Source organism: Adiantum capillus-veneris, chromosome 5 (assembly GCF_014529385.1).
Source record: "Adiantum capillus-veneris isolate H3 chromosome 5, ASM1452938v2, whole genome shotgun sequence".
Classification (NCBI taxonomy): Eukaryota; Viridiplantae; Streptophyta; class Polypodiopsida; order Polypodiales; family Pteridaceae; genus Adiantum; species Adiantum capillus-veneris.
Genome location: NC_140935.1, coordinates 32,268,548 through 32,412,726, shown reverse-complemented (window position 1 = coordinate 32,412,726; position 144,179 = coordinate 32,268,548). Strand labels below are relative to the sequence as shown.

At 43.4% G+C, this 144,179-nt stretch overlaps 2 protein-coding genes and 1 pseudogene across 8 annotated transcripts; 2 read left to right on the top strand and 1 right to left on the bottom strand.

Moving 5' to 3' along the window:
• Window positions 1–60,133: 60,133 nt before the first annotated feature.
• Window positions 60,134–61,175, bottom strand: LOC147457103 (elongation factor 1-alpha 1-like; annotated as a pseudogene).
• Window positions 61,176–61,496: 321 nt separating this feature from the next.
• Window positions 61,497–110,927, top strand: LOC147457102 (uncharacterized). 5 transcript variants are annotated; one of them, XM_086512111.1, is made up of 6 exons: window positions 61,497–61,637; window positions 62,409–62,546; window positions 62,647–64,324; window positions 65,672–65,800; window positions 108,359–108,381; window positions 108,465–109,318. In XM_086512111.1, the coding sequence occupies exons 3-6, from the start codon at window positions 62,823–62,825 to the stop codon at window positions 109,022–109,024; spliced, it is 2,214 nt and encodes a 737-aa protein (XP_086368237.1). In that variant the 5' UTR covers window positions 61,497–61,637; window positions 62,409–62,546; window positions 62,647–62,822; the 3' UTR covers window positions 109,025–109,318. The 5 variants fall into 5 exon arrangements, with proteins under 5 accessions (XP_086368237.1, XP_086368238.1, XP_086368236.1 ...); XM_086512112.1 differs by having other exon boundaries at window positions 62,409–62,558; XM_086512110.1 differs by lacking the exon at window positions 61,497–61,637 and adding an exon at window positions 110,017–110,927 and having other exon boundaries at window positions 61,742–64,324; window positions 108,465–109,045.
• Window positions 110,928–130,297: 19,370 nt separating this feature from the next.
• On the top strand, window positions 130,298–134,524 carry LOC147457101 (bZIP transcription factor 1-D-like). 3 transcript variants are annotated; one of them, XM_086512106.1, is made up of 13 exons: window positions 130,298–130,514; window positions 130,641–130,764; window positions 131,120–131,173; window positions 131,541–131,642; window positions 131,730–131,813; window positions 131,904–131,963; window positions 132,049–132,191; window positions 132,285–132,339; window positions 132,423–132,456; window positions 133,052–133,314; window positions 133,438–133,515; window positions 133,594–133,719; window positions 133,855–134,524. In XM_086512106.1, exons 2-13 carry the CDS (start codon window positions 130,690–130,692, stop codon window positions 134,062–134,064), a joined length of 1,284 nt encoding a protein of 427 aa, XP_086368232.1. In that variant the 5' UTR covers window positions 130,298–130,514; window positions 130,641–130,689; the 3' UTR covers window positions 134,065–134,524. The 3 variants fall into 3 exon arrangements, with proteins under 3 accessions (XP_086368232.1, XP_086368231.1, XP_086368233.1); XM_086512105.1 differs by having other exon boundaries at window positions 130,638–130,764; XM_086512107.1 differs by lacking the exon at window positions 130,298–130,514 and adding an exon at window positions 131,010–131,033 and having other exon boundaries at window positions 130,749–130,764.
• The last annotated feature ends 9,655 nt before the right edge of the window (window positions 134,525–144,179 follow it).

Below are 144,179 nucleotides of genomic sequence, written 5' to 3'. Positions count from 1 at the left end.
GGCTCCTCCCTTTGCTTGCTTTACTAGCCGAGGACGAAAAAAAGGAAGAGAGACCGGCTCCTTTCCTTGCTTCTCCGAACCGAGGAAAAGAGAGAGGAAGAGAGAGCTTTTCTTTGATTCTCCCCTTCTTCTTACCCTCATGCCTTCCTGATGCTTACCTTCTCCAACACGAGAGTGGGAGAAGGCCCTCCCTTTTGCTTTGCTTCGTTTCCTCCTTCATGCAATCCCCTCGCTTGCATTTTTCCCTTGCTATCCACTCTCAAATTTAGTCCCCCACCACACAATCATAGCGCCGTGACTGATGTGGCGCGGGAAAGCATGCTTGATGATATGGCATGTTGTCCCCGACTCGCACGAAAACTGGCGTAGATGCTACCAAATAGGGTCGCTTCGATGTGCTGGTAAAATTTTGGTTCATGCTCGTTGGCTTTCGTGCTCTCTACAAGCCGTTGCAAGTGCTCGTCCCTCCCTGCACAGCCTCTGCCCGTCGTCTCCGCCATGTCCCTCCCTTCTGTTTTTCTATTTACACACTAAAACCCCTTAATTTATCAAGTGGGCGGCCATTGAGTGACTTGGTGGGTGGCCACTAAACCCCTTACCTTTGGGCGGCCGGCTATTAACTTAATTGGGTGGCCTTTGGTGGGTATCAAGCAAGGCATGCTTTTGTAAAGGCACCTCATTTGGTACACGCATCAGCCAAAGCATTGCCTAGCAGTTCATCTTTCTCAAGCAGTCATTGACTAACAATATCATCATGAATTTCAATGCTGGTAAAAGGTCTTGAATAGTGCCACATGCCCTCCAGATGCAAGTATAATTGATTACATTCACCGGAAAGCACTCCCTTTGCACTCGGTGAAAATAGCCCGAAGCTTCCTACGGCAGCCGTGTTGGGTATTCCCCGCAATCATTGCATTCCAAGAGACGACATTCCGGACACGAAGCTCTTAAAAAGCCTTATGTGCTTCTATACACGGGCACCACATTTAGCATATCTAACTTCCAAAGCATATCGCTTTCCGGCATTCCCTGGCTGGAGCTCAAAATTCCTAGATGGCACACTGACCGAGCGGAGCCGACTGGTATGGAACCGGCCTCCGGTGAATCTTTAGCGGGCCAATATCTTGGCAACCAGAACTCCGATCACTGATTTGAATAGACTGACGCGCTCCACAAAGTGAGCACTTCAACCCATGCATTCATTTCATTTCTATCCCCTCAGTTGCAGTTGCCCAATCTGGTACGAATCTGCAATTGACTCAAACTTCAAACTGCCATAACTTCTTCATCGTAGCTCCAATTGATGAGCCGTAAAGACAAGCCGGTAGAGCAATTCAAGCAATGCTATTCTAGATCATAATCTACCATCTGTGCTCACTTCAAACATACGTATTTTTAGCATCATTAAGGAATTTGTCAGCCCTTTAAAGCCGCATCTGACATACATTAACCATTAAACTTGGCCTGTTAACAAGCCCTGATCACTGCTTAATAACTAGGTAGGCTCCAAAGAAGCTTACTTGCATTTCTCTGCTCTTTTTCCCATCATGGAAGCGGATTTTCTCGACATCCACCCCCTCTGAACCTGCACAGCCTCCGGTTTGTGCCAGCTGCACTTCAATTTTCATCTGTTATAGGTACCTTAAGGTCTTGCCATCACCAGACTCACATAACTGGTAGACATACGAAAAAGAATATAGGGTGTATACCCTATCATCATTGTTCTAGCTTAACCATTAAGTAGCTACCCATCAAAAATCTATGAACCATATGTGATGTATCTTCAAAGCATTCAATTATGGATAACTTGTTTAGTGAACCCCGCCAGACTCAAGTGCTCCAGTTAATGATGCACACGGCTTGACCATTAAGCTCGCTTTAGGAAACCCTGTCAAGCTCAAGTATGCCTTACTCTGTCTCACACGGAATGGACGTCAAGTTCTTTACTTCAAGTTCTGGTAGTAGAACCACCTTAAAATATGTGAAGATACTTCATAATTGTCCAAGGAAGTCAACTAAAATCCAGCCATGCAATCTTATTGAACGCACAACCAAAAACTCTTTTGACTTATCATAATCTAGAAAACAAACCCTTGTACCACGCAACCTGCTACAACAGACATTTGGTATCCTCTGAATCTGCAACTTGCACTTCAGTAGTCCCCATGATCAAATGAAATAATAAGGAATTTCCCACACACTAGAGTACCATAATATCCACATGAGCATACATTGACTGTATCAATCAACATCAAACAATTCTGGTGCAAATATGCTATCCCTGGTTCAAATAGCACGCAGTTACTATGCATACTTAACAGTATACATCCATATTGAATCTGCTTACTGTTGGGGTATAAAGCCCAATGTGGTCGCCCAGGTATGTACACATATTCTTTTGTAAAAACCTAATAAGAACTCACTATGCTCTACACATTACAGTAGAGCGAGTTCACCATATCGTCGTGCTCTTCTTCTCGCACTCTCTCTCGCGTCACACTTCCGCTCGTACTCCTTCAACTGGTATCAGAGCTCAGATCGAGGCTCGGGGCAGCACTGCAGGAGGCTAGAGTCACCAGCTCAGATTGGAGTGAAATTCGACAGGCGAAGACACGGCCCCAAATCCTGTGGGACGGCCCGAAAGCTAGGTGTTGTCAGAATTTCATTCTGAGGTCATCTCGGCCACCGTTCGGCTTCGACAAAGGTCTGCGTAGGCCATTTTCGACTACGTGGTCTCGGCGGGTGCAGATCCGACTCTGCAAATTTGGGGTTTTCGGCCTACGACTGCAGGTGTTGAGGATATCGACACTCCCAGAGTGTTGATTTGTGGCTGTCTACACATCGAAGGACGGCTCACAGTTCTTGGAGGCGTGTCACATACGACACGGGCCCATCTACACACAGACTGTAGGCGACATCCACTAGTTCATCAGGTAGCTTGTGTTTGCTGCTTGATATTCCAGATTTCATCCTGACATTGCAGGTACTTCCACATGGGATGTATTTTCAGAGATGATGTATGTCTGTTGAGCGTTTGTTGGCTGTGAGTCACGCAACAAACAACCGCCGAAGCGGTTACAGCATATAGTGCAAAATTTGTGGATGTATGACTTTGTGGGAAGTCTATGTATTGTCAGATGTACTGCAGCCTTTGTTGAGGGTCGAGTGAGGTTTTATTGAGCTGGGGGATTCTCGAATGTTGAGATCCTTTCGGTGATACAGGTCTTGGAGCGATCCCTCGAGCACCCTTAGATAGGCAGCTAGGATGTATTGACTGTGAGTTAGACAGTTGGGATTGCATCTTTGCTTTACTGCCGTTGAGTCATTGTCGCAGTCTATGCTTACAGGAAAGTGACAGGACAGAGTACAGGTGCAGGACAAGTTTACCCACAGCTTACAGTGTCAGAGAGACAGTGTTTTTTGAGCTGTTTTTTGGTCTGTTTTTTGAGTACACCAGAGCCATTTTACAAAGGAGACTCTGCCAAAATTTCTGAAGAATCTGAAGCTTTCTTGGTTCATTTGACAGGTTGATATTGGTTCAGAGGTCAGTTTACAGGGGAAACTCTGCCGAATTTTTCCTAGGAAAGTAAACTACTGTGAAGCGTAGCTATGGCTGGATCACAGGACACTGCTCTTTACAATATCAAGAAGCTGGATGGAACCAATTTCCCATTGTGGAAGAAGAAGATTTGGCACGTGTTGGTACAAAAGAAGCAGATAAAACCTATAAAGCTAAAGGGGATAAAACCAGAAGATATGGACGAAGATGAATGGAGCGAAATGGATGAGCTGGCACTTTCTACCATTATGCTGACTTTGGCAGAAAGCGTTTACTTCAATGTAGCAGACGAGATGTCGGCTTATCAAGCATGGTTAACGCTGAGTGATCTTTATGAGAAGCAGAGTGCAGCTTCACAGGTATACTGGCTTAAGAAGCTTGTTGACTTGAAGATGAAAGAAGGGACACCTATGTCCAATCATCTGAATGAATTCAACACAATCTATAGTCAGTTGTCAGCTCAAGGTGTCAAGTTTGATGAACCTGTTAGAGCTATGCTCCTGTTGATCACATTGCCGGAAAGTTGGGACACTTTTCGCACAGCTTTGAGTAATTCTACACCTCTAGATGGTTTGAACATAGTAGGTGTAGAAGGAAGTCTGCTTACTGAAGAAACCAATAGAAAGACAAAGGACAAAGGCAAAGGAACAGCCTTAGTTGTCAGGGGAAGGACCAAAGAAAAGTACAAAGGTGGAAAGAGGAATCAGTCTCGTAGCATGTCCCGCAGTGCTAAAGGCAAGAGTGACATAGAATGCTACCATTGTGGCAAGAAGGGTCACATGAAAAGAGACTGCAGAGAATGGCAAAGAGAAAGTTGAAGACCATGGTGAGAAGAACAAGTCCTCAGTGAAGATTCAAGAAATAAATGTGACAAACACTGTTGCAGAGGATGACAGTCTAGTGTCAGGAGACATCTACTTCTTGAAGAATACAATGGACTCAGCTCTTCTTACAGCATCTGATGGGAATGCACTGAGTGACTGGATTATAGACTCAGGGGCATCACTTCATGTGTCTCCAAACAAGGAGTGGTTTACCTCTTATGTGACCACTAAAGATCATGTTCGGCTAGGCAATGGGCAGACATGTGAGATCTTAGGTGTTGGAGATGTTCAATTGAAGTTTCAGAATGGCTCTTCTTTCACGCTGAAGAATGTGAGACATGTTCGCGCAATTACAAAGAGCTTGATCAGCACAGGTTTAGTTGATGATGCTGGCTATGTCACCACTTTTGGACAGAACATGTGGAAGATATCCAAGGGTTCTATGACAGTAGCACATGGAGTAAAGTCTGGAGGACTTTACATGATTTATGTATCAAATGTCTCTAAAAATGTAATCAATGTAACCGAGCAACCGAACGTTTCTTTGTGGCTAGCCTGTTAGGACATATGTCCAAGAAGGGAATGGAAATCTTGTCTCGTTCTGGTTATTTGCCTGGCTTTTCATTTAATGATTTTGAATTGTGTGAACATTGTCTGTATGGTAAGCAAACACAGCAGCCACATAAGCATAGAAGCAGTAGAAGAGATACACAGTTGGCACTTGTTTATAGTGATTTGTGTGGACCTATGCCTAACCTATCTCTAGGGGGAGCTTCTTACTTTATGACATTTATAGATGATTACTCGAGGAAAGTATGGGTTTACTTTCTCAAGCACAAGGATGAAGCGTTTAGTGTTTTCAAAACGTTTGTGACATTTGTGGCGAATCAGAGTGGCAAGAAGCTTAAATGCTTACGCACTGACAATGGTGGAGAGTATGTTTCAAAGGCCTTTCAGGACTTTTGTGAGTCAAAAGGTATAAAACGTGAACTTGCTGCTCCTTACAATCCTCCTCAAAATGGTGTTGCTGAGAGGATGAATAGGACCATACAAGAGAAGGTCAGAAGTATGTTGTCTAATGCACAACTGCCAAATGGGTTTTGGGCTGAAGCTGTATCAAGAGCTGTTCATCTTGTAAATAGATCTCCTAGCAAGGTTTTGCAAAAGGATTCAGTGCCAGAGATGGTATGGTCATGCAAAATGCCCTCATACAAGCATCTCAAAGTCTTTGGCTGTGAGGCATATACTCACGTTCCAAAGGAATTTAGGAACAAACTTGAGCCAAAGAGTAGAAAGTGCATCTTTCTAGGCTATGGTAATTCTGGTGAGATGGGGTACAGACTTTGGGATCCCGAATCTAGAAAGGTTGTCCGCAGCAATGATGTTCACTTTAATGAATCCAAATATCATTCTAAACCAGAGAGGGTTGAGGAGATTAGAAGAGTTGTCTTCCAAGAAGATGGACCTGCAGGTGCAAGACAAAATGTCAGGGCTCAAGAGGAGCAAGGACAGGATAGAGTGGAACCACAGGTTGTGGCTGAGCCTGAGCCACCTATTGTGTGTAGATCTGGACGTGTCACGCGACCTCCTGATAGGTTTGTTCCATCTATGAACTATGTCATGTTGACTGATTGCAATGAGCCTTCATGTTCCAAGGAAGCAGTGCAAATGAAGGACTCCGGGAATTGGCAATTGGCCATGCAGTCAGAGATGACAGCTCTGCATAAAAACAAGACATGGAAGCTAGTTAAATTACCACAGGGCAAAAAGGCTCTACCTTGTAAATGGGTTTACAGGTATAAGATCACCGCTCATGATAGTCAGCCAAAGTACAAAGCAAGGCTTGTTGCCAAGGGATTTAAGCAAGAAGAAGGCATTGACTTTGATGAAGTCTTCTCTCCGGTGGTCAAGATGACTACATTGAGATGCTTTCTTGCATTGGTTGTCATATTAGATTTGGTGTTGCACCAAATGGATGTCAAGACAGCGTTCTTGCATGGTGAATTAGATGTGGAAATTTACATGCAGCAGCCAGAAGGGTTTGTTGAGAAAGGCAAGGAAGATTGGGTATGCCAATTGTTAAAGAGTCTTTATGGCTTAAAACACTGTCACCGAGGGCATGGTACCATAAATTCCACAAGTTTATGCTTTCTCAAGGCTACAAACGTAGTGAGTTCGATCATTGTCTATATACAAAGAAGGCTAAGGATGGTAGTTGGCTGATCCTTATTTTGTATGTGGATGACATGTTGATTGCCGGCAAGCACTTGGAAGAAATTTCAGCTTTGAAGTCAAAGATGGCAAAATCGTTTGACATGAAAGACATGGGTGAGGCAAGTCATATACTTGGTATGCGCATTGAGAGAGACAGATCAAAGAAGTTGATTTGGTTATCTCAAACAGAGTATATTGACAAGGTTTTGCAACGTTTCAATATGGAGAAGGGAAAGGCATTGAGTGTTCCATTGCCACCATATGTGAAACTTAGCAAACAAGATTGTCCTGTGTCTGAGGAAGAACAGGCTGAAATGTATAAGATTCCATATGCGTCTGCAGTGGGTAGTTTGATGTATGCAATGATTGCTACTCGCCCAGACATTGCATTTGCAGTGGGAGTAGTAAGTCGATACATGTCAAACCCAGGCAAGAAACATTGGGAGGCAGTGAAAGGAATATTGAGATACGTGAAAGCTACAAAGAGTATGCGTATATGCTATGGGAGTCAGGAGAGCTAAGTGTAATGGGTTTTACAGACTCAGATTATGCAGGTGACTTAGACAACCGAAGGTCTACGTCAAAGTATGTCTTTACATTGGTTGGTGGAGCAGTATCATGGCGTTCTAGATTACAAGATTGTGTTACTCAGTCTACTACAGAGGCTGAATATGTTGCAGCATCAGAGGCATGCAAAGAATCAATTTGGCTTAATCGACTAGTAACAGATTTGGGAATCAAAGAAGAGATGCCTGTGTTATATTGTGATAGTCACAAGTGCTATACAGTTGGCTCGCAATCCAGTTTATCACTCAAAGACAAAGCATGTGGATGTGAAGTATCATTTCATCAGGGAAATGCTCGAGGATAAGCAACTTCAGCTTGTCAAAGTTCACACCACAGAAAATCCTCCTGATCTGCTTACAAAAGGACTTCCCTCAGCGAGCTTTGCGCATTTTTGCAAGCAGTTAGGTGTAGGGTAGTACATCACTTCTCTACATCTCTTGTATATTAGCTTGTATAGTAGCTTCTCTCACACTTAAAGTACCACATTGGACTTTAAGTGGGAGGTTGTTGGGGTATAAAGCCCAATGTGGTCGCCCAGGTAAGTGGGCGGGCCGCCAGGTATGTACACATATTCTTTTGTAAAAACCTAATAAGAACTCACTATGCTCTACACATTACAGTAGAGCGAGTTCACCATATCTTCGTGCTCTTCTTCTCGCACTCTCTCTCGCGTCGCACTTTCGCTCGTACTCCTTCACTTACAAATATCCTTAGAATCTCCTGGGATCAAATACCATTGAGATCACATAGCATTGATGGGCTCCGCAATATACTAGAGCTTACCTGAAGCATAGTGCAACACCCACGTCCCGTAAACTATTGGCAACTTAAGCTCATTACCAGAATGCATGAAAGAAATCTGACTCCCTTTTACTGGCAGCCAAGACATCACTGAAATAAGCATCATTAGGAATAGCATCCAAATCCAGCCACATTTGGCACATTGTCCAAGCAAATGAAAAACCTTGTGCACTTTATGCAGTATCAAGGATGATCTAGCATCATCACCCCCTCTAGCTTCATAGCCATCACAAAAAACCTTGAGACTCTCTGGACTTGTATCATTAGAGGAATCTTTACCTGTTGGGGTTTCATCTTGATCATAAAAAACAACTTCAACCTGTAAATCTTCATCCATAGAATCCTCGAGAAAATCACCCTTGGAAGTCTCAACATTCAGCAAAACTATAAGAGTTATTGTTAACCCTCATGCACATTCCTATCACCTACGACGAACATTGTATTATTTAGTTGGTAGAGTCAGGTACCGGGCTTGTTGGTCCAATAGGAAAAGGGTAAGTGTGATCGCCGATGAGAGGTGCACTCTAACTAGAACATTCAAGGGATTAATTGGCTAAGCATGGGAGCCCAAGTGTGAATGGGGCGAGCTCATATAAAAGTCAACTAAACCTAAAAACCACTCATTCTCTCATTTGTGCAATTGAAGAGTGCTCTTGCTCCATCTCCATCTTCCTCTTCTTCATCTCCTTGTGTGTGTGTGTGTGTGTGTGTGTGTGTGTGTGTGTGTGTGTGTGTGTGTGTGTGTGTGTGTGTGTGTGAGAGAGAGAGAGAGAGAGAGTGCGATCGAGCATTGCGGCGGCACAACGGTGGCAAGGCGGTTGAGCGCGGTGTAGCGACGTCTCCCTCTTCTTCGCAGCAAGGAATCCTCCACGACAGCAAGCGTAGAGCGGTGAGTGACACACCATCGCCATCTTTGAGCTTACTAGTTTAGGCTTGTTGTGTGCTTGGAGCCATCTGTGGCTGGCACACAGTGTATCAGCAAGTTCCTTGCATTGACACGTGCGACATATGCGCACATTTTTGGCACCATTGCCTGGGAATGCCATACACTAAGCTTGAATGGCACTCTGTGCTTCTTTTGTGGTGCAATTTCAATTGTAGGAAAGGTAAGGAAGGAGGGTGTGTGTGTTGAGAAGAAGGATTTTGTGTTGCTACTGTGTATTTCTTTGTTAATGGAGTTTTCAAAGGTACTGTGTTTTTTCTTTGTGTAAGGTGTTAGTATTAAGAACATCTGGAAGCCAAACGTTCCGCAACACATGAAGGTATTTTTATGGAAGGTAATTAGGGGGACTCTTCTGACGGGGGTGAAGATTCAAGAGAGAGGGATTGGATCAGATCGATGCTTGGGGTGCAGGTTGGCTAATGAAGATCTAGCCCACCTATTCATGGGATGCCCAACTATCAAAGGCCTCGTAGGGAAAATCTGCAAGTGGGTCCAAAGAACATGGAAAATTGGTTTTTTCAAGACTGATCTATTCCTTGGAGGTAAGAATGCAGGTAGTCCTCCCCTCCTCATCGGCACTCAAATCATCAAGTTCTTCTTTTTACATAATGTATGGCAGACAAGGAACCGCCGTGTGTTTGAAGGTGGATCTGAGGTGGCAAGCTTCACAGAAATTATACACGAAAGCAAAGTGCTAATATGGATGCTCGGACGCAAACAAAACTCGGAGGATTGGTCTAGGACTACTGGTGCCTTGTTGTCAGCAGATGGAATGCCTAGGAAGTGGGAAAACCTTGGCCAATGGTAAATAGATGATCTCAGAAGGACATGATAATTGACCTTGTGTATCAAGGATAGGGGGACAGTTTGTAAGGGGTGGCTGCCCATATAGCCGATGTAACTGTGGTCCCTGGATGATGTTATGGCTCAACACGAGCATGGCAAGACCTTGTAATTTCTTGGGTAGATCTGCAAAGTACAGTAAGTAGGAAGTAGATCTGTGAGAGCTAATGAAGTGTGTTAGTGTGTAACACTAGGTGTACTAGTTGTAAGTAGGAAGGTAGAATGTGTGTGTGCTCGCGCGCAGGCGCGACGACCTTATCCAAAAAAAAAAAAAAGGTAGGGTCGCGATCAGGAATATCTTCCAGACCCAAGCCTAGAATCAATCCCAAGCTCACGCTCAGGCTTAGGAATCTATCGCCCTTTAAAATTACAAATTTTAGCTTCACCCGTAGCTAAAAATCATTTTTTTGAGGACCAACGGAACTTCAGATGACCGAAAATTGTGTTGTAAAGCACACCGCGACCCTCTGAGTGGTACGCTCATTTTGAGCTATCACACACTTTAATATAAAAAAATCGATCATTAAAAAACATTAAAAACGTAAAAAACACGAGTGAAAACGGACGCTTAAAAAAGTAAGTGGTTAACCTTCGAGGTTATTCGCCGACGCTTGTAGGGTGCCAAAGGCACATGCATCTACGCTCTGGTCATGTGCTAGAGACGGAGCAACTAGAGAGAATTTTGACTAATGCGAGTTCTCAATATCCACCTACCTTAGGTTTTGGGCCCTCGGCGGGGACCCAAGGTAGTATAAACCAAGACCTGAACATAGGGGCTAGTGACTCTTCCTCTGACTACGTCGTCATGGAGGGTTTCTCGATGCCTAATCCCAATAGCTCAAGCCAAGACATACATGCCATGGGCCCGCGGTCCGGGCCGAGCGTGCTTAGCCGCTTGAAGGAAACCTTTGGTAGAGCCACTCGCTCCGAACATGGAGCTACTGATGTAAATGAGGGGGGTGGTGAAGTAACTTCTCCATTCATGACCAACGTAGACCCTATGCCCTTAGAGAATGTGCACGTGAATACTTCATTCACTGCACCTCCTGACTCTTCAGAGTTATTTCCCTCCGAGGTCATATTACCCAATGGTAGAAGCCTTGCCGAAGTGCAAGAGGTTGAGCGATATATCCTTGCAGCAAGGGAAAAGGAAATCGAGATCTTACGCAAGGCGGAGCAACGAAGAGAGTTAAAAGCGAAAGCCCCTATGTAAATATCCTTGCTAGGAGAGCAATCAAGTGCTCCTGACTTAGCAACCGCTAAGGACCAACCCATAGAGAGCAACATAGAATCTAGCCCTAGCACCTCAATCCTAGATGGAGCGTTCTTAAATGAGAACTGGGAGTACAAACTACAAAAAAAAACCCTAACCGACCTATACATAGGTCACACCTATCACGTGGGTTGGTTAGATGTCCTACAATCCACAATGGGTGCTACTAGTGTGGAGGATCAACAACAAAGAGTTTGTGAAGTCATTGAGTTAGAGAGACAGAACAAAGGGATCAACATGCCTTCAACGGCTCTCATGAGATTCTTAGATACAGGAAAGTCTAAACAACCGACCTTATCGCAAATGAAAACTCCCTCAGTAAGTCCGATGGATCCTCCATATGTTGTTTCTCTAGGGATCTCAGTGCAATCTGAGCCCACAAGTGATAGCTTTACCTTTCCAAGTCTAGCTCATCTTTCCCTTGATGACACCACAGCTACCATGCCTACCCCAATTATGGGCATGCCGAGAAACACGCCATAGACCTCATTTGTTAGTAAAGCACCGCTACATGGTAGCTCAATGCCTGCAATAGTACCTACAAGTGTGTACCAATCGTATGCACCTATGGGTCATAGTACTCATGTAGTCCCTACTCCTCCCATTGTTTCAACTACCTATGCTCCACAACCACAACACCCAAGCTCTTATTTCCATGGGACTATACCGGCTGGCATTAGCATGTCACATCCGACATCTGCTATGCCTAGGGCCACGCATATGAACTATGGACCACCACATGGCACAACATTGTACCCAACGTGGAACCCAAGGGCTTTCTATGCGCCAAGCCCAATGCCAATACCTACTCCACATGTAGTCTCTGGAGCGCCTTCATCCATGGTGCCTGCTCACTTAGGTGACTTGGCAACATTTGCTCAAGCTATTGGTCGATCTATTGCTGAGAATATGTGTAACACGCCTGATAGAGAGCCTAGAAGTAAGGCAATACAAATAGCCAAGCTCACACAAAAATTTAGTGGAGACGGGGATGTGAGAAAGCATATCGAAGTTTTTGAACAAATATGTGATTCTCTAGGAGAACACAATGACCTGCATAAGAGTAATGCTTTAAGCCTAACCTTAAGTGGAAAGGCTGGGGATTGGTATAGAACCCTAAGGGTGGAAGAAAAAACGATTTACCCTACACTTAGGAGACTATTCTTGAAAGAATACATACGAGAGGGAGTGCTTTGGGGTGTAGCCTCTCAGCTCCAAAAAGCGCAACGAGAGGAAGGAGAGTCAGTGAGAGACTTTATTAGTCGTTTTAAGCATTTCAATTCTCATTGTCATCCAAATGAGCGCTTCAATAATAATCAATTGCTTGATAGATTCATTAGGGGATTACCACATGAGGATATCTACAATGGCCTAGTCATTAGAGGTATCACCACTTGGGAAGCAGTCACCCACAATGCGATTCAATTGGAGGATAATTTAAAGATTCAAGGAGAAAGAGTGTCTGTTAAGTCTAAATCTATTAGCTTGCAAGTATTAGGGCATCAGCCAATGACCCTAAAGCCTATTGCTAAGGAGCCAAAGATATTTGAGATGACTTTAGCAGATCTCACCAAGGCTATTCAGGAGAGTCTTATAGACAATTGTGCTCCACAAAACAATCATATGTATCCAAGAAGGGAGCAACAATGGTGCTCAATATGCTATGGACCGCATAGTACCAGTGAATGCCCTACTTTTAGAGTAAAATTCAATGGGAATTGCAATGCCTGTGGAAGGTATGGTCATCAAGCTAAGGATTGCATAGTATTTAAGTGCGCGATGGCCAAAAGACCAACCTTAGCATGGACAGACACACCTCGAGTGCCTGCATTGATGCCTAGCCCACCTCTTGAAAAAACATCACAACACATGGTCCCTAGGGCCCACAATGTTGTTCAAACAACACCCTTACCACCTCCGGTGCTAGGACCGCAACCACCACATCCGAGAATCACTTTTGTGAATCAAGTGGGTTGTGAATCATCTATTGCTTGTTTGGAAGGCTGTGAGGAAGATATGGACCCTAATATTGCCTATGGTATGGATGTGCTTCAAGAAAGTCCACAATACTACATGGAGGAATAGTGGGGACAAGTCAAACATGTATATCAAGTAGCTGCTCCTACGGCAAGAGGCCAAAATATCAATTACACTGCTAAGAGACCACCTCTTCAATGCTATGAGTGTGGAGGTCCACATCGTGTAACCGAGTGTTCTATTAGGCTACAAAATAACACCACACTAATGCAAACCAATCAAGCGAGCACGTCTACGATGCCGATACTCATGTGTAATTGATGTGGCATAGATCATTTGATTGCCCAATGTCCAAATAATCCAAATGCATCGAAGATCACGTCATTAAACTAGATTGAAGTTACCAAGGGGCCATCACAAAGTACACTTGTGGTACCAGTAAACGTACTCACACGATCGATGCTCCAAAAACAAAATTATATCCTTGAGGAAAGAGACACGCCATCAATTTCCCAATCTCAGAAAAAGAAGAACACGAAGGAAGAGATCGCAAAAAGCAGCGAAGTCAGACCCTAGTTTAAATACCAACATAGGGACTGGTGACGACGCCGTATATATGAACGACACTGAAGAGGATTCTGATTCAGGTGAAACCATGGAGACCAAATCCACCACTAAGATAGAAACGAACAAGGAAGATCTTCATGAGCCACAATGGCTAGGATCCAAGAAGAAGATAGGAACTTATCCAAACCCTACAGAGGAGATTGAGCGAGTCAAGCAATTAAGGAGTTTGGTAGAAGATACCCAAAGGGATCTAGAACCAGCACCTAAGCATATCTAAATTACAGACACCGTGTTCCCTATGCAACAACAACCTCACCAAGTCCATAGACCCTTAGCCATACCTAGTGTCATCCAAGAAGAAAGTGACTTAAAGTCATGAGAAAGTGGGCGTATTCACTTCTTGATCGAAAGAATGTTTACAGAGGGACTACTTGATCCTATCGAAGAAATGGAGATCCCATCTTCCCCACATCAAGGGACTCAAGGCCAAAAGGTGCCGTTAAACATTGCCAAATTGATGGATTTCATGTCTTCAGAAGTTAGAACCACCATCATGTCCAAACTATATAAAGACCCTGAGCTAGTCTCAGCTCTTCGAGCCTACCTCAATGGAGAACTAAAGTATGGGCTACCACAATTTGCACAGATCGATGGAGCTGGGGAGATACCAATAGAGGAGGAATGTTAGATCCACAACCCAACCTAGATGAGAACTTTGTTATAGAAATATCTGTTAACAAGTTGGGACAATACTTTGAGGGTGATGAATCCAATGCAACCATACCAATCACTACTAAGGGATTAAGTGTGAAGGGGATCCTTGATGGTGGCACTGGGGTTATCATTGTGACTAAAAATTGCTGGGAAACTATGGGAAGACCTCACCTTGCGACCACACCCGTAGTAGTGAAGATGGAAAATGGGTCTATTGTTAAACCTATTGGGATGCTAGAAGATCTCAAGATCAAGGTCTTTGGACATAAAATAAGAGTTACCTTCATTGTTATGGATTTCTCCAAACACACTATGGCATCGGAGATGATCTTAGGACGTCCTTTCATGAGGGAAGAAAAAATGGTGCATGACTGGTCTAAAAACCATGTCTACTTGCAGTTCCAAGTTTCTGTCATTCGAGTGGATCTTGTGACCGGTCGAGTACATCCTCTAGGAAACAGGTTTATAATTGATCATAGATCTGACACCACAGTTCACTCGGCCCCATTGCAGTATTGTTACACGTGTAAAGAGGACACTGATGTTGGGGAAGATTCTCCTTATATGGATGTACTACCTGGGATGGCTGAGTCAGACAATGTGGATTGGGTCCACCTAGCAGCAACCATAGACACGTGGGGAAACAGGGGGACAACCTGGGTAACACCTGAGGGGGATGAAATGCCCGTACCCTTAAATATGCTACTGATAGCCGTTTTTCGGCTCTTTGTAATTGTCACAGTGAATTACCTCACCCTACCAAAATCACCCAAACACTGTGGCTATCCCTACCATTTCACTGTACATAGGCGTGCGTGAGTCACGGGACTTTTCCCATATCTTCTTAAAAAACCCTCAATTAGCTAGTCATTGGGCTAGTTGAGCCAAAAAAATAAAAAATATAAAAAATATAAGTATATTATGGCCCATGCGTATATAAATATTTCTTTGTATATAGGGCCTAAATAAAAGATTTTTTCATAATTATTTTGGTATTTATTTAAATATTTCTACCTAGGTGTGTGTTATTTATGCTCTGTACGTTGCCTCACCATTACCACAATTTTTCTTACCATTTTTCATATTCTTTATTCCATATAGAAATATTTTCATGTAAGTTTCTCTTATATTTGGTGTAACTCCACCCCTACAAAAATCCAAAAAAACTAGTTTTATTTATGTGTATATTTTTTCACTATTGTGATTTTTCCCTTCCTATATCTATTTTGTTTTTTTTAGAGCACCAAAAATATTTATCTTTTTATGGTAGCCTCATAATGAGAGAGATTTCTTTTGACCCCTTTATATTTTTTCCACTTATATTATTTATATTTGACATGTACATATTTTTTAGACCCCTCAATATTTGATTTTCTTAGTTGTACTATTCACTTATATCATGATCTCAACAATATCTTCAATTATAGACCTACCAAATAAGGTCAAGGGTAGGTAGCATGCATACATGCACTATGGAGGGCTCACTCTTGGAGGTATTCAAAAGAATCATCCAAAGAAGGACCCCACAAGGACCTTGTGCAGTGGAAAAAAACGGTCGGTTTTGCTGAATTTTTAAAGTTCACTTGCTCTCCGAATTTGAAAAGGTGATACAAACAAAAGTTGTAGCTCGTGGGCTGAACTTTTGCCTCATATTTTTTTCATATTTTTTTGAGCTACGAGCTGTGAGCTATGATTTTATTAGTGGACCCCAGTTTTCCCATGCTATGCAGCCACACTCTCTCTTCCACTTTATCATTTTCCTCTTTCACACACACTTCTCCACTCATCATCCCCACCTCTCTCACCACTCCTCTCTGCACCCTACTCACCATCTCCTCAACCTTGAAGAATAAGAGAAACCATGGTGAACTCATACCTCCCACACACAATTCCATTCCAAAATTGACCACCTAGTCTCATTTTTCCTCCTCCAATTTACCCATATCTATCAAAAAAACAACAAAATTCAGCCTCTTCTCTTAAAAGACAGCATCATGGTGGTTGATTACTCAGCTTCAATTACCTTGTCTCTCAAGGAAGGTCAAGAGTGGAGAAAAAATGTACCGTCAAAGCTAGTGGACCGTCAACAAGCGTCAAAATTGGCCCTACTCAAGACACTTGGAGCATCAACCTTGTAAGAAATCCACCTTTTCTTACCTCTTAAGAGTTTTTCTTCCTTATTTGTATCCTACATGGATACTCCCATTGTAAATATCCAATTCCATTTGTAAATTAATACTAACTCTACTAACACTAACCCACTATGAAAAGTCCTATCACCTCCATTTCTCTCCTCTCTCTTTCCCCACCAACTTCTTGATAATTCCAAGCAAAAAAAATTAGATAAATGGCTGAAAATCTAACCCAACCATGGTTAGAGGAGTAACCCTAGCCTTCAAAATTGCTATAAAAGGAGGGTGTAGCTAGCACAAAAGGGGGATCCATAAGCAAGAGCACTATGCTATAGCTTGAGAAGCCAAGCTCAACCTCTCTAGAAGGAGCTCTTGAGTGGAAGCTCATTGTCTTATGCATGTGCATGTGTTGTAATAGGGGACTAGCAAGGGAACTCTATGCCATTGTAAGAGAGAGAGTGATCCTTCAATTGAGAGTAGGAAATCTATCATTTCTCCTACTAGTGTAAGCCCAACATTTTCTGCATCAAGGAGGGTGGATTTGGACTAAGCTTGGATACTTGTCTCCCTTCCAACGTGAAGTAATGGGCAACAATGATGCGTAAGTATCTTGGTGTTTTTTGTTAAGTTCTTGATAGCTTGTCTCTGGTGTTGTCATCAATCTAGCCATAAATCCCACATACTGTAAGAGGGCGACAGGGTGGAGAGGACTCCCCTGGCCTTAAGACAGTGATTGGGGTGGCTTTTCTTGTGATGTGTTGTGGTGAAATTTACGCAAGCTATGTTGAACAAATACTAATCTCACTTTGATTTGTCATGACAGATTCGTAAGAAGGCATTAGTGCAACAAGCACCCCCTTCCCCCCTCTCTCCCTTTCTTACATATATATATTTATGTTTGCTTGATCATTAACGATACACTTCAAAGCAGCCCGAGCACCATCTCTCTCTCTCTCTCTCTCTCTCTCTCTCTCTCTCTCTCTCTCTCTCTCTCTCTCTCTCTCTCGTGTTTTAGTGTGTGAGAGTGTTCCATTGGTGTTAGGGTTAGTGTAAATTCCTTGCTTGTTTGTGGGTTGCTCTAACTATTCTCCTCTTTTGCGTCCTAGTTCGCTCTTAAACTAGGTGGTGCCCCTTGTGTAGTTGGGATTTGGCTGGGGGTTTGTTGTTTTGGTTTGTGTTGTGTTGTGCCCCAGCCCCATTGAGCAGCACGGGAGCCCTGAAGGTTGTCTAGAGGTTGTTCTTCTTGTTGCCCGCTCCGGACCGCCTCACTACAAGCAATGCATATAGCTTCTGACAAGACTCATCCTAATATAATGAAGAAAACATACAAGTGGGTCCCTAAAGCTTCTTTAGCGACCATAGCCAATGCTAAAAAACAAAAGCCTTGTAAGAAAAGTCCCACTCGTCCCAAAAAAAGTAAGGAAATGTGGCGGTGGTCCCTAAAGCTTCTTTAGCGACCATAGCCAGTGCTAAAAAACAAAAGCCTTGTAAGAAAAGTCCCACTCGCCCCAAAAAATGTAAGGAAACGTGGCGGTGGATACCTAAACGACTATTGGAAGCCCAAGGCTACTATCAAGGAAATGATCAAATCTGGGTGCCAAAACGTAGATTGTGTTCGTACTTGTCACCGGGCCCATGTGAGCTCAATCCTGTGGCTCCAAAACGAATTTAAGATCGCGGAAAGGAAAAAACCACGGCTCCTGAATGGTTTGATCTTTTTAACGAACTTACCTATCTTCTAAGGTGAATCGCCTGATACCTGAAGCCAAAGGGACAACTTGCAACCAACGTATTGAGAAGATTAGTGGAACACATTACTCGAAAATTTTATGAGTTCCATTAAAAAATGAGAAAGGCATTTTGCAATAGTGGATTTCACGATTTGATGTATGGCCATACTTAGAGACCTTTGTTGAGGTACTATGTATGCAAGATACCATTGCATGGTCATTAAATATTCTTCTTATAGTGGCTCATCTATTCTAGCTCTATTATAGAAGCCAAATTCAGGCAGGACATGTGGATGGTGGATAACGTTAGCCGAAGGCCTGAAGAGTTCCGAGACCCAAGAGCTTGGAGAGTCGATGGGAGGTGAACAAACAACCAAAGGCTTGGTGGAAGATGAACATGTTGAGAGAGAGAGAGAGAGAGAGAGAGAGAGAGAGAGAGAGAGAGAGAGAGAGAGAGAGAGAGAGAAAGAGAGAGAGAGAGAGAAATATCTACATGACGACGATGACGATGACGTGCAGACATAAGTTGTGCCAACTCGCCTGAAATGGCAGCCGTATTGCAGTAGCTTTCATTGAGCTATAGCTTGGTCATGGGATACGTGCAACCTTATACGAGAGAGAGAGAGAGAGAGAGAGAGAGAGAGAGAGAGAGAGAGAGAGAGAGAGAGAGAGAGAGAGAGAGAGAGAGAGAGAGAGAGAGAGAGAGAGAGAGAGTGGAGGCTTTCGACGAAGAGCACCAATTCCTGCAACTGCATGGAATGTTACTTGATTGGTCTCTGCAAATGAATACACTAGATGGCTATGAGATCACTGTATCATTCCAACTGTCAGTAGATTCAACACTTCAAAATGATCTCAACACAATTTTGCTTGCAGATTATTGAGAGCATGTCCAATTTGAGTTTTGACAACTCCTGGTATCTTAAATAGTCTAGGTCTATGAACAGATCAAAAATGAGCTAGATCTGGGCCAGAGGTACACCGATCGCGATCGTAGTTCTAGGTCCAAATGAGATGAAACTTCACCAGCTTGTTCACTAGGCTATTTTAAGACTACCTGCCAGACATTTTTATATTTGGACTCAAAAAAGTCAAGTTTTTACCATTTCTTGGTTGGAAGTGCCTGTTTTTCCAAATTTATAAGTTTGACTTGATTTTGATGTTTGATTTGGTATTTGAGAGATACCTGGGATTGTCCTGTGTACACGCTATCCCTCTGTATGAGTCCTTCCCAGTTTTGATGTGTTTTGATCTACCAAAGTCAATTTCTAAGCCAGTTTAGCAATTTTTGACTTGGATCTGTATTCAGATGGTTTGACAGGTATTTTGAGGTTTCAAGCTGTAGGTCCTTTAGACTTTTATGTTTGTATACACCTGAGGATCCCACATATGAAATCTAGTCCAAATATGGCACTTAGGTACACCGATCGCAATTGTACTTCTGAGCCCAAATCAGACCAAATTTGGCATGCTTGTAGACACTGATATTTTAAGGCTATTCCCAAAGTCTTTTTGCATTTGGATCACCAAAAGCCAAGATTTTGCACTTTGTGGGTCTGTCAGGCTAGTTTTACCCAAGGGGCTTGATTTCCTTGATTTTTTATGTTTTTGGGTGTGGTTACTTTAGACAAAGTTGTTTAGAATCTTATCAGGAAGGCACATGTCAAATCTTGTACAATTCTGACACTGAGGTACACCGATCGCGATCGTAGTACCTAGGCCAAATCTGATGAAATTTTGTCTGCTCCCTCTGACAAGTGTTTCCTAGTGTTTTGTGCTACCACTTTGTGATTTGAATCAATATCAACCCTGTTTGGTCAGATTTTTAAAATTTCAGAGTCTTATGGCTTTTTTGGCCAAAGTTATGGTTTTTCTAGTTTTTTGGCTCTGACTTTTGCCCCAAATCTAACTGGAATGTGATTTACTTATCCTACTCCTAAGTACAGAAATGAAAAAACATAAGAAAATGAATCAAACAAAACAAACACGACAAATTTCGGGTGAGATTTCAGTACTCAATCGAATTAGAGAAATTGAAGAGTAAAAATGCTTTAACACACTCACTCACAGCTCCCTAAATCTCCTAATAAAGGATCTAGTCAGTCCACTGGCTCTAGACTCCACTAAGCTCTAAACCCTTGTCTAGCAGCCTAACTGAGGTGTAAAATGGATTTGTGGATTGATCTTTTTTAAGGAGTCTAACTGCGCACTCGGTCACTCATCACCGGCAACGGCGCCAATGTTTGCGGGTCACCGCGATGGACGTCCATAGCATAGCTCTGAAGCATCAACATATTTATCAATACAAGGGAAGCGACTCGGATGAGGCATGGAAACTCACTAGGGTGTCATTCCTAATGAAGTGAACTCGAAGAGATGCAACTACTAACTCTACAAGCAAATCAAACGCATTACCGCCAAGTAATCTGCCTATGTCCTCCTACACAGTTCTCCAGTCTCATCACGCCCGTTTACCATGCAAATCATATCGGAATCGCATGAAACTTGAAAGGAAGCTACAGGGGATTATCAGGAACATATCCTATAACTGTCACAGCATTCTGGAGAGGTACAAAGATCGCGATCGTTCGCCCCAAAGTCAGCAAAAACAGCGAACATGTGATCCTAATGGGTCTTTTTAGGGTCCCTAATGCCCCTCCTATGGTCAAAACAACATAAAACACGCATATAGATACTCAAAACAGAGATTTAAGGTCTCAAACTCATAGTTGAAAACCTACACCGAATCTTGAATGATTACACTTGAATGGAAGAGCAAGATAAGAGGAACACAATGCAATAAACAAATCTAAATTTGGATTACCGTAGCCGCAATGGCGAAGATTACAAGTTTGAACAAGAAGGAGCTCTCAAACGTACGCTGTCTTCTCGGTTCTCCATTAAAAAGATTATCCTCAAACTTACAAAAAATGACCTTTATAGATTAGGTCTTTACAAAGGGCTTGTCCGGCCATAAGCTCATAAACATCTAACTGGCTCTCTAATATACAATTTCTCCCATAAGAATAATCATAAATCCTTTGACAAATTCTCGGCTTAGAGATGCTTCCTTACAAAAGAATTTTACAATAGTTTCTCAGAAAAATGTGATCCTTCTCTGGAAAAGGCTGCTTGTTGCTTCGTCCGCCAAACACGCGCAATTTGATATGGTTGGACGACTTGATGACTTGGGTTACAAAGTCACTTTTCGTTAGCAGTCTTGGCGTGTTGCGAAGGGTCATCTTATTATACCCCATGGTTCTAAAGTTGGTTCACTTTATCCTCTTCATGTATTTGATAAAACAATGTTCTTTTTGTAACCGAGCTGCCAACCGTTGCTTTGTGGCATAGCCGGTTAGGACATATGTCAAAGAAGGAAATGGAGACACTCTCTCATTTGGGCTACTTACCGTCTTTGTCATTTTCTAATTTTCCCTTTTGTGAGCACTGTCAATATGGAATGCAAACATGGACACATCGTACATATTCTTTTGACAAAGAAAGAAAACCCTTAGAGCTTGTGCGCAGTGATTTATGTAAGCCTATGCCTTCTAAATCCCATGGTGGTGCATCCTATTATATTACATTCATTGACGATGCAACACGGCATGTTTGGGACTACTCCATGAAGTCTAAAGATGAGACCTTTTCTAGCTTCAAAAAGTTCTTATCTAGTGTTGAAACTTAGTCTGAACATAAGTTGAAAGATTTGCGCTCAGACAATGTTGGAGAATATGTCTCCAAAGAGTTTACAGACTTTTGTTCAAGTAGGGGAATTAAGCATGAGTTTATAGCTCCTTATACCCTGCACAAAATGGTGTTGTGGAACAAATGAATAGGACCATCCAAGAGCGGATTATGTCTATGCTGTCACATGCTAATTTACCACAAGCGTTTTGGGTTGAAGCATTATGCACAGTCGTGTACTTGATCAATAGATCACCACATGCTCCATTACAGTTTCGTGTACCTTTGGAGTTATGGTCAGGACATAAATTGTCTTATGAAAAACTCCACATATGGTCAAGACATAAATTGTCTTATGAAAAGCACAATCCTCGGTACTCTGGATGCTTTTTTGTTCATTTGGTGTTGTTTTCACCTCCTTTGGTATCGCTTTGGTACTTTCCAGTTACATAATTTTTTGGTCTTATCGGGTACTGGTACGTTTAAATTTTGTACTATGTTGTTAATATCTTTGGTACTTTTGGTGCTTCCTTGTTTCTTTTAGTGCTATTTGAAAATATTTTGATATGTCTTATCGGGTACTAGTACGTTTGAATTGCATACTATGTTGTTAATATCTTTGGTACTTTTGGTGCTTCCTTGTTTCTTTTGGTGCTATTTGAAAATATTTTGATACTGCAATGATACTATTTAGGCACTGCTAAACATGTCTTGGTTGCTATATTGGTTTTTTCTTTGGTTTTTTTGGTGTTTACTATGCTTCATTTGGTACTATTTTGAACTATTTTGGTGAATTGGTACTGTTTTGGTAGTATTTGGTATTGATTTGGTGGTATTGTTTTGGTGATACAAGTTATTTGGTACTATTTTGGTGGTATTTTGGTATTGTTTTGGTTCTAATTTCGTATTGTTTTTATATTATTTTGGTACTGCTTGTGTTGTTCCTTGCTAATTGTTTTTTCTGGTAGTAGATAAGTTAATAGAGTATTTCTTTTTGCAGATGGATTATGCCAAGCTCTACAATGAGTGCCTGGAAAACCAAGACCATTACAATTTTGTAAGCAAGCTATGTGCTGGTGTGAAGAGGGGAATGGCATGCACATTCTTTCCAAGGCTTCATGTTGTGGACACTGAAAAGACAATTCATGTGTTTGGTACTTGTGTTTCATGTGGGGAGGCTTTGGAGGCTTCTTACGTGGTTGGTGCCTTCGTGCTTCCCTATCAGCATCAGTACCATCCACAGTGTTTTGCATCTGTGTTGAGAACAAAAGATATTTGCATGAAGGCACATTACAACACCGCAATCCCTTCGGAGGCAAAGGCTTGGGTGTCAGGGATGTCATTATTAAAGAGTAAGTGGGGTGTTGTGTTGGACACTATGCTTATATTCATTTGAATTGACGATTTAATCTTGTCTTTCATATTTGTGTATATGTAGGTAGAGGACCTTTTGGTGTGGACACCCATGACAACACCCCAGTGGATCAGAAGTATCTACGTGGTCATATCAAGTTCAATGCGACTCACATGTTCTGGGAAGATCCTCACAAGTCACTCCAAGAATTACTACAAGACCTTCATGCCAAGGGAAAGGAGTTGAGCCTGATATAGACTCAAGCTTGGGAGAAGATCAAGTCAAAGATGAAGTGCAGGAAATACTAGAAGACCTTGATGCTAGCACAATGGAAGTGAAAGGGGTTGAGCCTACTGTAGAATCAAGCATGAAAGAAGATCATCTCAAAGCTAAAGTGCAGAATATACTACAAAACCTTGATGCCAGCACAGAAAAAGGGAAAGGGGATGAGGGTAATGTGGACTCCAGCTTGGGAGAAGAGCATCCGAAAGCCAAAGTGCAGGAGAGGGTTAAACAGGGTAAATAGGGAAGGGGACAACATGAGAAATAAAATGGGGAAATTGATCCTACTGAGGAAGTTGTTGAAATGGAGATTGACCAAGATCAACAAAGAAATGCCCGTTGAAGAGGTGGCAGTCGAAGTTCTCTTGGTGACAAAGTTTTTGGATGTGACATAAAAAGTTGCAGAGGAGAAGGTGGGTAGAAAGAGGAGGAAGAAGGCAAAGTGGATGGCGGAACCTGCTAAAAGTGCACAAGAGGTTGTAGGTGCCGAGGATCCCAAAGGCGCAGAGGAGGCTTTTGGCATGGAGGAGGCCAAAGGGGCTAAACCTGCATTTATGGTCAGGACATAAATTGTCAGTTACTCTTGTGACATTGTTGGAGTAGGTGATATTGCCATGGTTATGGCAATGGGATGTAGTTTATCATCCATAATATGCGCCATGTTCCAGCCTTGACACGCAATTTGATATGGTTGGACGACTTGATGACTTGGGTTTGATATGGTTGGACGACTTGATGACTTGGGTTACAAAGTCACTTTTCATTAGCAGTCTTGGCGTGTTGCGAAGGGTCATCTTATTATACCCCATGGTTCTAAAGTTGGTTCACTTTATCCTCTTCATGTATTTGATAAAACAGTGTTCTTTTTGTAACCGAGCTGCCAACCGTTGCTTTGTGGCATAGCCGGTTAGGACATATGTCAAAGAAAGGAAATGGAGACACTCTCTCATTCGGGCTACTTACCGTCTTTGTCATTTTCTGATTTTCCCTCTTGTGAGCACTGTCAATATGGAAAGCAAACATGGACACATTGTACACATTCTTTTGACAAAGAAAGAAAACCCTTAGAGCTTGTGCGCAGTGATTTATGTAAGCCTATGCCTTCTAAATCCCATGGTGGTGCGTCCTATTATATTACATTCATTGACGATGCAACACGGCATGTTTGGGACTACTCCATGAAGTCTAAAGATGAGACCTTTTCTTGCTTCAAAAAGTTCTTATCTAGTGTTGAAACTTAGTGTGAACATAAGTTGAAAGATTTGCGCTCAGACAATGTTGGAGAATATGTCTCCAAAGAGTTTACAGACTTCTGTTCAAGTAGGGGAATTAAGCATGAGTTTATAGCTCCTTATACCCTGCACAAAATGGTGTTGTGGAACGAATGAATAGGACCATCCAAGAGCGGATTATGTCTATGCTGTCACATGCTAATTTACCGCAAGCTTTTTGGGTTGAAGCATTATCCACAGTCGTGTACTTGATCAATAGATCACCACATGCTCCATTACAGTTTCGTGTACCTTTGGAGTTATGGTCAGGACATAAATTGTCTTATTAAAAGCTCCGCATATTTAGTTGCTAAGCTTATGCACATGTACCCAAGGAGTTGCGTGCTAAGCTAGATCCTAAATCCAAGAAATGCATCTTCATTGGCTATGGTGTAGATGGTCAATTTGGTTATCGTTTATGGGATCCGAAAAGTCGATCAGTGATTTGTAGCAGTGATGTTGTCTTTAATGAGACTAAGATGCATAGACAGCTAGTGAAAGAGGTTGAATTCCGAAAAGTGACATTTTTTTATGTATCACCTCCTCTCTAGACAACTCCCGAGCCACTTACTACACAGGCTAGTACGAGTTTTGATCAACCGCGGTGATCTCAAAGAGTCTCACATCCACCATAACGTTTTGTTCCAGGCGTGGATTTTGTTTTGCTGAGAGATAGTGGTGAGCCTTCTTGTTACAAAGAGGATATGCTAGCCAATGATAAGGTTCAGTGGGAACATGCTATGAAGAGGGAGATGCCTAGTATTGCAAAGAACAAAACATGGGAACTTGTTCCATTGCCAAAAGGTAGGAAAGCATTGCCTTGTAAATGGGTTTACAAGAAGAGATTGACAATCACAAAGCTCGTTTAGTGGCCAAATGTTTCAAGCAAGAATATGGTGTCAATTTCCAGCATATCTTTTCTCCAGTGGTCAAGATGACCACACTGAGAATGTTGCTTTTGCTTTGGTTTCCACTGAAGATATGGAGCTTGATCAAATGGATGTCATTACAACTTTCTTACATGGTGATCTCGAGGAAGGGATTTATATGCAACAACCTGAAGGGTTTGTGCTAAAGGGCAAGGAACATTTGGTATGTAAGCTTCTGAAAAGTCTCTATGGCTTGAAGCAATCATCCAAACAATGGTATCATAAGCGCAGTAATGAGGATCCATGTCTTTACGTGAAAAGACAACCTAATGGATGTTGGAATTAGGGTTGCAGAGAAACACACACAGCTTGGAGAAGACAAAAGAAGCTCAAGGAACATAACTGAGAGTGTGTTACTTAGTGTGCAATGGAAAGATAGATATCCCTAGAGTGATGGGCGTATATACAATGCACAGGGGGAAAACCTCCTAAAGAGGGAAAAAAAGCCCCGGTGGTCCTAGTGTGTTCACACACATCACTACCACATGTATATGGTAACATATCCCCCCTGGAGTGATGTGGTGAATGAGAGCTAGCACATGAGTAAAGGGAAGTTCCATGCCCTGAGGACATGGTCAGTCCACAAAGGGGAGTAAGACCAAATCTTTGCGGAAAGCTTCGAGCTTCTCACAAGACAATGCCTTTGTGAAAAGATCTGCAAGGTTGTCGTGTGTTGGCACATAAGTGAAGTTGATCTCTCCTTCTAAGAGCCTCTCCCTCACATAGTGGTAATGCACCTCAATGTGCTTTGTGTGTGCAACTGCCAATGCACTATGACTGTCAGTGTAGATAGTGTTGGCAATGTCCTGTCCAACACCCAAATCGGCCATAAGGCATCTGAGCCATACACACTCAATCGTAGCTATGAAGACTGCCTTGTACTCAGTCTCACAACTATAAGTGGCCACCGTAGGTTGCTTCTTGCTCAACCATGATATACATGAACTGCTAAGCATAAAATAAAAACCACTTGTGGACACTCGCATGTCCACAAGTGGTTCTTGCTCAACCATGATATACATGAATTGCTAAGCATAAAACAAAACCCACTTGTTTTGACACTCACGTGTCAAAACAACCAGTCCCAATCTGAGTCCAAAAAATCATGTAAGTCTGGCGGCAATGATCCCCCCTTGGGATAAAACAAGTCAAGATGTAAAGTGCCACTAAGGTAGCAAAAAATCCTCTTGACAGCCTGCCAATGCTTAGACACTGGGCTTTTATCCGACCTCATGTTGCATACATAAAAGGCATTCAACAACATTTTGGTAAAGAGTGACATCTGCAGGATCACCAGCATCATGAAGACTCAATTTTAAACCCGTTTCCATGGGAGTGGCAATAGGTTTGCAATCCTCAAGTCCAAACTTACATAGCAATGTCCCTGTGTAGCTTTACTCACACAAGGCAATATCACCATCACACTGCTTAAATTGTATGCCCAAGTAATGATGCAACAGCCCCAAATCTTTCATCTTGAAAGTAGCATTCAAATCATCCTTAAATTCAGCAATATGTCTCTCATTTGGTCCAGTGATCAGCAAGTCACCTACATAAAGAACCACAATGAGAAGTGCATCACCCTCACGCTTTACATACAATGTGATTTCTGTTGGACTGTTACGAAAGCCTTGTTTGACCAAACGAGTGTCAACTTTCTCATACCAAGCACGAGGGGATTGCTTCAACCCATACAAAGCCTTCTTACATCTGCGCTTTGTCCTCTTGTCCTTTCTTGACAAAACCATGAGGCTGTGTTACATAAACTTCCTCAAATATGTCACCATTCAAGAAAGCAGTAACAATGTTTGATTGATGTACATCCCAACCAAAATGAGCTGCCAATGCACATAGAAAACGCACAGTAGTCATACGACAAGTGGGAGAAAAAGTCTCTTCATAATCTATGCCTTTTTGTTGTGCATAACCCTTTGCAACAAGTCGAGCCTTATGGCGATCGATCTCACCATCTGGCTTGCGTTTCAACTTGTAAAACCACTTCATACCAATGGCCTTTTTGTCAAGAGTCAAATCACATAAAGTCCATGTGTCATTTTCTATAAGTGCATCATATTCTGATTGCATAGCAGCCATCCAATTTTCTGAATTCTATGCTTCATCAAAAGACAGAGGCTCCTCAACATCATGTAAACTAGACACAGCCAAAGCATAACAATCTGATGCATAAGATGCATGGCGAGAGCTTGAACGAGTACGACTAGACAAAGGTGCATCCAATTTACTGTCATGCAAAGTGTGCACCAGCCATTTTGGCATACGTCTAGCCTGCTCATTTTCAGCCCTTTCCTCATCAAGTACATCATGTACATCTGCATCAGTAATAGGATGATCTGTAACATTTTCAGAAACCCCCATAGGCTGTATATTTGCCTCATTGGAACTTACATTCGTATTTCCACCACTGAAAAGAGGCAACAAAGTGTCATAAATGTCCTGTGAGCTTACATTCTTGTCTCTAGTACATGACAGCAAGGGCTGAACAGAATCTTCCACAAACACTACATCCCGTGAAACCAGAATACGTTTTGTTTGCGGATGATACAACCTGTAACCTTTGCTTTCAGCACTATAACCAACAAAATACATTTGACAGCCTTATCATCCAATTTTCTGCGCTGTGTTTGTGGCACCAAAGCATATGCCAAACAGCAAAAACATGCATGTGCTCAATAGAAGGCTTTCTATCATGCCATGCTTCATTAGGAGTAATAGACTGCAAAGCTTTCGTAGGATACCTGTTAAGTACATAAGTGGCACACATGATGGCCTTAAGACAAAAAGAATGTGGTAAAGCTTGACTTTTTACCATACATCGTGCCATTTTTGTAAGTGACTTGTTTTTCCTCTCAGCTACCCCATTTTGCTGAGGTGTATAAGGCACTGTACATTGGTGTTTTATCCCATGACTAGCCAAGAATGCATTAAATTCATGAGACATATACTAGCCCCCTCGATCGGAACGGAGGGTGCCCATAGTACATTTCGAGACATTTTCAGCCATAGCCAGAAATTGTTCGAAGCACATAAAAACTTTGGACTTCGCTTTAAGCGGAAATACCCATGCATGCATGCATGGAGTAATCATCAATGAAAGTCACGAAGTACATGTAATTGCCCAAGGATGGAGTTTGCATGGGCCCACAAACATCACTATGCACAAGCTACAATTTGCATGTGGCCCTAACTGAACCATCCTTTGGAAACTTAGAATGCTGCATTTTACCCAAAATACAGCCTTCACAAATATGTTTGGCAGGTGCTTCAAGAGGCGGCAAAGAAGCAACCATATTAGTTTCTGCAAAGGCAGCAAACTGGTAAAATTTAGATGCCCAAAACGTGCATGCCACAGTTTTGCATCTGAAATAGCCCTTGAATTTGCAACTACATTTGCAAAATTTTGGCTACACTTGTCATACGAAGTGAGCTTATACAGCCCACGGCACAAAAGGCCATATGCAACAATTCCATCATCAAAACTGAGATCATGAATTGTACATCTGTCATCCACAAATTTGACTACAAGTCCAGTCTAGCAAGTGCAGATACAGACAAAAGATTCTTCTTGATCCCAAGTACATAAAGTGCCTCAACAAGTGTGAAAGAACTGCCATTTGCAGCAGTAAGCACAATCTTTCCAACCCCCTAAACCGGATAAGAGGCATTGTTGGCACAAGTGATTGAATTCCCATGAGGGATAGACTCAAGAGAGGTGAGCAATTCACGATGTGAGGTAATGTGCTTTGTAGCACCACTGTCAAATACCACACATATGAATCTGCAGCAACTGACATGCATGCATCATGGACAACAGGATTGTAAGTGCACTCTGCACTAAAAGCCCATTCTACATCAACATCAGCATCACAGTCTCCTTTCACAAAAGACTCAACAATGGCTGCATTTGTAGTGGAACCAGCATTTGTAGTGGAACCACCCTCTTTCTTCTTAGCCTCTTTGGCCTTCAACTTAGGACACTGGTTGATCAAGTGATCATTAGCTTTACAACAATGGCAATGCATCTTTTTTTTGCCCTTATCACCAGAATTTCCAGACAAATTGTTGCCAGCAGAAGCATTAGGAACATAAGTTTTGCCACTCGCAATAGAACCATAAGAAGTGGCTGCATTGTTGTTACACCCTTTCTTTGAGAAGCAATAAATGCCTGTTCAACTACACGCTACCTAGTCCTGTTTTTTCTAGAAAGTGACTCTTGCAGCAGCAATGTGCATAATGCATCAAACTTGACAACTTCAGGATTTCCTTGGGTCGTAAGTCTCCAAGTAATAGCAAAAGTCTGGAAAGAATCTAGTAAGTCATCAAGAACAGTCTGCACAAGGGAACTGTTTCAAATGACTTCACCTGCAAAAATAAGTTGCTCATTGATATCCTTGACACCAGGAAGGAATGTGTGCATATCATCTTCCTCATGCATAATCTTCGATTCTAGCTCTTTACGCAGCAAAGCAATTTTAGCCTCATTGTGGCTTGCATAAAGACCTGGTAGAATCCCAAGCCTATTTTGTAGATTTCACTGAACGAATGTGAGGAGTAATGGTGTACTTTACAGAGAACGCAATCAACACATGAACCTGTGAATCCTTTACATCCCAACGAGCTTGTTGTGCCGTAGGCAAAACAACTCTAATAGCAGAAATCCTTGCAGCAAGACCTGCAACATCCTCAACATCGCCTACATCCTCATAACCAAGACGTACATCAATGCCCTGCACAATATTCCAAATGCCCTTTGACACAAGAACATGTTGCATCATGTAAGCCCACATAGGGTAATTTTCCCCATCCAAGCTGTCCTCAGTAGCAAACATCTTGAACACATCTGTGTTGTTGTCAGCCATGGAAAATGCCTGCACTAATGTGAAAACTGCCCAAAATGAGGAAAAACTGAGTGAGACCACCACGTGATATATAGCACAACCCGCAAAAAACTGTATGGGACCTGTTATGCAATAATTGGTGCTGACAAAAATTCTGCATAAATGACGAAATTGCATGTGTAGACCTGGCTGTAGTGGAAACAGAGGCCAAAATGAGCCCGAATCAGGAATCTGACTAGACTGAGCTCTTTGAGCACACCCAAAAAAAAATTATACCTACGAACGCTCTCCAAGCTCACAAAAATTGGAGAAATTGAGCAGGTGTGTGTTGGAGCTGCTGGCGACTAGGCCCGGGAGGACGCAACCTGCTCTGATACCAATTGTTGAAATTAGGGTTGCAGAGAAACGCACACATCTTGGAGAAGACAAAGAAAGATGAAGGCACATAACTAAGAGTGTGTTACTTAGTGTGCAATGGAAAGATAGATAGCCCTAGAGTGATGGGCGTATATACACTGCACGGGGGGAAAAACCTCCTAAAGAGGAAAAAAATGCCCTGGCAGTCCTAGTGTGTTCACACACATCACTATCACATGTATATGGTAACAATGGACAGCTTATTATGCTTATTCTTTACGTAGATGACATGCTTATTGCTGGTCATTCCAAGAGGAACATTGCTAACTCGAAAACCAAGCTGAAAAGTCTATTTGACATGAAAGATTTGGGTGAAGCCAATCACATTTTGGGTATGCGCATTACTCGTGATCGTAAGAAGAGGTTGTTGTACCTTTCTCAAAAAGAGTGTGTGCACAAGGTTCTTCATTGTTTCAACATGTAGAAGGGGAAGGCTTTGAGTACTCCATTGCCTGCATATTTGAAACTTAGCAAGAACGACTGTCGCACATCTGTTGAGGAAAAAGCTGCAATGGCTAAGGTTCCTTATGCTTCAGCTTGTGGTAGTCTCATGTATTCCATGGTGGCTACAAGACCTGACATTGCACATGTAGTGGGAGTTGTTAATAGATTTATATTTAACCCTGGGAAAAAGCATTGGGATGTTGTCAAGTCGATTCTCTCAGATACTTGAGTGGCACTGCAGATAGACATTTATGCTATAGTCGTGGAAAGTCATCCATTCAGGGATTGTAGACAGTGATTGTGCAGGGTGTGTTGATAGTCGTAAATCAACAACATGTTGGGTTTACACATTTACTGGTTCTGCAATTTCTTGGAGATCCATTCTTCAAGACTATATGTCCATTTCTACCACAGAGGCAAAGTATGTTGCATTGAGTGAGGCATGCAAAGAAGCTATTTGGCTTGCTCGCCTAGTGAAAGATCTTGGATTGCAGTAGTGACACAAGTTCTTCATTGTGACAGTCAGAGTGCTATTGCCTTGGCTAACAATCCAGTGTTTCATTCTAGAACGAAACACATTGATGTGCATTATCACTTCAGTCGTGAATGCCTGGCAAACAAGAGCCTTGATTTAGTGAAGATTCTTACGTCGGAGAACACAGTGGATGCACTCACTAAAAGTATCTCCAGCCACACCATCAGTTTCAACATTGTTGTGAGTTGATGGGCATTGGGTGAAGAGTGGTTCTCTTCCATTCTTGTGGTCTCCCACATTGGCCATCAAGTGGGAGAATGTTAGGTTTAATGGCCATGTGGTCGACCGCCCATCACTAATTGCTACTAACCCTAAGTGTCCAGCTATACACTTGTGGGAGCCACTAACACTAAGTACAATGTGTATTGTGCCTTAGTGCATAAGATAGAGAATAAAGAAATGAAGCACACAATACATGTTGGCTCTCCCCCTCCAACCTGTGTGTGTGGCTATGGTGGTATGTGTGTGAGTGTGCATGCGTATTCCTCTTCCTCTTCCTCTTCCGCTGTGCTCTCAGCTCCTCTCCTTCAGATGGCACAACCTGCAACCTTTGCTTTCAACACTATAACCAACAAAAATGCACTTGACAACCTTATCATTCAATTCTGTGCACTACGTTTGTGGCACCAAAGCATAAGCCAAAGATCCAAAAGCGCATGTGATCAAAAGATGGCTTTCTATCATGCCATGCTTCAAATGGAGTCATAGACTACAAAGCTTTCGTAGGACACCTATTAAGTACATAAGTGGCACACATGATAGCCTCAAGGCAAAACAAATGGAGCAAAGCTTGACTTTTGACCATACATCATGTCATTTCTATAAGCGGACTGCTTTTCCTCTCAAAAACACAATTTTGCTAAGGTGTATATGGATGGCACTACATATTGGTGTTTTATCCCGGGACTAGCCAGAAATGCATTAAATTCATGAGACTTATACTCCCCCCCTTGATCGGAATGGAGGGTGCCCGTAGTATATTTAGAGACATTTTTAGTCATAGCCAAAAATTTCTTGAAGCACATAAACACTTCGGACTTAGCTTTAAGCGAAGATACCCATGCATCCTTGGAGTAATCATCAATGAAATTCATGAAGTAAAGATAATTGCCCAAGGACGGAGTTTGCATGGGCCCACAAACATCACTATGCACAACATGCAACATGCATGTAGCCCTAACCAAACCATCCTTTGGAAACTTCGAACGCTACATCTTACCCATAATACATCCTTCACAAACATGCTTTACAGGTGCTTCAAGAGAGGTGGCAAAGAAGCAACCATATCAGATTTTTGCAAACGCAATAAACTTGCAAAATTCAGATGCCCAAAATGTGCATGCCAAAGTTTTGCATCTAAAATAGCCTTAAAATCCACAACAGCATTTTGCAAAATTGTGCCACACTTGTCATACAAAGTGAGCTTATACAACTCACCACATAAAATGCTTGATGCAACAATCTCATCACCAAAACTGAGATCATGAACTGTACATCTGTCATCCATAAATTTCACAACAAGACCAAGTCTAGCAAGTGCATATACAAACAAAAGATTCTTCTTGATCCCAGGTACTTACAGTGCATCAACAAGTGTGAAATAGCTGCCATTCATAGTAGTCATCACAATCTTTCCAACTACCTTGACGGGATAAGAGGCATTGTTGGCACAAGTGACTGAATTCCCATGAGGGACATCCTCAAGAGAGGTAAATAAGTCACGATGAGAGGTAATGTGCTTTGTAGCACCACTGTCAAAGTACCACACATGAGCATTTGCAACAACTGACATACATGCATCATGGACAAAAGGATCATAAATGCACTTTGCACTAAAATCCCATTTTGCATCAACATCAACATCAACATCAACATCAACATCACAATCTCTTTTCAGAGAAGACTCAACAATAGCTACACTTGTAGTGGAACCATCCTCTTTCTTCTTAGCCTCTTTTGCCTTCAACTTAGGACACTGCTTGATTAGATGATCATTAAATTTACAATAATGGCAACGCATCTTCTTTTTCCCTTTTCACCAAAATTCCCATACGAGGTGTTGCCAACAAAGGCATTGGAACTAGGTGATTTACCACTCATAGAAGAACCATGAGAAATGGTTACATTGTTGTTACTACTTTCTTTGAGCAGCAAATAGGCATGTTCAATTGCACGTTGTTTAGCCCTATTTTTGTGGAAAGTGACTCTTGCAACAACAATGTGCCTAGTGCATCAAACCTGACAACTTCAGGGTTTCCTTGGTTCATAAGTCTCCAAGTACTAGCAAAAGTCTGGTAAGAACCTGGAAACACATCAAGAACTGGCTACACAATGGAAATGTCAAAAATTAGTTCACCTGCAGAAATACATTGCTCATTTATATCCTTGATACCAACAAGGAAAGTGTCCATTTCATCTTCCTCATGCATAATCTTCGACTCTAGCTCTTTGAAGAGCAGAGCAATTTTAGTCTCATTGCGACTCGCATAAAGACCAGCCAAAATATCCCAAGCCTGTTTTGCAGATTTTGCTGAACAAATGTGAGGAGTAATAGTGCGCTTCATAGACAACACAATCAATGCATGAGCTTTCATATCTCTTACATCCCAACGAGCTTGCTCAGTTGTAGGCAAAACAACTCTAGCAGTAGCAACCTTGCCAACGCCAAAACCTGCAACATCCTCAACATTGCCTACATCCTCAAAACTAGGATGTACATCCATGCCCTGCACAACATTCCAAACACCCTTCGACACAAGGACATGTTGCATCATGTAAGCCCACATAGGGTAATTATCCCCATCTAATTTATCTTCAGCAACAAACATCTTGAACACATCTGTGTTGTTGTCATCCATGGCGAATGCCTACACATGATGTGAAAACTACCCAAAAAGAGGAGAAATGAAGTGGGACCAGCACATCTATATAGCACAACCCATAGAAGATTGTAAGGGGCCTGTTATGCAAAAAACAGCACTAATAGAAATTCTACACAAATGACAAAATTGCATGTGCAGTATCGCCTATAGTGAAAACGAAGGTCGAAATGAGCTCGAGTCGGAAATTTGGGCAGACTAAGCTCTATGACCTTCCCCGAAGTATTTGTCGACCTGTTGACACTCACCAAAGCTCACTGAAATAAAAAATATGAGCAGACTAAGCTTGGGCATTAGGGACACCAAAAAGGAAATCGCGCCACCAAATCATAGGTGTTGGATTCAAATCGGGCGGCAGTTGTCGCTGCATTTTGTTTAACATTCATCCTTCCGCTGCATTAGGGACACCAAAAGGCAATCGCGCTCCAAATCATAGGTGTTGGATTCAAATCGGGCGGTAGCTGCCGCTACATTTTGTTTAACATTCATCCTTCCTAAGATCTGCACACGAAGTTGGCCATCGTCGATTGCATGGGCCATGATAAAATCTTCATTAAAGATCCCCCCCCCCCCCCCCCCCCAACATTGAAGACCACGGGGTCTCTAATGAAGACCAAGCCGTGGCATCAACAACACGCATGTAGGCTCAAAATTCGAAAATATCATGCATCATCAGATCTAGTCCGAATTTACTTTTCTTGGCTAAGTTTACCTTTTTGCATTTGTGTTTACCATATAACGGTTTGTTTTGCCTTGGATGCCATCAAAATCTACACGCCCGCATGGTTAGAGCATCCGCCTCTCAATGGGTAGGTTGTGGGTTTGATTTAGATGGCGGGCATTGACCGTGGCTTTTTTTTCAAACGTCCACCCCCTCAAGATTATGTGCTTGGCTCCCAACCATCGGTCCCATCTCTCCCACTTCATTAAAAACCCCATCCCACTTAGTGACCAGCCCCCCCCCCCCCCCCCAAAAAAAAAAAAAAAAAAAGTGAAAGGGTCACGATGGCTTTCTATAAATAAAAAAAAAAGTGAGTTTAACTGGAATCGGTGTTTGGAAAAGGATTGTCTCGGCTTAGCCTTGAGCCGGTTGAAAATCGAGACTAGCCGGCTGGAAACCATGGTAAAGGGAATTAAAACGATGAAATATGTAAGAAAATAGTTTTAAAATCTTGCAAAATTATGCTAGTATTTTTAGTTCGCCTCTTTGTGATGAGGAGGAAATTCAGCCAATGGCCTCTTAATAAAGAGACTTTCTCGAATATTGATTAGAATTAGTTTATAGAATGCAAAAAAAGTCAAGCCATGTGAGGCTGTGAAATAAAAAGGACTCATCAATGTGTGTGTGTGTGTGTGTGTGTGTGTGTGTGTGTGTGTGTGTGTGTGTGTGTGTGTGTGTGTGTGTGTGTGGAAATTACTAGAATTATGCAAGGTGACGCTTCACTTTAATATTTTAAAACAATAGAATGCAAGAAAAGTAAAGCATGTGAGGATGTGAAATGAAGGGTAAAATAAAAGGATCCATTTACTATTTTAAAACTAAAATAATAGTAAGTCTCAATCATTGGCACTGAAAACATTGAAAGTATGCCTAACCCGACTCAACACTAAGGCTTCTTTTAGAAGGCCAAAAAGAAAAAGAAACAAGGTGAAGGTTCATGATGGCTTGCAGTAGGACAAAGGAATGGGGAGTGGAAATGTTAAGGGTGCTCATTATTAGACCAATACATGACCACATGGCGATTGGCAGAGGTTGGGAGCCATGGTGGGAGCACATTTTGCAGGGAATGGTCACTGCACGACCATTCTTGATTGCCAATGGTCGTGGGGAGAGGACCAGGTTACACACTCCTCTACAGTTGACAATCGTCATGGGTAGGCTATTTGCACGCAAGTTCTGAGCATTGAGGTGGCAACAACGGGTTCAAATTCTAGGTGCTTGTTGATGGACAAACATAGAAGGAGCCTCCCCTATTTTTTGTATCATTTTTTTTGAAGCGAAATGAAAATTTTGTAATATTTGAGTGGCCAATATTCTTTGTGGGAACAAACCTCTAATAAGCAATTGCATATAAGCCAAATTTTGTAACCCTAATCTAACTTTTAAATTAATCAAAGCCTAACTTTAGTGTGCGCTCTGTTCTGAGAGAGATAGAGAGAGAGAGAGAGAGAGAGAGAGAGAGAGAGAGAGTTTGATTTCTTTTCTTCCTTATGCGCTCTATGGAACCTCCATTGCAAATACACCACCAACATGTTAGCAACAGCTAGGGCTTCAATCCAACGCCAAGTTTGCACGATTCCGATGTCGTCGCGAAGCAAGCTCCTACGAGCTTCCGGGTGAGTTTTCTCGCAAATTGTGTGTCCGTTTAGTGATTTCTTCATACATATGGGTTCACGGCGAGTAGAGTTACAGATTAGGATCTTACAAATCAAAAAGTGGTGACCTGTATTTTGCTGCCTGTCTTTATACGCAATTGTTGCACGAGGTGGTTTGAGGGGGGTTACCAAGTCATAGTCCATAGGTTATTGATCTCTTGATGAGGAGAGTGTGTCCTTTGAATTTCATGACATTTTGAATGTGTTTGGTCTAGTTTTGGATAGCATGAGTATCGTAGATTGAGTTGCTTTCACTAGTGCATAGAACAATTAGATTTGATTTCCTCGAGTAGAGATTGTCATAGAAGGTCGAGAAGGTGCTTGAGATCCATCTTTTTGTTTCCATGCGCCTATAGGTTAAGCTTCATCCTTGGCTAACATAGAGTTGTTGGTTTTGTTCTCGCTATGCTAGAGTCTGCTTGCGATGTACGAGCCAACATTGGCACCACTATCAGGGAACAAAGCCCTAGGTAGGTGACCTTAGACAAATCCTATTAGATGAGAGTCCCTCTGGTTTTCCAGAGTATTCTTTTTACCTTAGTTTAGCTAGGATGCATAGAGAGGTGCTAGGGAGCATGTGTCTTGCCTTGGTCACCCATGTAGATGGTTTTAGTAGATTTGTATATGTTTGGGTGTTTTAGTGGTTGATGAGGTGATAAGAACATTAGCTAGTCAGTGTGTGTCAGTTGATTATCTACTCACAATTGCAAAATCCCATTTTTTATGTGTAGGAGTAGTTTTAGGTAGATGATTTGATCTTAATCTAAAGTTGTCCCATCGATGAAAATTTGCTTCAATTTTTTATTTGCATTGAAATCTTGAAAGAAGTTGATTCTTAGTTGAAACAGTGCAAAAACAAAGTTCACAAAAAGGTTTTGCATGACTGAGGGTTGCTAAGAACTTAAGGACATTTGGGAGGGTTCTGCACATAAAAAGCACAAATGTGCAAGGTTAGACATTATACACGTATAATGTCTCAAGGGCTAAAAAGAGACCAAACTTGTGAAAATTGATTGTACCAGTGTGTTCAAAAGAGTCCTTATACCCTAGTGACACCTTCAATGGGGAATTTTGGCATAGATTCGGGGATCAAAAGCCAAAAGATGAAGTGGTTGTGACTGAAAAAAGCAAAAACTTGTGTTTGTGAACACTTTTGAGCTTTAAACTTTGTTGTAAACACATGTACAAGTTTCTGATAAAAAGCGGAACTTAGAATAGAAACAGATCTGAATTCTGAGATGATAGACATCATACGCGTATGATGTCTCCAGCTTAGATTTGAGTGCTAACCAGCATATTTGTCATCACCATAGCACTTGGAAGGTAATTCTAAGCTTGATTGCAAGATTTCACATCATTTGGGCAACCAACCTGACAATTAAAGAGAATTTTGCAAACTCTAGTCAATAACAAAGAAAATTGATAAATTGGTGTAAAGTTGACATCAAAACCTGATTTTGAGCATATATACTTGGTATACTCGTAGAGAGAACCTTGGGCAGAAATAGAAGTCTAGTCTAATGAAAAAGACATTATACGCGTATGATGTGTATTGGCCCATATTAGAGTCAAATTGTACAAGTAAGTGTTCCCTAATGTCCTAAAGCAGTGCATAGACTAAATTTCATTGCATTTGATTCAACTTTTGAGCTAGAAAAGGCTAAGAAACAGTCCAAACATTCTGCACACCCAATTTGGTTGTAACTTGCACACAAAATTGGTTTAAATTCAAGTAAGAAAGTAGATGTGAGTTCCTTAAGTGTTGAACAACCTCCGGAGCAAGATTCATCTCATTCTGAGCAAAAAGACATCATACGCGTATGATGTCTTCTTGATGATTTTGAACATTTTTTGAATTTTTGACTATACAGGGTGTATGAGCACACCACTCTAAGCACAAACTTGCAAGGACTTTTTCATTCTGGGGAAAAAGACATCATACGTGTATGATGTGTTTTTGACCCTATTGACTCCAAAATCTAAGTTTGCGCATACCCTAGTATTCTAAGGGACCTTGGAAGCCAATACTCAAGATTTCATGAAAATTGGAGCAAATGTGGGCCAGTAAGCGCCAAAGAACAAAAATTGGGCCAGAATGAGGCTTGAATTGATTATAACTTGCAAAAAATTGACTCAAATCCAACCTTCGAAGCTTCTGAGAGTTATTTGCACGGTAAAGAATATTTGGAGAAGAAATCTTCTCGTTTATGCCAGATAGACATTATATGCATATAATGTCTAAGGGCCAGAATTAGAGCTTATTTGATTGGATTAAGCCTGGCAAAGTGTTCCACTTAACGCTAACAACCCATTTTACCAGTCAAACCAGTGTGAAGAACATACATAGGAAACCAACCCTCCCCAAAACAAACTTTGGATGGAAAGTACTCACATGGTCTTACTAATCCACAATGAATATTACTAAAGTGAGAATTACTGTTTGACAAAGATTTGCAGAGTACAGATCGCCATCAACAAACTCCAGCAAGTCAAGACCAATCAAAAGTACAATCAGTCAGCCAATTGGAGAGCTGAAAGAATAGCCTAAATAAGGAATGATGTAACAAATTTTTGAGGTAAAAGGTTTGGGCTGATAGTTGTGTGTTAAGGAATTGATGTATCTAAGATTAGGAAGAAATCTCCAAAGAGACTGGAGATCACAAGGAGATCAGGTCAGCTTAGTGTCTACAAAGGAGAGCATAACCCAAGCAAGAATAGATCCACTAGCACCAATTATAGAAGATGGAAGTGGGACCGACACCTCTTCAGATCAATCTATTTACCTCATGGCTGATCAAAACACCACCGTTAATTGACCAAGCCAACTAGGAGGAGGTAGCACCTCTAAGAACCCCACTCGGACGATGAGGTTTACAATTCTTTACTTAGAAGGACCAAATGCCCATGGGGCTCTAGTATATGCTGATGAAAGGGGACGTAAAAGCATATGTATTGAAGAAAAACCATCTGAAGGAGTGGAAGCCCTTCTAGTGTATGATGATGGGGATATATTCTCAGATGATGAGGGAATACATTACCTCATTGTCAAGGACCCGGAGAACTATAACAAATACGGGGACAATGTTGTAAAAGGGAAGATAGTTTATGAAATCACCAAAATACCTCCAAGGATAGACCTACCTAACGCCACCTTGGTGTTTGACAAAAAGGTGACAAAAGTAATGACTAACCAAGAGACAATAGGAATCTACGAGTACTTGAATGGGAGAATCAAAACATATTTCTAGTGTCTAGCACCTTACACCTTTGAGTTAAGCACGCAAAAGATTTTATACGTGTTCTCGTATGAATCAGGTGAAGGGAGTCTCATAATATATGTAGACAAATGTGAAAGGGAGTATGTGCCGATAGAGAAAGCGGAGGTAGCTAGATTGATAGTTACTGGAGCAATTCCAACAGATCGAGTGACAACTCAAGGACTAAACCCTATCCCTAGCAAGTCTACAAATCCCTTTGAGGAAATAGAGAATACGACCAAATTTCCAACTAGACAAACTAGAGTGATTGAAACTCCAATTTTTCCTTTATATTTGAACCCAAATCCTAAGATGTTGCAACCTTGGTTGCGACCCACAGTAACGAAGGAGCAGGAGTTTGATAGAGGAGAAATCCCTATTACAAACAGATCATATGTGATCCCTATAGTCTCATCAATGCCTACTTATTCTTACTATTATCCCAAAGAAAGCAAGGGACGAACAAAGGTACCGACCACAACAGGATTCCCCTATATGGAGAGAATCAAGACGAAAAGAAGATTTTCAACGGAACCACCTATTGAAAGGTCATATAGAGGACACGGAGTGGGAGAACCATTTGATGGAGGATTGAGTATGAACGAGAACCTGTAAGGGGAGAGGGACAATGGGGATTCAATGGTTAGGCTGGTAGATCATAGGCGGGTTAGACCTTCTCAAGTCCAAAAATGGTTTAACAAGAAATATTCAGGGGAAAGAGACCCTAGAGACCACGTGGCAACGTTCTTGAGAGTGAACCGAGCGGCAAAGGTCAGGGACTTCGATACACAGTTTGATGGATTTGGACTCACCTTGGAGGAAGATGCCGCCACCTGGTTTGATTCTAATGAAAGACGGGATTTTGAGACTATCCAAGAAGTATTTAACGAATTTGTGGAGGGATTCTCTCAAAGAGGGATTACCCACAATACTGTTTCTCAAATCCATAAGTTCAAGCAGAAAGAGGGAGAATCTATCAGGAAGGCAACCCTATGATTCAAACAATACGTAAAATTTTGTCCAATGGAAGAATTACCTACTCAATCCAGACTCATGTTGATATTTATCCACGGATTGAGAAATGTAGATCTTCAAAAGGATTCGCATATGAAGAAAATCCCCACTCTAAATGAGTTAACCAAAGAGGCTTTATTCTTGTAGATAAATATGCGATCTACAAGGAAGGAGATCAAAGAAACGGAGATGATGATTCATCATCTCAACAAAGTGGAACTAAGTCCATGAAATCAGCATAATGAAATGAACCAACGGTAAATCAAGAGCGACTCATAGAGGAGGTGTTGAAGAGGATTAGCCCATTTGCTAATGAAGGAGTACGAGCGGAAGTGCGACGCGAGAGAGAGTGCGAGAAGAACAGCACGACGATATGGTGAACTCGCTCTACTGTAATGTGTAGAGCATAGTGAGTTCTTATTAGGTTTTAACAAAAGAATATGTGTACATACCTGGCGGCCCGCCCACTTACCTGGGCGACCACATTGGGCTTTATACCCCAACAACCTCCCACTTAAAGTCCAATGTGGTACTTTAAGTGTGAGACAAGCTACTATACAAGCTAATATACAAGAGATGTAGAGAAGTGATGTACTACCCTACACCTAACTGCTTGCGAAAATGTGCAAAGCTCTCTGAGGGAAGTCCTTTTGTAAGCAGATCAGCAGGATTTTCTGTGGTGTGAACTTTGACAAGCTGAAGTTTCTTATCCTCGAGCATTTCCCTGATGAAATGATGCTTCACATCCACATGCTTTGTCTTTGAGTGATAAACTGGATTGCGAGCCAATTGTATAGCACTTTGACTATCACAATATAACACAGGCATCTCTTCTTTGATTCCCAAATCTGTTACTAGTCGATTAAGCCAAATTGATTCTTTGCATGCCTCTGATGCTGCAACATATTCAGCCTCTGTAGTAGACTGAGTAACACAATCTTGTAATCTAGAACGCCATGATACTGCTCCACCAGCCAATGTAAAGACATACCCTGACGTAGACCTTCGGTTGTCTAAGTCATCTGCATAATCTGAGTCTGTAAAACCCTTTACACTTAGCTCCTGACTCCCATAGCATATACGCATACTCTTTGTAGCTTTCACGTATCTCAATATTCCTTTCACTGCCTCCCAATGTTTCTTGCCTGGGTTTGACATGTATCGACTTACTACTCCCACTGCAAATGCAATGTCTGGGCGAGTAGCAATCATTGCATACATCAAACTACCCACTGCAGACGCATATGGAATCTTATCCATTTCAGCCTATTCTTCCTCAGACACAGGACAATCTTGTTTGCTAAGTTTCACATATGGTGGCAATGGAACACTCAATGCCTTTCCCTTCTCCATATTGAAACGTTGCAAAACCTTGTCAATATACTCTGTTTGAGATAACCAAATCAACTTCTTTGATCTGTCTCTCTCAATGCGCATACCAAGTATATGACTTGCCTCACCCATGTCTTTCATGTCAAACGATTTTGCCATCTTTGACTTCAAAGCTGAAATTTCTTCCAAGTGCTTGCCAGCAATCAACATGTCATTCACATACAAAATAAGGATCAACCAACTACCATCCTTAGCCTTCTTTGTATATAGACAGTGATTGAACTCACTACGTTTGTAGCCTTGAGAAAGCATAAACTTGTGGAATTTATGGTACCATGCCCTCGGTGATTGTTTTAAGCCATAAAGACTCTTTAACAACTGGCATACCCAATCTTCCTTGCCTTTCTCAACAAACCCTTCTGGTTGCTGCATGTAAATTTCCACATCTAAATCACCATGCAAGAACGTTGTCTTGACATCCATTTGGTGCAACACCAAATCTAATATGGCAACCAATGCAAGAAAGCATCTCAATGTAGTCATGTTGACCACCGGAGAGAAGACTTCATCAAAGTCAATGCCTTGTTCTTGCTTAAAGCCCTTGGCAACGAGCCTTGCTTTGTACTTTGGCTGACTATCATGAGCGGTGATCTTATACCTGTAAACCCATTTACAGGGTAGAGCCTTTTTGCCTTGTGGTAATTTAACTAGCTTCCATGTCTCGTTTTTATGCAGAGCTGTCATCTCTGACTGCATGGCCAATTGCCAATTCCCGGAGTCCTTCATTTGCACTTCTTCCTTGTAACATGAAGGCTCATTGCAATCAGTCAACATGACATAGTTCATAGATGGAACAAACCTATCAGGAGGTCGCGTGACACGTCCAAATCTACGCACAATAGGTGGCTCAGGCTCAGCCACAACCTGTGGTTCCAATCTATCCTGTCCTTGCTCCTCTTGAGACCTAACATTTTGTCTTGCACGTGCAGGTCCATCTTCTTGGAAGACAACTCTTCTAATCTCCTCAACTTTCTCTGGTTTAGAATGATATTTGGCTTCATTAAAGTGAACATCATTGCTGCGGATAACCTTTCTGGATTCGGGATCCCAAAGTCTGTACCCCATCTCACCAGAATTACCATAGCCTAGAAAGATGCACTTTCTACTCTTTGGCTCAAGTTTGTTCCTAAATTCCTTTGCAACGTGAGTATATGCCTTACAGCCAAAGACTCTGAGACGCTTGTATGAGGGCACCTTGCCTGACCATACCATCTCTGGCACTGAATCCTTCTGCAAAACCTTGCTAGGAGATCTATTTACAAGATGAACGGCTGTTGATATAGCTTCAGCCCAAAACCCATTTGGCAGTTGTGCATTAGACAACATACTTCTGACCTTCTCTTGTATGGTCCTATTCATCCTCTCAGCAACACCATTTTGAGGAGGATTGTAAGGAGCAGTAAGTTCACGTTTTATACCTTTTGACTCACAAAAGTCCTGAAAGGCCTTTGAAACATACTCTTCACCATTGTCAGTGTGTAAGCATTTAAGCTTCTTGCCACTCTGATTCTCCACAAGTGTCACAAACGTTTTGAAAACACTAAATGCTTCATCCTTGTGCTTGAGAAAGTAAACCCATACTTTCCTCGAGTAATCATCTATAAATGTCATAAAGTAAGAAGCTCCCCCTAGAGATAGGTTAGGCATAGGTCCACACAAATCACTATGAACAAGTGCCAACTGTGTATCTCTTCTATTGCTTCTATGCTTATGTGGCTGCTGTGTTTGCTTACCATATAGACAATGTTCACAGAATTCAAAATCATTAAATGAAAAGCCAGGCAAATAACCAGAACGAGACAAGATTTCCATTCCCTTCTTGGCCATATGTCCTAACAGGCTATGCCACAAAGAAACGTTCGGTTGCTCGGTTACATTGATTACATTTTTAGAGACATTTGATACATAAATCATGTAAAGTCCTCCAGACTTTACTCCATGTGCTACTGTCATAGAACCCTTGGATATCTTCCACATGTTCTGTCCAAAAGTGGTGACGTAGCCAGCATCATCAAGTAAACCTGTGCTGATCAAGCTCTTTGTAATTGCGGGAACATGTCTCACATTCTTCAGCGTGAAAGAAGAGCCATTCTAAAACTTCAATTGAACATCTCCAACACCTAAGATCTCACATGTCTGCCCATTGCCTAGCCGAACATGATCTTTAGTGGTCACATAAGAGGTAAACCACTCCTTGTTTGGAGACACATGAAGTGATGCCCCTGAGTCTATAATCCAGTCACTCAGTGCATTTCCATCAGATGTTATAAGAAGAGCTGAGTCCATTGTATTCTTCAAGAAGTAGATGTCTCCTGACACTAGACTGTCATCCTCTGCAACAATGTTTGTCACATTTATTTCTTGAATCTTCACTGAGGACTTGTTCTTCTCACCATGCTCTTCAGCTTTCTCTTTGCCTTTTTCTGCTTTCCATTCTCTGCAGTCTCTTTTCATGTGACCCTTCTTGCCACAATGGTAACATTCTATGTCACTCTTGCCTTTAGCACTGCGGGACTTGCTACGAGACTGATTCCTCTTTCCACCTTTGTACTTTTCTTTGGTCCTTCCCCTGACAACTAAGGCTGTTCCTTTGCCTTTGTCCATTGTCTTTCTATTGGTTTTTTCAGTAAGCAGACTTCCTTCTACACCTGCTATGTTCAAACCATCTGGAGGTGCAGAATTACTCAAAGCTGTTCGAAAAGTGTCCCAACTTTCCGGCGATGTGATCAACAGGAACATAGCTCTAACAGGTTCATCAAACTTGACACCTTGAGCTGACAACTGACTATAGATTGTGTTGAATTCATTCAGATGATTGGACATAGGTGTCCCTTCTTTCATCTTCAAGTCAACAAGCTTCTTAAGCCAGTATACCTGTGAAGCTGCACTCTGCTTCTCATAAAGATCACTCAGCTTTAACCATGCTTGATAAGCCGACATCTCGTCTGCTACATTGAAGTAAACGCTTTCTGCCAAAGTCAGCATAATGGTAGAAAGTGCCAATTCATCCATTTCACTCCATTCATCTTCGTCCATATCTTTTGGTTTTATCCCCTTGAGCTTTATAGGTTTTATCTGCTTCTTTTGTACCAACATGTACCAAATCTGCTTCTTCCACAATGGGAAATTGGTTCCATCCAGCTTCTTGATATTGTAAAGAGCAGTGTCCTGTGATCTAGCCATAGCTACGCTTCACAGTGGTTTACTTTCCTGGGAAAAATTCGGCAGAGTTTCCCCTGTAAACTGACCTCTGAACCAATATCAACCTGTCAAATGAACCAAGAAAGCTTCAGATTCTGCATAAATTTCGGCAGAGTCTCCTTTGTAAAATGGCTCTGGTGTACTCAAAAAACAGACCAAAAAACAGCTCAAAAAACACTGTCTCTCTGACACTGTAAGTTGCGGGTAAACCTGTCCTGCACCTGTATTGTCTCTGACTGTCCTATCACTGTTCTGTAAGCATAGACTATGACAATGCCTCAACGGCAGTAAAGCAAAGATGCAATCCCAACTGTCTAACTCACAGTCAATACATCCTAGCTGCCTATCTAAGGGTGCTCGAGGGATCGCTCCAAGACCTGTATCACCGAAAGAATCTCAACATTCGAGAATCCCCCAGCTCAATAAAACCTCACTCGAACCTCAACAAAGGCTGCAGTAAATCTGACAGTACATAGACTTCCCACAAAGTCATACATCCACAAATTTCGCACTATATGCTGTAACCGCTGCGGCGGTTGTTTGCTGCGTGACTCACAGCCAGCAAACCCTCAACAAACATACATCATCTCTGACAATACATCCCATGTGGAAGTACCTGCAATGTCAGGATGAAATCTGGAATATCAAGCAACAAACACAAGCTACCTGATGAACTAGTGGATGTCGCCTACAGTCTGTGTGTAGATGCGCCCGTGTCGTATGTGACACGTCTCCAAGAACTGTGAGCCGTCCTTCGATGTGTAGACAGCCACAAATCAACACTCTGGGAGTGTCGATATCCTTAGCACCTGCAATCGTAGGCCGAAAACCCCAAATTTGCAGAGTCAGATATGCACCCGCCGAGACCACGTAGTCGAAAATGGCCTGCGCAAACCTTTGTCGAAGCCGAACGGTGGCCGAGATGACCTCAGAATGAAATTCTGAGAACACCTAGCCCTTCGAGTAGTCCCACAGGATTTGGGGCCGTGTCTTCGCCTGTCGAATTTCACTCCAATCTGAGCTGGTGACTCTAGCCTCCTGCAGTGTTGCCCCGAGCCTCGATCTGAGCTCTGATACCAGTTGAAGGAGTACGAGCAGAAGTGCGACGCGAGAGAGAGTGCGAGAAGAAGAGCACGACGATATGGTGAACTCGCTCTACTGTAATGTGTAGAGCATAGTGAGTTCTTATTAGGTTTTAACAAAAGAATATGTGTACATACCTGGCGGCCCGCCCACTTACCTGGGCGACCACATTGGGCTTTATACCCCAATAGCTAAGCCACAGGCTATGCAACTAAAGTGGTGCGCAATCGAACAAAAATGCACGAATCACGTGACTAAAGAGTGCTACTACAATAAGAGTTATGTGCAAGAATGACAGTATGTTCCCCAGGCACAAGTAGCACCACCTCAAATACCACCAATGCCTCGATATACGGCAGGGAATTTTCCAGGACAAGTGGGGGTTGAGAGACCACAGCCAAATTTGTGAGTGGCAAGAAAACGTGCTTATTCCTTCTTGGATGGATTCTCTGGCTACAACCAACTCGCAATTACTCATGACAACCAATATAAAATGGCATTTGCCACATGATGGGGCATATTTGCATATCGAGTCATGCCATTTGGGTTGGCGAATGCACCCGCAACATTTCAAAGACTGATGGCACATGCTTTCAAAGAAATCTATATGGATGATCTATGTGTGCACTCTCTCCTAAGAGAGAAACATAAAGAACGCCTCAAAAAGGTATTCGAGAAATGCAGGACATATAGAATTTGTCTTAATCCAGAAAAGTGTGTTTTTATGGTGAGACAACGATGAATCTTGGGACATATTGTCTCAAAAAATGGCATATCCACCAATTTGGATAAGATTAAAGTGATCATCAAAATGCCTAAACCAATCAATGCAAAGCAAGTACAGTGTTTTATGGGACATTGTGGTTATTACACGAGGTTCATACACATGTATGCGATGATTGCCCAACCTCTGTATAGACTTATAGTGACCTTTGAATGGACAGATGAGTATGAGGAATCATTCAAGAAATTAAAAGATGACCTCGTATCTGCTCTGGTGCTAAAGGCACCTGATTGGGAATCTTTCAAGTCCATATTGATGCGTTTGCATTTGCTATAGGATATATTTTGGCTCAACCAGGATAAGGAACCATGGATTTCCCAATCAGTTATTCTAGCCGACAAGTAAATAGTGTTGAAAAGAACTACACAACCACGGAAAGAGAGGGGCTTGGAATGATTTATGCTATTAAGAAATTTCAGCATTATCTCCTTGTAAATAAGTTTGTGTTTTTCACAGACCATCAAGCCCTTTTATACCTTGTCAACAAACCATGCAACATAGGACGAGTTGTAAGATGGTTCATCATATTGCTGGAGTTTGACTTTACGGTAGTGGTTAAAAAGGAAAAGACGCATCTCAGAGCAGACCACCTTTCTAGATTACCAAATGGAGAAGCTCCAAGGGGTGTGGATGATGATCTCCCGTATGCATATCTCTTCAATATAGAAATGGTACCTAAGTGGTTCCAAGAGATCGTAAGCCTACTATCATAGGCAAAAAATTTGACAAAACTGACCAAGACCGTAAACAAAAAACAATTCAGCAAGCTAATAACTTTCAGTTGATTGGCGAACGTTTATATAACCTAGGCTCAGACGGTATCTTATGAGTGTGCATAAACCCTGAGGAATACGAAGCCTATTTGGTGGAAGCGCATAATCAGGATTTGACATTTCATTGTTCATCCACAAAAACTTTCCAACGCTTGCGACAATTAGGAGTGTATTGACCAAATATGCGTGTTGATGTTCATGATTATGCAACTAGGGTGCCAAATGCAAATCAAGCCCACCAATAGAACATGCAACATTGTTTCAAATAACAATTACTCCAGAATGGAGTCAATACATTGTTGACTTTTTGGAGAAGCAAACATTTCCTGAAAATACCACCAGAGCACGGTAGAGAGTGATAGAATTAGAAGCTTGTGATTTCACTCTAATTGAAAATCAGCTTTATTAAAGAGGAAACGATAACCAGCTCAGGCTGTGTGCAACGGAGAGCATGTACATTCCAATCTTGGAGCAAGCGCATGAAGGAATAAGTGGAGGTCATTTCTCAAGGGAAAAGATAGCAAAACTTATCCTCACCTCTGGAATATGGTGGCCAACATTACATATGGACACGAACGAATATACAAGACGATGTGAGTCTTGTCAATGCACCACAGTGCCAATAAAACGAGATGAGATGCCCTTACAACCAATGATGGGAGCTAGAGCTTTTGCTAAGTGGGGAATAGACTTTCTGGGACTAAGAGTCACCCCCTGCTTACAAGACACATGCCCAGTATATCATTATGGCCATGGATTATCTCACTAAATGGGTCGAAGCTAAAGCTACACAAAAAGTTGATGCCATGACTATTGTGCAATTTCTATATGAAAATGTCTTTGTTAGATATGGTCTACCTATAGAAATTGTCAGTGATCGGGGCACACATTTTATAAATGAAACAATAAGAGTCTTCTTGGAGAATTCATGATAGTCCATAATAAGTCCGCTCCATACCACCTATAGGCTAATGGGTAGGCAGAAGCTACAAATGAGACTCAATGTACGATCTTAACTAAGATACTATACGAGTCTAGAACGGATTGGGATCATAAGTTATATTCAACATTGTGGGCTTATAGAGTTGCTTATAAAACGTCGATAGGAACAACACCGTACAACATGGTTTTCAGCCTTAATGCTATACTACCTATGGAATTCCTAATCCCAACACTAAAGAGTAGCCAAGCAGCTAGAGTAGACAGGCAATGAAATGTCTTCACAAATAGATGACTTTGAGAAGCTAGATGAGCTTCGCATGAAAGCAGTAGCTTCCATCTATGCACAAAAACGAAGGCAAAAAGAGTTCTTTGATAAGCATGTACTATCAAAGGAATTCAAAACAGGTGATTATATCTTGATTTACGCTTTAAAACAACATGTTAAGAAACTAAAAAAGCGAGGGACGGGACCCTTTGTGATCAAAGACTTATCACCAAGTGGGGCTATAAAGCTTGCTACATTGGATGGCGAAGAAATGTCCAACTGGATTAGTGGATCTCGACTACAAAAATTTTATCTACCACTACCCAAAGTATGCTTCAACAAATCCACAAAGAAAAGAAACGGACACAAGGAAAAAACAATTTGTTGCAGAAGCTCAAGTAGAGGCCAAGGAACGAATAGCAAAAAGAAAGCTCCTTTGACGATGATGACAACATGGACCACCTTTGAAGATTAATGCCATTCAAGTAATAGACTTTGACACAGAGAACATGCCGGATCTAGAAATTGCTGTCAAAGTAGGACACAATCAAGTGGAGGCAACAACAATGCTTGATTTGGGTGCACAAGGTAACTTGATCTACTACAACCTTTACAAGCAACTTCAACTTGACAATCAGTTACAGGAGACAAAACAAAACCTCCATAGTTATTCAAAACACTCGATCAAGGTAATGGGATGGGCGTGCTAATGGTACAGGTTAACCAATATGTCTATCCGCATAAATTTTATGTGGTAGAAGATAAACACACACTGTAAAAATATTACGAAAGCGCTGACAAAGAGGTAGCATTGAATAATTGAATCAAGCAGTGTTTATACAAAATGTACAACTTGACTGGAGCTCCAATACAGTTCTTATACAATACGCTTTAGGAAAATAGCAAGTTCCTTTTGTTGCAATAGCAACAGACAAACCATCAATAATGCACCCGGCGGATAAAGGTAAGTTGTCCTTACAGACGACCATTGTCCAACAATGGACTCCAAAGAGACCTTCAATGTAGAAAAGGGTCAGTATGGAAGATACTCTTACACACGACGTGAGTTTGACCAATTATAAGCCATCAGTGAGAATTCACGAAAGCATTCCACGACGAACCCCACATACTTTGCAAAGCAAAGCTATCAAGCAGATTTGGATCAGGAAAGATCAAGTTGCTAGGGTTGAGCAAAGAGAATTTGCAAATAACTCTCCAACAACATCCACTATACAAACAGAAAGTTGAAACCGCCATCTCGCCACAAGGAGACATGGGTACCAAAGCAATTACTTATGGCTCAAAGCAAGCTTGCAAAAATCTGGATTCAAAAGCAACAACCTGAGGAACTACCTCAAGTACACTTCTTCGACAAACAACCAAAGGCCTGTTCCAGTCCATCAATACCCAAAGTTCAGATTTGAATACCTAAACAACGAACAAAAAAAGATATAAAGGCAATGACCAACCACATGGCTTCACAAACTATGTTGACTATCAAAGAAAGAGCAAAGATATTGGAGAGTTTGTTATTTCACCACTCTCACCACGGTTATAATTTCACAAAAAACTTCAACATCGAATTCCAATAAGCATCATGCTTATACCTTCCTCTTGCACATCATTAAATTTTCCATGCATTGTTGAGTATGCATATAGGGCCGCATTACCTGGCCAGCATTAGCACCTTTTTGATTCCCATATATAGCAAATACCCTCGGATGATACATCGTTGTCCAGAAGGACTTTGACTAAGAAGGGGGGAGGCATTCTCAATGCGAAATCGACACGCTGCACGTGTAAAAAAGGACACTTTTTTCCATGATTTTATGGGTTTTTGTGTTTGATTGCGAGAATTTTGGTAAAGCTGAGTATATATGCCCTAAGTTAATGTGTTATAGCAGGAGACATATGACAAACACCAAGATGAGCCTCCAGGTGTGTGTATATATGTAATAATAGCAATTTTCATGCTAAAAAAGTGAGAAAACGGAGAATTCCAATAAAAAATACTACAAATAGATGTACATAGTGATTTATTATGCTATTATCTAACTATCTTGCATTTTGGATATTTTTTGGGTCAAGTTAGTTATTTACCTTCTATTTTTGTTAATTTAAAAAAAACAAAGAAAAATAGAAAAAGCAGGTGCAATGAGGACAAAAGAAAAGTATGGGAGTGATCAATAATTGAACGACAGCTTATGGTGAAGACGGGGTTCAAATATGAGAAAAGTTGCGAAAAGCCGATTTGGCTAGTTTTGGATGAAATGACAAATTTTCCGAAAACAAAGTAAATGGAGTCCAAATGAAGGAATTTTTGAGCTTAAAGTACATTTTGAAACATGATAGGAGCACATTCAAATTCGGTAAAAGGTGGTTTGGGAAACCCCGACATAAGTTTATTTGGGCCACTTTTTAGCTCAGTTTCACTATTCACAAGTGAGAGAGAGCTTGAGAGACCTAGAGCGCGCGGACCTTCTATGACTTTGTACGATGCACATGACACACCAACCGGTGCTAGACATGAGAGGTAGACTCGTTACCATGTGTTCTTCTTGTTCTATGCTCTCTTTGTCACAAAAAACCCCAAAAAATGGCAATATGGCATTGCAGGAAAGAAACTGAAACAGGGCCGTAACACATCAACGATTGACTCGGTAGCTACAAGACTTGATAGGTGGTTAACCCTAACCTAATAGAACACCTCTATGACCTCCAATGCGTGTTTAGGTCAAATGGGAAAACCCTAACTTCTTCGGGCATAACAAAAGCGGATCGAGAAAGGATTGCTGAAACGACTCAAAACTTCATGAGAAGTTATGTCTCAAGAATGTCTATAAGCCAAGGTAACCTACTCCCAAATCTGTTATCAAAAAGTGGACCAAAACATCAAGTTAGGTTTCAGACATGCAAAGTGTCATTTGGTCCTCACAGCCAAGCAAGGTGTCCGTTTGCCACCAAACTTCACAGGCATCATTGACATATCATCGACAACCAACATGTAAGTTCAAACATCAAGAAAAATAGTCTCCGACTATCTCCTATCAAAAGACGCTATTTGAGTGACAAATTGCCAAAAAGGGTATTCGAGAGTTCAAGTGATACATCAGAGCCATGGAAAGGTGCCCATATGCATCCACATGCTTCGAGGATAAAGCTCAAGAAGAATCTTTGCAGGAACACATCCTCAAATGAAGAAATCTTTTTCGTGGACTGAAATTCCAAATAGGGAGTTTCTAACTAAACATCTGATTTTTTAAGTTGAAAACCAGCTAGTAGGGCCTAGGGCACAAGCACAAAACACCCCAAGGCATCAAAGTCACTCTTTATCACATGAGACATCATATGCGTATGATGTCTCACAGTCAAATTTTGCACAAAAAGCACTCACTTGACCCCATTTTGCATACCCTAAACATGGAGCATATAAGATTTCATCAGATTTGGAGCTAATTAGGGTACTCAAGACCCAAAAAACGCAAAGTCTCAGCCTAATCCCATTATAAGGTTTTGGACTTATCAAAGGTGCTTTAAATCAAGTGAAATCTGACACACAACATGTACATTGCCTATACATCATATGCCTATGCTCAGAAATACATTTTTCAAAGATATACATTATACGCCTATAAAGTCTACACCTGTCACAGAGGAAGTCTGTCAGCACTCTGAACATACAGAATTGTAAAGCATATCATATATAGCCTATACACCGAGTTTGGGCAGCTTTGGACATGTTTTAACCACCACCCACTTCAATTTCCAAATCAAAGTGACATAAATTGTTTCTGTGACCTTGAGCTCATCCTTGGCCGACATAGAGTTGTTGGTTTTGTTCTCGCTATGCTAGCGTCCGCTCGCGGCGTACCTGCCAACAGTGCTGATGTGGCTTTCGTTGGTTCACTAGGAAAGTAAAATTTTAATGTTGCTAACATGGCCTTAATCTATCAGTTGTCAACATGGATTCTAGTGCAGAAGGGCAAGAAGATGGACGGATCAGAGAGCTTGCTCCCCTCCCCATGACCTTGACGGTGGAGAGGGAGTATAAATGATAAGCATTTCCTCTACATCTACACACTATTGACAGCAGATACTACATTTCAAATATGACAACATTGATTGAAAGTAGCATAATGGAGGAATTGGTATGTGTAAAAAAAGTTAATCTTTGAACATTGAGATGTTGGTGGGGGCATCTTTAGGGATACTTTTGTTAATGCGGCTCTCGTTCTCTCTCTCTCTCTCTCTCTCTCTCTCTCTCTCTCTCTCTCTCTCTCTCTCTCTCTCTCTCTCTCTCTCTCTCTCTCTCTCTCTCTCTCGGGGGTAGGACCCACCCCCACAAGTATAGACCATGGAGGCTGGATGCCCCAGAGAATAAATTTTGAAGAGAATGCAAGCAAGAACATTGCCACTCAAGAATCATGGGACATGTGCAAGGCAAGAAGATGGAATCTCCGCCATTGTTCTGACCATGGGGTTGAGTGGCCAGCAAGTGAACAAGGGGAATATTGAGACCATATCATGATCTCTCTATGGCAACTGGGGGATGGCACTGCTTGCGCATCGACATGGGTGAACAGGGCATAGTGGTGCACTAGAAGTAATATAAATTCAACATTGGCTTGTTCAACCACACCACTGATAACACCATTACACGGGCTTAATCAAACAAAGAACATCATCAAGCCAAGGCCCCCGGCACACATGTCCACCTAGACGCGTGTAGGTAAGATGGCAAAAAAAGATTGGTTGGTCTACCATGTCCATCACAGGATTAGCACATAGGGCTAAACCCCCTGACCTTCCCTCAACAAGCAACGGACGGAGACAAAAGCACTTCAAAAAATTTATAGAGGCAAAATATGTCAACACACATGTGACACCATAGGCGCTCAAATAGGCTCTTTTTAGGATTGACAATCGGCCATGTGCGATGCAGGCCTAAGTTGGTGAGATACATTGACATGAAGCATAAGCACAAGCGACTGCACAAAAGGTTTTTCTTTTCTCGTTGAAAAAAATCACACAATATGCATAATAGAATGCAGCAAAGGGTGTACAACAAGTTGTAGATTGTCTACAAGGATGAAAGAGCACGAAAGCAGTGCATCCTCTCCTTCATTGTATCGCTACCTACCTCCTCCTTACCTCCAACAAGGATACATGAAATTTATTCTGTATTGCTCAACTGGCAGAACTGCAACCTCAAAATACTTCATAATCATGGAGTTCATTTTAAACCATGGTTTAAAGACTATATTAGTAGTACAATCTAATAATAAGTTAATCAAATCATAAGAAAAACACTAGAATGAACAATACAAATGCGGAAAAGACAAAAATTTACAAACTTGTTGTTCAAGACAAGATAGATGATGCTCAACAACTAACAATAATAATGGCATAACAGCTTCTCACTAGCACTATTACTCCTTAAAGTAACTCCTTGATAGAGTATTGTAACCTGTAGAGGATCCCGGTTGGAAGAGTCAACCTAACTATGATAGAAAACATGAAACATTCATAACTATTGCTTTTGCTACTTCAGACCAGGACTAGCATTGGATCCTAGGGAGATTATTTGAAGAGGCTATTATTAGGTGTTACCACTTCATAAACAAGGAGGCTTCACTTGGTTGGCTAGCCACAAATGTAGGCACAAGAGTTCATACACCACATACATATCAAAACATCAAGGTATTAAAAAAAAAAAAATGCCTCGTTGATAATCCAAAATACAAACCCATACATATAGAAAATCCATAAAGACCAACCTACAAATCTTGCCACCAAGTTTGAAGAAACCTAGACAATAGCATACAAAAAATCTAGACGTGTATTGAACTAATCAAAAACCTAAACTACACCTCCATGAAGGTAGCAAAGCACAATGCAATTCATTTATTCACTACAAGAGGTACTTAATATTAGCGACGCTCGCAGTGCGACGCTCAAATGTGAAAAACCATAGCGTCGCTAAGTTACAAGTAACTTAGCGACGCCGTCAGGGGTAAAAGAAATAACCGAGAGCGTCCGAAAACTCAGATCTCAAATCTGAGTTTTCGACGCGCTCTCAAGCAAGCAAGGTAACGCGCGCTCTCCCTCTCTCTCTCTTTCTTCCACACACACACACACACACACACACACACACACACGAGGAGAGGAAGGAGAGCCAGGTATGCTCCTTCCCTCTCCTCGCTCTCATGTTCCCTTCCCCTCTTTCTCTCTCCCTCTCTCTCTCTCACACACACACACACACACACACATTGTGTTTTTGAGAGAGAGAGAGAGAGAGAGAGAGAGAGAGAGAGAGAGAGAGAGAGAGAGAGAGAGAACACATGCATAAACAAAAAATGCACACACACATGCATAAACAAAGAATGCACACACACATTGAGAGAGGAAAAGAGAGAGAAAGAGCATGCATAAACCAAAAACGCACACACACATTGAGAGAGGAAAAGAGAGAGAGAGAGAGAGAGAGAGAGAGAGAGAGAGAGAGAGAGAGAGAAGAAGAAGAAGAAGAAGAAGAAAGTCTTAACATCGTAGGAAACTATCCCAAGAGACCTTAAAGATCTAGTCGACAGGAGTTGAACTCAAGACCTGTTATTCATGAGGGAAATGGCATAACCAATCTATCACACTTGGGTGATAGAAAAGTTATACCATTTTCTCCTTTTATTGGCGTGCACACACACCCACACACACCCGAGAAGAAGAGAGTTTAATTTAACGTCGTAGCAAAATAATTCAAGAGACCTAAAGATCTAGTCGATGAGGAGTTGAACTCAAGACCTGCTATTCAAGAGGGAAATGGCATAACCAATCTACCACACTTTGGTGATAGAAAGGTTATACCATTTTTCTCTTTTTATTGGCACACACACACACGAGAAGAAGAGAGTATTAACGTCGTAGGAAACTATCCCAAAAGATGTTAAAGATTAGGTTAGATGTAGACTTACGTTAAATTAGATTTAGGTTTATTTAAGTTAAATTAGATTAGATTTATGTTTATTTTTAGTTAGATTTATGTTTGATTAGATTTAGGTTTATTTACGTTATTTACCTGTTATTGAAGAGGGAAATGGCATAACCAATCTACCACACTTGGGTGATAGAAAGGTTATACCATTTTCCTCTTTTTATCGTTTAAGATAATGTTAAATTTAGATTTACGTTAGATTAGATTTAGGTTAATTTAAGTTAGATTAGATTAGATTTAGGTTTATTTTGAGTACACCGAAGAATTATACTGCCTACATGTTTGAGAGTGGTCGGTGTCTCGGCCACTGCGTCGGAGATGCTTAGGAGTGACTCGAACACTGCGTCGGGGTCACCTAGAGGCCTGGATGATGAGCATTCATTGGACATGGTTGCTATAGTTCACGGGAGGGACATGCCAAAGTGATACGTCTATCTCATCAATCGTATGTCCAATGAGACCATTATGATCCCTGAGGGGAAGCAAGTGATGGGCCGCATACAACAGTTGTGTAAACATGTTTTTTGACACACTGTAGTCTGTCATGGTCTCTTGGAGGGATCAGGATAAAGCCTCTAAGGATTATCTTATTGCGACGCTGCATCGGGGATAATTTCGTCTTGATGCAAACTCTTGCTGCGTCACTTTGCTGCCACCACCTGTCTGAATTGGTCGTCCTCTCCTCCCTGATACCGGAGACAATGCTTGGATGAGGAGACGCATGCGCGACTACATGAGGAGAGGAGTGGAGGGGTATCAGGGAGGAGAGGACAACCAATCTAGATAGGGGGTGGCAGCAAAGTGACGCAGCAAGAGTTTGCATCAAGACGGGATTATCCCATCACCTGGGGAGTGGCGGCTGGGCCAACTTCGAGGAGGATTTTGTCCCATCACCTACGTCATGGATTGACGGGGTGGAGAGGTGAGAGTATTAAACTCTTGCATTGAAGTATTTGTATATGTGAGGCCCATTCACATCTACACAGCTAGTAGCCCCATTGGTATGTCTTTTACCCTTCAATGGAGCGAATCACCACATGTTCAATTAGGCTAGATTTAAGATAAGATTTTGGATTGAGTTTTTACATTAGAGTCTACCTTCGAGATTACAGTAAAAAAATTAGAGTTAGACGAACGGTGAAAAGATCTACTGTGAAAAGATGTTAAGATGCTGTGAAATGCTATAGCTAGAGAAGAGGCAAAGGGGTTTTGTCCACTACATGCAGTATCATGTAGACGTAGGTGTGTAGATTTCTTGTACCCACAAATATAGGCGTCCACTCCAGGTACGTATGTTCTAGGTATGTTCTCACAAGCAGGGACGACGAGCACCTCCTCTCTCTCTCTCTCTCTCTCTCTCTATCTATCTATCTATCTACTTGTCCATGTTTTCTACTCCATTCATTCAATATTAAGTTTAAATGTTCGTGTGTTTAATGCAGGTATGGATGATGAGGAGTTTCTTTCTTCTTTGTCACCCCAGCAGAGATAGTGGTACGTGGAGCGTCATCACTCCGGCGCACCATCGCACGTTCCTACTCCATCCGCATCTCCCTCTGTTTCGGAGCATTCAGCGCGCTCCAAAGCTTCGGTGTCGACGAGACGATCTTCACACTCATTTAGGCATTGGCGCTCTAGTGGTGGTGGTGGTGGTTGTTGTGGGGATGCCGCCGCCGATGCTTCGACATGCCTCGTGTTCGACGAGGCTCTTTACCCTCCCCATCTTTGCCCGCCCCGACACCAGCCACGGCTTCGCCATCGACACCAGGTTTTGCACGGCTGACTACCGTTCCTAGCGACTACACACCACTAGCTACTCCTCCAGGAGTCACTCCAGTGGACACTCCTCGCTTCGGGGCTCAGACTCTAGTGGTGGAGACACCTGACGTCCGTACCCCCTTCGACACGCCGCTAGAGACCCCTGCCGGGACACCCAGGTTCACGCGTCAGTGGTGAGAGGGCTTGCCTTACTCCGTCGACTTCAGCGGCGGCATCATCTTGGATGATGAAGTCAAGAAGGTGATTTCGCGCATGCGTGGTCTTTGCTCTGAAGTGTTTAGACACTATATACTAAACAACTGGAGTGAAGTATGGAATGATTTAAAAGACAGAGTCATCAGCATTCTTCATGACGAGTTTCCCATTCCAACATGGGATGAGCGCTTCAATGAAGATGTGATGAAGGTTCGAATGCGCAAATACTGCAAGCACAAGCATTCCGAAGTGCAAAAAGCAATCAAGCATGGGTGGAATAGACCAGATTGACTGGCCAAAGAAGATTGGAAGAATGCGAAGAAAGCAGCGTGCGAGAATCCCGACAAGTGGAAGCAACAAAAGGAGGCAGCCAGAGCGCGAGTAGAGGCAGGGAGCTCGCACCACTTGGGGAGCAGCGGGTGGGCATCATTTGAGGCCAATTCTGTAAATGTTTTCGCATTGCTCTCTATGTTTGATAGTTTAGAATTTATGGGTTTTTAAATTCTAACATAATGGATTCTTTGTATGTTTTGACAGTGGTCGATGACAAGACGTGATCCCACACCGTACGAGCGCGAGTACGCAGGCAGGAAGGGCTTAAACGCCATGATAGACATTCTGAGTTCTCGCGACAGCATGGTTAGTATTAGGGTTTACTCTTTTCTATTTGTTGTATTGTTTTATAAACGTCGCTATATGTTTATACTTACAAAAAGCTGTCTTATTGTTTTTTTTTGCAGAATCTGACAGATACGCCGCTTGGACACGATGAGACGTCTGATTAGACGACGTCAGTTTAGCCGTAGCTAGGTAGCATTAGTTTCTTTTTGTCATAGCTTATGTATCATGAGACGACTTTTATACGTCTTTTTGAAAACCATGTATATTTTTTCAATAATGACAATGGTTTGTAGCTATTACATTTGCAAAGTTTAACAATCAAGTGATTTTGCCTATGTGTACAATTGTCATTGATTTACTTTCATCAATTCACGCTTGTCAGTTTTGTATCTTTATTTTGCAAACAATACGTACTATGGATGATGGAGTTAATGGTTATATTGTCTTGTGGGTGACTATTTTGGTTCTATATCTACCTTTGCATTTTTTTTCAAAGGTGAATCAATTAATGAAACCCAATATGGTCACCAAATTTTTTTCCTCTCGGGCGTCGCTATGAACGTTGCTATATAAGGCTCTGCAGCGTCGCTATAAACGTCGCTATAGATGGTTTGCAAACGTCGCTATAATCGTCTCTATATAGCGACGTTCCCGTATCGACGCTCTTAGCGACGCCGGGGGTTATAAAAACCCAATGTTGCAACATTCTTGACATTGAAACCAACATTATCACCATGTATAGCCTCAAGAAGGGCTTCATGATTCATTTCCATAGAATTCACTTCAGTGGGGTGAGGCCAATTGGAGCAAAGGTAATGACCATTCCAGGCTCGATGACACCAGTCTCAACCCGACCAATGGGTACAATTCCAATACCACCAATCTTGTAAACATCTTAAAGGGGCAATCAAAGAGGCTTGTTAAAGGCCCTCTTAGGTTCAGAGATCATGTCAAGAGCCTCCAACAGAGTGTGACCCTTGTACCAATCCAAGCTGCTAGAGGGCTCAATCATATTGTCACCTTCAAACCCACATATGCGCACAAATGGGATTTTTGTCAGGGTTTTATCCCACCTTCTTCAGATATGAAGATACCTCCTTCATGATTTCATCATACCGGGCGTTGGAATACTTAAGTGTGGTGGCATCCATCTGCACAATCTTGTCAAAATTTTGGCAAAAAAATAAAAGCAGCACAATGCTAGTGGTAGATCTGCACTAGATAGGCTGCAAATCATTTACCTTATTACAACAGCAAATCATCTGCTTCACACCAAATGTAAAAGTTAGTAAAGCATGCTGATGTGTTTTCCTATATTTTGAAATACCAGCCTCAAAACCTCTCGTGGTGAAATCAATGATTAAAACAACATAGTTTGCCTACTCATTGATACAAATTTAGTTAAAAAGGTTAGAAACATATCTTTGCAAAGGGTAACCCAATTATCTATGAGGTTCCTGTGATCATATTCTTGTAAAATCACGATGACACTAGGAGCATCAATGACAGTGAAATAATACTTTGTTGTCAAAATGCCTCAGCTTTGAAATCTTATCTCTCTCTCTCTCTCTCTCTCTCTCACACACACACACACACACACACACACAGAGGCATGCATGCACACATAGTATGCATGCACACATTCAATCTGAGGGTCATGGAAGGAGGAAAATCATGCATCTTGCCTTGTCTCACAGGGGCAGTCATGTTGGTTACAATGCATATGGTCTGTTAACGGGTACGCCAGCACACACACAACTCCGAAGCTATCGTGAGTACGTGCCTGCTATAGATGCTACGAGCATACCTTCTCTGCCTACCTTCGTCGCCTACACACCACCCCATCAAAAAAGACCTTACAATATCAGAACCACACTTTCAACCTAAGAGCATATGTGTCCTCAATCGAGTGCCTCTACATCGACGGCCCAAAAATTGCACGCTTTCTCCACCCACCCTCCTATGGCCTTCTGCAGGCCAAAAAGAAAAAAGAAAAAAGAAAAAAGAAAAGAAAGAAATGGTCGGGCACAAATAAACTACCCACGGGCCATGAGTATTCTCACAGTTGCGACGTGAAGCAGCTTTCATGTCGAGCTCCTCCAGGGCCGCAATGTTGCGACTTTCACGGGTTCGAACTGCTGCAGATAATCACGGACCTCACTTCTAAAGGTTGTAACTTGTCTCCCTCACACCCAACACCACTCTGTGTGTGTGTGTGTGAGAGAGAGAGAGAGAGAGAGAGAGAGAGAGAGAGAGAGAGAGAGAGCTTTGCCCACGAGGTATTTTTTGTTGGTTCAATGAAATATGCCAGCTCATTAATGTGTGAAAACCCCTAAATGGGTTATTTTTTGTCGGTTCAATGGGTTGTTGCAAATGTCATTAATGTGTGAAAATCCCTAAATGTGCATCAACTGCTCATCCATGCACAATCTCCGAGTGTACAGCAATGTGACGTTTGTTGAGGCTATTCTCTTGTGTATGAGATTATGAAGTATGTCATGCCTCACAGAATATTTTGTAGTGTTCCATACTGCCATAGCTAATGTTAACCTTACACATGACATGATTCCTGAAACGGAGAGTTACCCTGATGAGTTCATGGTCGTTATCTTCTGGGTATGTATTCACTCTGCATTTGCTAATGCCATATCTGAGAAATGGTCCATTTGTCTCGCAATGAGCTTGGGACTATCGAGAATTCGCTGAAAGGGTTCATGTGCAGAGCGTTCATGTTCCTGATATCCACATGGATATGAAGCTCATCTCTATTTGGTTTTGGCTACACCTATGCTTTTCAGAAGATGACTGTTGGGTAGATTTAATATTTTTGATGTCATGGGAACCAGTATTGGGCACGTGTTTCTCCTTTTTTGGCTTGGCATCATGGCAGGTAGAAATGAATTACACTTGACTGATGCTGTCCTGAACATTGATGCACAGGAGATACAAACTTTGCAAGGTTTGAGGGAGATTTTGCAAGTGCAGGATGGGATATGGCAGAAAAACAAAGATCCATGTTATGATTGGCCTGGAGTTTCCTGCAAGAATGGTCATGTAGTCTCATTGTCTCTGTCCAGCGTAAGCTATAAGGTTTCTTTGCGGGACGAATCTCTATTATTGGAGTTAACAGTGCAAGCTCTTTCACACTTGTCCTTTTTAAGAAGCTTCAATGCAACAGGTTATGAATTTCGAGGGTGTTTGCCCGAATCCATTGGCAAACTCAATAAGCTTAACATTTTGGATTTGACAAGAACAGCTTTACAAGGTGCAGTTCCTGCATCACTGAAGCTTCTTACAAGTCTTGAGTTTCTGTCTCTAGCGGAAAACAACCTCACAGGTTCTGTTTCTCCTTCTATGGATGGGTTGGCCGACCTCAAGCATCTGGACCTTTCCTATAATAGTTTCACAGGGTCACTCCCCTTCACACTATTCTCCAAAGCTTTTCAACTTGTGTATGTAGATCTATCTCACAACAAGTTTGAAAATCAGATACCCCCATTCATAGGCCAGCTAGTAAACCTACGTCACCTTGCATTAGGGCACAATGACTTGCAAGGTAATCTACCGATAAAACATCTAAACTTGTCGCGCTTAGAGTATTTGGATGTTTCGGCCAACAATTTACAGGGCCCAATTGCAGACACCATATCCCATATGAGGAGCCTCGCTTACTTGAACCTTGAACGTAATTATTTCACAGGTTCCATACCTTCTGCAATCTCAAATTGCACCAGGCTCCAAACTCTGATTCTAGATAGAAACATGCTCAATAATAATCTTCCCCCTTCAGTGGCTACCTTGTCAAATCTTGTCACATTATCATTGTCATTCAATAATCTATCTGGTATTATACCTTCCAAAATTTTCACATTGCCGAAATTGACTACCTTAGTGGTATCCCATAATCTCTTCTTTGGACCAATCGCTTTCAAAGAATTGAGACCAAGGCTGATGCAAGCTCTTGATCTGTCTTACAACTTTCTTCAAGGTGACCCTGCAAGAGAACTTTATCCTGTTGAAAATGTGGTGAAAAATTGTTTTCAAGGTGCTCCGAATCAGCACACTCCAAAAGCCTGTAGGCAGTTCTACAGAAGGGTTGGAGTTGCTTGGCATGAGATGCCACCCAAAAGTGTGTTACCAGGCGGAAGTAGTGTCTCTCCATTGTTGGATCAAGGCCATACCCACAAGAATAAACTGCTGCTCATCATTTTGGGGTGTGCCGTTGGAGGAGCTTTTGTATTAGCAATTGCTGGAGCTTGTGCTGTTTGTAATGAAAAATTTAAGGATAACTTGGCATTTAAGGATAACTTGGAATTTAAGGATGACTTGGAACTAGAAATCATTGTGGAGGAAGGAGAAACCAATACAGAAAGGGGCTCAAGCCTGGATAAAGACACCTTTAGCAGCTTCTTGGGGGAATCATTCCCTTATGATAAACTGCATCGAGCCACTGGTGGTTTCAGCTCCTCGCAGATGCTTGCGAATGGTCAATCAGGAGAATTGTACAAAGGCATTTTGGAAGAAGGCACTGTTGTAGTTGTCAAGCGAGTTTACACTACCAAAAAGATAGAGCTTTGTCTGAAAGAATTACAAGTTTTCCAAAGAGCATCCCACAGAAGGCTTATCACAGTCCTTGGGCATTGCATGGATGCACCAGATGAAAAGTTTTTAGTATACAAGTACATGCCATATGGGGATCTTGCATCTGTTCTTCAGATGAAGAATGACATCCATGAAGGGACATTTCATTGCTGTCAAAGACCCCTAGACTGGATAACAAGGCTTAAGATTGCAATTGGCGTTGCAGAAGGGCTGACATATCTGCATCATGAATGCTCTCCTCCTATTGTTCATGGGTAAAAAAACTCTTTACTTAAAAGTAGCTATAGTTGGGCATTTGATTTATTTATGATGTCTTGCTTGTACAACTCTTCATTTATGTAGCATGTCAAAGCGTATTGATAGTGAGTCTACAATTATGATCTTCCTCTAAAGTAAGCCCTAAGCTTCAGCAGCGTTAACGGTTCTTGTTGATGCTTACCTTGTCCATATTTGATTGGCTATGAAGGCGGAAGAAAAAGCCATCCTCATAAGAACCTAGGTAGCCATGTTTTAAGCATAGATTTTCATGTTTTGATCCTTTACATTAAGGCTTTAGCATGATCATAGGGAATCCCTGGCGTTTGGGGGAGAATTAGGTATGGGTAGGTAATGTCTTGAAATTTGAACTTCTTCGGAAACTGAGTATTTGTGTCTCGCTTTGGGTAAGCTATTTCGTTTCTTGTGTACGCACTTTGCAAAAGTTTGCATGCTACAGTCTCCTGTGACGGAAGTAATATGCAGTGTTTCTAAACTTCTCAACACCCTTTTGCAGCTCCCAACTAACAATGTTTAGACTTGTTATGAAGTGTGTATAGTTCAAATCTGGTGAACGTGGTTTTGATATGGCTCCCTCTTCATGGTGGAATAGTGAAGACATCATCAAACTTCACTGTGAAGACTGGTTATGAAGTGTGTATACTTTATACCTGGTGCAAATGGTTTCAATATGGTTATGAAGTGTGTATGCTTCATACCTGGTGCAAATGGACAATAGTGAAGACATTATTAAACTTCGCTGTACAATGAATTTTGTCCAAGAAAGATGACCTTTGAAGATGGAATGCTGTTCAGCCTGGCCTTATTCCCCACATCAGCAGCCTGTGAACACCCTAGAGTCCTCCTTCCAAGAAAATGCCTGGTCAGACTTCTTATTTTGACTGCAATTCAAGCACCAAATACAGATTTGTGTACGTTTACGTCAAGCCATCCTTGCCTGGATGGCTTGTCTGTCCTCTCCTCTCTTTACTAACCCTCTCAAGCGACCACAATAATTCTCTCTGTTTCTCAAGAGTACAATATTTTTTAGTACAATACCTGTTCAACGGACTGTTGTTGCTATTATGTTAAGATTTGCTTTCCTTATGTGGTGTCTCTGCATAAAGTCCAACCTGGTTCTGTAGTACATAGAAAGTGAATATCAGGTATTGTGAGGGAGTTGTAGCCGCTAATCTACAATGTTCTGGTCAGAAGAGGAGAGATAGAAGAAGCTTTTAATTATGGTTAACTTATTGGGGTCAATAATGTTAGTATTTTAGGCTCTCTGTTTTATTCAAAGTCTACAAGTCAGAATACTCAACTTATACACTAGCCTTTGTGTACAGAAATGTCAAGGCAACTAGCATTCTTCTAGATGAGAAGTTTGAGGTGAGGCTTGGTAGTCTAAGTTTCGCCTGTTCAGAGGATACAGCTTCTCCTGCCAAATTGATTTCATGCCTTTTCAGCCTTTCCCGGTATGTACTTAACCTTTAGAAGCATGAGACTGCTCAGATCTAATTTTGCGAAGAGCTTTTATGTGACAGCATTGGTTTGTTTGAACTCTATAAAAATTCTTTCTAGATTTTGGTAGTAGATATCATTGATACAAGCTTCTTTCAGTTATTGTGCTGATCTCTCTTGTTTTTAATTTCATTTCTTCTTTATATATCTCTTTATTATGTGTTTTGTGCATTTATTTGTCTTTGACCTCTCTTATACTGTGTAAGTTCAGTTCCATCTTCTTCACTAGAGCTGGAGCTGGAACTAGGACTAGAGTTGTCCTCAAGTGAGCACGTTGATGAATTTTTCGTTCATACTTTGCAAGTCGTGTGAAAGTGGGTTGTTGGCACAAATAACCAAGAAAAGCCTTGGACGTCCGTCCTTTGTGAATGCTTCCTGCGCTTCATCAGCTTGTTGCCTTGGTGCTGTACTGCTTTCTCAAACTCCTCCTTGGAAAAACTAGACTTCTTTTCTACTATCGAATGTGCTATAATAACTTTCACTGCTGACTTGAGATTAAAGTTTGGATTCATTGTCAGAGTCTTGTCGAGTTGAGCCTCCAACTCATCTTTGTCAGACTGCCTTGTCTTCCTTGAGTTGCGGTTGACCTCGAGAACCGTATCCTTCTGGATTATCACCGAGTTACTTCCATGTTCTTACTCGGATTCACTGTTAGAATCCATGGCGTGTCCTACAAATAGTCGTACCGGGTTCTCCGTAGAACAATCAACTGAAGCTTTGAAACCAATGTAACTGGCAAGCTACTGGTGAGGCAGTAAATCCACAGCAAACACACAGAACAGAACTGAAAATTGATAAAACTTGGACTTGAAAACAATCCGTAATTGAGACACGAAGTGGTGTAGTTCCCCTTCCAGATGCATTGGCCCCAAAGTCTGGCGCCCCATTCGGTGCTTCTTTTTGGCCTGCCAAAGTAGAGCCTTAGTGATGACTCTTCTTTTTGCTTAGCTAAAATCCCAAATGACAACTTGTTTTAATTGCAAATTTTCTATTGGTTAAGAAATAGTTGTCACTTTCATGATTACGAGCACTTATCACTCCACTCATAGTCTAAAGGTTTACACCTCATTACATAGAGCCAGAGATAAGAGTTACCTCACATTTGTCGTTGTCCGGTATACTATGAGATACGGGGCCGATTTTAGTGTCTATTCAAAGAGGGCTTTGGACCGTTGGCTAGAGTCATGAGATATCAGGATCAGAGATGCCTTGGATTGTTTTTGCTAGAGCTGCGCAAACACAGGGAGAGTCTCTTGAGGAGACTAGGCAGTGGGAGACATTCACAGAGGGAGATCACTTGACTTCTTTAGAGCAGGGACTCAACAGCCAGGTGAGCATGCTTCACAGCTGACTTCAGAGCCCACTTATACCAAAGGTATATTAGTGGACAGAGCCAGTGAGCTTGGGAGAGCTAGACGCTCACGCCTATGATGGAAACCACGACATTTGAAGGAGGCTCCATCAGAGGATCAAGACTATTCTAGCATGATATGGGAGATGCCCAATACGACTATTTACAGAGGCGGACATTGACGAAGTTCTTCAACGACTGATGCAATACTTTCTCGGACAACGCCCGATGCCTCGTATCCTCGGGCATTGATGATGATGATGATGATTTTAGTTTGACGATTGTACCCTTTTAGTGCAGTCTTTCACTTCATTTTATTTTTGTACTCAGACAGTGGATTAGATCCACAAGGATTGTATCAGTTTGGTCTCATAGATCATTTTGGCCTTTTGAAGACGTTTAATATAACATTTTATTTCTCTCTCTCTCTCTCTCTCTCTAGTTTCCTACGAAGTTAAAATACTCTTTTTCTCGGGTGTGTGTGTGTGTGTGCTAATAAAAAGAGGAAAATGGTATGACCTTTCTATCACCCAAGTGTGGTAGATTGGTTATGCCATTTCCCTCTTGAATAACAAGTCTTGAGTTCAACTGTCCTCATCAGATAGATCTTTAAGGTCTCTTGGGATAGTTTCCTACGATGTTAAAATACTCTTCTTCTCGGGTGTGTGTATGCGCGCGCTAATAAAAAGAGGAAAATGGTATAACCTTTCTATCACCCAAGTGTGGTAGATTATTTATGCCATTTCCCTCTTGAATAACAAGTCTTGAGTTCAACTCTCCTCGTCTGATAGATCTTTAAGGTCTCTTGGGATAGTTTCCTACGACGTTAAGATACTCTTCTTCTTCTTCTTCTTCTTCTCTCTCTCTCTCATGGTATATATCTTTGTTTTGTACTGTTGTTAGGTTATTTTGTTACTCTGACTCTGTATCAGATCCACCACTTTGTAACTTTCGGGTCTCATAGGTTGCCTTTTGAAGACGTTAATATAACATTTCATTTCATTTCATTTCTCTCTCTCTCTCTCTCTCTCTCTCTCTCTCTCTCTCTCTCTCTCTCTCTCTCTCTCTGTGTGGGGGTATGCAGCATCAAAGGCATACCCCCACAGCTAGCCTACACGGAGACGATTTGGGAGCATGCCCGAGAATAGCTAGTATGATGAGGAGTGTAGAGAGACGAGGATCAAATTACAGAGGGAAGTGCTCATGGGAATTACCACACATAGACAGTCACGGATTATCTTTTGCCGCCTAAAGCGACGAAAGATAAGGGCTTATCTATCTCAGCTAGAGCGGGATTTGTAACAGCTATTTATAAGTCACGACTTTGGCGAAGCATGGAAGTTATTCCACGAGCATTCACCACCACCAGCGGTCACCTCCATTGAGACATGGGGGGAATATGCCACATCTCTCTACACAGCATTAGGGCAACCACATTTGCCGGACCCACTAGAGACATGCCCGGAGACATGTTCTTTCTTTATTGCCGAGAGGGTAAGGAAAGCCATTGACAGGATGAAGACAAGGAGAGCACATGATCATGATGGTCTGGTAGTAGAGCACTTCATCCATGCCAGAGATATGCTTGCAGAGCTCTTGGCTATGATGTTTAATCAAGCCATGTATGAAGGCTTCCCTGAGACTTGGAGTATGTCTACGATTGTGCCTCTCTTCAAGTCAGGAGATCCCATGATTCCCATGTCACGTGCACATTAACCCTATGTGTACGTGGACAAGCTACTTCATGACATGGGTTCAATTCAATTCAGTCAGCCTAGATTAGGAAGTGATCTGGCACTTTTGTGAGTCTGTTTGCAGACCTTGCATGTCCAGACGCTTAGATTAGATGCATATCCTCAGGTTGCACACAACATGATCATCAGATCATAGTCGAACCCTTCAGTAGCATTTTTACAGTGCATAGACCTATTTTCCCTATTTTTGCATTTTTGCATTTTTCACTTATTATTTTTAAGTGACTTTTGTTGGGAACTAGGTAGGGCACTTTTGATAGCCAAGTAGATAAAGAAACCTAGCGCTAGCACTTTCTGGCAGAAGATTCCCCCCCGCAACAACCCTAGCGTTTTCAACCATCTGTAAGCCCTAGCGTTTTCATCCCTAGATCAGCCTTGGCGTTTTTGCATTGTAGAGCAGCCGGCAACAGCAAGACAACAAAAACACTAGCTGTTTTGCAACAGAAGACAGATCAGCCCTAGCGTTTTTGGAGCAGCATAACAACCAGCATTTTGCAGTTTCGTCGCGACAAGACCTCAAGAAGGACCAGCATTTTCAGTTTTCAGAAGTCAGCTTCCGCAGTAGAAGTCCCGAACCTCGCTGATCTCACCATCCGGCAGGAGATCCTCGCCGCATGGTCAAATCCATCGAAGTCTGCAGATTCAGCCCGGAAAACGCAGATTTCAACATCTGCGTTTTCAGCGCGTCGTCGTCGCATCGTCGTCATCGACATTGTCACCGACAGAGTCAGAATTCAGCAGATACAAGATTTGCAGATTTCAGCCCTTAGCGTTTTCAGATTTCAGCCCGTCTCGTCGTCGTCCTCATCGTCATAGACATTGTCGGCAAGTCCAAAGCATTGTAGAGATTTGTGCAATCAATAGTAGACCGCTCTTGCCATAGAGAGTGGGGCCTTCGGAATAGGGTTTGACAACATTCTAGTGTCGTATTCTTCTCTCTCTATCTCTCAGTCTCAGTACCTTCATTTGCAGTGTTTACCACTTTGTTTGTGACCACTTGCACTCTCTCATTAAAGGAACGGAAGGCTCTCCCTTCCATAAGCAAAAGGAAACCTGAGCACAGTTCGGAGCATCTTGAGCAAAGTTCAACATTCACTTTCGCTACACCTTACATCTCGAGAATTATCACACCATCATGGTTGGTCACACATTAGCTAGGCTGTATGCATCCGTTCTTGAGCAGGAGCTGAGCAGATGGGTAGAGCGAGAGGGCATAAGAGCACCAGGGCAAGCAGGTTTCAGGAGAGGTTTCTCCACTCTTGACCAGATTCTGACACTAAGAGCTATTATTGAGGAGGATAGACACCATCGCATGGTCCACTCCACTATTGGAGTAAAGCAAGGATGCCCCCTATCCTCAACTCTTTTTGGGATGTATGTGGACGAGTTTTCGGACTATGTAGAGCGTCAGGGAGATAGGGGGGCTCAACTAGCCGGGCAATGGATTCCGTTGTTACTATATGCTAATGATATTGTGCCGATTTCAGACTCTCCAGAGGGGATGCAACGTCATTTGGATGCTCTGCATACATTTGCTCGTGACAGTGGATTGTCTGTCAACCACGGAAAAACCAAGGTTATGGTGTTCAACACCACACCAGAGTGGGTCAGGAGGTCGGCACCCACATTTATGTATGGCCAGGAGACTGTGGAGTACACAGATGCATATGCTTATCTTGGGGTAGTTTTCGGTGGACCGGTTTTCACTAAGGAGAGCATCAGAGACTAGACTGACGAGAGCATATGCAGCTTTGGGAGGACTGGAGAGGATGTATTCGCAGGTGCAGTTTCAGGAACCGCAAACAAAGCTCTGGCTTTTTGACACTCTAGTGACTCCAGCGATGCTCTATGGAGTTCAGGTATGGGGACCCTCAATAGACCACCATGGGAGATCTGGCAACACAGATGGATAGAGATGTATGTAGAGGCCTTTGGTCTCTATGATCGCTCGGATGATTCGAGCTAAGGCCTCAGTGCCGCATGAGATTATTCGAGCCGAGCTAGCCGTCCCCCCCCCCCAAAACCCACCCCCCGCATGATGGAGGCATTGACGAGATCAGTATCCTTTATGCACGGTCTATGGGATCTCCCCAGGGACAGATACGCTCGGCTTGCCCTGGAGTCATCTCGACAACTAGCTCTACAAGGCGATACAACATGTTGGTATGGACAGATGATGGCATGGTTTCAGTCGCATGGTTTCAACATGGATAGATTGCCTCCGTTTCAATACTCTCTGGATCCACCCTCCCTGTCTCTCACACGGATAGAGATCACCAGACTCATACGCCAAGACCTGTTTCAGCTAGATACTAGGAGCACATTGTAACAGACTTGGACACTCCAAGTCAAGAATCAACCGTGACAGCACCAAATAACCACTTCAAAGCAATTCACAGATCACAATAGATTTGCATTGGCCTGGCGGAGTTCCGTGCCTAGAGATATTGGCCCCAAAGACTGGCGCCCCTTTCGGTATTTCTTTTTATATTAATTAGATCAAAGTACAAGAGAGTGGCTAGGGTTTCACTCTCAGACTCTCCGTCCAGATGCTTTGAGAAGTGAAGCCCTCACCACTTATTTAAAGATACAAGGGATGCCCAAAAGCAGAGCCCCAAAAGCTTTTAAAATAAAAAGCATCAGTTCTCTCTCTCTCTCTCTTAGAGAGTCTTTTCTCTTTTTTTAATAAAAAAAGCAAAATTCGCGTCGCTCATCATTTAAATTTTTTTTTCCAGCCTTCGCGATTTCCGGAAATTAGGGTTTCTGGCAGAAATTAGGGTTTGCAAGAATTTTAGGGTTTTTGCTGTCCGCCACGTCATCACTTTGTGACATACCCCCTCTTGAAAGCATTGTAATCGACCGCGATTACGCCTGCAAAACCGACAAAAGCCATAAACCGTCTTAGCAGACACTGACTGTTAGTACCTACGTACTAGGAACACACATCTAGCACATGTACAAAATCGACAGTCACATCACACGACATCACAGGACATCACCAGACATCACAGGACATCACATGACATTCAACATTCATTCGGATCTTAGACCATGATTTATCGGCAATGTAGCTAGCAATCACATCTAGGTCCAATCGGGACCTCATCGATGTCCGATTGACTAACCCCTATTGCAACCATGTCTATTCGAGATCAATCAGACCAAAATGCTGCAGTCATTTCGTCTATCAGTTCCTGCACTCGCAAGAAGTCAATAACAAATGAGTATCATTATCAGGAATTCCATTTCATAAAGTCATCCATCAGAATACTGTCAGCTCTCAGTATCCCTGAAGCTCAAAGAGACATCAGTGACTTTAGTATCAAAATCGAGGCATCTGTTGACAAAGGAGCGGAGTGACTCCCCTCTTGTGCATTCCACTGCACCAGATCTCCGGCCAAGCTGAATTCTGGGTTCTGTTTGGAGTAGACTATGCTAAATCAAAACATCGAGGTAAAGTTTCACAATCCGAGGAGTATCTGCTAGGTCCTCCTCCTCCATCCACTTCGCATCAAATGCAGGAAATTTCTTGAACTTAACCAAGAACCCGCCTTCGGACTTTACCTTTCTTCGTATCGTTATGTGCCAAAATCTGTTTAGGAACAAGGATCTCCTCGTTTTCTTCCACTTCGGGTTGCTCATCAGGCTCCCCATCATCAGGCACATCATCCTTAACATGTTTCAAGAGACTCACATGCAATGCATTGTGAATCCTCCAAGTATCTGGCAGTTTCAATCGGAAGGAGACATCATTTATCTTTTCAGTTATCTGGAAAGGTCCGTAGTATCGCATACTAAGCTTTGGAAAAAGCCTCTCCTTTCCCTTTTTCTTTCGTAGGCGTGCCTTCTCAAACGTAAGAGCACCCAATCATCCTCCTTCAATTTCAAATCGTGACGATGGCGATCCGCTGCCTTTTTCTGTTGTTCTTGAGACTCCTAAAAAGTCTCGCGAACCTTGGCAAAAGCCGTATCGAAATCTCGCGAATATTCATCCGCTTCAAATATCTAATCTTTCATGCTCAGGAAGGATGGAACCTTCGCAGCACTTTCAAGAATCTCACATGGCGTCTTCCCCGTCGAAGAGTGTATCGTGTTATTGTAGGCAAATTCCACCAAAGGTAAGTTCTTTTCCCATTGAGTCTTCTGATCCCAGATACAAGACTTCAATAAATCTAAAACCAGTGAATTGACAATCTCAGATTGCCCGTCAGTCTGCAAGTGGAACGATGACGAGAACTGCAACTGCGTGCCAATGTTCTCCTAAATTGCCTTCCAAAACAAACTCATAAATCTGGGGTCTCTGTCGGAGACAATCGTCTCAGACGTGCCATGTAATCGGAAAATCATCATGATCATTCTGTGTTCTCGGGAGATCAAAAATGAAATCCATTTCAATACTTTCCCAGGGGCGGGTGGGTATGGGTAAAGGGTGTAACAATCCATGTGCCTTATGCCTGTCAAACTTGACCTTCTGGCATACTGCGCACAACTCTTCCACGTCCTTTTTGAGTCACGGCCAAAAGAAGTATCTCTCTACCCCTTTCATGGTGGTAGCAATGCCGCGGTGACCCGTAAAAGGTGGACAGTGGCATTCAGTCACAACCTTTTTCCTCAACGGCTGTGTAACGCACAACATAGTCTTTTTCATCATGTAGCCTTCTCGAAGGGAGTATCCAGCTACTGTCTCCCCATCCCGTATTCGTGTGAAAATATCTTCAAAATCTGTATCTGTGGCATACTGATCGACCATATCCTCGAAGCTCCTATGATGTATCGCGGAAATAGCCAGAACCAACGGTTTCCGAGACAAAGCATCTGCCACCACATTCTTCTGTCCCTGCACATGGACAATCTGGAAGTGGAACTGTGACAAGATGTTCGCCTACCGCATCTGCTTTTCCGAAAGTTGCTTCTGTGACAAGAAGTAGCGCAAACTCTGATGGTCTGTAAAGACAGTAAAATCCGCTCCAAGTAGGTAATGCCGCCACTGAGTAAGAGCTTGGATAACCGCCAATAGCTCTTTCTCATAAATCTGTGCTATCATCTCCGGCCTAGAGAACAAATGGCTCTCGTAAGCTATGACATGGCCTTCTTGTATCAAGACCGTACCCAGACTACGACCACAAGCATCACAATATACTTCAAATGACTTCTGCAAGTCCGGCAAAGTCAAAATAGGTCCTGTAGTCAATTTCTCTTTCAATGTCCGAAAGGCAATCACCTCTGTTGGTCCCCACGAAAAAGGTACTCCTTTCTGTGTCAAGGTATGCAAAGGGGAAGCAACCTCTGCAAACTTTCGTATGAACCGCCTGTAGTACGAACACAGTCCCAAGAAGCTTCTAACTTCATGGACATTCCTCAAATCGGGCCAATCACGGATAGTCTCTATCTTGGCCGGGTCCATTTGCACTCTTGCTGTGGTGACACAATGTGTCCCAAAAAGTGTATCTTTGGTAGGAAAAATTCACTTTTCTTTGCATTAATCACTAACGTGTGATATCGTAATGCCTGAAAGACTTGAAGCAGATGATCTCTGTGTTCTGCGTCATTCTTGGAGAAAACAATGATGTCGTCAAAGAAAGTGCCAAGAAGAAGCCTGTACTTTCGAAAAATCCTGTCTAGGTTAAATGTCGCAGGAGCATTGGTTAAGCCAAAAGGCATCACCAAAAACTCAAATAACCCAAAAGTCGTCCAAAAAGCTGTCTTGTAGACATCTCCTGGCGCTATCCTGATCTGATGATATCCACTCTTCAAGTCAATCCTGCTAAATCAAGAGGATCCCTGTAACCTATCGAGTATATCATCGATCCTAGGAATCGAAAATCTGTTCTTGATGGTGATTTTGTTGAGAGTGCTATAATTGATGCACATTCTCCAAGATCTGTCTTTCTTCAAAACCAACAACACTCGAGAGCAATACGGTGAAGTACTAGGCTGGACAAGACCCTTTTCCAAGAGGTCTTTCACTGGGTTCATAATCTTTTCATTCTGTACTCGGCTCACACGGTAAGGTGGCCGGTTCGGTGACGTGCTTCCAAGTATCAGATCAATGGTTTGATCTTCAGGCCCTCTGAAAAGCAATCGGCATGAGTGTGGAGAAAAATCTTGGCGTTCTTTTGATGAGGTCAAAACATATTCAACCTTTATCCATCGTTCAGTGCTCTCCCAAAAGAATGAGTAAGAAACTGAAGTTCATCAAGTACAATCTCTAAGCCCTTCATTTATCAAAGTCGCTTTCTCGGCCCGGTAGTCAACCACGGTGTAGCTCTTGTGGTACCAAGGGATCCTGAGTAGAACTTCACTCGCGTGCCTTGAACACCCCTGTTATTGCAAACGAAGTTTTCCAATGCTCGGTGTAATGGCAACATCCCATCCGGGTGCTAGTCAAACTACCTCCACCTGTGGCGTCAGTCTGTCGGGCGTAATTCCAAATCGAGCTGCCAATTCCAAGTGAAAAGAAGTTGGCCTTGGCTCCTTCAAAAGAGCTTCCTGATCCTTCACTTTGCCCCAAAAAGCGGCAAAGTTTGTACTTTCATTCATTTGATTCGGTGTAAGTCCCACGCCATGTGGTACCAGTTCTGCTTTTCTATCTGTCTTTTCTGCCACGCTCCTCAGCTGCTCTCGAACTCTCAGGCCTGTCGTTGTTCTTTATCATTCTGTTCTTTCTGTGCCTTATTAGGGCACTTCGCGGAGATATGTCCCTGTTCCCCGCATCCAAAGCACTTCCCCTCTCTGATGAAGCGAGCACTCTCCTCAGAAGTAAGCTTGGGTCGTGCATCCTTTTTCTCTGGGTTGCTCTTTTTCTTTCTACTTTCATTCCCAGAAGTCTGTTTGGCTCGTTGTGTCATGGCCTCATCTGTGGGGTAGGTCAGACTGCTAGAGTGAATGGCAAAGCCCCGCTTCGCATGACTCATCAACTCTTGAATAGAAGCCGACTTCTGTTCCAAGCAGTGATCTCGGATCTCTGTAGGTAGACCCAAGGTAAACCGCTCAATCTGTTCTCTGAACGAGATCTTCTTGAATGAAGAGGCGGGTAGAAAAGAGCTCCAGAATCTTTCACAATAAGCATTGATTGTATCTTTCTTGGTCATCCGAAGATGGTTCCAAGTAGCTCGTATATCTCGTTCATATTCTTGCGTCAACCAAGAAGAAATAAAAAGCTTTTTAAATTTCAGCCATTTAACTGGCACAGTCTTGTTTAAAACAAGCGTGGACCACCAAGTACGAGCATTCCTCTTAAAGTAAGAGGCAGCTCTCCGAATCTTGGAGTGCTCTGAATAGCGTCCTCCCGCGAAAGCGATGTCAAACTGCTGTATAAAAGACAAAGCCTTTGAAGCATCTGAGTATCCTGAAAAAGTATCAAACTTGATCGAGTGGCCACCTTCCGGACTTTCTTGCTTTTATCTTCGAGAAAGTCATACTGGTTAGCTTTGTAAAAATTCTTCTTGTTCGCATAAAAGTTTCCATCATCGGAATCTGAGCTGTCTGTAGACGAGTCCTCAGTAGAACTGTCAGTCTCTGGGTGAGATGTAGCCTTCTTTGCTTTTTTTCTTGCCCTTTCCGAAGCTTTGTTTCTTGCTTCGCTTTTTGCTTTCCTGTCTTCTTCGCTCAAGTCTGAAGAGCTAGAAGAACTGTCAGAAGAAGAAGAAGAAGAACTGGGTAGGTCTTCAAACTTGACGCGCTTCTTCAATTTCTTTGCCTTGTCAAATGTCGACCGACGACCCAAATATCCCGGGAAGTCAGTGCCTTTCTTCTGCTTTTTGCCGTGCTTTTTGCCTTTCTTTTGCACGTCGAAAAGCTGAGCAATCCGTGCATCAACCACGTTCTCCAGTTCCTTCTCCGTATATTTCTTGGAGGCAGAAGGTTTCTTGAGAGCGGGTTTCGGGAGTGGTGTTGTGGTTCTCTGCCACTCCGTTTGTACCTCTTCCAAAGAGGTCTGGTTCATATATTTTGCCATCTTCGGGTCCTTGGCAAAATTGAGCATCATCTTTGTTGCATCATCAATCAATTTTCGACGCTCCATCTCTTGCTGCTCCGCTGGAGTAGGCCTAGGCGGGCCATACTCCGTGCCGGAATCTTCATTGTGATCCTTGCCCGCATCTCCAGATGCAGAGGGAGTCGACTGATCATTGCCTGAAGCCATAGGTGCCGCGGAAAAAAAATATTCGGGGATCGGATTTCCCGTAGCAGAGAAATCAGCCATGCTCTAATACCATTGTAACAGACTTGGACACTCCAAGTCAAGAATCAACCGCGACAACACCAAATAACCACTTCAAAACAATTCACAGATCACAATAGATTTGCACTGGCCCGGCGGAGTTCCGTGCCTAGAGATATTGGCCCCAAAGACTGGCGCCCCTTTCGGTATTTCTTTTTATATTAATCAGATCAAAGTACAAGAGAGTAGCTAGGGTTTCACTCTCAGACTCTGCGTCCAGATGCTCTGAGAAGTGAAGCCCTCACCACTTATTTAAAGATAGAAGGGATGCCCAAAAGCAGAGCCCCAAAAGCTTTTAAAATAAAAAGCATCAGTTCTCTCTCTCTCTCTCTTAGAGAGTCTTTTCTCTTTTTTTAATAAAAAAAGGAAAATTCGCGTCGCTCATCATTTTTAAAATTTTATTTATTATTATTTTTTTCAACCTCCGCGATTTTTGGAAATTAGGGTTTCTGGCAGAAATTAGGGTTTCTGCTGTCCGCCACATCATCACTTTGTGACACACATGGATACAGCCGACACAGGAGTTGGGCACGAAGATGGCCTTCTACAGAGAGTATCTTCTCCAACTCACGGAGGACGGCTTTGTGACTAGGCCTGCATACATGGATATGCACTTATCTCATGGGGATAAGATGCGCTATTGGGTAGATATGCATATCCTCACATTAGCTCCAGATCGAGACGGGCCGATTTCAAGGGGTGCCAACAGGGGCCAGGATATGTCACCTATGTAACTTAGAGCCAGAGAGAGAGCTGCACTACACGTCATTGCCCGGCGTACGATGAGATACACGGCCGCTTCCATTGCCTGTTCAGAGAAGGTTTCGGACCTTTTTCTAGAGTCATGAGATACAAGGATTAGAGATGCCTTGGATTGTTCCTGCTAGAGCTGCGCAGACTTAGGGAGTGTGCTTGTTGAGGACATCAGAGGAAAGACAGTGTCAGAGACGAATCACAAATTTCTTGACACCAGCCCAGGGGAGAGTCAGAGGAGCAGTCATTACAGCAGATCTCAGAGCACACCCATACTAGAGGTACGCTGCTTGACCGAGCCACTGAGCTAGGCAGATCAAGACGCCCACGACCTCGGGGGGTCTCCCACCACTGACGAAGGCTGCAACAGAAGATACATATCACTCTAGCTAGACATGGAAGACGCCCAACCAGAGTAATGACCATGGAGGAGGTTGATGAGATCCGACAGTGACAGATGAGAGATTTCATCTGAACCCACCAATCTTGTCTCAATCCCGAATCAGCTTCAAATTTATTTCCTTTCTCCCTAGTGTTTTAGTGTTAGTTCTTTGTAACTTTGTAATTTCCGTACTCAGACATGATATCAGATTCACCAATTGTAACTTTTTGGTCTCAGAGGTCATTTTGGCCTTTCGAAGACGTTAATATAACATCTCTCTCTCTCTCTCTCTCTCTCTCTCTCTCTCTCTCTCTCTCTCTCTCTCTCTCTCTTTTCATATCTCTGTCAATGGCAGTCGCCTTAATCTAAAACAAGAACAAGGTCGAGGTGACTGGGTAGTAGCCTTTAGCCAAGCAGGGCGTTGTAGCTAAGGTCGAGGTGATGGAGGTTGGGGAGTGACCAGAGAGTGGCAACAAGCGTGCTAGAGAGGGGAGGGCAGTGGCCTTCAAAATTGAGGTAGGTAAGCACGGTAAGCTTGGCTATCTCAGGTAGCCTAAAGCTATGCAGGAGAAGGCAGGCACACCGGTAGCCATGGCCATGAACACTTCTGGTACGAGAGCCCCTTGTCGAAGGGCGCTATCTTTGTCAAGGCGCTGCAGCATGTGGGCTGCTCAGTGGGCCAACGCCGTTGCCTAGAAAGTAGCCTGTCACCAAGGCTGCAGAATTACAGCGGAGATCTCTTGGTTTGAGAGGAAAGCCAAGGAGGCTCACCAGCTGAGGTCGAGGGAGTGGAGGTTGAAGGCGGGTGAGACCAGGGGAAGATAAGTGGGTGAGGGCGGCATTGGAGTCAAGGTGGAGGAGGTTGGTGAGGGAGTAGAGGATGGGGCTAGATCGAAGAGGTTGTTGGTGGAAAGTGAGAGGTAGAGAGGAGGGAGGAGTTGGAGACGGTGTTGCCAAGCAGGGGGTTGTACCTGAGGTCGAGGTGACGGAGGTTGGGGAGTGACCAGACATTGACAGGAAGCAGGCCAGAGAGCGGACGTCGAGGTAGGCAAGCGTGGTGAGGTAGGCGATCTGAGGCGGGATGACACTCCCTTGGAATAGGTGGCAGCCCATCTCGATGCAAGACTAGAGGGCAGGCAGATCTCGCAGCCATGGGCGTGAGCACTTCCGGCTGCTATCTTCATGAAGTCGTTGCATCACACTCTGATCAATTGGGGGTCCGAGTTGCTCAGCAGCAGGCCTGTCATCGCCACAGCAGAATTGCAAGGCAGTCTCCACCAGCAGCAGCAGTCACCAGCGAGTCTCCTGGATCCGCTCTCTCTCTCTCTCTCTCTCTCTCTCTCACACACACACACACACACACACACACACACACACACTTTTTTTTTTGTATATCTGTTTGATTAATTTAGTAGTGGGAAACCTCAAACCCACCAAAAGGGTAATATACAAGGGGAAGAACACAGAACTACTCAGCTGTACAGAGTAGCTAGAACATTCATAGGGAAGCCGATGTATCTCTGCAGTGATATCACCAACTTCCAAGGCAAACTGTAATGAATGCCCAAGGGAAAGCTTGAAGAGTGGGAACGGGTTTGCATGAGCACGATGGAAGATGTAAGCATTACGCTGACTCCACAGGGTCCAATAAGCCTAGTATCTGACCCACATAAAGAAGACCGCGAAATGCTGTAGTGTCGGTGAGAAAATACCAAATACCCAGAACCTTTTGTGAAAAACAACCCCAGGAAAGCAGAGCCGCATACAGGCCGATACGTGGGAGAAGGAAGTCTCTAGTAATGCAGCAATGCCACAACAAATGATAAATATCCTCTTTTGCAGTGGTGGAGCAACGGACGCAAGAGGAGGAGCGAATATGACGCGCCCTAAGAAAAGTGCCAACAGGAAGCACTCCAAGCAAACGACGCCAAAGAAAGAGTTGCTCCTTCAACGGCAAGTGACTTTTCCACAAGGCAAAGAGAAGCTTCCTCCACCAAAGATCAGATTTGTGCATGTGCCAAAGGGCATTGCAATGATCAACAAGCCAAGATAGTGGTAGCAGGAGAGCATAAATTCGACCCGCAGAAATGTCCCGAAAAGGCGTATCCCGAAGAGCCCAATCAAACATGCGATCACCATGAGGTAAAGGTGAAACTGGCAAAAAGTCATGCAACATACTTTGAAGTTCTCTCCAAAACTGACGGTAATGCATGCCCAATCCAAAACGGCGAGCGGCGAAGGGGAACTCAAAAGTATATCTAGCCTCATCGACGACATCCTCAACCACACGAATGCCACGGCCTGAGAGAAAATAAGCCTGGGGAGGGGAGCGGTCGAGTCTCGACTAAAGTAAGAGAAAATGCTCGGCTCCAATGGAGACTCTCCAAACGAATCGAATCACCTTCCTGCCGAGGATTCCATGAAAGATGAATCGTAACCTCTTTCCAGGCAGACACTAAAGTGGAAGCAAGAGGACATGCAGGAATGTACCCTTCCATCTTGCCGAAAACCACCTCTCAGATAGATGGTTGCAAATGGCCAAAAGAGGAAGTAACAACATGCTGACCAAGGTGTGCAAACATAAGAGTCCAAGGCTGAATTTGCTGTGCAAGTGTAGGCAACAACATAGCTTTCTGAGCAAGGACATGCCTGCGCAAATCCAAAATGTTATGGCCACCCATGCGTTTAGGAGTGAAAGCTTTCCCATAGACATCAAGCGCAAGCCTTTTTTCTGTGCATGGGTCCGCCACAAATGGGACATAATGTCCGACATAAGAGAATCAATGCATTAGTGGCAAAAAGAACTGAAGATAAGCCAACAGGATACTCTGAACAATTCGCAGATGAACATGCAATGGCCAAGTGGATAACTTCCAGTAGTGCAATTTGACTTTCAATCGTTACATAACCCAATCCACTTTTTGAGAATGAGTGACATTCCATCCAATTGGATAACCCAAATGCCTAGTAATCACATTTGGAGAAATAATCTCACCTTGCCACAATTGACTGTGCCAATCACAAGAACGAAGAGGCAGAAGCTTCGATTTACAAAAGTTGACTTTAAGCCCAGCCGCAATGCCAAAAAGTTCCAACGCTTCCATAATCACTTCGACATCAGCCTTCTGATTATAAGGCATAAACAACAAATCATCTGCGTAAACCTGGCCAACAAAGGTACGACCGGAAGGTAACTGCAAACCATGAAGACGCTCAACCGAGGTCAAGTGATCAAGATAAATCAACAACGGGTTCATCCAAAAACTTTGGAAGAAGCCATTAGTCATGCCCAAAGATATGATGATGACCAAGAGAGGAAAGGAAATGTTCCCTACTCTAAGAATAATTTTGCTAAGAGCAATGTGGCTAGGAGCCAATGGCGAGGTAGATCACCCACACGTTCCAAGAGTAATAAGAGACAATATACCTCCCCACGCCCACAAGAGGCTAAGAAGCCTAAGCAATCACGAGATAATCCACGTGGGTCTCTCAGCACAGCTGATTTTGAGCGTGCAAAGAAACACAATTTGTGTTTTAGATGTCTTTCGGGCCAACATAACAAGAAAGATTGTCCTCTTTTTCAAGGCAAAGAAAAGGCCATGCACACGGTTCAATGCCTCACATTAGATTCATCTCCTAAATATTGTGTTGTAGAGCTTCTTCATATGGAAGAAAAGCACAAGTGTTGTGTGCCTGGTTTAATGTGGCAGCCCACCTTTGGCCCCCATGATTTGATTCTTACAACAAAGCACTAAGGGGGCAACCATGCCTGACCGAACAACCAAGAGGCCAAGATTTTGTTAATTCGCCTTCCAAGATTCCTGAAGACGTGCTACATGCATACAAGAAATAAACCACATTGGCAATTTTAGGACCAAACCCTAGGCACCTCATCGTGGCAGCAATGAAATCCCACTGTACAGTGTCAAAGGCCTTTTCAATATCAACTTGCATAACCAGCACATCCTGATGAGTATACTTAGCATACTCCATGCCGATCATAACATTAGCCAAATTGACCAAAATCTGACTGTAAATCACTTGCATCAAAGTAATCGGGCGCCAGCGAGAGAATTGTTCGCAAAGCGCTTGCTTAGGCAGCAATTTAAGTAAACCTTCTTTCCAAGATAGAGGCAAATCTTGCTTTTGCCATGCTGCATTAATCATGAAAAGCAATGGAAATTCAAGATCCTCCCGCCAACAGCCCAAGGCAAGTAACGCACTATGCAATTCCGAGGCAGTGAACGGGTCCTCAAGGCAACATGCATCGTGCGAGGATATGATCGGATGAACAAAGAAAAGCATCAATTAACGCGCATGGCAAGCAACCGAGGATGCATGAGGAGCAGCAAACACCTGTCGATAATGCAAAACCATGGCATCAGCAAGTTCTTGTTTTGAATTAGTCCAAACACTTGGGGAAAGCGTAACCCGCTTGATTGCTTGCGAGACCCTCGCATGATGCAAATGCTTGAAAAATTGCTTCGAAGCACAACCTTTATCCATGAAAGCCTATTGACGGGCACGCGTCTGCCATTTAGCAAGTTTACGCTTGTCATTATGTTGAATACTCGCAGAGGCTTCGCACAACTCCGACATTTCAGAGTCAGACAAAGGCCGCAAATCAGCCAACATTTGCAACTATTGACAAGCTTGCTTCGCATCCTTAACATCCCCCCGAGTGCACTGTAGCGTGCCATAGTCATAAATGACACTTTGCACCCTCATAACAAAGCGATAGTAGGCTGCGATACCACGCAGCATCAAGATCAAAATGCACGTGAGCAAGAAGCGGGGGAATAATATCAGAGATCATGTCACGAAAGGCCGCATGAGTGAGATAAGCATTGTTAATATGTAGCAAACGTTTCCTAGAAAGAGGTCGATCACAACGAGACTGCCTAAAACTCACATTCAGCAAAACAGGGTAATGATCAAATAACTGTAAAGTGTAATCGATACTGACCTCACATACAAAATCCTCATATTGTTGCAGATTAAGCAAATACCATCGATCCAACCGCGCTCGATAAGAAGAGTGAGCAACATGCTGAAAAGTAAATCCAGGGGCATTTGGGTGCAAATGCCGCCATAAATCAATCATCGGAGTAGCAACAAACAGACTATCCCATTCTAGCCTTTCCGTAGACAACATGTGTGAAATACCGGTGGTGCTATCATCCATCGCAGGGGTATTATTAAAATCACCACAAAGGAATGCATTTGAAGTCCATAAACGAGAAGAGATGTCTCGCCATAGAGCAACCCTTTGCCCAGATGCTGTATGCGCATAAACACCTCCAAATTTGTAAACCTGACCGTTCATCAGGCATTGAACTACCATCCAGCGGCCTTGCGGATCATTGTACAAGAGGGCTAGCTGAAGCTCATGCGGAACCAGCATCAATAAACCTGAATAGCCTTGCAAACCAGCATATGCAATCCAATAACCAACAAAATAAGAACACTGACAAGCAAAGTCGTGTTGATTGTGTTCTTGCAAAACTACTATATCTGCCCTACATGTATGTACATAGTGCCAAGTCAATTGCCATTTGTCAAGGTTACATAACCCACGCACATTGTATGTAATGCATTTAATGGAACTGTGCATTAGCAATCATATGTACATTGGCGCGAGACACAAGGATCAAGTCGAGATGCCCATATGGACATCTCCATCCACCACATCCATACCAGAACCCATTCGCTGAGTGAAAACAGGAGACTTGTCCATAGGATCTGCCTGAGAGGGAAGCCTCACCCAAAAGCACATCCTTATAAGAATGCATCGCTTTTTCCCAAGCACCAATCAACGTGTGATTGTCATTGCAAGTAAGTTGCTTAAACGATACATTCTTGTTGGCATTAACCAGAGGAACATAATTACGGGAGGGGGTTGGAGTACGAATTTTCACTGTCTTTTTAGGCACCGCCCATGAGCTAACATCACCTGACCCAACATTTTTGCCTTTCCGTGCATTTACATTCCCAACATCAGTTGACTGCGGATTTTTGTTTTTCACTTTGTCTACATTGGGAATCACCTTCATAGTAGAAACTCCATTCAATTTAGCTTCACCAACAGATTTGCCTACACGGGCAGGGGCAGAAGTAGGAACAGCCAAAAGAGGAGGTTGTAGAACTGGTTCAGGACATTCAAATTGCATGTGACCAAATCTACCACATCCGAAACTGGAGTTTGCAAATTTTCCCCATTTGAGTTTAAAAGGACGCTTGCCAACCCATGGATCCCTTGAATCAACCATAATTCCATCCGGGGTATGCTTGTCTGTATCCCAAAGAATGCAAAACCTATGGGTATTCGCATCCAATTTCGGAGGGCAAATTACCTTGCCAAGCTGAGCAGCCAGCAACGGAAGAAAATACCTCCACGTGCGAGGGAAATCAACTATTTCCACCCACACTGGACATTTGTGACGAATAAGACTTTGATAGTCCTTCGTAAGTGACCACGGTAGAACATGAGTCATCTGCGTGCCAAAAAAGAGCGGAGACATCTCCAACAAAAGGTTTCTAGCTTCAGTGTCTGCCAGTAAAACCTCATAGAAACCCCGAGCACCAAAATAAACGCCTCGGACAACGTGGCGTTTAAGAAGGAAATCAACCCATCGTCCAACATCCTGCGCAATTGGCATTACTTGATGACGTGGCAACCGCGAATGGACAGCCCCTAGGGCTGCTAGCTTTTGGGTCCTAGATGCTTTTAGGCTACTTGATTTTCATGTACTACTTTTGGCCAAGGGCCTTTATAAGAATTGCCTGGGTCCCTCTTCTGGTAGATTTGCTTGGGAGCAATGCGGAGAGAGAGGACCCTCGGACATTGTACTTGTTGAAGCCTAATAATAAAAAAATACCGAGAAGGGGTGTCAGTCTTTGGGGCCAGTACTTTTGGGCGTGGAACTCCGCCGTGCCATGTCGTCCCTCCCTCTCTCAGTTTTGTTCAATTCTTTCAGTTTCTCTCACATGTGTTGCACTAGATCTTTGACTTGGGGTGTCCAAGTCTCTCTCATAAGTATTCAGTACTCTAGAATGTTTGCTTTGAAAGGGGACTCTGTGAGGTGGATCTATTAATCACATTTAAAAATTTAACATGAAAACTTTAAGGATTAAATGGAACTAAAGGTTCTTTGCAGAAGGGAACCGATTTCTAGAAATCAATGTCATAGGCTTGGCAAAAGTATAGTTCGTGGTATATTGAAAGACTCCAATGGCCTTGCACGGTATTATTATTTTAACAACTTGCATGATGGTAAGAGACTCGGATGGGACAAATTAAGGAGCTACTTGGTGCCGGCATTCCAGTGCTTTTGCTATCATTCTTATGTTGATATACTCTTTTGTGGATTTCTCCTCTGACCTTTTGGTTGTCATGTACTACCTCACATTAGTACTGTGAGGTAATGGCATTGTATAGAAAAAATGTCTCTGCTCTAAAGCACCTTCGAAGGATGTTCTTGGGATATTGGGCTGCGCATGTACTGTAATGTGGACAAGTGATTGCATTTTTGTCACAGTTGTATTGTTTTGAGAATGATTACATAACTTCTTTCAATGATTTCCTTTATGCAATTCATTGGTCTCTTTGATTGCTTTGTAATTTTTTTTTTCCCGAGAAAAAGATCCTTCTATTAGTTAATGAAACTGCCCATAGGGCTACAACCACCTCTACTAGAGAGGGCTACAACAATCATAAGGAGAAGACTCTCCCAATGAAAAAACAACATATGTACAATGAGGCTAAATCAAGAGATGGGAGGAGGGAAAAGCCACACAGGTGGACGGGGGTGCCATCTGAGCATACCTTGGACCATGGTGAAGAAAGGCCCAAGGCACCAGAGTCGAAGGAAAGCCACTCTACGCTCCCGCATGTGGTCGGAGCTGCCCTGGAGTCTCTCGAACTGTCCTCTGAGAGTATGGATCAGCTCTAGCCAAAGATCTCGAACTGTCTCTGCTGGTGGTACAGGGTGAGCCTCAAAGATGCTGAAGCAGCGGGCCCGCCAGATAAACCAGAGTGTCAGGCCGTAGATGAACTCCCAACACTCCTCTCTCTCACTACACCACTCCTGCGGAGTAGCTCTGTAGCAGGCTGGAGTGTAGGTCGACCCCCTTGCATCACTATCATCCTGCTGGTGGAGGATAGCTCAAACTGAAGTGTTGGACCCGTGAGAGTGGACCAAGCAGTTGCCCCCCAAGTGTACTGCCGTGTTGAGGAAAGAGCTAGCATCAGCCGAAGGACATGAAGCCAAACCTGCTATGCCAAAGGATAGTCCCAAAGACAATGACACTGACTCTCCACAGGATGGTCACAAGCTGCGCATGTTGCCAAGAGACCACTGTGTACAAGCCAGCTCGCAACTGCTGTAGCTTGATGTGCAACCAGCCATTGGAACAAAGTGACTCGCAGCGGCTGTCTGGAGTCCCACAACCTTGCCCAAAAAGCTGACAAGAATTCTGTTGTGAGACCCTCCTCCTGCCAATGAGGTGCTGCAGCAGGACGAGCCTCTCTCCGTGCTGCCAGTATGTGACGTCCCAGTCGAACAGTGTACTGAAAGAAAGGGACACCTGGATGGTCGGCTGAGAAGAAAGGGTCCCTCCAAAACCACTCTAGGATCTCACTGCACTCGTGCTAGTGGACAACTCTCCCAATCCCACAGCCTCCAGTGGCGAGTCTCAAGAGCTACTGGGTCAGGATCTATGACACAAGTCCTTCCACAGATGCCCACAATTCAGATCCTCTGAAAACAGCACTCTGCCACTTGTGGGGCCTCTACTAAAACTTGGTGTAAACAACCCTCACCCTGTAGCTCCAAGCCTCTCCGCAGCTGCTCCCAGGAGCGGAGCAGACTCACAGCAAAACGGTCCTGCAGTCTCCTGCTCAGGCCAACTCTGCGCATCTCTGTGAAGATCCATCTGGTCGAAGGTCGCCAGGGGCCTCCAGCCTGAGGCACCCTAGCACTAAGCCACTGAAGCAAAAACTCCTTTCAGGGCTCCTCCCTTGGAAGCAAACCTCGGACAACAAACTTCCCAAGAAGGGCTCTGCTCTGCTGTGTTGGGCTATGATCACCAACTTTCCTTGAGAACAAGGAAGAGTGATGACCTGCCAAGCCACTTTGGCCTGGGCTATTTGAGTGTCGCGCCCTGACCAAAGGAAGTTCTTGATCAGCCTCTCTACCTGGCTGATGCAGGAACTCGAAAAGATCTAACAAGAAGTGATGTACCACATAGTAGCCAACAACACCTAGTTGGCCACTACAACTTTGCCTGCCAGAGAGAGTCGTGCGGAGCTCCAATGTAACAGCTTCCTTTTGATGGACAGGAGGAGGGGAGCAATCTGCTGCTCAGGAGACAAGTCCAAACCAACCTGACAGCCCAAGTATCAAACTGCAGTCCTCGGGGGAATCCATTTGAAACCGTCACTTGGCAGCCAATCAGGCGTAGGAGCACTACCAACCGAGAAAGCCACTGTCTTTCTCTAGTTGATCCGTGCGCCTGATGCACAACAAAAGACCTCAAGAGCCTGCTCACAGTTGTGAAGATTGGCCTCCTGGCCCTCCAAGTACAAAGCTGAGTCGTCTGCAAACTCAACATCCAGTAACTCGTCGCCCCGAATAGGGAGCGCTAAACCATGTAGACCAACTTGTTGTGAAACCAAAAATCTGCTCATGGCCCTGTAAAGTCCTAGTCAACTCTATCGTAGGCCTTCTCAAAATCGAGAATAAGTATCACTAGATCCTCACCACGAAGGCGAGCGAGGGCATATGCCTCCCAAAACGTAAAGATGTTGTCAAGGATACTACGCTCCTTGACAAAGCTTGTCTGTGTCTCATGTATAATGCTCTCTAGAAGTTGCTAAATCCTCAAACTTAGAGCCTTGGCAAGAATTTTGTAGGCTGAGTTGAGGATGGTGATGGGCCGCCATTGTCGAATCTTATCCAAGGAGCCACCCTCCTTAAGAATGAGGTAAATCAGACCCTCACTCATGTTGTCAGGCATCTCTCCTATGTTGAAGATGTACTGAAAAGCATTGCAGAGATCTGAGCCAAGCAAGTCCCAATACTGTAAGAAAAAGCTGGGAGTCAAACCATCCTCACCTGGACAGCTGCCACAGGGAAGTGCTCTGAGGGCCACGTGGAGCTCCTCTAGCTGAAGAGGCAGTTCAAGCCTCTGGCGCATCTCCTCAGTCACAAGACAAGGCATCAAACCTGCTCTCTGCATGCATCCTGTCACTGTGATTGGGGCTCTGCTGATAGCAAGTCACGGTAAAAGTCAGTAGCAACTGCTCGCATGTCCTCAGGCTCTGAAGCAACTGACCCGTCGGGCCTCCTCAACTGGTTGACCCTGGCATGCGTATGTCTGGGTCTCACTGTCTCAAAGAAAGCCCCTGTCACTCTATCACCCACCTGGGTCCACTGAGATGCCTGTCGATGGAAAGCAAACTCATGGGGTCTCTACTCTATGCTGGCAAGCTCTTGGCGAGCCTGCTGCAACCGCTCCTCCAACCAAGGACTGTCTGGATGCTGCTTGTGCATCCTCTGCAAGGAAGCAGCGCCTCGTCAGAGACGCTGCTCCTCCTCTCTCGCTGCAACCAGGCGGACCATGGACTCCTGAAGAAATAGTCGACTAAGATGAACAAGTCCAGAGGCCACTCTATGAGCAAGAGAGTCCTGCATGTCTAAGCCCTTTGTTCAAAGAGCCACCACTCGCTCTCTGAGCGCAGAGTCCAACAAAACCCTCTCTCTGAGATACGGAGCATCGTGCTCCCCCTCCTCTGTCTATCTGTCACTGTGAGGATCACTGGTCATAGTTACGAGGAACGGGAAACCGGAACGGGGAACGCGGAACGACAACTGCCACAAAATGCCATTCCCTGTTATGGGTACTCACGTTTGAAACACGGAACGGGGATTTGGAACGCGAACTTAGAATGGGAACGGGGAACGGAGAGGCCATTCCCTGTTACTATGTCACTGGTGCATGGTCCGTAAAAGAAGTCCCAGCCAGAATGCAAACTGTCCCACCCAAGTCACAGAAGTGGTCACTAGTAGAGAAGCGATCTATCCGAGATAGATTCACTCCTCCCACTTTGCGGTTCGAACGAGAGAAGGCCAGGTTGTCTGGGGGCCTCACAAAGCTAGAATGCTGCCACCTGAAACCCGCAGTTATACATAAGCTGCCAACTCAATTCCATGCACAGTAGTATGGCTACCTCCAATCCTGTCAGAGGGGTCCTCCAACATGTTTGAAGTCACCCCGAATGCACCATTGCTCTGCCTGCAGCAGAGACTCAACAATATGAGACCAAAACTCTACACGTGCACTCGCCACATTGGGCGCATAGATGTTTAGGAAGGCCACGAGGCAACCCTGAACCTGCATAGTGATCCACTGAGCCTTGCCTGGCACAATAATCCCTCTGCCCACAATGGCTTGCTGCAAAGAATCCGCAATAGTCATACATACCCCTCACTGGATGCCTCTAGGACCAAATGCAGCTGACCAAAACGTCTCATAGCGACGACGCAAAATCTGACCACATTGTCTACTGCGGCTCTCACAAAGATGATGCTTCTGTAGCATAAGAATGTCAATCTCACCACCCACAAGGCATCTCTGAAGCTCCTGACACAACTGACCCCTATAACGCTGAAACTAGGGCCCTCCTAATACCTGCACATTCCATGAGATGATCCTCATGGAGTCAGTGAGAGAAAACATATGCTGCCACGGCAGCCAACTTCACTATCTTTGAGGCCGGTTTGGATGGGGAGTAATCCGCATCCAAACGACCTCCAGACAAGCGCGAAAGGAGTGACTGTCCCGCCCAAGCCCAAGCCCAAGCCCAAGCTGAGCGTGCAACCCGAAGGGCTACATCCTCTGTCCAAGAATCCTCATGTACAAATACATAACAAGGAGGGCTCTGAGTGTCAGCAAACAAATGTACCACAATGTGCCTGCCACCCTTGAGTCCCCTCTGTGGTGTGAGAACTCAATAGCTTGAATCTGGAGTCAGTCAAGGACTGTGTGCTGGGTCCACTCTGTGGAATCCCTACCGCACAACGGAAAGGAGAAACTCACCGATGTGTCCAAAGCCTCAATGCCTCTAGCCGCAAGAAAGAGGACGTGGACTCGAAAGCAAGCCTCCTCCAGGTCAGGAGAAGAGTCACCTAGGAACCGTGTGAAGCTGTAGTCAAAGCTGTAGTCAAAGAAGTCCCAACGACTGTGAAAGTCAAAGCTAGTCAAACCTCTAGGGACTGCTGCAAAAGGAGAACTCTGCACCAAAAAAGGTGGCCTCAAGTGGGGTTGTCCCGCCCGAGCCACACGGCTCGTAGCGAAAGCACTACCAAGAGATCCCCTCACGGCAGACGCGTGTCCAGTCCCCTGCGTATGAGGAGGAGTGGAGGAGGGTCGGGAGATGAGGCGGAGGTGGAGGTGGGGGAGGGGGAGGAGGTGAGGGAGGCCAGCTGCAGCGTCTGAGGGAGGAGGAGGTGAAGATGGAGGAATTGAAGTGGACGGGGCCTCCTCAGGCGGGTCCTGTTGAAGGGGGTCAAAACGGTTCCCAATCGGAACCCAATGCTGCTGAGCTACAGAAGGTCGGCCACCAGGGGGAGCAGTGGGGCGAGCCCTCCCCTGTCGGCGGCGGCCAGGCACCTGCTGCCAACCGTCAGCTGTCTGATAGCTTGTCTCAGTTGAGGTACTTGCTTGTGCGTCATGTGTGTTCTGGCTGCTGTGCATCAGTCTTGGGAGGCTGTGCATGTGCTGTGGGTCGAGGTCTCCTGCGAGGACAGGCCTTTGCCAAATGGCCCATCTGTCTGCAAATGAAACACTGATTCGGGAGGCCTGAATACTCCACGCTCTGACGGAACCAACCTCCACTCACTCGAGGTAGTAGGATGATTTTCGGGAGAGTGTGGGTGTCCCGAACCAGAACACGTACTGTGGAGATGCCGGCCGCCTTGGCAACTACAGAGGCTGCCATGCGAGGTGTCTCCAGGACAGTCCCAATCTCTGAACCTATCCTTGACAAGAGTGGCAGGTACTCCCTTCTCAAACCGGGAAAGCAAACGGAGATGGAAAGGTCTGCCTCCTCTATCAGAACATCTGTAGCTGAATTGAAACCATGCCTCGACTGTCGAAAGTAGTCTCGAACTGCTCGGATGGCCAAGGGGCTCATCGCGATGACCTTGGACGTCGTCTTGGAGGTCTCAAACTCTATTTGATAGTAGCCGCGTCCGAGTGACTGAACATCCAGAATCTTGCCCACTTCTGCGAGGAGGCAGGCCTGGAGAAGATCACGCACCTCTCCTCTGCTGGGTATGGTGCCGAGAATCTTGTAGATGACGGAAGTCAACTTAAGGCGTTTCACCTCTGCTACGAGGCTCGCTTGCTCTGTCGGCGAAAGAGCAACTCTGATGGTGGGTTGTGCGGGGTTGGGCGAGGGGGCTTCTTGTGAGTCCCTTTGAGGTGGAGCACGAGCCTCCATCAGTGTCTGTTGCTGTAGAGAAGGGGTGAAGTGACGTCGATGAACGATGGCCCTCTGTTGGACCGAGCACGTCGAAGGTGCTGACAAAATCAGCCGAGTAGGAACCCGGGGGGGGGGGGGTGGTTGGGATGCGAAAAGAGCGGGAACACGAGGGTGGGACGAGCGGGCTGGGGCCGACGTGCTGAGGGCTGGCTGTGCGCTGGGTTGACAGCATGCAGCGGGTTGGGCAGCGTGAGGGAGGCTTGGGGGGGGGGGGGGGGGATGGCGAGAGTGTCACGTGCACATCTAACCCCATGTGCAGGTGGACAAGCTACTTCATGTCTAGGGTTCAATTCAGCTTAGGAAGTGGTCTAGCACCTTTGTGAGTCTATTCGCAGACCGTGCATGTCCACACACTTAAGAGTAGTTGCATTTCCTTTGGTTGCACACAACATGATCATCATATTACAATCACGAGCCATCATTAACATTTTACAATGCATAGAACCCATTTTCCCTATTTTAGCCATTTTCATTTATTATTAATAAGTGACTTTGTTGGGAAACTGGGTAGGGGAATTTTGCAAGGGACTATTTAAGAAACCTAGCGCTAGCACTTTCTGGCAGAAGAGGCAGCAGGACTCCACAACTCACAGGCACCTTCTCAGCAAGACCAGTAGGAGGCCTAGCGTTTCCAACCAACAGCAGAGCAAGACCAACGATTTGGCATCAGATTGAGCCTAGCGTTTTCAGCAGATGCAGACCAGCCCTGGCGTTTTGCACACAGCAGATCAGCCCTGGCGTTTTGCACATAGCAGATCAGCCATGGAGTTTTTGCAACAGCAGACCATACCTAGCGTTTTGCAGATTCCCGGCGATAGGTTAGCATAGATCATCAATGTTTTGTATTTTCAGCACTTAGACTCCGTACCGCAGCCCCCAAACCTCGCAGGTCTCACCTTCCCGCAGCAGATCCTCACCGCACGGTTAGATCAGCCAGCGTTTGCAGATTCAGCCCGCTATTCGCAGATTCCAGCATCTGCGTTTTCGTCTCGTCGTTGTCATCGCCGTCATCACCGACATAGAGTCAGAATTCAGTAGATACAAGATTTACAGATTTCAGCCCCTAGCGTTTTCAGTTTTCAGCGCGTCTCGTCGTCATCATCATCGTCGTCGACATCGTGAGCAAGTCCATTGCATTTAGACCATTGTACGAGGATTGTGCAATCAATAGCATAGACCTCTCTCGCCATAGAGAGTGAGGAGGGTTTGACACCAAAATGTTTGACACCATTTTGGTGTCGTATTCTTCTCTCTCTATCTCTCAGTCTCAGCACCTTCATTCACAGTGTTTACCCACTTTGTTGTGATCATTTGCACTCTCTCACTGAAGGAACGGAAGGCTCTCCGTTCCATAAGTAAAAGGAACCCCTTGAGCACAGCTCGGAGCACTCATCTTGAGCAAAGTTCAACATTCACTTCCGCTGCACCTTACACAGAGAGGGGATGCAGTGCGTGCGCAGGGGAGGTGGACGAGGGCAGCGAACGCGTCAACACGGGAGTCCAGTACGACTCGCAACCGTTGAACCTTGATTACTTTGTAATTATGGAATTCGATTTTTAAAGAGCACAAGTACCTTCTCACTTGGTTCTAGAAAGTCCTTCGATTAAGTTGAAAAGGGGGTGCTTTGTGAGTGAAATAGACATACTATCCAAATCTCCCCTTATCTTTTCCAAGATTGGGCAAGGAGTACCCAATCCAATGACTGTGACGTGATTGTCATTGCTTGTGTTTACACTTTCCTTTTATAAGAAAGCGAATCAAAAGCATTGTTTTGCATAGCTTCACTGCACGACAAGAAGTAGAAGATGAGGTTGTGAAGAGGAATGCTGATGTGAAGACCATTTGGTGCCAGGAACAAGAGAAGCCCTAACCAGGGTACTTTTCAAGTGACATGGCAAGAAACAAATGTGGTTTGTCATTTAAAGGAATGTTTTAGGCATAAGAAAGATTACATGTGAAGCCAAAATTGAGTATTTGTCAATAAGATATCAGTTTTTTGATTCACATTCGATGAAAAATGGGAGGGCATGAACTCTGGTAATAAAGATGCAAGGTTTGCCGAATGAATGTTTGCGCTTTGCTCAAGATGAGTGCTCCGAACTGTGCTCAAGGTTCCTTTTGTTCTTATGGAAGGGAGAGCCTTCCGTTCTTAATGAGAGAGTGCAATGATTACAAACAAAGTGAGTGGACACTGTGCGTGCAAGTGTATGAGACTGAGAGATAGAGAGAGAAGAGATATACGACACTAGAGACGTTGTAAAACCCTCCTCCGAAGGCCCCACTCTCGTCGGCGAGAGTGGTCTACTTATGATTGCACAATGTGGTACAAACTGAATGCATGTGACTGATGCAAGTCTAGGCTATGTCGACGATGACGACGGGGATGGCGAAGCCGATCTAAGGGCTGAAATCTGCAATCTTCTATCTGCTGTCCAAAAATGCTATAGGCTGAAATTTGTTGTTGCCGAAAACGCTAAGGAAAACGCTGATTTTGCGGGTCTTTAGGGCTGAAAATCTGCATCTGTTGTAGGGCTGAAAATTGATGATTCTTTGGCTGAATCTACTACTCTTTTAGGGCTGAACTTGACTGACTAAACTGGGCATGCACGGTCTACGAATAGACTCACAAAAGTGCCAGATCACTTCTAAATCTAGACTGACTTGACTGACTGAACCCTGATCATGCTGTAGCTTGTCCACAGACACATAGGGTTGGATGTGTCACGTGACATCCCCTCCTTTTCAAAGTGAGGTACTGGTACCGAACTGTATGGCGTGGAGGGAGATTGCCAATAGCATCCGGAATCCTGGAAAGGACTCTTCGCCAGCCCATTCTGATGTGTGGGTCGTGTGGTACTTAAACTTCATAAAGGTCTGCAACGCTTGCTTCTCTGGGCCGCGCTGAAAGCGACAGAAAGTGCTCCTTCGATGCTTCAACTTCGTCTAGAGGTCATGCTTCTTCCTTCTTCAAGAATCTCCACGGCCGAAAATTCCTGAAACCATTTCCAATACAAAACCATGAACATACCTATTCCATGTAACGTGAGTCGAAAAAATCTTGTCTTCGTCAAAGACTGTGTATGCAATGTAGATGAACAAATAGATGGAGTGCCAAACCGTTCACCACACACACGCAAACCATGAGATCGAATCTTTCTCTGCGGATCTAAAGCAATCAACTGTGGCAATTCACAATGGAAATGCCCATGCTTGGTGCTCATCCTTTTATGTGCTCTTTCTACAACTGTGTCATGCCAAGGAAGAGACATGGAATGTGACTTCCTTGAATGCATACTTTTCATCTTTTCATGAAAAATCCGCATACATTCGTGCTCATCTATGAGTGAAACGTGCTCAACATACAATATGTCATGCCTAGTAAACGGGATCAGGTAAAGATGCTGACAAAAATACAGGAAACGATCACGAATGAAACACTCGTACAATGTGTGCGTATCAATCATGCGAACATATAATACTTCCCGTGAGGGTTCTTTGGACCAAGGCTCGAGAGCCAAGATCGGTTCTTCCTGAAGGGGTGCTTTGGACCTAGGCTCGAGAGCCAAGATCGGTTCTTCCTGATTGATCGAATATGCACGAGGTTAGCTTCGCTAGAAAAAGCATCCACTAACTCATCATCCTTGTGAACAATCACATCATCTTCATGCAAATCATCATGCTTGTGAGAAATCACATCTTGATCATGCAAATCATCATGCTCATCATTATCATTCAAATAATTATCATGCAAATCATGTGTGTCATGCTTGGGAGATGTTAGATGCAGCGGAATGAATGTTTGCGCTTTGCTCAAGATGAGTGCTCCGAACTGTGCTCAAGGTTCCTTTTGTTCTTATGGAAGGTAGAGCCTTCTGTTCTTAAGTGAGAGAATGCTATGATCACAAACAAAGTGAATGGACACTATGCGTGCAAGTGTATGAGAGAGAGACAGAGAAGAGAGAGAAGAGAGATACGACACCAGAGACGTTGTAAAACCCTCCTTCGAAGGCCCCACTCTCGTCGGCGAGAGTGGTCTACTTATGATTGTACAAACTGGTACAAACTGAATGCATGTGATTGATGCAAGTCTAGGCTATGTCGTCGACGACGGGGATGACGAGGCCGACACTAGGGCTGAAATCTGCAATCTTTCTACTGCTGTCCAAAAACGCTATGAGCTGAAATCTGCTGCAGGTCCAAAAACGCTGATTTTGGGGGCTGTTTTTGTGGGTCTTTGTCGCTGAAAATCTGCAGGTTTAGGGCTGAAAACTGAGGTTCATTAAGGCTGAAAACTGAGGTTCTTACCGGGCTGAATCTGCTGCTCTTTAGGTCTGAATCTTGCTGGTCTTTTCTACTGCTGAAATCGCCTGCTGAATACTGCCAAAAACGCTAGGTGATGAAGCTCTCAAAAACGCTAGCTGCTATGTGTGGCGATGATCTTCTTAAAAAACGCTACTGGCTTGAAGCGGCGGGGAAGATGATCCAAAACGCTAGGGATGACTGTGGAAGGAAAACGCTAGGCTAGGGGGATGGCTCTTCTTTGCTTGGAGGAAATCCACCAAGTGGTCTTGTTGAGAAGTTGCCTGCTGAGCATGGCTCTTGTTGCCTCTTCTGCCAAATAGTGATAGCTCTAGTTTGCTTATATACAAACTTAGCAAAATTGCCCTACCTACTTTCCAACAAAAGTCACTTAAAAATAATAAGTGAAAAATGTCAAAAATAGGTAAAATAGGCTAAATGCACTGGAAAATTCCCCTGAAGGATTCTAATGGGAATTCTTATGAACATGCTATGTGCAACCAAAGGATATGCATCTACACTAAGTGACTGGGCATGCACGGTCTACGAATAGACTCACAAAAGTACTAGATCACTTCTAATCTAGACTGATTGGACTGACTGAACCCTGATCATGCTGTAGCTTGTCCACGGACACATAGGGTTGGATGTGTCACGTGACATCCCCTCCTTTTCAAAGTGAGGTACTGGTACCGAGCTGTATGGCGTCGAGGGAGATCGCCAATAGCATCCGGAATCCTAGAAGGGACTCTTGGCTGGCCACTCTGATGTGTGGGTCGTGCGGTACTTGAACTTCATAAAGGTCTGCAACGCTTGCTTCTTTGGGCTGCGCCGAAAGCGACATAGCCTTATGTGGCTCCTTCGATGCTTCAACTTCATCTAGAGTCATGCTTCTTTCTTCTTCAAGAATCTTCGTGGCTGAAGATTCCTGAAACCATTTCCAACACAAAACCATGAACATACCTATTCCATGTAAAGTGAGTGGAAAAAATCTTGTCTTCCTAAAAGACGGTGCATGCAATGTGGATGAACAAAGAGACGGGGTGCCAAACCGTTCACCACACACACACAAACAATGAGATCGAATCTTTCTCTTCTGATCTAAAGCAATCAAATGTGGCAATTCACAACAGAAATGTCCATGCTTGGTGCTCATACTTTCATGTGCTCGTTCGTCAACTGTGTCATGCCAAGGAAGAGACATGGAATGTGACTTCCTTACATGCATACTTTTCAACTTTTCATGAACAATCGCATACATTCGTGCTCATTCATGAGTGAAACGTGCTCAACGTACAATATGTCATGCCTAGGAAAAGGGATCACATAAAGATGCTGATTAAAATACAGGAAACGATCACGAATGAAACACTCGAACAATGGCGTGCGTATCAATCATGCGAACACATAATACTTTCTGTGATGGTTCTTTGGACCTAGGCTCGAGAGCCAAGATCGCTTCTTCTTGAGTGATCGAATTGTCCTGTGGGGGTTCTTTGGACCTCGACTCAAAAGCCAAGATCGGTTCTTCGTGATTGATCGAATCTACAACGAGGTTAGCTTCTCTAGAAAAAGCATCAATGTTGCCAAATTGGCTTTATCTGACAGAAAAATAATTCTAAATGAATTATTGGATTTATAAGTGAGAGGGTTTTCTCGCTTGGAACAAAAGGAAAAATAATTCTAAATGAATTATTGGAATTTTAAGTGAGAGGGTTTTTCTCACTGGAGACATCCGAGTACAGAGTATTCTTGGTGCGTTATTCAAAGTAATGACGAGAGCACTGTGAACGGGAATATCTGTAAGGCCACCAAGAACGGGTACTTCTGATGTGTCACATCGGATGGGTGACAGGGAGCATCGGAAAGAAGTATCCGACCATCCGGGAACGGACATCTCTGATGTGTCATAGGATGGGTGACATAGAGCATCGTGAGGAGATTGTACCGTAAGTTCGGTAGGAAAGGACTAGGTGATGGGTATTCCTGATGCGTCACAAGGTGGGTGACGGGTGCATCGGAAAGGGAATATCCATAGTCGGGAGGAAATTCCGAACTGTGTTAGAATTGTGCACAAGGAAAAGCAAGCACTTGAATGAAGATGGGTTCAGAGGAAACTTTGAGGAAAAACAGATGCTTTCTGAGAAAGCGGGATTGCTTTTCGGGAAAGCAGATGCTTTCCCGCGAGGAAGTCTTTGTCTGCATTGCAACTGTGCATGTGATTGCATCCAGGGACGCTTGGGAAGTGCTGTGAAAGCATTGTTTTTAACTTATAAGGTTTTATTGAGTTTTTGGGCAGGTTCAGACTATTTTTAAAATACGCCGGCCGCCCACTTAATAAGTGGGCAGCCATCTGATAAATAAGGCAACAAATCAGCCAACGTTTTCTCTCTCTTTTTTTGGCAAAACGGAAAAAAAAAAAAAAAAAAACGGCCGCGATCTCTACGCGAGCAGCTATTCATGCCTGTGGCTAGGAGCTATAAAAGCATCACATGCCCTCACTCAGAGAGGAGGACCAATCTTTGCAAGGAGGAGATGCTACTGCAGATTTCAGCCATAAAGAAGACGTTGCTAGTGATGCCCATGGCTGCCCCAAGTGTACCAGATGTCGCCAAGACCCAGTGCGCGAGTTCCCTCGCGAAGAAGTGCCTACGAAGCGTGTTTCCATCGCGACAAGTTGCTGTTTTTCTCTGTTTTCAGCCCATAAACGTCGTAGACGGGGCTGATTTACGAGAAGGAACCCGAGAACACACCTCTTTTGTGTGTAGGATTGGAAGAGAGGAATTTTCTATGTAAAGATCTCTTCCAGGGAATTGCTTTTCGAGAACGGAGTTGCGTTTCGAGCGTCGAGACTTTGAAGGTAACGTTTTTCATGTTATGATCTTTGAGTATTTGATTGCAGGTGTACTTCCTCTTCGTGAGGGAGTAGGAGCAGAGGAAGGCATGAGCCTCTGCAGGAGAAAAGCGCTCTGAGGAACTAGAGCCAGATCAGCCCAAGGGTTTCGTACCCGAGTTTGGGAAGAAGATCCACGGATCGGAGAGAGGTAGTCTCTCAAGTTGCGATCCGGAAGTTGGGATTCCCAAGTAAGTACTTTGTGTCTGGGAAAGCAGAGTTGTTCTGCGGGAAGAGGACTCTGGAAAGAGAGTTAGAAAGAGTTGCAGGGATGTCATGTCCTGAGTCTGGAAGGTGAGATCCAGAGGCGAGAACCTTGGTTCTCAAGGATTTGGAATAAGGAACGGAAGACTGAAGTTCCTTGGAATAGGGTTTTGCCCTAGGAATCGGAAGCTGAGGCTTCCGGGAACCATCAAGTCTTATTCTAGAACGAACGTGGTAATACGTTCGGTTCAAGTGCTTGTATAGACTTCTCCTCAGTAATAAAGATACTATTACGGGGGGGGACCAACCCATCTTCTGGTCCCTAGTACTGTGTCGATCTTCTCACTCTCTATCTCTCTCTCTATTTATTTCTCTCTATATCCTCTGGCTTCAGTAATAAGTGATAAATCCTATTTATCCGAATATATTTTATATTGTTATGCGCTCCCGTTTGTGACAATCAACTAACTCATCATCCTTGTGAACAATCACGTCATCTTCATGCAAATCATCATACTTGTGAGAAATCATATCTTGATCATGCAAATCATCATGCTTGTGAGAAATCACATCTTGATCATGCTCATCATTAACATCCAAATCATCATGGTTATCATTGGCAATCAAATCATCATGCAAATCAATGTCATTCAATTCATCACGCTTCTCATAATCATGCAAATCCTGTGTGTCATGCTTTGGAGAAGAAGAGACTGAGAGAGTCTCCTTTTCCCGAATCTCTTGCATCTGTGCCTGAGCTTGAGAAAAGAGTCGCAAGAACTCTTTCATGTGTTGGTCGCTCTTTCCTTTGACAGCGGCTGCCATTCTTTCTTAGTGTATGCGCTCCATTTTTGCTTTTCTTTCTCCTCTTTTTTCTGTGTGTCTGCGTTCCATTTATGCCATTCTTTCTGCATGTCTTGCTTCGCGTTCTAACTTCCTTTCCAGAAACATCTGGTCTAAAGCATCCATAGGAGTTAGTGCAATCCTTGACGTAGATGGGAAGGGTGAGGGTTGGAAAAACCTCTTGGTGGGGAAAATTCTTCTTCGCCTCTCTTACCTCCAAGCGAAGTATCCATTCCGCTTCGAGTGATGACCATTCTCTGAATTCGTGGGTTCTTGTGGTCTTGGGTTCGTAAGTTCACGAGGAACTTGGGTTCTTGGGGTCTTGAGGTTCTTGAGGTTTTCTTCTGCTTGCAATCTGTGTTTGAGAAAGATCTTCTCTTCACCCGAGTTCGGCTATTTTCCGCGGTCGCACCCCTTAGCGGCCTTGCGCTCACACCAAGGTTGCTTTTTCCCACCTCACGTCGATTGGCCGCTGCTAAGTGCACGGTCTGCTCTCAATGAGTGAAAAGAGACACAAGGGGAGGCTGGACAAGCCCTTCTTTCTTGGGATTCCTGTCACTCTTCAAAAACACGATCAGGAATTGACACACCCAAGCGAACTTGGGTTCGTGCGATCGCAACAAGCAAAAAAAATTCTTGTGATTCTTGTGGTTCTTTCCTTGAGAGATACAGAACACTGCCAAAGCTCTGATACCAATGTTAGATGCAGCGGAATGAATGTTTGCTTGCTCAAGATGAGTGCTCCGAACTGTGCTCAAGGTTCCTTTTGTTCTTATGGAAGGTAGAGCCTTCCGTTCTTAAGTGAGAGAATGCTATGATCACAAACGAAGTGAATGGACATTGTGCGTGCAAGTGTATGAGACAGAGAGAGAGAGAGAGAGAGAGAGAGAGAGAGAAGAGAGATACGACACCAGAGACGTTGTAAAACCCTCCTCCGAAGGCCCCACTCTCGTCGGCGAGAGTGGTCTACTTATGATTGCACAAACTGGTACAAACTGAATGCATGTGACTGATGCAACTCTAGGCTATGTCGACGACGACGGGGATGACGAGGCCGCCACTAGGGCTGAAATCTGCAATCTTTCTACTGCTGTCCAAAAACGCTATGGGCTGAAATCTGCTGCATGTCCAAAAACGCTGATTTTGGGGGCTGTTTCTGTGGGTCTGTCGCTGAAAATCTGCAGGTTTAGGGCTGAAAACTGATGTTCATTAAGGCTGAAAACTGAGGTTCTTACTGGGCTGAATCTACTGCTCTTTAGGGATGAATCTTGCTGGTCTTTTCTACTGCTGAAATCGCCTGCTGAATACTGCCAAAAACGCTAGGTGATGAAGCTCTCAAACACGCTAGCTGCTATGTGTGTCGATGATCTTCTTCAAAAACACTACTGGCTTGAAGCGGCGGCGATCTTGAGCAAAGTGCAAACATTCATTCCGCTGCACCTAACATTGGTATCAGAGCTTTGGCAGTGTTCTATATCACTCAAGGAAAGAACCACATTTTTTTTTTTGCTTCTTGCGCTCACACGAACCCAAGTTCGCTTGGGCATGTCGATTCCTAATCGTGTTTTATAAGAGTGACATGAATCCCAAGAAAGAAGGGCTTGTCCAGACTCCCCTCGTGTCTCTTTTCACTCATTGAGAGCGGACCGTGCACTTAGCGGCCGGCCAATCGACGTGAGGTGGGAAAAAGCAACCTTGGTGTGAGCGCAAGGCCGCCAAGGGGTGCGCGCGCGGAAAGAAGTAGAACTCGGGTGAAGAGAAGATCCTTCTCAAACACAGATTGCAAGCGAAAGAAAACCTCAAGAACCTCAAGACCCTCAAGAACCCAAGAACCCAAGACCCGCAAAAACCCAAGTTCCTTGTGAACTTAAGAACCCAAGACCACAAGAACCCACAAGAACCCAAGACTTCAGTGGATGATCATCACTTGAAGCGGAATGGATACTTCGCTTGGAGGTGATGAGTATGAGAGAGGCGAAGAAGAATTTTCCTCACCAGGAGGTTTTTCCGACCCTCCCCCTTCCCCATCTACGCCAAGGATTGCACAAACTCCTATGGCGGAGTTGAAGCAATTGTTTATGGAAAGACAGTTAGAACGCAAAGAAAGAAAAGCAGAAAGAAAGGCCTACGAAGAACGAAGGACAGCCATAGATCGTGAATACAAAGAAGGAATGGCAACCATAGCGCGTGAGAGCAAGCAAGCACGCTTGGAAGCCAAAGAAAGACAAGCCAAATTTGATCGCGAGAACAACAAAAGACGAGCAGAATATGACCGCGAGAACAAAGCAACACAAGAGAAGAGCGATCAACACATGAAAGAGTTGTGGCGACTTTTTTCTCAAGTGCAGACGCACTTTGCACAGAATCAGGAAAAGGAGACTCTCTCAGTCTCTTCTTCTCCTATCACGTGACACATCCAACCCTATGTGTCCGTGGACAAGCTACAGCATGATCAAGGTTCACTCAGTCGAGTCAGTCTAGATTAGAAGTGATCTGGCACTTTTGTGAGTCTATTCGTAGACGGTGCATGCCCAGTCACTTAGTGTAGATGCATATCCTCTGGTTGCACATAGCATGTTCATAAGAATTCCCATCAGAATCCTTCAGGGGAATTTTCCAGTGCATTTAGCCTATTTTACCTATTTTTGACATTTTTCACTTATTATTTTTAAGTGACTTTTGTTGGAAAGTAGATGGGGCAATTTTGCTAAGTTTGTATATAAGCAAACTAGAGCTAGCACTATTTGGCAGAAGAGGCAACAGGAGCCAATCTCAGCAGGCAACTTCTCAACAAGACCACTTGGTGAATTTCCTCTAAGCAAAGAGGAACCATCCCCCTAGCCCAGCGTTTTCCTTCCACAGTCATCCCTAGCGTTTTGGATCATGCTCCGAACTGTGCTCAAGGTTCCTTTTGTTCTTATGGAAGGGAGAGCCTTCCGTTCTTAATGAGAGAGTGCAATGATTACAAACAAAGTGAGTGGACACTGTGCGTGCAAGTGTATGAGACTGAGAGATAGAGAGAGAAGAGATATACAACACCAAAGACGTTGTAAAACCCTCCTCCGAAGGCCCCACTCTCGTCGGCGAGAGTGGTCTACTTATGATTGCACGGTACAAACTGAATGCATGTGACTGATGCAAGTCTAGGCTATGTCGACGATGATGACGGGGATGGCGAAGCCGATCTAAGGGCTGAAATCTGCAATCTTTTATCTGCTATCCAAAAACGCTATGGGCTGAAATTTGCTGTTGCCGAAAACGCTATCCAAAAACGCTATGGGCTGAAATCTGCTTTTGCGGGTCTTTAGGGCTGAAAATCTGCATCTACTGTAGGGCTGAAAACTGATGATTCTTTGGCTGAATCTGCTACTCTTTTAGGGTTGAATCTGCAGGTGCTTCTTGGCTGAAAAACGCTGCATGGCTGAGATTGTATCTATTGAAAACGCTAGGCCAGAATCTCCAAAAACGCTAGGGGTGCAATCTGCAAACGCTAGGTGCTGTGAGTGTGTGGGCAAAAATCCTCCTGATGGAAAACGCCAGGCTGATGTTGATCTAGGGCAATGATCCCTAATGATGCAAAACGGTAGGTGTTGAAGCCCGAGTCCTTGCTTGGAGGGGAGACTACTAAGTTCTTGCTTGAGAAGTTGCCTGCTGAGCTTGGCTCCTGTTGCCTTTTCTGCCATTTAGTGCTAGTCTGGGTTTGCTTATATACAAACTTACTCAATTTGCCCTACCTACTTTCCAACAAAAGTCACTTAAAAATAATAAGTGAAAAATGTCAAAAATAGGGAAAATAGGCTAAATGCACTGGAAAATTCCCTTGAAGGATTCTGATGGATTTTTATGGGAATGCTTATGATCATGTTGTGTGCAACGTGAGGATATGTATCTACACTAAGTGACTGGGCATGCACGGTCTACAAATAGACTCACAAAAGTGCCAGATCACTTCTAAATCTAGACTGACTTGACTGACTGAACCCTGATCATGCTGTAGCTTGTCCACGGACACATAGGGTTGGATGTGTCATGTGACAAAAGACAAAGCCACTCTCAGGAGGCCATTGGTTCTAATTTGAAAGACCCTAAATTGGCTGCCCTCAAAATTTGAAGGGTGACTCTACCTTTCATTTTGAAGGCCTTAAATAAATTCCCCTTTTCTTTCTACACAAATTGGAAGGGCATGTGACTATTTTTATGAATTTCCTACAATTCTTTGAAGGGTAGCATTTGCCTTGCCTTTCTTTGGAAGAGTAAAACACCCTTTACAGAACTACGTTGCACCTTTCTAACTTAGGCTGATAGGTAGGCCTCGTGATTTTATCACTTGTTACTATTAATACTCACAGAGTACTACTGCCGGGGAGTCACTCTACAACTGTGCAACCCTGTGCCGATCTGTATAAGTGACCCCCAACTCACAATGCACACTTATATAGGCACCGAGTCCCCAAAAGCAATTGTTACAAAACCTAGGGGCCTCAAAAGCTAATCTGCTAAAGGAAATCACCCCAACAAATCAACAGTCATCTGCCTTAATAAATGGTGCCCCAAAAATTGTGCCACGTCAGCTTCGTATGGTCTGCCACATCAGCAGCGTATGGTTGGTAGACTCTGCCTCCTTTTCCTTTGTGTTTTCTGGAATTTTTCATGTAAGCAATTGAACCTGTCTTTCTCTTTCTCCCTTCTGTCAAGCCGGTCAACTGTCACGTCATCACTTTCTGACAAAAACTGCATAAACTGGCTCTCAAGCCCAACCGTGAAACTCAAATTTTTTCGTCAAATGCCAAGTAGATCAAGATGTCCACAACCTTCTTGCACATGGTGGCATTCTCAAGCTTGTCACCCACATCAATTTGCACCTTCAAAGGGAGATCCAAGGGTAGAGCAATAGGCCTACAATTAGCCATACCATAGTTTGATAGCATATCCAATGCATATTGAAGCACTTATCTTCTTTAACAGTGGAGTCAAGGTTCTTTTATGTCAACTAAGATGGCGGCTTGATTGGGGATCAATGCTGAAGACATGGGGCCACAAATGGATGTAGTGTTGGTAGTACAAGGGCGTGAAGTCACCGTAATGCTTGTCATTGGTAAGCTATGGCTACATTGCTAGGGTTACATAGGGCACGAGGAGTTCAACATCGTGGCTTTGGAAGGGTGTGATGTTCTGTTAGGGATGCCGTGGCACGCCAAGAACAATGTCATAGTGGACTATGGGGCAAAGAAAATTTAGTCAAAGAATAGCAAGAGTTGGAAAATAGTGATTGATGTAAAATTGAAAGGCAAATCAATACCCGTTGTATTGGCTTCGGCCATTTCAAAAGTATGAAATCGAGTCTTTTTGTTTACTTGATCTTTCTCAATAATGCGGATGATAGCAAGGATTCTAGTTTGTCAAAGTTAAGAGTCAGAGGCAAAGCTTTCTGCAACCTCAAGCCGATTGTTTTTCAGAGGGTTTGCCTGGCGAGTTACCGCATGGAGGACCAGAGGATCACACCATAGAATTGATCCTTGGATGTACTCCTCCGAATAGACCTCCTTACAGAGTGAGCGAAGCTTAGTAAAAAGAGATCATGAGCCAAGTACAACACCTTTTGGAGAAAAGATTGATCCAACACATTTCATCACCTTTTTGTTCTCGAGTTTTGCTTGTCTAGAAGAAAGATGGGATGTTGGTCATCAATTACAAGGCTCTCAACAAGATCACCATCAAGAATAGGTTTTCAATACCCAAGGTCGATGATACGCTTGACAGATTGCAGGATTTTACTTGGTTTAGCATAATTGATCTTAAAAGTGGCTATCATCAGATCAAGATTTCTTCTGGAGATGTATACAAGATTGTGTTAAGGACTTCTCGAGTACTTAGCAATGCCTTTCGGGCTCACGAATGCCCTTGCAATGTTCAACAGGATGATGGATCGGATTTTTAGGGCATCGCCAGTTTGTGGGAATGTTCTTTGATGACATCATTGTTTTCTCCCGATTTGAGACAGAACATAGAGAGCATTTACTGGAAGTGTTTCGGGCATAAAGAGAGCATAGATTGGTTACAAATGGGAAGAAAAGTGTTTTTCTTATGGGGATGCACTTATTGGGACACTTCGTCTTTGTAGAAGGTGTTCGTATGGATCCAGCCAAGGTGGTTGCAGTTCGGCCGACTTTTCGAAATATGCATGGTGTAAGAAGCTTTCTAGGACTATGCTCTTATTACAAACGATTCATCTGACAGTTTGCGGAGATTGCTTCACCGTTGCACTCACCATTACTCTCGAAGGGGTTCCATTTGTCACAAAGTGATGATGTGGCATGACCTAAAGAATGGACTCCAGACAGAGAGGAGTCAAAACCCTAGTGAAAGAGGCAGAAGAAGTATCACCGAATTACAAAATCTTGCGGAGTGTCCTAAACTCACCTAAAAAGTTGTTCCAACTTATTGTACCTAGGGGCCTAAAATCTTAAAAATAAAGTGGACCCCCCAAATTGTGTGAGAAGTGATGACGTGGTAGGTTGTACGGACTACCACAAATCCCGCCACAATTCACGCTCACATGCGAACATGGCGCTGCGTACGGACAACCCAGCAGGGCGCTAGCTTTTGGGGCAAGATGCCGCTTTCTATAAAAGAATTGCAAGGGCCTCTCTTCCGTAGATTAGCTTGGGAGCATTGCGGAGAGAAGAGGACCCTCGGACATTGTACTTTGTGAAGTTTAATAATAAAGAAATGCCGAGAAGGGGCGCCAATCTTTGGGGCCAGCCTCTCTCCCTCTTTGGAAGAATTTAAGGCTCTCAATCATAAGCTTAACAAAGCCAAATCACATCTTGCACACCTAGATAACCTTCACACAAACCAAAAAGCTCCTCTTGGTCTTTGCATGAAGCCTCCTTGCTCTTACCCTAGAAGACACTCAAGCACAAGCACTCTTTAGTGCTAAGCTAGAAGCCCTCAATATCCAATTCCAATTAGATTACATCAAAGTCTATATCCAAGCTCAAAGTTTGCTTGTCAAGAATCTCCAAAAAAGATTTGATGATTACCACGACCTTGTGGAGAAGAGACCGTCGGACCTCACCAAAAAGCTTGCACCTATCTCTTTCAACCCTCGGCATGGACAAGTCAACTCCTTTTGTGGAAGCAAACCTCTTAATATGAGTTCGATGCACACTTACAAAATGAGATTCTCCAAACCCATTTGGCCTCTTCCTTGAGCATGGCGGCCCACAATGCTAGAAAGAGAACCCAAGTCTCGCTCTTGGAAGAAATAGAGTCTCTACCTAAGGAGAAGACGGTGGGCGAGTTGGTGCATCATGAAGTCACCACCCAAATGAAGAGGCTTCTTTCGCCCTCCCCAAAGAAGACTCCCAACTACAAGCATATTGTTTGGCGCACAACAAACCCCCTCCCTTGGCAAAAGACTCTCATGGAAATGGCACCCGGCAACCTTTCAACTAATTTTGCCCCTTTTCTCTTGAATGTTGTGCAATCTGTACATTATGTGCATTCCGCTTGTTTCTGATGGTGTCCTCGAGTGAGTCTTGACTCCAGGAAAGCTATGAGTAACCTTTCCCTCATTGCTTACTCTGACAAACGTCCGTTTGTGAGCAGATGTTTGCAAGAAAGAATATTCCTCAGCATCTTACTCTGTCAATAGGTTAACCTAAAATCTCCGTTAAGAATTGTTGCTGATGTGTTCTTTGGATTTAGACTTTAGCTCTTGCTCCTTTGTATCTACAGCTCACAATGTGTCCCCAATTTCTAATATCAAGTGAAAGAAATTTGTTTCTTGTCAACATCTCATTGCCATCCAGTTTTTAAAAAGTGAGGAAAAATAAAGATGCTACTTTCACCCCTCACTACGAAAATTGCTCGTAAATAAAAGAGAACTGTGCAGATCTCTAAGGCAAAATCGAAGTAATCTGTTTGGTATATACTAAACAGATTACTTCGATTTTTGCGCTTGTCACGGGACTCAATTCTTGAGTAGGAAAATGGGCTGTTTGCACATGATCAAGTAGAGCTGTACTGGAATAATCCTTCTCACATCACTCAGCGAGAGTTGACTCTTTGGCTGTGTACAACACGATGCATTCGGTCTGTCGCTTCTGCTTTGGTCTGTCAGTTATTGACTTCATGTTGTCTCTAGCATGTTCATGTTATATACATATTACTGTTGGTGATGTTTTCTCGTGGAGAGATTTTCTGCTTTTAAACTAAAAAAAAGCTGGCATACTGACTCGTCGTTATTTTGGTTTCTTTCAGTCCGCTGGACTATGGAGACGCAGGTAATGTGTGCAGCTGCACTTTGATTTTGTGATGTTCCAGATTATGACTAGTATTACTCATTTCAAATTTACAATGTGCTCAGATTTAACAACAACCGATCGGTCAAAAGGGTCAAAAGATGTGTATGATTTCGGGAAGCTTTTGCTAGAACTTTTGTCTGGAAATTGCGGTATAACTGAAAGGAGAGATTTTCAAACAGATTCTTGGGTGGAGTGGGCAGTTTCTCTTATCCATGTGCACGATAAAGAGGCACTCTATCAACTTCTAGATCCATCGCTTGTTGTTTGTGGAGACTTCCTAGATGAGGCAATGGTGATGGCAGTGGTTGCAAAGGCATGCTTGAGCTCAAAAGTATCCAAGCGGCCGAATATGCGGCATGCTCTAAAAGCTCTCAGAAACCCTACTTTATTATTCCAAGAGGAGAAAGCTCGAAGCAGATTGTCTCAGGTTTGGTCACAGCAGTCATGGAATACGGCTTTATTTGGGGCTTTAAGGTCAGTTGGCGCTTCATCAAGTGTATCAGCGTCTGAGAACAATAATGACATAATTTCTACTGCCGGAAATTCGACCTTTCTAGTGCAGAATGCATCTTTTGTCAGTGAAATTGAAGAGTTGTCTCTTGGCGAGATTCAAGAAGTGTGACACCCCAAATCGAGTTGCAAGGCAAGTATCACAAATTCTGAGATAATTATGTGGAGATCAGTCCACGTATAGGGTGCATCTTTGCTTCTCATGGTATATTTTACTCATGTTGCTAGGTGTTCGTTGTGTTAACGATCAGCCTCTGGAGGAGAATCTACCTCATTTTGTACAATTTTGTACATGTGCTTGGCATCTGCTTGTGCTTATGCATCTGCCTCCCTAGTCATTCATGAGAGAACTTTCGATGCCTGTCCAAGGACATGACTCTTTCAAAATCACTATTCATGTGCTGGAGCCTTATGATCATGTGTTGATTTTGCAATCATTTATGGATTCTTTCATCTTGTTCTACATGCTCCTCTTAAAAATTCTTTAATTTGCATTTTATTCTCTAGAGAATTTTTACTTGAATTTGACGCTTTCTTGATGCACATTTATCTAATGCCGAAGGCATTGAGACTGTTTTCCTACTTCATACACAACATTTTTTGTGGATTTTTTGCTGTGGTTATTTCTATATTGGCATATAATTGTCAAGATGTTCAGTCCATCAAATCCTGGGTGTAGGAAGCTTTCATTGTTCGCTTAACTGAAATCAAATCATATGCCTCATACATGGATGGATGTCTCAATTTTGCTATTGGGAAGCAAAGCAATAGAAATTCGAAATAAATGACGTGATCAAAAGCTGACAAAACAATCATAAAGTGCACATATGAGGGCCGTATTGAGAGCTCCTACTAAGCTTCAGCTTCTTGATGGCATACGGAGTCAGTATGTAGAGTCAAAGAAATTGATCCAAATGGTAAACATTATTGTCTGAGGTACAGCTTGTTTTGGCGACAAGTTAGCATGCTAGCAATGGCCAAGGCCATTAATGTTGTTTGGTGTATTACCTTACATTATGCAATGGTATTAATAGCAGCTTCTAGTATAAGTTTGTAAAAAGGACTCCTTGAGACTGTAAAGTAAGGTTTGTTCTCTCTTGACAGACCAAAAGATATGTGCTCGTGAGAGAGAGAGAGGGCACCTGCTGATGCCTCAGTCTGGGAAGCCAGGCATAATTGTGATTCCTACGTCTACTTGTGAAGCCCCAGTTCAGCAGAAACCACTGCGAGCCGGCAACCTACAAATTTGCAGGCCTTCTAGCTAAATGCGGCTGTTTCTGAATGTATAAGCACTTAGCAACACCAACTTGAAGGGGGCTGCAGGTGTGTTGGTTGTGTGGAAATGGGTTGGTGAAGCAGGGTGCAAAGGTCTGCAGGTGTCCGAGCGCTTTCACATTTAGCCATCTTGTAGGTAGCCGGCTCACAACAGTTTCTGCCTTGAAGTGGTTTGATTGTCAGTTGCTCATTTTGGTCTGGATTGGTGTAGCAGGGTGCAAAGGCAGCAGCTCTCTCTCTCTCTCTCTCTCTCTCTCTCTCTCTCTCTCTCTCTCTCTCTCTCTGTGCACACGACACTTTTGATTCCATATCCAGAGACATCTTTACAGAGGTGCTAGAGAGCCATTGGTGTCCAGTCAATGATTGTTAACCGGCATGGTATCTTCTCCTCGCCATCGGTTGTGTCTTTTTGGCATATGAGATGGTGTGGCTTTGCTGCAATAGTCAGATTTCTAAAGGTACTCTTCTTGCCATGTACAGTTCAATGACACCATTGGAGGTTTATTGTTTGGTTTGCAAGGTGGTTGGGATCCAGCAAGCTCTTCACCTTAGACCTTATAGACTACCCTTTCATTGTAGGCCCACATTAGGATTGCAACTCTCTCCACTGGGAGAGGTTGCTTTATAACTTGTTTTGAGACATCAGAATAGACAGATGAGGTATTGGCACAGAGATCTTTGGATTGGAATATAGCTTTCTGTTATTTTTAATATATGGAGACAGGGCATGTAGCTCTCTACTTTGGGTGGTCTTGCAATTAAACTCATATTATTGTTAGGTTATGTGGCTTTGGCCTATGATTTATGCTTCTTGGTGTGTGTACGGAGCCCAGTAGAGCCGTGTGACCATCCTGTGATTCGGAGCCTATTAACCCCCACACTTCTAAGGTTGACCCATGATTCTTAGGGTTGATTTGGATTTGGACTCACATGCACTTGTACTAAACCTAACTATTACTATTTCGGCTCCTCTAGCACACCAAAGCCCATTGGGCACCTTGGCTAGCCTCTATTGCGTAAAGTCGTGGGTGCGATAGGGTCTCAAAGCTTCTCTCAGATTTTGGGGGAGCTTAGTGCCATCTCCATATAAGAGGTAGTTCCTGCCTGTGCAGGGGATTGGTCCTACTCAAGGGTAAAGTCCTACTAGCAAAACTAGAGGTCACTCTACTAAAAGGCCTATTCAAAGCCCCTCTTTCCCATTGGTTTGGCTCTTCCAAACCAAAACATCAATGGTCTCTCTCACGAAGGGGTGACTCCCACTCTCACCTTTGGTGCTTTCTCCACATATAAGGCACTTCCTATGTGCAGAGGAGGCCAATCTTAGTCAAGGGTAAAGTCCTACCAAAAGAGCAGGAGGTTGATTCTATTTGACGGACTATTTCCACATAGACCGTGCGAAACCGCTCTTTTAAGCTAAAAGATAAACTTTTTTGTATCCATAGCACAACACAATCTATTTGAATGTATGCCCTATGTTTCGTCATATATGGGATGACCTCATAGTTCTGCTACATCTGTTGTCCTTGGAACACCTCTCCATTGACACCATGGGTGAAAAGAAAATTGAGCAATTCAACAATGATGACTGCCACACTTGGTAGAGGGAGGTCCAAGGGTTATCTAATGAAAAAGGTCTCTTGGGGAATAGAGAATCCTACCATTACTGATTCCTTTTCTGGTGAAGGTGCACTAGCAGAGTAGAAGAAAATGACGCTCAAAAAAACTTTCGTCTTTACATAGTGCCTCAATCATGCGGAGTTGAGGTTTGGAGGGAGCTTTTTGAAAGAGCGTCAGTGAGAGCTTTTTATGGAAATTTTCTTCGCTTGATAAAGAATGGAAGAAAGCTCTCTTAATGGTCCACCGTAAAAAGCTCTCTCAAGGTACACATATCAGCAAGCATTCTCCTAGTTTTTTTCTCATGTTTTTGCTATCTTTCTACCTCCACTCTTGTACATCTATCAAAAATTCTTTAAGAACAAACTTAAAACAAACCTTACTGCATTGCAAACCATAGGTATTAAAACAATTAGAAGCAATTTTTGAAAACTACTCTTCATTAATTACAAAAGAAGGTGATGTCACCCAAAGATATTTACAAAAATTCAAAGAGTCAAATATGGGCTGACTGGAGTATAAAATGTTTATTCTTCTTAGTGGGATGGCGGTTCTAGTTCTATAATACTTTGGTTTGGCACAATCTTTGTTTCATTAGTCGGCCTCTTTGAATTGATCACTTACGTCTTTTCCTGTTCTTGGGGACCTTTTAGGTGTATGGCATGTTTGTCCAAGATCTTTTGAAGGTTGTTGGCATATTCTTCATTGTCTTAAAAAATGGTAACTTGTTATTGTCGTGGTGTGGCACATGCACAACGTGAAATAAAAACATTCACTCCACTTTTGACACCTTTTGATGCATGGGAATAAAAGCAATTATGTACATATTGTGAAATATGCTAGAGCGGCTATAGCAGTCGCTATCATGTACACATCTATCTTGGGAGTCATGGCCCTAGATGTAGCGATGTTGAGTGTTTTTCTACTTGATAAGATGCCCAATTTGGTTTTGTGATGTACATATTCCAAGTGTTTCATGGTGGCACACTCATCTCGCCTATAAAGATTGATGCGGACAAGAACTAACGAACATAGCAGCTAACAGGCGTCGTCGTAAAATTGCATGGAAAGTGACCCAAAATGCAGTATTGATGATAAATGATGTATAAAAATGCTTTTTATGCTTATGTGAGCAATCCCAAAAATTTAGGGATTTTTTTGGCTCTGTTTGGGATTTTTTGCATAAAATTGGTCGTTTTTTGATTAAAAAAATGAGTTGAAAGTGACCTAGTTTTGGTCCAAAGTGAAAAATTGACCCAAAATTTGACACATCAGCTGAAAATTCCGTGGGGAAGAGAGAAAAGGGCTCTTTTAAGAAAAAAAAACATACAATGTCTCACTATTGTCCAATTGCTTTTATGGTTGCTCAATCTATGTGTAGTGCAGTCCCGCCTCTTCGCAATCTTGTATCTGAGCCCATGCGGGAGTGAATTAGGGTTTTCCTTTATCAAAATGGTGTGTGGGATTCAATTTAGAAGCTCTTAAATCTCTACAAAATCAGAAAAAGGTCGCTCGTAAGGTCATGTATTCTTTTCAACTGTTTGATGTTACGACTATGAAATTAGGGGTGAGGCTACATGATTCCATGAAAGAGGTTTGGGTTTTGATTGGGATTTGTGCTTGTATGAACATTGAGGTTTCATGGCTGAAACTTTAGTGTTTTTTAATTGGTCTTTTTAAGTGAAATTGATTGTGATTTGGTGATCCTCTCATCATAATCTCAACTACGAAAACAAGCAAATTCGAAGCACGATAGTTTGTGACTTTTCTGTCACGAACTCTCTTAGTATTTAAACCATCCTTAGGAAGAGGGTCGGTGATTCTCCATAAACACTTTTCGACAAAGTATTTGTGATTCTCATCATGAACTCTCACAGCCATACGTTCCGCGCCTTCCTGGCTAACCGCATACAACCCGATATTTTTGGTGAACCCGATGCGGGGGTGGGAGTTTGTGAATTGATCTACACACTTTGTTAGCCATGGATGATAACCCAGAGACATGGGATGCACTTTGATCCTGCAGTCATGCAGATGTTTCAAGCATTTTTCCTGTATATGTAGCAACAATAAGCAGTGGAAAGAAGCCAGATTTCAACCAACAAAGCACTGTAATCTATTGTGAAGATAATTGACCAATTTGATTGGCAAGGATATCACAAAGTATCTAAGAGATTATATGAAGGAATAGAGTTGAATCGAGTGTGTGAGGAAGACATGGTTCGAAGTTTGAAGTTAGTTTGTGTCCCAGAGATCAGAGACCATATAGGACAATCCAAAATTCTCATGAAAGAAATTGGGAGGAATTTAATCTCTCTCTAAAAGAAGACTACTAGATGGAGGACTCTTAGAGGGTGACCAAAAGAATTTTCTTAGATTGGGTCGCAAAGCTTAAAGAAGGGATTTTTGCTACAAAGCTTCTTAGAGAGTTTGAGCGACGCTACGCTTAACTATCATAAACTGAACAAGCTTCCTTGGATAGGGAGAAGGTAGAACTTTTCCTACAAACTACGAGCAAAGAAATCAAAGAAAAGTTAGAGCTTCTCTTGGAAGACAAAGATACAGAGCAAGGTTTGAAGACGAGGTGAATCATGTACAAGATGCAATCTCCCTATTGGCAAAAAGGCAGTGTAGAAGAGACAACATGGTGGTGAACAAGGGTACTCCAATTTCTGCTATTTCTGAAAATCAGCCAAAACCTGCTATCATAGATTTTAAGGATGATGGATCTATGCTTGAAGAGCTTGTGAAGGGCATACATGAGCTGAAATTAAAGCTAGCAAGGCTTGAAGAAAAAGGGAAAACATATGGAGAACCGTCAAGTCAAAGACCTCAAAACAAAGAGGAGTTTGGAAATAGGTGCATATGGTGTGACAACTCAGACCATCCAAGAAGGGACTGTGAAAGCTTCAAAGATGCCTTGGGCAAAGATCTTGTCTTATTCAAAGAGAGAAAGATACATCTTAGTGAAACAAGAGAGCCCTTGGCAACCAACTTCGGTAAAGGAGGGATGCAAAAGCTAGTTGAGGACATGGCAACCAGTCATACTATCTCAATGGTTAAAGCAACAATATTCGGCTTGAAGGCTGGTCAAGTCATGCTCAAAGGATCAAACTTTATTGAAGATGTGAGTGAGGATGGTGAAGATGTTTGGCCATCTGCAATGGAGTTAGCTATAAAGGGAAAGTTGACTAAAGAAATCTTGCATGAAGTTGGAGATTGTATCCATCTTGAGACTGGGTCGAATGAACCTATATATGCCGTGTCAATGCATGCCTATATTGCAAAGTGTCGAGCCAACAAGGCACTTTTTGAAAAAAAAAAACAATGGAGAAAATGGGGATGAAGGTCCCTCAAATAGGGCTACTAGAGGTGGAGGAAAAAAGGATCCATGTCCCTCTCAAGATCCATGTCAAGGGAACCTCCATCACAAGAAGTAACAATGAGGGATGCTGCACGAAAGGAAAAGCAAGATAAAGAAAAGAGCAAAGGAAAATGCCCATCATACAAGCTGCAATCATATATTGAAGCTGCCACAAATTCAAAGAAAGTTTTAGAGGAAAGGATCTTAAATAGCAAGGTGGAGTTTACATTGGGAGAAGTCCTTGGCATTGCAAAGAGAGAGTTCCATGAGGGAATCATTGATATCATAAGAAGAAAGCGACAAGCTTTAATGGTGTCTATCCAATCTGAAGAGAGTGCTTTGAAGACGCATGTGATATAAGTACAACAAAGGATGAAGATGAGAATGTTGTAAGCTGCTACCAATCTTCAGCGGCGAAAATAGGCATGTTAAGTTTGAAGATGAAGATGAGGAGGAAGCCATTCATAAGAGCCACCATTGAAACCATTGGGCAAGGGCTACAACAGAAACCTTGGTTAAAGTGGGAGACCATGAAGAGCCATATGTGGCCTTGATAGATCTCGAGGAGTCTTATGTGGCCTTGATAGACCATGGTTCAGAGATTAACCTCATGTCCAAGAGTCTCTATATGAAGGAAAAGTGGGCGATTGATACTGACCACGGGTGGATGATTAGGGCTGTAAACAACTCGTCTGCAGATCTCTATGGTGCTTTTCCAAATGTTAATGGAACCATAGGGGATGTGAAAGGTGAGCAAAATTTCTTTGTTCAAGAGATGTCAAGCTATCCTCTAATCCTTGGACAACCATACATCATCGCAGTGCAAATGGAGACAAAGTACTGGATGATGGATCTTCTTATGCTAGGGTCAAAAGCAAAGATAGAAAACGAGCTCTTCATTTCTTGACAGATGTTAATGGAACCATAGGGGATGTGAAAGGTGAGAAAAATTTCTTTGTTCAAGAGATGTCAAGCTATCCTCTAATCCTTGGACAACCATACATCATCGCAGTGCGAATGGAGACAAAAGTAATGGATGATGGATCTTCTTATGCCAAGGTCAAAAGCAAAGATAGAAAATGAGCTCTTCATTTCTTGATAGTTTGCGTTGACCATGAGAGAAATTGTGATAGCTTAAGGAACCATTCTCTACCAAAACCAAGCAAGGAGTTTCAAGATCAAAGGGAGATGAGGAGTTTTGGCCGAGTACCATTGCAAAGCGGGAGTGCAACGGTACATGAAGAAAAAGGTTCTCGCCTTATTCGGAGGGAGACGAAGCTTTTTCTACAAGTGCCCTAGTAGCAAAGGTTATCTTTTACAATACTTCGAGATAAAAAGAAAGGACAAAAACAACATGTAAATAGTGTACAAAGAAAATACAAAAACCATGATTTACTAGATGAGGATGAGTACATTTCATGTGTTTTTGAAGAGGTTTCTTTTGTAGATACGATTAGCAGGTTCTAGTTTTCAACATGGAAATGACCTGCTAAAAGTAGCTTCTATGGACATGTATAGAGTCATTGAAGCTTCAAAGATGGGGAGTTCTACAATGCAAAAAAAGATCTAGAAGAGACTCTTGGGATCCGTAGGGTTTCTCGAAGCGATAGCTCGAAGAAAGTATGTCTTTTTCCGTGCATGTAAGCCTATGCAAGCTAATCCATATAAGCGCTCTTCGTGGATCCACTTTGGCCGTGAGTTCAACTCGATCGTGCATCGAGTCCTACACAATTTTTTTCGTTTATGCTTATGCCTACATCTATCGTATCCCACACAAATCCCAAAATGTAGAAAATGGGTCTCACCTCCATTAGTCTTCTCCCAATGTTGGATCGGCTATGGCCAATGTGTGCTTCGTCCTCTTTTTTGAAGGACTATCAGTTTTAAAGAATGCCTTTTTGTATTGGGTTTGGAATTCTGATGTGGTAGCATTGATTCATTCTTCGCCATTATCCTTTTCAAGGCTAGCGTGTACTTGTCCTGCATCAACATTCGATCGTCATTTAAAACTCTGCATTATGTCACGTGTTCTCTCATCTGCCATGATGCTTCTAATTTAGACACTTACCAGGTGCAATAATTGCGACATAAAAGCAACAGGTCCATTGTACCATGTTTTTTTTCCAACTCTTCTGTCAATATCTGCCTGCATCCAGCTGTAGACAATGGAAGGGAGCATAACCATGATGGCTTCCTTGGAAGCCAAACCCATTGCATGCACCATCCATAGCATGTATGTATATGATGTCTCGACATAGCCCGTGTCATTCAATCTACGAATGGATGAACAACACCACACCAAATGAAACACACTATCTCAAACCTAAAATGGTAAGCAACTAATTGAACATCATCCACTTGTTTATGCGCATGACGATGGACAACATTTCTGCCTTGTTTGTGGAGTCAACTGACACCAACTCAACTCAAACTTGGGGGTAGATTTATGTCGCTTTTGTAAGCTTCACCTTAAAAAAAGAGTGTAAACTCCATCATTGGACTATTTCAATCCACGGAATATTCGCAAAGCAACACGACCATGAAACTTACTTTCTTCCATGACTCTTGTCCATGCAGCCAATATGTGATTCCCATCCCATGTATGTAGCATTTTTCCACACATATCTGACCAACAAGTGTCCTTAATATCTTCTTCGAGCTCATTATTCATTTTTTGCCACAAGGCATCCCATTTTTGTGTGATCTCCTCGTTGAATTCAATCAATGGATATCCGAGAGCATCAATAGAACAAATGAAGGATCCTTTTGGTTCATAGTACCCCTCCAACAAGAATGTGTTAGCCAAAGGTTTCAGACACTTGGGATCCCAAGTCACCTACCTTCCTTTTCTAGACATGTCAGACTATATAGCGGAAGCCAGGATTGGGAAGTTCTCTCTCCACCTACATAAAATGCATATCTTATAATGAATTGTAAAACCTTAATGGCTGACAACTCAAAAAACAAAACAAAGATCACCTGCATATTCTTTAGATGCTTGGATAACATGTCTTGAAGAAGTGTGACGTTCTCGTTAATTGGGAAGTCCTCACCAGCAGTAGATCCAACCGTCATGTACGCTTCCAGATCTCTATCATCCATCTCATCCTCAAAATCCTCCACATCAACAACAACCCTAGCGAGCGTGCCTTCATAAACCTTGGCCTTTCCTCTTGCAGCCTTGGTCAATGTTGGTTTAGGTGTAGAGGGTGTTGTGAGTGCACTACTGACATGTGTGGCTTGTCGAATAGAGGCACTAGATGTTGTAGAGACATTGAGTTTTTTATCGTTTTTTCTTGCCTTTTATGAGACTGGATGGAAAAAATTAGTAGATTCCATGATTGTTAGTTGGTCAGTGGCAATTGGGAATATTGCTTAAAACAAGAATCAAATTCTCACCAAATCGTTTTTGGGTTGTGCGATGATGGTACCCTCTGCCTTCTTTAAGGTAGTAATCTCAGTATCAATAGGAGAAATATGTGGAAGTGGAACTTCTGTGCCACCATAGACCTCAATGATAGACACAACACAAAAACCAAAAGGGAGTTTTCGCCCATGCAAGTGGGTTAAGTTGTACGGTTTGTCAATTCATCCTTGCCCAATTGTGTCAATGTCATAAATGAATTCGACAAATGTACCAACATCAACTCTCTTTCCAAAATCCATTGCAGATATCTCTGAAATTGAATCTACAAAACTTACCAATATCATCATTGTCTATTATCTTTATTAGTCACTCTCTTTATACAAAACGGTCACTCCAACTCCTCCCTCCAAGACTTTTTTAGCATATTTTTCTATCCTTCACATCTCACACTCACTTTCTACCTCCCACAAAGCCTTGCAAACAGAGCAAGGAGCTCATTTCAACCACTTTCCCTTTAACTCTCTATCAACCTCTTCATACATCCCTCTATCTACTCTCTCGGCCTCTCCATACCTGTATCTGTTACACCCCCTACCTCCCTCGCTCTCTCTCTCTATCTCTCTCCCTATCTATCTTTCCATACCTCCCTATCTCTTTCACTCTTTATCTACCTCTCCAAACATATAACTGTAGCCCCCTCTCCCACACATCACTCTCTCTCCGACCTTTTCATACCTCTCTCTCTCTCTCTCATACCCATGATAACTGGGTGCCAAGTTAACATGGGTATGAGAGAGAGAGAGAGAGGTAGTGAGAGCAAGGGAGGTATGAAAATGAGGGAAGAGAGAGAGAGAGAGAGAGAGAGAGAGAGAGTGATGTGTGGGGGAGGGGGCTACAGTGATGTTTTCAGATAGATCTCTCTCTCTCTCTCTCTCATACCCATGTTAACTTGGCGCCCACTTATCATGGGTATAGAGAGAGAGAGAGAGAGAGAGAGAGAGAGAGAGACAGAGAGGTAGTGAGAGCAAGGGAGGTATGAAAAGGAGGAGAGAGAGAGAGAGAGAGAGAGAGAGAGAGAGAGAGAGAGTGATGTGTGGGGGAGGGCGCTACAGTGATGTTTTCAGCTCAAATTCATAAAATTCATAAAATTTTAATGACTTTCTCGAGCTCTCACTCTTTTTCTATCTCTCAATCTCCCTCTCATCAATTACGAGTTATCTCCCTTGTCCCCCCTCCTCCCCTCTCTCTCTCTCTCTCTCTCTCTCTCTCTCTCTCTCTCCTCTCCTCTCTCTCTCTCTCTCTCCTCTCGTCTCTTCCTCCTCTCTCTCCTCTCTCTCTCTCTCCTCTCTCTCTCTCTCTCTCTCTCTCTCTCTCTCATAGCCCAAGGTGGGCGATGCAAGGAGGAGGGAGATGGCGATGGAGGGTCAGCTTAGGCTATGTGGGGGGGGCAGCCCGGGGGAGAGAGAGAGAGAGAGAGGGGGGAGGGGGGGGGGGGGGGGGGGGGGGGGAGGAGGTAAGCTTTTGATTTTGGCAAGCATTTAATATTTCCTTCGACTGTAAATAAAAGGGAAAATTTGATACAATTCTTGAACGAAAGCACTGCGTAGAGAGAGAGAGAGAGAGAGAGAGAGAGAGGGGGGGGGGGGGGGGGGGGGTAAGCTTTTGATTTTGGCAAGCTTTTAATATTTCCTTCGACTGTAAATAAAAGGAAAATTTTGATAAATTTGGCATCAATTCTTGAACGAAAGCGTTGGAAACAGGAGTAGGTATTGTCAGCTCTCTCTCTCTCTCTCTCTCTCTCTCTCTCTCTCTCTCTCTCTCCCCTTTCGCTAAGCAATTGAGCGCTAAGAAGAGAGAGAGAGAGAGAGAGAGAGAGAGAGAGAGAGGGAGGGAGAGAGAGGGTAAGCTTTTTCTTTTTAAAGGTCCCAATGCGACATCAAAACCAAGATAGTGGGATCCTACTCTTTTGATATCGTACCATCCACAAGTCTTTGAAGCGTGAAACTCTTGATTTCGCCATGTAAACCTGGTACACATACGTGAACCACACTGGCTAGTCGACGCTTAGTGCCGAGCCAGGCTAGCTCCAGGCCTGGACCTTATGTATTGACCTTGCATATGGAGAAGCAACTAAGCATGATAATCTCAACCACCAAAGGGAAGAGAAGTTATCACGAACATATCCAACAATTCAAATACTTATAAAAAACAATGTACAAATTAAAATTGGACAATTGCACGGAATGGTAGAAATTCGCCATTTGATTTTATAGAAAAATATTACAAATCTCATGAAGAGAGAGTACATGGGATAAACTACATCTTATAAAGGCATCGTTCATTTCTTAAATTTATTGCTAAGGCTAAATCCGTATTTTTTAATGTTACACGCTTTGCATGCGCCATACAGGAGACGCCATCCTGAAAAAGCTGCACCAAAATGTCTTCAGTGGCATCCTGTAGGGCCAGTAAAGTTGCGCGTTGTATTCTTGTAACGGAGTCGCTATATTCATCGATCATCTCTCTCACCACCCGAGAGAAGGCCGCTTTGGGTATGATTGGCTCAGTGCTCTTTTGATATTTTCTGATCTCACACAGAGCCATTGTTCCTGGCTTCCATCTCTGCTTTTTTTGTGTTGTTGTTGGTGGTGGAGGAGCCGTCTGCCTGGTCCATTGAGAAGGATCATCTTTATATTTTTTCCTCCTCTCCTCTTGGGTATGTTTCTCTTCAGGTGTCACCTTGTCGCTTTTTCTTTTTGCACATTGCTTGGCTCTTCGAGGGATTTTCGAAGGCCTTGAGCTCCCAGCCTTTGCTTGTTGGGTGGCTTATCTTGTGCCGCCTTTCTCTCTGCCTCTGCTCGTGCTTGTAAGTTGGCCAAATGAGCTCTCTAGACCTCAGCTCTTTGGCTTTCCTCTTGCTCTCTCTGTCTTCTCTGCTCTTCTTGTACCTAGGCGCTTCCTTCTCAGCTGCCTCTTTCTTTTCCTTCTCCCTTTGCCTTTTCCTCCTCTTCACCTCTTTTGCTTTAGAAACCGGGTCATTTGGTATAACCTTGATTACTCTTTCTTTGATTCACGGTGGAAACTTTCACGGCATAGTAGTTGGGGTGGCCTGAGCAGCAATGGTTGTGGTAGGAGACGATTGCGGTGGATTTTCAAGCGGACCTCGATATTCTTCTTCTATTTCTCTAGTTTCTTGCGTTGCTCTGTGAAGAGTTGAAATCGGTGGGGGATCTGGCAGAGGTGTGCAATTGGAATGGGTTATATCGCTGAGATCTCCAAATATGTGTCACATGTTGCTTAGATCATCTGGATTTGATGGTTGGGGAGGCTCTTGGGTGTTTGGAGCGGGTTGGGGTGCTGGGTTATCCACTTGTGGTTGCGGATGTGGATTTTTCTGTTGTCTTCTAATTCAGCTGTCAGTTTCTAAATTCTTTCATGGATTTTAACATGATTTTCTTCTCTCTCTTTATCAGAGTTATTATCAGAACTCGAGGAATCGGGACTATCTTCATAGTGCCAATCCTCTGTTCTGGTGTCTGCTTTGCCCACTTCATTGTTTCCCATTGCAGTTAGATGGTAATTTGACATTTCCTAGATCTTCCACCAATCCTTGGACTGCGACCAACATAGTCTCAAAAATTCCAGATCCTGATTGATCTGACTATCTTTTCTCAGTAGACTGGACGGGTATCTTTTGAATGACTTGAGTATCAAAACTTTCTAGCTGCTCTTGTATCTTCTTGGCTAGATCTTCTGTGATCTTAGCCGCCAGTTCTCTCTGCTCGTGCCATTTATCGACGACCTTCTCTTTGCACTTTGCCTTCCATACCTCTCTCTGTTGAGTCCATTTGCTAGTTTCAGGACTGACTGGTTTTACCGGCTCATCTGGGATTCCCTCAATGACTACTCCTTTACTGCATGTAACTGCTCGTACTGGAACTGGCTCTGGGGCTTTTGCCTCAGTAGCCGCAGTACTGGGTGCCTCTGGATATTGAGCCGTAAAAAAAGTGCCCATACTTACCACAAGTATAACAATTAAGGCTTTGATTTTGAAAATTACCACGACCCCTACCTCCTTGGTATCTGCCTTGCCCAGTACCAGTGCCATTGGTACCTAATTTCTCCTCTTGGGGTACACTGGTAGTCTCTACCTTAGCTAGTTCAACATTGGTAAATGCCAATAGAGGCGTATCCTTTCCCTTCTTGAAGCGATGAATGCGAATGGCACAATTGTTCCATAAATGCAGTAGGTACACTATGAACATTCATTGGAAACATGATCTTTAGATTTGCACCTTGAGCACCAGGTTTCCATTCTCCTAACTGGTTGTTTGGTTTGGCTGATTTTAGCAATCTGCCGGGCCATTTCATCAAGCTTCCTGGACCAAGACCCCTTCCTAGCCTTGTCCTTGCTTTTTTCATCAGAGCTGCTGGAGGTCTCACTAGAATTGAAATTCTCAGTGGAAGAACTGCTACTGCTGGACCTCCTCTTCTTGTGGCTTCTCTCCTTCTTAGCTTGCTGTTCAAGCTTTAGAGCTCTCTGCACCAACTCATTAAATTTCTTTGTTGGTGTAGGTACTTCTTGTTCTCTGAGCTTCTTACTGTGGAACCCATTTAAAAACCATGCGCGTAGCCTCTTTTCTAATGGTGGCTCCTGAAAAACTTCCTGGTTAACTCCTTGATTTTCTCAATATAACTTCTCATTGACAATTTCCCTTGCTAATCTTATCTAGCTCGTAGAGGATGTCCTCATCACCCCTGTTGTCTGAATCATCCAGTGTGAAAGCCTTGAGCAATTTGTTGTATAATCTGAGTTGGCAAGCCGGGTAATAGTAATACCATTTCCTTGCTACATCTTTCAGTGTCCGAGGAAAATATTGTCCCCAGTCATCTTCATCAATATTCTTCAACTTAGTATACTGCTCAAAAGCTTGAATATGAACATCTGGATCATCTTTCTTTCCTCCTTTGAACACTGGGAAAGAGATCTTCAATGAAGAAGTATAATCATGCCAGTCGGGTCTCTGCTTCTTCTGACCTTGGGAGCTTGACGTCATCTTGAAGACTTCCTATAGTGATATGTGTCAGCATCCCAATCAACTTCTTCTTCACTTTCAGTTTTTGTCTCTTCTCTGGCTTTCCTGCTGGAACTGTGACTATTACCATATATATATGGTAGTGATGTGTGTGAACACACTAGGACCGTCGGGGCATTTTTTCCCTCTTTAGGAGGTTTTTTCCCCCGAGCATTGGATATACGCCCATCACTCTAGGGCTATCTATCTTTCCATTGCACACTAAGTAACATAATCTCTATTGTGTGTCTTGAGCTTCCTTCATCTTCTCCAAGCTGTGTGCATTTCTCTGCAACCCTAATTCCAACAATTGGTATCAGAGCAGGTTACGTCCTCCCGGGCTTAGTCGCCAGCTGCTCTAGCACACGCCTGCTCACTTTCTCTGATTATAGTGAGGTTTGGTGAGCGTTCGCCTGCTCACTTGCTCAGATATTTCTGATTCGGGCTCATTTCGGCCTCCGTTTCCACTACAGGCAGTTCTCCACAGGCAATTTCGTCATTTTGTGCAGAGTTTTTGTCAGTGCTGATTTCTGCATAACAGATGCCTTATAGTCTTCTACGGTTTGTGCTATATAGCATGTGTTGTTCCCGCTTCGTTTCTCCTCTTTTCGGACAATATTCACATCATGTGCAACATTTACCATGGCTGATAACAACACAGATGTGTTCAAGATGTTTGCTATTGAGGACAGGTTGGATGGGGACAATTACCCTATGTGTGGGCTTATATGATGCAACACGTTCTTGTGTCAAAGGGCGTTTAGAATATTGAGCAGGGCATTGATGTACGTCCTGGTTCTGAGGATGTAGGCGATGTTGAGGATGTTGCAGGTCTTGCTGCAAGGATTGCTGCTATTAGAGTTGTTTTTGCCCACGGCAGAACAATCTCGTTGGGATGTAAAGGATGCGCATGCTCATGCATTGATTGTGTTGTATGTGCAGCGCACCATTGTTCCTCACATCCGTTCAGCAAAATTTGCAAAACAGGCTTGGGATATTTTGGCTGGTCTTTATGCAAGTCGCAATGAGGCTAAAATTACTTTGCTACGTAAAGAGCTGGAGTCGAAGATTATGCATGAGGAAGATGATATGGACACTTTCCTTGCTAGTGTCAAGGATATCAATGAGCAACTTATTTCTGCAGGTGAAGTCATTTTAGACAGTTCCCTTGTGCAGACTGTTCTTGATGCTTTACCAGATTCTTACCAAACTTTTGCTAGTACTTGGAGACTTATGACCCAAGGAAATCTAGAAGTTGTCAAGTTTGATGCATTATGCACATTCCTGTTGCAAGAGTCACTTTCCAGAAAAAACAGGACTAGACAGCATGCACAGGCTTTTATTGCTTCTCAAAGAAAGGGTGGTAACAGCAATACAGCCACTTCTTATGGTTCTGCAGCGAGTGGCAAAACTTCTGTTCCTAATGCTTTTGATGGCAGCACTTCGTCTGGCAATTTTGGTGATAAGGGCAAAAAGAAGATGCGTTGCCATTATTGTAAAGCTAATGATCACTTGATCAAGCAGTGTCCTAAGTTGAAGGCCAAAGAGGCTAAGAAGAAAGAGGGTGGTTCCACTGCAAATGCTGGTTCCACTACAAATGCAGCCATTGTTGAGTCTTCTGTGAAAGGAGACTGTGATGCTGATGTCGATGCAGAATGGGCTTTTAGTGCAAAGTGCACTTACAATCCTGATGTCCATGTTGCATGCTTGTCAGTTGCTACAGATTCACATGTGTGGTATTTCGACAGTGGTGCTACAAAGCACATTACCTCACATCGTGAAGTTTTCACCTCTCTCAAGTCTGTCTTTCATGGGAATTCAGTCACTTGTGCCAACAATGCCTCTTATCTGGTTCAGGGAGTTAGAAAGATTGTGCTTACTGCTGCAAATGGCAGTTCCTTCACACTTGTTGATGCACTTTATGTACCTGGGATCAAGAAGAATCTCTTGTCTGTATCCGCACTTGCTAGACTTGGACTTGTAGTCAATGGTGAAGAGGGATAGTATTTTCCGCTTTTGAGCATTTTGTGCATTACTGATAGCAAGTCATTACCTAGTGGGTGCCCTAACTAAACTTCCAGAACATGAAAGCTCTATTAAAGATATTCATTGGTGTGAGACATACTTTTCTATTCAACTCGTTGGCACCATACAAACTATACAACTCTACCCCTTTGTTGACATCATTTGCTTCAATATTATGCATGATTATCCGAAAGTGTGGTTGATCTTGGTCCTTTAGACAATACCCAACCATGCCTTCAAATGTATGCATGTTGCGTTGTTTTAACACCCAACAAAGCACCATTGCTCTCAATAGGGAGACTCTATCCCACCCTAGGTGCTGCTTTATTTTTTTGATGGAAGCTATCAATGAGGTTGTTCACAACCGGATCACCATTTAAAAGTGTAGGTGAAACACACCCCCTCCCCTCTCCATTGCGCATACTCCAAATAAACGATTGTGTGTACGGCAAAAGCCCTACATCTATGTCGGTCCCTCCCATTGAGACAATGATGCTAATTTCTATCTAGATAGTCTTTCCCTCTTCTTCGAGCAACTTCCCTCAACTACATCTCCTTTGAATTGGGTTTTTGCCTTCAGCCGTGCCATCTTGGTTCACTCTAGACATGCAAGAGTGACAACTCAGCATTGATGGAACAATGCATACAATTGCACACCAACCACAATGCATTATCTTCTGACAAACAGGACAGGACATCACAACCAGGTCATTGTCATAAGACATCACATGCTCTCACAAGAAAACAACAGCAGTGCAACAACTTGACAACGACCTTGCTGTGACAATGAAACAAGAGTATAGATTAGTCGCTTGCAAGGAGTTACCTCTCTTCTTTGCTCCTCGTTGCCAAACACCATGCATCGACATGACTCTCCACTTATCGCACCACATATAAAAAGATAGATGCACCTGCTCTGTCGCTACCACTTGGCTTCTCTCATAACCCGTCGACAAATGCCGACCCATCACGTATGTCCTGCTCTACTCTCGCATTACGTACCTGAACTTGTCTTTTAATTTTGTTTTGGCTTTACTTAGCGTTGTTAATCTCCCATGCATCTTTTTGGATTCGTATTAAAAACACCGTTGTGGCCACCTACTTCCATTCAATTTTGCTTTTGATCTTTTCTTGAAGGTCTTGCAGCTCTTCTATTAAATTTCAATTAAACTTCATTAGATTGAGGAGTTGTTTGGTTTTGTTAAACTACAATGCTGTGTAAGGGCCACTATGCCTTGACAACAAATTTGAAGGAGAAACGCTGAAAAAATGCATTAAATTTTGCTCTTAATTCCTGCTTGATCTTTTTTTAAAGTGCTTAGTAGAGCTTGAATTGCTGAAACATTGAATTTGTGCAAATCAACATATTATCCTAAGGTGTGGCCATTCCAACATTCTTTTTACAACTACTAATATTGCCTTGTACAGACATGTGGTGTCATTTTTGGTATTTGATGGCAATCCTGACTTTGTTGATGATTATTCCATGCATGCATGGGTGTATTTACACACGGCAAAGTCTTGAATGCTCATTTGATTCAAGCTTTTTGCTTATGATTGAAAATGTAATGGCTAAATTGTGGGCATCATTTGATGTTCGTCTTGATTGAGGGGGGTATATATGTATAAAGAATTTAATGCATTTCTGGTGAATGTGATAAAAACCAATGTATAGTGCCATATACTCCTCAATAAAATAGTGTTTGGGAGAGGAAAAGTAGGTCACTTAGGGAGATGGCATGATATGGTCAAAAAGTCAAGCTTTGCCACATGCATTTTGGATTGAGGTTGTCATTCGTGATGTGTATGTACTAAACAAGTATCCCATGAAAACATTGCAGTCTATCACTACATACGAGACTTGGCATGGGAAGAAGCCATGTATTGGTAACTTGCATGTGTTGGATTGCTTGGTTTATGCTTCGATACCTGAGAAACAACACTATAAATTGGATGGTAAGGTTGTGTAACATATTTTCGTTGGCTACAGTTTAGAAAGCAAGGGTTGCAAGTTATATCATCCACAAACAAAGTGTAGCTTGATTATTGTTTGAGATGTTATTTTTGTGGAAGATGAGGTGCAGCCGTTGTTAGCATATATCAAGGAGACATCTATGAACTCACAAAATGTATATGTTATGTTGTTGCTCTATTTAATGGTGTGTGCTTTTCATATCAGGTCTCTTGGAGTTCCTAGCTTTCATATTGTGCTTACAGATTCACAATTAAGCATTACTAAAGGGGGGAATGATACCCTTTGCAAAAAAAAAGCATGCTATGTCCATATGTTCCTACTCTTTTGATGTATATATCAGTGAGTGAGTGCAATCAAGATACGTGAATATTATAAGCCGAAGCAATTGCACCCAAGAGTAGTAGTACTACTATTGGGAAAATTGGTTTCATAGTAGTTGTTGTGAGAACTCCCTTTATTCCTACCACATGTACCCATGCTTACCCATGATGTGGTCTACCCTTTGTCACATGGGATCTTTTACCATTCTCACCCATGTTTTGCACTTGCTAGTGGATTTTAAGCCCACTATTAACTCCATGATTCCCTCTCTTGGTAGGTGAAAAATCCCCAAATTAGTGGCAGCTTTGGATACTGTGCATCTTTTATAAATTTTGGATACCCTATGTCTCTTATAAATTGACATCCTCTCTACAGTCTATTTGAGAGAGCATTGAATCAAGGCTGTGAATTGATCTAGTTATTTGTTCATGTTCATTTTGTGTGACTTGTCAGCGGTGTCTTAGGTCTTCAATTAAGTGGTTAATTATGCCCCTAACATTAGGAATGTTCGGGGCATAATTATGCCCCTAACATTATGAATGCAAATCTACTTTATATTGTGTAACCCCAACAGTAATACTAATGGTGGTGGGGTGTGTGTGTGTGTGTGTGTGTGTGTGTGTGTGTGTGTGCGCACGCGTGCGTGCACACACTTACGTTTGCGCTAAGTGCATCATTACACTAAGACACCAATAAAGATTGAATTCGTCTCTTTACAATGAAGCCATAACTTCATGTGATGATGATTTTCTCCAAAATTATAGCGAACGAATAGTCGACGATATTTCAACAACAGCGACACAAAATTAATGAGAAAAAGGAGATGCGAGTTTAAGGTGGCACGTTCATAAAATGGCTATTTGAATGCAAAACATCATGAAGTTAATGTTGTGAAGAAGGTGGAAAAGAGATGTGATAAGCTTTGGCACATATCTTTGAGAAATAGAAATGGTGCCATAACTATGAACCAATGCAATCGTGAAAGGATAGAAATCTTGCCAATGCAATCGTGAAAGGATGGAAATCTTGGCAAGGCAATCGTTAAAGGAGAAAGGTGGTGATATTCATTGCACATGTCTTTTGTTGGTGGGTGTGGCCTTTAGAGAGAGAGAGAGAACCACATGGCACTGTATGGTTGGATACATGGGGGGCCTATAACTTGTACTAGGCCACATGGAGGGATATGGTTGGATATATGTTGGGGTGGGGGGGGGGGGGGGGGGGTGTTGAATTGTACCAAGAGAGGTAGTGCTAAAAAAGGTCTAGGGAGGTTCTCACATCATGTGAGGGGCAAAGAGTGATGGGGTTGAGAGCAAAATGTGGCATAGTGGGTCTCCCACTCAATGCAACAAAGACATGATATGGTGGCTTTGGAATAGCCTCTAGGTTTAGAAGTAAGTAGGGGTACTGTGCAGGGTTGCTTTTTTACGGTGACTTTACGTGCTTTTGGGTATTTTGCACGTTTTTAAGGGTGAGTGTGGATTTCCCTTCAAAAAATATACAAAATTACCAATAAATCCATAATATCTTCGAAAATTGAAGGGCAAGGGTGCCCTTTCAACATGGACACTTACTACATTTGCATTGTCAAAATTTCCATGGTACCAAATTTAGAAATTTGACACATTCTAGGGCTAGAACTGGCAAAAACTTCAAATTTTGACATCATTTTATCCTTCTTCTCACTTGGTTGAAAAAAATATTTGTGAGAACTTTTAGGGTGGGGTATATTTATTTTTGGTGAGAACTAGTGTCTAGTTTGACAATTTATGCTTTTTTCTAAAGGTGAGAGTGGATGCCATGTGGGTGGAGTATTCAAAAGAATAAAGACTTAAAGCAGGATTATGGGGTGTGGGGGAGTTTTGGCTAATAATCCTATTTAATCTCCAGATCATGGCATTATCTCCAGTTGTCCCAAATTGTGTGGTCCTCATCAGCTGAAAGTGGCACGTCATGGGACACGTTTTGCGAGAAGAGCCAAGTATGCATCGAATTGCATCAATCGCTACACGCCACGTGTACAGGACCACGAGTAGTAGTTGGAAAAGTCTCTCAATTGTAAGTGACGCGTACAACTAGATCTGACGGTGAGTCGCATGAGAAGGCTAGCCACGTGGCGGAGATTAAGTGGTTGAAGTTGATGAAAAAGTACGGACCCCAAAGGACAGCTGGACTCAAGAGACACGTCATAGCCTTCAAAAAAAAAATTGTGATTTGCTTTATTCCAAATTTCCGTACGAGATTAATATTTTATTTGAGTAGTGTGGAATATCGGGAAATTTTGTTTTATAATAATAAAAAAGGTGATGGGGACGTCAGTTGTGGGAGTCAAGGACGCGTGTCACGATGCGATGTTGACGTGGAGACCTAGCTGGCACAGAATCGTCTCCTGCTCTGTCGCACAGGTTCAAGCCGGCCATGGCGGCCTTGATGATGATGAGAGAGGGTGTCTGAGGTGGCCATCGAGCTAGCAACTCTCGCCCCACCCCCACACACACGCAATCTACCTCTCTATCAGAACCCACATCTTGGTCACTGTAATTTTGAATTTCCTCTCTCCTTCTCTCTCTGGAGCACTTAGATCAGGTAAATTTTTCTCCTTCTTGCCGATTTCATAGTGCGTGTGCGCGCGCGCACGTGGAGAGAGAGAGAGAGAGAGAGAGAGAGAGAGAGAGAGAGAGAGAGAAAACTTGAAGTGGGCTCCTGCAGCAGGCTTTGGATGCAGGCCTCCTTGTAAGTAAGAAGGCTGGTTTAGAATTTAATGTCAGAAATGGGATCAGGAGAGATGGGAGCTCCAACAAAGACAACCAAGACTTCGTCCACACAGCAACCGCAGGTTCGTAACCTGCACACTGCACATGAGTCATTTTCTAATTTTTCCTGTGGACATGGAGTTATTCCTTGCATAAGATACTCAAGTCTGATCAACCAAATTACACGTCTTGTATATGCGCTTTGGATGTGTTTGTTGAAACGCATTTGCACGTGCAGCTGCTGTATGTGTTTTTATTAATGCTTCTGTCTGTGGAATCGGCCGGCCATGGAGTGTGTTTCAATTGGATCATGAGATTTTCATGACAGGGTGATTCCGCGTATGTCTTTTGAGTGAGTCCTATTTGATCCGATTGCACTTAGACAGCTTCGGACAAGAATGTAAGCATATCTCATTTTTCCATGCTTCTTGAATGCAGGAACCACCCCCGGTGTCGACTCCCCAACCATATGACTGGGCTGCAGCATTCCAGGTCGGTTTCAGATTTCTAGATTCAGCATGGTTATCACGGTCTTACAAACGCTGCCAATAATCATTACAAAGCAACAATGCTGTTTTAGCCTGGTCCAAAGATCATTTTTCACAAAAAAACACCAGGGTTGGGTGTTGAGAAGGGCCCTATTTGAACAAACATAAGTAGTCACAGCCACACATATGTGCATTCTTTTGAAAGCTTTTTCCTGCTTCTAATCATGCCAAAACAAGTTATGAAAAGGTTATGATTCAATGCGTTGAAGTCTGTGAGTTGTCTGTGCATGTGCAAGTATTTTAATTCGTTTCACCGATCTCTCGTAATCGAGGCAGAAATTAATAGTATTCTGCTGCATATTCATGTTCAGGCTTACTATGGATCAGGCACAGCTCCAATGCCTCCACATGGCTATTTTCCTTCTTCTGTTGGTTCAGGCCCACAGCCTCACCCATACATGTGGGGTCCTCAGGTGGCAAGTCAACCCTTTTCAGAAAGACATAATCGCAACATACTATGACATTTGTGCTTACATAGAAGTGCAATGTTTTGCTAACAGCACCTGATGGCCCCATATACACCGCCTCCTTATGCAGCTATATATGCCCATGGTGGAATGTACGGCCATCCCTCCATTCCTCCTGTGAGTGCCACTTGTATTGCTACTTGATTGTTTTACATAAAAGATTTACTTTGCTAACAATTTTACACTGTGACATTGTTGTTTGGGCAGGGCACGCATCCATATGGTCCGTATGCACTGCCTCCCGGAAGCACCATTGATGCTCAAGGAGTATGTATGAATGTTGAGAATTATGCGAAAAAGGTGCTTGGTCATTTATGGCTGCTTTTCTGAGCATCGTGTGCCTGTTTCACAGAATACAACACCTGCTAGCGCAGATGGAGATGGGAAGTCTAGTGAAGGAAAGACCAAGAACTCACTTAAAAGGACGAAAGGTAGCCTAGGAAGCTTAGGAATGCTCACAGGCAAGGGCAGCGAGTCCGGAAAGGGCTCCATGAGGTTAGATGATGATGATGATGATATTTTACATATTTGATTGGTGGAAATGTATTATTGCATTGCTTTGGTGACTGACAAAGGTGATTGATGTAGTGCTGATAGTGGAAGTGAAGGCTCCACAGAAGGAAGTGAGGGGACTTCTCAGAATGTATGCTCTTTTGCACTTGGTTTTCCAGATTTTATCCAACCAAGTCGCCTTGTTTGCTGAATTACATATTGCTATTGTTTCAGGGCTCAGATGGTGGCCACAAGGGAGCTGATCAAGGTACCCTTTAAGAGTCAAATGCATTGTTTATATGCTTACATTCCGCCATGGGTTTATGCGTATAGGTGCATGTGTGTCTGTGTTTAGGGAATACGTGTGTGTGCGCGCGCACGCTTGCACGCGCCTAGGTATCTTTATGCGTAGTTTTTCCATACATCAACCATTCACCGGACTCAGACAGGTATGGAAGTACAGAATAAGTACAGATCAGACTCCCCAAGGATTCCATACAGAACACCAAAAACAGTCTACATATGACACTTAAAACACTTCAGAAGAGCACAAAACCATAGAATGCAGTGAACCTCCATATAAATTTTAGAATCTGGGCAAGAACAAAGTGGGTAGGGCAAAAAATGGAGCCTTGTGGCAAAAAACGGGGCCTCGAGGCAGTCTGAAAAATCCAATCATACTCCAATCGGACTCAAATGCATCCGGGAGTCTGGTTTCCCAATTGGATTGTCCGGACAAAGTTGTCTTATGTGTGTGCCATACATGCTATGCCTGCCATATAGTTTCTTCATGTATGCATGTGCATGGATCTACTTACCTGGTGGTTTGATCTTTAAAAACATTGTTTGGTTGCATTGTGCAGTTGCAACTTCAGCACCGTACGGTAGTGGTCAGGATGGGAATCATGCTGCTGTTCAGGCTCTTCCTTTATCAATTGCAGGGAAGCAAGTGATGGGTGCGGGGCCCCTCACCAATTTAAATATAGGTATGGATTATTGGAATGGGGGAGCCCCTGCTGTCTTAGCTCATAGTGGAGTCAAGCGACCAACCCCCGGCACCACAACAGCTATGATTCCATCAGGTGTTGGCCTGGGTCGAGAGGTGGTTCCCAGTGATCTATGGCAGGTTGGTTCTTTTTATTTACATGCCTGTGTATGTTACCTGTTCCTTCCATTACACACTGTGGATATGCGAAACCCCTGCCTGGCCTGTGTTGCAATGTGTCAAAGAGGGTTTTTTCTGGTTCAGGATGAGAGAGAATTGAAGAGACAACGAAGAAAGCAGTCCAATAGGGAATCCGCACGACGATCTAGATTGAGAAAGCAGGTAATTCTTGTTTGTCTTCTTAGTCTTGTGGGGATAGTCAGGGCAACCTCAAGGACCCCCATTTTTTCTACTTTGCAGGCTGAATGTGAAGAACTTGCTGCAAAAGTACACTCTCTAGAAGGAGAGAATACGACTTTGCGAAGCGAACTAACTCGCATAACAGAACAGTGTAACAAGCTTTCTCAAGAGAATAGATCGCTGATGGTAAGTTTGGAGGAGCAGTTGTTACACACCTTCTTTGTGCTCTACATTTTCTGCTTGTGGCCCACACATTATAAATGTCGCAACCCATCGTTTTAACTCTTATCGAACCTGATTTGGCATAATGGGTCCATGTAGGAGCAAATGCATATGCGGGGAATCCAGCCAGAGTCCCCGGAGGCAGATCTAGACAGAAAGGACATGAATCACACGAGGGGGGAGAGGAGAGATACAGGAAGCTTGCAAGTAGACAATGAGCACTTCCATAGAGACAGCAGAGCAGTAAATGATACTTTCAGTGTGGCAAATGACAGTGGAAATCTTGCAGTCTCAGTTTCCTCAGGTTAGCAATGACGGTGGCCTTGAGAAGGGAACGTGGAAGAGACAATTCTAGCATTCCATGAAGGCCCCTTGGTTGGTGCCCCTTTTCTTGAGTATTAAGGCCAGCGGTCCAGACCTAAAAGGGGAGCTGCCTCCATTGAAAACAGAAGGCATGTTTCTCGGCTGTAAAGTCACCATGTTAGTCCAAGGTTTCCCAATGGAGGTCTCTGTACCAACATTACCATACACACTAACATAGAGAGTAATGATAAAGATAAGTCAGATCTCTGCCCACGCGTATCGAGTTTCTTGGCTTCAAAGGCAAACATGTCTTCAGTTTTTTCGCCTGGCATGCCAGGCAGAAGACCCTGTAAATTCGTCTTTGATAAATCAACAATGCTAATGAGCAGCACTTTTGTTCTTGTATAATCAACTGCTGGTCGTTGGCAGCATCTAGTGACGCTGAATAAGAATTGCCAATTGTGGATGTGCACCGAGCAAGATGCCAACTATAAGAGTGTCGCTTGGTTTTTGCCTTCCTCCAGAGAGTCTTCTGCTTCGATGTTGCCATCTAGCGGTGCACACCCTGTGTCCATGTGAACCCTCCTTTGCATATTCTACTATCTCCGGTCTCCCTGTCTTTACGTAATCCCATGTGTGTCTGTCGTGGTCTGTCCTTGTATGTGGCATAGAAGGCAACTCTAACACAAAGCTCGTAGTCCGTTGCAAGTCAGTGTGCAGCATCAACATCTGTCGAAAAACAAAGGATTAACAAATAGCAAACTTGACTTCAAATCTGTCACACCTTCAACAAGAGCTAGTAAACCCTTGCGCGGGAAGAGAGAGAGAGAGAGAGAGAGAGAGAGAGAAAGAGATTATGCACGTAATTGACCTGGATTGAAGGTTTCTTTTGCTTGCTCCCTCACCCTCTCCTTGAACGCGATTCAAACATTAGCTTTTAATGCGATTCACCCTTTTGTAAAGCAATTCATCCATCAAGTGTTCTGGTACTCGAAAAAGCTACGTACCGACACGAACCACCTTGAATTATTCCATGAAGGTATGATCTCTCTCTCTCTCTCTCTCTCTCTCTCTCTCTCTCTCTCACACAGGTTTGTGTGTGAGAGAATTATTGCATATCTCTCTCTTTTGTGTGTGTATTTGCGTACGAGAGTGTGACATGAGAGGGGACGTAGCCTTTTCAAATACACACACAAAAGAGAGAGATATGCAATAATTCTCTCTCACGCAAACCAAAGAGAGAGAGAGAGTGTGTGACATGAGAGAGACAGAGATCATACCTTCATGGAATAATTCAAGGTGGCTCGTGTGGGGACGTAGCCTTTTCGAGTACCAGAACACTTGATGGATGAATCGCTTTGAAGAAGGGTGAATCGCATTAAAAGCTGATGTTTGAATCGCGTTCAAGGAGAGGGTGAGGGAGTAAGCAAAAGAAACCTTCAATCTAGGTCAATTACTTGTATAATCTCTCTCTCTCTCTCTCTCTCTCTCTCCCCCCTTTCCCGCGCAAGGGTTTACTGACTCTCGTTGAAGGTGTGACAGATTTGAAGTCAGGTCTGCTATTTGTCAAGCCTTTGTTTTCTGGCAGATGTTGATGCTGCACACTGACTTGCAACGGACTGCGAGCTTTGTGTTAGAGTTGCCTTTTATGCCACATACAAGGACAGACCATGACAAACACACGCATGGGATTGCGTAAAGACCGGGAGACCGGAGATAGTAGCATATGCAAAGGAGGGTTCACATGGACACAGGGTGTGCACCGCTAGATGGCAACATCGAAGCAAAAGACTCTCTGGAGGCAGACAAAAGGTGAGAGCGGATCCCTGTTTAGCATGCGAGAGAATATTCTCATCGAACTATTTATATTTATATTTTTATGGGCAAGCTATTATAACTCTTGCTTTTATGATCCCAATAGATGTGTTCATTTTTCCCCCATGAAAAACAAGCTGTTGATTATCTTGACACTAAGATAGTTTTCATAGATGAAAAAACAGGAAGGGCTCAACAATAAGAAAAAGCTTATTAAGACTATCATAATATTCATTGGTATTCATCATGTGTTGAGTGTGAACATACATTGGTACCTAGATCTATACCCAGTATTGGGACACTGATGACGTTATTGGGGATGTGGTATTTGCTCAATACTATGCATGATGGAGCTTATGGTTACATTGTCTTGTGAGTGACTACCATGAGTCTATACTTGGCGCTTTTCTTTAACGGTGAATTTGGGCTTATCTTGGATTTATTTATGTATATATTTATATAAGAGGGGTTTTCTAGAGACTGATGTATGTGTCTGACCTTAAAAACTTCAATAATGAAGCTCTCTTGTGACAAAACTCTCTATTTTGGCCATGAAAAAAAATCAAAGAAGTTAAAAGGTGGAAGAGGTGTAAGCAATGGAGTGTCATAACATAGAGCTTTCTCAGTTGAGTTGTACCCCTTATGACAATTAGGGGGTAGATGAAAGGTTCCTAATGAAAGCTCATCAAAACCACACTAACTACTTCCATAACATCGCATGTCTTTCAATTGCAAGCACCAGTGGTCCCATTTGGAGAGGGGCACTCATCTGAATTTGATGAAGATAAGAAGGAGCTTCTTTACCTTGGCAAATTTTCTAAGTGTGGCCCAAGAGATGACATCCCAAACAAAAAGCTAGCCAATGACTTGTGCTTTGAAAAATGCACAGCACTTGGCATACATGCTAACGTAATCACACAATTGGCAACTTGTTCCGTAAAACCTCATGCCTTCAAGATGCGATTATAGATGATCACATTTATAGAGTGGTCCTCAGGTTGAATCTAGTAAAGATAACTTGGAGCTTCTATATCTTGACAAGGTTGGTAAGTGCAGCCCTAGAGCAAAAATCTTGGCTAACTATGTCTTCTCCGTTGAAAACTCACTTTTCCCGTGGGATTTCGTCAGCCCTTAAGCAACGGTTACACGATGCGTAGTTATCATGCACCTTTTTTGGATCTTGTAAGTGAAATGAATAGTCTCACAATGCACCCAATACATGTTTAAATGTGCCAATATGTAGCCTTATATTTTTTAAACAATTGTGCCTCATGCATGGTCACACGTGCACCAACTATTTGTCTTATTTGCAACTATGAGGCTTTTTGTAACTATGCTGAGTTTGGAATAGTTGCATTAGTAACATCTTGCTGATAAGGATGCACCGGGGACCACAACCTTACAAAGCGCAAGCATTGTCAAGCAATTCTTTGCTAGGATCAATAAAGCCATCTCTCTAACCAGAAGATTTTTGTGGGGCAGTAATCCTAATCATACCAAAGTACTTAAGGTATCCTGGACCACATGTACTAAACCTACAAGGAGTTGGAATTTCAGATAGAGAAAGGATGGCTTGCAAATTGTTAGCAAAGTGGACCCTAAGAGCTTTGGAATGTCAAGACTGTTGGGCACTATTGATTAAGAGAAAGTGTCGCCAATTTTCACTTGGTAAATATAGAACTTGAAAGAATCTTTCAATCAGAGATATTACCATCTCTCCAATGGACAAATTGGAAGCACTCTTATATGCAAATTTTAGGGTTTATGGAACAAAGTGAAGGAGTAGTTAGCTTCCCAATAAACTCTCCAAGATCCCTCCTCCTCATCAGAGGAGTCAATATGGTTTGGGAAATATGCTACCAATTTAAAGTTGCCTTTGTGGTGGAGAGCTCATATGTGCTTCAAAAAGGGCATAAAGCAATGAAAGCACGTTTACAAAGATCATTCTTGGATGTCTGCCTTAAATGTACACACTTTTGACACTCCCTTCTTGTACTAATTGGCTCATGACCAGGATTTAGGTAATCAAGATGGAGGTCATAATTGGAGCTAGGAGTATTCATGGCCAGCAAACCACTCCAAAAGTATCAATGCTCACTATATACAAAGAGGAGCTGTGGAAAGGTCAAACTTAACAGTAGACGGGACCTCACATGGAGCAAAAATCAATGGACTTATAGGTTCAAAATTATGTGGGCTTTCCTGCAAGCAAACATGCATAGCTATCTCATGTGGTTAATTGTGCATCAGGGTGTCTTGACTGCCCACAAAGCCAACAAAGTAGGAAGAGCCAATGTTGATTGTCTCACGTGTAAGAAAGAGATCAAAACTACCCAACATCTTTTCTTATACTTCTCTTCCAATAGGGTACTCCTTCAAAATCTGCAACAAGAGGTTCATCCCTAGACGTTCTTTGCTCAAGAAATCCTTCTCGGTGACTGTAAAGGAATGGACATCCTCGTATGGGATGTATGGAGAGGAATATATCTATGGCATTTATGGAATCACAGGAACTCTTATATCTTCAACAACCCTAGTCAAGATCCCTTACCTGTGTTCCTCTTTGATTTCAAAAGAGCTTCATCTGTATGTTCTGCAAGTATTGTTTCAGTTAGTCACCTAGATCCTAAGGTAGAGTATTAATAAGTGGAAAAAGCGGTATCCAATCCTTTCAACCTTGTATTAACTTCTAGGCTCTCCATACTTAGAGGTCCCAACTCCCAACTTGTAAATGCTCTTTTATGCAATTTCGAAGTTTACAATCTTCTCATAAAAATAAAAATAAAATTCTTTGCTGTAAGAATTTCCAAGTATTCCTTGGCCACTTTAGAGTCACATACTTTAAGAGGGCAGTATGGCACTATAAGCTCAGCTCAATATGGTTACAGTCTCTGTTCAGTCAAATCTTATTTGTTCTGAAGTGCTTTTTCAAACATTATTTTACTGTCAAATTTTACTTTACTGAGAGGGTGAAAAAAATCCATTAACCTCACCATCCTTTTCATGTATGCAGGGGCCCACGCGGACTAAAATGTGTTGAACACGTGGGCAATCACAATTGGCTTTTTGAGCATGTCGTGGCCGACCACGCGGTGCATGACAGTGCGCTAGAGTAGGAGACGATTCTATGCCAGCTAGGTCTCCACGTCAACATCGTAGCGCGACACGCGTCCTTGACTCCCCCAACTTACGTCCCCATCACCTTTTTTATTGTTATAAAACGAAATTTCCTAATATTCCACAGTCCTCAAATAAAATATTAATCTCGTACGAAAATTCAAAATAAAGCAAATCTTTAAAAAAAATTGAAGTCTGTGACGTGCCCCTTAAATCCAGTTGTCCTTCTGGGTCCGTACTTTTTCATCAACTTCAGCCACTTAATATTCGCCACATGGCTAGCCTTCTCATGCGGCTCACCCTCATATCTAGTTGTACACATCACTTACAGTTGAGACAAACTTTTCAAGCTGCTCCTCGTGGTCCTGCACACGCCGCGTGTAGCGATTGAATGGAATATGGCACCTGCCTAGCTCTTCTCGTATAACGTGTCCCATGACGTGCCACTCTTAGCTAACGAGGACCACACAATTTGGAACAACCGGAGATAATGCCATGATGTGGAGATTAAATATGATTATTAGCACCGTCGATAATCCTGCTTTAAGCCTTTATTCTTTTGAATACTCCACCCACATGGCATCCATTCTCACCTTTAGAGAAAAGCAAACCTACCTTTCCACCTCTTGCCATATGGATGTAATTCAAAATCATAAGGGAAATGAAGATTAATCATTTGCAACAAGTGAAGGAGGATGCAAGCGTGTTGCTTGTGGAAATTCAGTCGGTATGGGTTGGCGAGGATCGGCATGAAGTGTCGTCATCAGCATGAGGAGTGGTCAAAATGGGCAAGAGAGGGGGATGAACTATGAGAAGGTGGCCGATACGATGCAATAAAGAGGGAGAATATGTGCACATGAGAGAATGTGTGTTTGTGTGTGTGTGTGTGTGTGTGTGTGTGTGTGTGTGTGCGCGCGCGCATAGCCGCCAAAGGAGAAACTAAGAGAGAGAAGAGTTGATCATGAAGCTTGAAACTAGTGGCCACATTAGATTTATGAGATCTCTAGGAACTAATCTACGACGTTAAAATCTCTCTTTAAAGAGACTTTGTGTGATGGAGGTGCAAGCAGAGGAGAATGGCCGACGAAGAAGGAAAGGCCCGGAGTTATGCTCGAGGGTTGGAGGTCTGAACCCACACTTGGGGTTTTTTTTTGGGGTTTCTAAAATAAATTAATATTCGTAATTATCCTGAGCTGTTTTGTTGCCTTGCTGAGGCACACCTTTTTTCCATGCCGAGTGGGCGAGAAGCTGGCTGAGAACCGCGAGATGGCCGAGGAATACAAGGCTGTCAAGAGTAGGCTGAGAGCATGCGCATGCTACATAGGAGGCCGCGAGGGTGGCGAAACGAGAGGGAGCTGGGAGTGCAATTCTTGAGAGAGAGAGAGCGGGAACCTCTCTGAGCTGGCTGGAAAGAGAGAATACAGAGAGAAATAACCTCTCTGTGGTTCAGGAGAGAGAGAGAAAGAGAGACTGATTTTCTCTGCAATGGAGAAGGATATGAGGGCACCTTTTTTTTTTTTTTTTTTTGAAGAGAGAGAGAGTAGGAATTTGAAATTACAACGCACACACCCAATTGCGTGAGGTGGAGCGTCCCAGTCTGTTAAGGGTGGCCAACCCATCATATGACGATATAAGGGAAGTATGTGCCACTTCTTTCAATTTGTCAGCCCGTTTTCATGTGATTACTTGCGTCTTTTGTATTCGGCACTTTCTTATGATATTGATCATTCGTTCGCGTCCCTCACTCTCGTGTCCCTCTTGCGTTCAGTTTTTAAGTTGCGTTCGTGTATGTGCGTTTGCTTGCTTGCAGGTCTCGTTTGCATCACAGGTGAGCCGACGCGGCCCCTTTTTCGCGACGCCCCGAACGAGGGCGTCACACTTGGTATCAGAGCTTCGGCTCGAGTCCCCGCCGACCCGACGTCGGCCCGTGGCTTGTGGTTGTCATCACGTTTTCAGCCCGTCTGCTTCGTTTTTCCACGTTTCCTCCGCGTTCTCGGCCCGTGTTGCTCCGTTTCACCACGTCCCTCGCGTGATTGTCCCGTTTTGCCCCGTTCCTTGCGTTTTCTCCACGTTCCCCACAGTTTTTTACCGGTTTGCCTCGTTTGACCCGCGTTTCGCTCCGTTTTCATCGCGTTCTCCGCATTCTTGGCCCGTTTTGACGCGTTTCTCCACGTTCTCCATCGTTTTTCAACGTTTTACCTCGTTTTGCCCCGTCTTACACCGTTTGGGACCGGTTTTCATCGTTTTTGAACCGTTTTTCACGGTTTTCGTCGTTTTGGACCCCGTTTCGCGCTGTTTCATAGTTTTTCAACGTTTTCAAGCCGTTTTCTCGTAGTTTTTCAGTTTTCGACATTTTTGAGTTTTCTTTTCGGCTTCGGTCACAAAACATAGAAATGGTTGGAGATCAAGAATATGATGACGGATACAGAACCGAGCCTGATCTGAATAAGAAGGATAAGAAGAAGAAGGAAACGAAGACACGACAAGATGCCCAAGACACAATAGAAAGGAGACTGGAGGCCCGCATCATGGCCTCCGTGGAACAACAGATCAACTTGATGTCGGCTAACCTGGGCGACCTGATTCAAACACAACTGGGCCAGCGATACGAAGACCGACCAGGCACCAGCAATGTCAACACGCGGCGTAACACACAAAGACGACCGCGACCCAAAGACGAAGATTATCAGGATGATCAAAGTGAAAGACGCTACTACAGCCCCGACAGACATCTAAAAGACGAAAACAGACTGGGAAAATTCAAACCCACTCCCCCAGGGAAATACAAAGGCAACCGCACCTCACTGGAACTCAACAAGTGGTTCAGCGAGGTAGAAGACTACATGCAGTGGAACAACATAGGCAGACGCAGATATGTGCAAGTGGCCAAAACCTTTCTGACCGACGACGCCTATGTATGGTTCCTCACTGAACAGCAATCAAAGCGCTGGGAGGACTGGGAGGACCTACAAAGAGACATGCTCAACTACTTTGTCCCAGAGAATGAGGGCAACAAAATCAGAGATTCGTGGCGCGATCTACGCCAGGACGGCCACATATCAGAATACATTGTCAAATACCGTCGACTCATGCTCCAACTCCCATTGATGCACACAACAGACAGGCTACATGGTTTCCTGTACGGCCTTAACCATTGGGCCCGTCGAGAGGTCGAAAAATAGAATCCCAACACCTGGGAAGTGGCCGCCAATATGGCAGAAAAGCTATGCGACACAAACCCCACACCAGGTTTTCCTCCAAATAACCCTCGCACCAATAATTTTGCCCCCAACCACCGGCCTAACCCACCCGTCGGGCAAGGCCGCGAATTTGTACAGAATAACAGAAGCAATGTTCCCCGCCCAACACCACCCAATGCCAACCCTGAATTAGGCCGCGGAAATGCTACCTTAATCCCGTGCAGCTCTGTTGCGAGCAACTCTTACAACACCATGTCCACCAGTTTTGCCCCCCACACTTACCACGGCAATAATAACAATCCGCACCACGATCGCGTCTGGTGCAGTGACTGCCGAATTGCTCACGGCCCCAACTACGCTTGTGTGCGCAAGCGCAATTATGCCTCAACATCATCTAGCAGAGCCAACACCATCCAAATCGAAGAACCACCCTCCCCCCCCCCCAACGCAGAATAGAAGAAACGGATGACCCTAGTGCTGACCAACAACTTCGGATTGGAGCAGTATCCCTCCACCCTCAATGCATGGCAGCAGCTATCACGGACATTCAGAACTTGTATGTCCAGGCAACAATTGGGACCCAGCAACAATGGATCATGGTAGACTCAGGCGCTACACACAACTTTCTATCCCCGCAGTGCGCTGCTCGCCTGGGCCTACGCCTCACCACCGTCAATGAAACTACAGTCAAGTTTACCCAAGGAAAGGATAGCAACGTAAAGGCAGCCCGTCAAGTCAGGATCGAGATGGGTGAATTCACATGTCGCCTTGACTTCATAGTGGTCCCAATGGACGACTTTGAGGCAATCATTGGTCTGTCCTTCAACGACAAGTACCTCATTGCACTCCTAGGCATGAAGGTGAATCAATTACTGCTGAATAATTAAGGCAAAGCAGTGACAGTACAAGGCGCCACACTCACAACGCAGCAGGCATTCACCCGTCAGGCGCATCTGCAAACCAAAGCCCCCCCATCAACCGCCAAGACCCTGCGCAGTTAGCAGCGATGAAAGGCAAACAGAAACTCCCAGAATACTCGTCCCCCAAACTCAACCTCATGAGTGCAAAGCAAGCAGAGAGGGCTCTCAAGAAAGGAGCTCAGGTTCACCTCTGCATTATGCAAGCAAAGGAGCAGCCCACCGCAAGGCTCAACTCTATCACCATCGAGCAGGCCAAAGTGGGTGACCCCTCACTTACCCCCATCCTCCAGAAGTACAAGGATGTCATGCCTCCAGAACTTCCCCCCGGCCTACCCCCTCCCCGTCAAATTCAACATGAAATTGACCTCATCCCAGGAAGCACACCCCCGGCAAAGGCCCCCTACCGCATGAATGACACCGAGCTCAAAGAGCTCAAGAAGCAACTCCAAGAATTGGAGGATCAAGGTTTCATCCGACCAAGCAGCTCTCCTTTTGGGGCCCCAGTCCTGTTCGTCAAGAAGAAAGACGGTTCGATGCGACTATGCGTGGATTATCGGGCCCTCAACAAGATAACTATCAAGAACAGGTACCCAGTTCCCCTCATGGAAGATCTTCTGGACAGACTACAGGGTGCCCAATACTTCATGCGCATCGACCTCCGCTCAGGCTATCACCAAGTCCGAATCGCCTCTAAAGACATCCCGAAGACTGCATTCCGCACATGCTACGGCTCCTGGGAATGGATGGTCCTGGGGTTCGGTCTCACCGGCGGTCCTGGCACTTTCTGCAGAATCATCCATGACAGTTTTCGGGACATGATAGATGATTTCCTCATCACTTACATTGACGATCTTTTCATTTACAGCAAGACCTTAGAAGAGCACCAGAAGCATGTCGCCGCAGTACTCCAGCGCCTCCGCGAACACCAACTTTATGCCAAGCTGGAGAAATGTGAGTTTGCTGTCCAGAAAATCGAGTTCCTCGGGTTCATTGTCACGTCAGAAGGCATCATGGTGGATCCCAAGAAAGTCGACGCCGTCATCAAGTGGGCTCCCCCAACATCAATCAA

Bases quoted from the DNA above. Each gene is read 5' to 3' on its own strand.
- LOC147457102 (XM_086512110.1), top strand. From the start codon at position 62,304: ATGGGAACCAGTATTGGGCACGTGTTTCTCCTTTTTTGGCTTGGCATC. The intron at 64,325-65,671 runs GTAAAAAAACTC...CTTTGTGTACAG, and splicing joins TCTCCTCCTATTGTTCATGG to AAATGTCAAGGCAACTAGCA. The intron at 65,801-108,358 runs GTATGTACTTAA...GGTTTCTTTCAG, and splicing joins TGCCTTTTCAGCCTTTCCCG to TCCGCTGGACTATGGAGACG.
- LOC147457101 (XM_086512106.1), top strand. From the start codon at position 130,690: ATGTCAGAAATGGGATCAGGAGAGATGGGAGCTCCAACAAAGACAACC. The intron at 131,964-132,048 runs GTATGTATGAAT...CCTGTTTCACAG, and splicing joins GCACCATTGATGCTCAAGGA to AATACAACACCTGCTAGCGC. The intron at 132,457-133,051 runs GTACCCTTTAAG...TGCATTGTGCAG, and splicing joins CCACAAGGGAGCTGATCAAG to TTGCAACTTCAGCACCGTAC.